This window comes from Pseudorca crassidens, chromosome 14 (genome assembly GCF_039906515.1).
Source record: "Pseudorca crassidens isolate mPseCra1 chromosome 14, mPseCra1.hap1, whole genome shotgun sequence".
Classification (NCBI taxonomy): domain Eukaryota; kingdom Metazoa; phylum Chordata; class Mammalia; order Artiodactyla; family Delphinidae; genus Pseudorca; species Pseudorca crassidens.
Genome location: NC_090309.1, coordinates 5,125,877 through 5,243,174, shown reverse-complemented (window position 1 = coordinate 5,243,174; position 117,298 = coordinate 5,125,877). Strand labels below are relative to the sequence as shown.

General features: G+C 41.6%; 2 protein-coding genes across 7 annotated transcripts; both read left to right on the top strand.

Annotated features, from left to right (window-relative positions):
* The first annotated feature begins 19,503 nt into the window (after positions 1–19,503).
* On the top strand, positions 19,504–58,420 carry IL1RL1 (interleukin 1 receptor like 1). Of its 4 annotated transcripts, none has more exons than XM_067704060.1 (11): positions 19,504–19,618; positions 31,159–31,278; positions 42,876–43,047; positions 43,600–43,810; positions 44,786–45,219; positions 46,629–46,700; positions 48,232–48,373; positions 48,467–48,612; positions 51,969–52,115; positions 53,128–53,295; positions 56,164–58,420. In XM_067704060.1, exons 3-11 carry the CDS (start codon positions 42,987–42,989, stop codon positions 56,559–56,561), a joined length of 1,779 nt encoding a protein of 592 aa, XP_067560161.1. In that variant the 5' UTR covers positions 19,504–19,618; positions 31,159–31,278; positions 42,876–42,986; the 3' UTR covers positions 56,562–58,420. The 4 variants fall into 4 exon arrangements, with proteins under 4 accessions (XP_067560161.1, XP_067560160.1, XP_067560159.1 ...); XM_067704061.1 differs by lacking the exons at positions 19,504–19,618; positions 31,159–31,278 and adding an exon at positions 41,771–42,014 and having other exon boundaries at positions 44,786–44,960; positions 45,057–45,219; XM_067704059.1 differs by lacking the exon at positions 31,159–31,278.
* A 4,221-nt stretch (positions 58,421–62,641) lies between these two features.
* Positions 62,642–102,668, top strand: IL18R1 (interleukin 18 receptor 1). 3 transcript variants are annotated; one of them, XM_067704057.1, is made up of 12 exons: positions 62,642–63,317; positions 68,505–68,590; positions 72,560–72,803; positions 76,229–76,394; positions 78,879–79,029; positions 81,634–81,735; positions 85,599–85,661; positions 89,854–89,974; positions 93,157–93,296; positions 95,341–95,502; positions 97,922–98,080; positions 100,350–102,668. In XM_067704057.1, the coding sequence occupies exons 2-12, from the start codon at positions 68,533–68,535 to the stop codon at positions 100,703–100,705; spliced, it is 1,722 nt and encodes a 573-aa protein (XP_067560158.1). In that variant the 5' UTR covers positions 62,642–63,317; positions 68,505–68,532; the 3' UTR covers positions 100,706–102,668. The 3 variants fall into 3 exon arrangements, with proteins under 3 accessions (XP_067560158.1, XP_067560156.1, XP_067560157.1); XM_067704055.1 differs by lacking the exon at positions 81,634–81,735; XM_067704056.1 differs by lacking the exons at positions 72,560–72,803; positions 81,634–81,735.
* Positions 102,669–117,298: the final 14,630 nt, after the last annotated feature.

Below are 117,298 nucleotides of genomic sequence, written 5' to 3'. Positions count from 1 at the left end.
ATGTTTGTTCTCTACATCTGTGTCTCTATTTCTGCTTTGCAAATAAGTTCATCTGTACCATTTTTCTAGATTCCACATATATGCATTAATATATGATATTTGTTTTTCTCTGACTTACTTCACTCTGTATGACAGTCTCTAGGTCCATCCACCTCTCCACAAAAGACCCAATTTCATTCCTTTTTTATGGCTGAGTAATATTCCTTTGCACCACATCCTCTTTATCCATTCATCTGTCGATGGGCATTTAGGTTGCTTCTGTGTCCTGGCTATTGTAAATAGTGCTGCAATGAACATTGGGGTCCATGTGTCTTTTTGAACTATGGTTTTCTCAGGGTATATGCCCAGTAGTCGATTGCTGGGTCATACGGTAATTCTATTTTTAGATTTTTAGGGAACCTCCGTACGGTCTTCCATAGTGGCTGTAAAGCAACTATACCTCAATTAAAAAAAAAAGTCATAGGTCACCAAAATATTTAGAGTAAGAAAACTATACTAATTTTAAAAATAGCATACGTAAACTTGGCCCAAATCCAAAAGAAAATAAGTACAGATATTGGTTAAATAACGCTTGGTTTCAAAGATATATTAAGATATGTTTTAATAGAATTCCCTTAAACAGTATATTCAAAAATATAAACATATGATGAAATATCATATTTGTCAAGCGTTAATTGTAAGTTTGAAAATTGTTCAACTCAGTAGCAAAAGTTTTCAATGAAATTGTTTATGGTTTTAATGATTCTATATATTACAAGTGAATTTCCTTTTACTCTTATTTGAAAGAATAAAATGTGATATCTCATAAAAAAATAGTCTCTTAATTTCCCAAAAAAAAAAAAGTGAAAAGCTTGTGAATGAGAAGAATCCGACTTTCAAGTTACAGAAACACAGAACCTCAGATCTGTCTTCTGGGTCGTCACTTAGCAGATTTGTGACCTTGGACAAGTCATTTATCAGAACTGAGCACTGGTCCCCAAAGTCCTATCCAAAGCGGACACTTTGCTGGCTATTGCCAAACGCTCTCCACAGTGATTTAACCAGTTTGCAGTGCCACCAGCAGTGGAGGAGAGCTTGTAGCTGTCCAAGGTGTAGCCTGAAGAAATTCACATATGTGCAGAAGGACACATGTGTAAGAGCACTTACTGATGCATTGTTTGTAAGAGAGAAAACTTGGAAGCAAATTAAATATACCCATGGATAGGAAAACATCTAAGCTGTGGTATATCTCCCAGATCGACTATTATTCACAGTTTAAAGAGAATGAATTTGAGCCACATATATTAACATGGGTCAATTTCAAAACATGTTGATGGAAAGTTTCAGAAGAATACACACAATATTTAAACTAGTTACATATAAAAATACAGTAACGTACAAAACAGTACTATATATTACTTATGGATATGCCTAGATGTTATGAAGTTGTGAGTGCAGTGGTGACCCTGGTGGAAGGAGACAGTGACATGGGCTGGGTGGGCCACCTGGGGGTGCCTGGTTGTATCAATAAGTGTTTCATTTCCTTAAAAAGAAGAAAAGGAGAAGGGGGAGGAGAACTGAAACAAATGTTACAAACTGTAATTTGGGGAAGCTGAGAGATAGATGCATATATGTTAATTATATCATTCTCTGTATTTTTTTTACATGCACGAAGCATGCCATTATTAAACCAGACTCACATGGGTACAGAGTTTCAGCTGCGGAAGATGAACCAGTTCTGGTGGTGATGGTTGCACAACAGTATGAATGGACTTAGTGCACAGAGCTGTACTCTTAAACATAGTAAAATTTACATCATGTATATTGTACCATAATTTTTAAAACCTGAAATGGATCTGTCTCCGTGTGGCCCTTGCATGCCTATACTATGTCCTTGAAACAAAACAGTCATCTTAGTTGTGAGATTATCATCATCTTATTCACCTCTAAATCTAATGCAGGATCCTTTGATTGTCACATGTCATTCTGGGCTCAAGCTCTTGGGAACAACAGTGACTCTCAGCGACAGTCACTGAACACCGAGTATCTTTGATTCTATGTCACAGACAAAAGCTCTTTATTGACTTGAATGGTCCTTGAGGCCTAATACTTAATCCTGTGTCTCAATTAGATTTGCCTTTCTGCATAGCTGGTTGGCCACCTGGTCAAATTTTAGGGACTCTAGAACTCTATGTTCCTCCAGAAAATCTCCATCAGTCTACTACTACCCTCGTCTCTGGAATTAAATGAAAAAAACAGTTAAGTGTGTGCAGTACCAGGAAGAGTAGTTTCTTAAAATGAAGATGTCCCCATTCACACACATGCAGGGGGAAACTTTGTTGATTGTGTCACAGAGTGATGGGTAGCTGAGGAGTGGAGGTATGAAACAGAAGCTTTGTTACAGGAAAGGACTGTAGTGTGGACTGTGGTGTTACAGGAAGAACTGACAGTGTGGACTGCTGTGGGGAGAGGGTATACATGGGCACCACACTGGGGTGCAGTGTATGTTCTTTGTAACCAGGAGGAAGGACAAAGTCGAATGAATGCGGGTGTTTGTAAAAACATGTAAACATGTCACAGGACACTACACCTGGTAACTTCAAATGGTACTTCTGATGACTACAGGGGTTAATGTTTTGTTGAGCATCTACTATGTGCTGGGCACTTACCTTACAGAGGCTCACAACACCCAGGTACATTTTGCAGATGCAAAAGTCAAGCTTTGGAATTTCAATACCTTTCCCAAATACCTAATAGTATTTGAACCCAGGGTTAGCTGACTTTAAAATTCAATATGCCATGATGTCTCTAAATGATGGTTTTCCTCCTGTTTATTCCTTGTTCCTAGACAGGACCTGGGTGTGTGGTGGACCACACTTCTGGTCTAACCCATACATTTTCTCACCCTTCTTTTGATTCCATTGAGAAAATCCTTCTTTTATGCATATGGACCCTGTGGTCTATGACCCAGGCTTTGTCAGTCCTAATACAGCATTGTCTGCACAGAATTTGAAGATAGCCTTGTGACCCAGGATGGGTGAGCGAGAATCCTCCAAGATTCTTTTCAGCTGGACTAAGTGGGGAAAATTGTCTGCTTCTCTCTGTGTCTCTGTTTTCTTTCTCTCTTGGAACTAGATTGCCAGTAGCAATTTTTCTTTCCATAAACATAGAAATTGTTAGACTTAAGAAAGAATCATGCCAAAAATGAAAAGCTACAGAGATAAGCAGAATCAGAGAAGGAGAAAGTGTGCTAGAAAGAGCAAGCCAGACTCATGACATTGTTGGAGACCCTGAATCCTGCCATGCCTGAATTCCCTTAGAATACTCAAGTTCAGGAATTCGATCTTCCTCATTTCTACTTAAATTGGATTTCTGCTTCTTGCAATTGAAAGAATTCTGACAAATATAAACCTCATCAACACTTTAATCTTTTCCTTCAGATTTTCTTTCTTATTGATATACAATCCAATTGTATATCAATGCATAAACAATGCAATTTTTTCTTCAGAATAATGTTGCTTATTTCCCCCCTTAACAAAGGAGATAAAAGAACCATATTAGGTTTGGAGCTCCTTGGATGAGAGTGTTTTGGTTTAAATTATAAAATGGCTCAATGGCTCAGAAGCAATTTTTAATGTATATTGGTATAACCTAGCCACATAAATGCTTTTGATAGCCAGTAAAATGAAATGAAAGCTGAACCAACAATGGCAGGCTTCCCTACCCTTCTTCACTATGTCCACCCACCACAAGTCTTAGGAATAAATGAGTGAATGGGGGCTGATCCCTGCTACTAATATGCAGCTTGGAGCAGACAGGTTAGTTATTAATCGGTCTCTTCTGGGCAGCTGGCATCTTCTTCTCCTCCTCCTCCTCCTCCTCCTTCTCGTTCTCCTTCTTCTTCTTCTTCTCGTTCTCGTTCTCCTTCTCCTTCTCGTTCTCCTTCTCCTCGTCCTCCTTCTCCTTCTCCTTCTCCTTCTCCTCCTTCTCCTTCTCCTTCTCCTTCTCCTTCTCCTTCTCCTTCTCCTTCTCCTTCTTCTTCTTCTTCTTCTTCTTCTTCTTCTTCTTCTTCTTCTTCTTCTTCTTCTTCTTCTTCTTCTTCTTCTTCTCCTCCTTCTTCTTCCTCTCCTTCTTCTCGTTCTCCTTCTCGTTCTCTTTCTTCTTCTCCTTCTTCTTCTCCTTCTTCTTTTCTCTCTCTCTCTCTCCCTCTCTCTCTCTCTGTTGTTGCTGCCTAACACGTACAGGATAAATTGCAGAAATACAAAACAAATTCTGCTGATAATATGCAGTTGTTTCTTCTGGCCAGGAAGCCCTGGTTTACTTACCACCTCACCACTACTACCATGTGTGAATTCACACATGAAAAGACAAGTTTGTTTACTCCTATTTGTTCCTGAACAAAAGAGTTTATTTATTTTTTACTCCCTTCGCTGGGCTCCCTAATAAGATGCCTCCCTTAAAAAAAGGAAAACAAACAAACAAACAAAAACCCAACAAGCAAATATTGCAGAGGAGAAAGAAGAATCGTAAGGTACCTGTTGAGGGGGCAGTTCCAAAGGAAACCGTTGAAGATCAGAAAGGTCAGAAAGAGATGTGGATCATTGATGTTAGGACAAACATAACAGGCAGTGGCCAGAGAGTGTTTTGAACAATAAAACATGAAAAGTTAGTGAAGGCCCCAATGGAAACCTGTTCTGCCTTAGAGATCTCAACAGAGAGCTACTTATAAAGACTTAAAAAACTCTGTATTTTAAGTTTCTCTATGCCTATTTTCAAACAGACTACTGAAATCTGACTGAAGAACAGAACTACAAACATCCCTCGTAATGCTACCGATTTGTGTTTTCAAAGATATTTTGATTGAGAGCAATAAGCTGGTTTTAAGTCTGAGGGTTGGAGAGGAGCAAACTATGCCACCTCAAAATCTGCCTGTTTGGCTTAAGGAGTATTTTGAGCTGATTATTTTTAAGAAATGGCAGATACAGGAGAAGCTTGGAACAGAGTAGAAATTACCCTTTTCTAAGAGATATTTACACTTATAAAGGAAGTCTCCGTTTGTAAGTCTCCCCTCAGTACCAGGAAGAGGATGACTGAATCACAGGAAACTCATCCAGGGAAAAGGCACCCTTCTGAAATCTGCATAACAACCTTACCCTTGTTTATTGTACTTTTTCTGATAATTTCCCATAACTGGTCCCCGCCCCCAACATCTTTCTTTTGTCTTTAACTGGAGATGATATTTAAGGTGGTGGCTTGGGCCATTTCAGGGAGTTTTACTAAGTTTTCCTGGGTTTCACGCATATAGCAGAAGGTGTACCTGTTGTTAAACTTTTGTTTGTTTTTCTCTTGTGAATCTGTCTTTTATTGCAAGGAGACCTCAGTTACAGAATGTAGAAGGGTAGAGGGAAAATTATTTTTCTTCCCCTACAAGATTAAAACATGAATGTGACACAGATCTTGAAAATAATCTGATTAAGAAATAAATTGAAGTGTTCTCAGCATAAGATAAAATATATCTCCTTCTTGCAGTGAAACACCATCTTCAATCTAAGTCTGTTCTTCTTTCATCAATGTTCTTACCTGCACATGATTTTAATGTGATGTAGGAAGAGCAGTGAGGATGGGGCACAGCAGGTCAGAGAAAACTTTCGGGAAAATGTGATCCCCAATCCAGCTGGAGCCAGAGCATGAAGCTGGAAGGAGGGTGGGGCTGAAACGTGGGTGAGCAGAGGGGGTGATGGAAGGGGGTGAGTGGGAGCCTGGAGCAGGGCACAGACTGAGAGAGGGTTAGGATTTCGTATGTGGATTACATTTTAAAAGACTTTTCTGATTATAAATGCTCGAGTAAATTTTGGAAAATGCAAAAAAGCACAAGGAAGAACATTCACAATCTTAGCATACAGACATAAACACTGTTCATATTTTTATACTTTGTTTTCACACCTAGAAATGAGAGCTATCCCTTACTATTATACTTATTACTATACTTTCTTTCAGCACTTCCTTTGTTTATTCATTCATTTCCCAAGTTTCAACACATTTCTAAAGGTATTTTGATGTGAACTGCTTTGGATTTATGCATTAATTTACATTATGCCTCTTTAAAAATTTGTAATATCTCTCAACTCAATATTTCTTTAAGGTCCCTTCATATAATTTAATAATTTTTCCATATAGGTCTTTGCCCAAGCTTCTTATAGAGTTCCTTCTCAGGAATCATCTTGTTTTTGTTGTTATTGGGACTGTTACTAGTATCTTTTTTCCCTGGTTTTCTTCTAACCGTTAATTCTTTTTTTTTTTTTTTTTTTTTTGCAGTACGCGGGCCTCTCACTGTTGTGGCCTCTCCCGCTGCAGAGCACAGGCTCCGGACGCGCAGGCCCAGCGGCCATGGCTCACGGGCCCAGCCTTTCCGTGGAATGTGGGATCCTCCCGGACCGGGGCACGAACCCGTGTCCCCTGCATCGGCAGGTGGACTCTCAACCACTGCGCCACCAGGGAAGCCCTAACCGTTAATTCTTGACTAATGGGGTACTGCTGATTTTTGTATTTTTATTTTATAACTGGCCAATTGCCACTAGTTTTAATATTTGGGGGCAGATTCAATTATTTTTCCTACATAGATGATCATAACCAAAAATAGTAATAGACTTGTCTTTTTCTTTCCATTATTTATGGTACTCATTTCTTTTTCTTGTCTAGTTGTTAGAATGTCTAGAATTTTATTAATAGAAATGAAAATAGATATGTCTGTATGTTTTAACTTTAGCTATGATGTTGGCTGTTGTTGTTAAGATTTTTAAATTATTTCAGATTCAAATTGTTTTAAGTTTAATAATCTTTCAGGACTAATTTACTAAAAGTTTATATTGGAATGTGCTTGGATTTTATCATGAGCCTTTGGCATATATTAAGATGATTATACGCTTTTTCTCCTTTCTCACTTTTTGATGTGATTAAACATATTAATACATATCCTTGTATTAAACCATTTTTGCATTCCTGAATACCCATTGTTCTCTTATTTGTTAATACATTACATTTATCAAATTTTATTTGGAATTTTCATTTATATTTACAAATGAGATTGATCTTTACTTTTTAAAACTCGGTCCTGTAGAAATTTTGCTGGCTTTATAAAATGAATATGAAGATTTCCGTCTTTTATTGGCTCTGGAAGTGTTAACATAGACTGGTAACTCTTTCTTCCCTATAGGTTTGAAGACTTTGCCCATGAAACTATCTGAGTACAGTATCACTTTGGTGGCGATCCTTACATTGTATTTGTTATTTCTGTCACATTTATTGATTAATTTGGTTTAAAAAGTTTTCTTTAATCAATTTTGCTACTTTACAATTATCTAGAAATTGTGGAGACATCAAAAAATTTAAATTAATTACCATAAAGAGATATAAGTAATCCTCCTAAAAGCACTCATGTCCTAAATGTATACACTGTTGTTCTTTGTTTCATCTCTAACTTTGTTTCCTTTTGCATTCACTTTTCCCTCCTGCCTTTTGACCAGGCAGAGATGTCTATTTCACCTTCTACCCTCCACACCACTTGGATTTATCAATGCAAACATTTTCTCCTAGTCAATTAATTTCTTTTTATTTTTATCTTTAAGTCTTTCTACCCTTTTTTTAAACTTTATTTGTGACTGTTGATTTTTGTAACTTCCCAAGATAAATACGTAATAACTTAATTCAAGTACTTTATTTTTAAGATATAAAGAATTGTCCCCTCAGTACAGCTTTAGCTGTATCCCAGAAGTTTGATATGTGACATTCTTCTGGCTAATATTTAAGTTTTGATTTTTAAGTTTTTTTTCTTTCCAGTTTTATTGAGATATAATTGACATACAACACTGTAAGTTTAAGGTGTGCAACATAATGATTTGACTTACATAAATCACGAAATGATTACCACAATAAGTTTGGATTTTTTAAGTCTCAATTTCCATTTTCACCAATTTTAGTGACTTTCTTTTTTTCTAGTGGTTCTTTGTTTGCATGTAACATTGTTAATTATTTCTAGTCTTATTGCATCATGGCCAGGAAATTTATTCTTTACCATTTACAATAGAGTAAGTCCCCTACCTATGAACCTTCAAGATGCAAACTTTCAAAGATGCGAACATGTGTTAGCATGTCCAATCATGTAAATTAGTTCACGTGTCTGGCGTACATTGTCATGTGCGTGCATCCTCTACAAGTAATTGTGCTTTTGTGTACTTTACTGTACATACCGTATAGCGTACAGTAGTACAGTATCTTTATTTCAAGCCCAGGATGTCCGGAGGCAAGCATAAAAGCAGCGGTGATGTAGCTGGTACTGCTAAGAAGTGTTCTACTATACTTTTCAAAGTACTTGTACTGTAAGATGAAATATGTTTATCTTTTGTCTTTGTTTTTCATGTATTATTAGTGTGAAAAGTATTATAAACCGATTACAGCACAGTACTATATAACCAATTGTGTTGGTTGGGTACCTAGGCTAACTTTGTTGGACCTAATGAACAAATTAAACTTATGAACGCACTATCAGAACGGAACTTGTTTGTATGTAGGGGACTTACTGTAGAGTGTTAAATAATGTCTCGCACACATTGTTGTAATCCCATTGGCATTAGAAGGAAGATGATAATCTTCCTGTTACTACTTTGATTCCAAGTTTGCACATTCTCAAATCATTTTACTCACAATTTGCTAAGTACTGTGTCCAGCCAAGCATAACTTGGACATGGTTCAAAGTGCATAAAACAGATAACTAATGAGAACCTACTGTATAGCACAGGGAACTCTACTCAATGCTCTGTGGTGGCCTAAGTGGGAAGGAAATCCAAAAAGGAGGGGATATATGTATACATACAGCTGATTCACCTCACTGCACAGCAGAAACTAACACAACATTGTAAAGCAACTATACCCCAATTTAAAAAAAAAAAAGTGCCGTAAGCATATCTGTTGCCAGAGGGCACATGTGAAAGGTACCTTCACCTCTAACCTGTCACTTCCTGTCCCTCACAGCTCAGGGACTGATAAGGGTGCTGTTACCTCAGGGGCATGCGATGGTGGAGGTCTGGGCTACAGAAACCTGCATTCTGAGCTCTGCTGTAAGTACAGGGTGGTCGGGATGACGGGGGTGGGGGTCCATCTAGTGAAGTGCTGCTCTTGAAGGGCACATCTGGAATATCCCAGGTGAGGCTGCGTTCACTGTCCTGGCAAGTACAGTGAGCTGAGGCAGGTGTCCTTCTAGGGCATTCTACACTGTGGACAAGAACCCCCATCTGTGCTGGTCTCTTTGGCCATAATTCATTCTCCTATGTGGGGTCATTCTTTCCCCCCCAAGAAAGCCACTGCTCTTTTCCTCTTTTCCCTGCATCTACCCCTGTAAGGGAAGACCTTGCCAGTGATTCAAAGGTGATGTGACTTTCTAAATGAGGATGGCCTCGCAGGGGATCCCAAGAGATTTCTTATCCTCACTTATATTATGACATAGTGGAAACTTCTCTCGTTTAAGAGGATCAGTCCCTACATATATATTCAAGTTTAATTTCTGGCTGGGTGTCCCTCTGGTAGAGCCACTCATTACATAAGAAAAAAGAAATATTCCCTGAATCTCTATTTTCTTTCTTTTATGTAGAGACCATTAACAAAATTTCATATGTATACCTTTAAGCTTCTAACTGGACCATAACTGGTTGCTTTGCTATTACTCTATTCTTCTTCTTTCTTTATACATTAATTTTTATTGAAGTACAGTTGCTTTACAATGTTGTGTTAGCTTCTACTGCACAGCAAAATGAATCAGCCATACATATATATCCCCTCCCTTTTGGATTTCCTTCCCATTTAGGACACCACAGTGCATTAAGTAGAGTTCCCTGTGCTCTACAATATATTTCCATAAGTTGTCTATTTTATACATAGTATCAGTAGTGTATATGTGTCAATCCCAATCTCCCAGTTCCTACTCTATTCTTCTTTAATATTTGTCTTTGCCTTCTTAATTATCCCTGAACATTCTTTTCCTAAAATGTACAATTCTTGCTCAAAGCTAATATCCATTACCTGTGAAAAAGCGACAAAATGAGTGAGAAGAGTGTCACTTGCATTTAGAAAAGCCAACTCCCATGCTCTTTCTAATATGACCCAATTGCACCTTATTTTGTTCAAAATGCCACAGTTTATCATTAGTTCTAGTTGTTATAGCAACAGAAAGAGCATAGATGACTTGAGTTCAGATCCCAACCCAGGGTCACAGTATCTGGGTGACTTTAAGAATACTTCTTAGCCTTTGCTTTCCGATCTGCAAGATGTAATAACATGTGGACACGTTTAGGGATAAAAATGAGAACCTGTAACATTGTCGGCTCTCTAACTGTAGCTGCTGTTGTTATTGTTACCAGCCAGCCCGGCCTCCTCATTATGCTGCAGACGAGACTCTCCTTTCTCCAGTCTGTGCCTTTGCTCCGTCCCCATCTCTGATGCTCCTCTGTGCACACTCTCCCCCAGAGCAGAGCTCTCCGCTAGAACACGGTTCTCAACCAGGGGAGGGGGGATTGTGCCCCAGAGGACATCTGGCAACGTCCGGAGACATTTTTCTTTGTTATAACTGGGGGGATTTGGGCAGTTAGTGGCATCAGGTGAGTAGAGGTCAGGGTTGTTGCTGAACACCCTACAATGTACGGGACAGTGCTCCCGATGAAGATTACCAGGAAACACCAGCCCAAACGGCAATCGTGCTGAGGTTGAGAAACCCTCAGAATCACCTGGGGAGCTCCCTCCAGGTGTGGTCACTGAAGGATTCTGATATGCCATATGGAAGTAGGGCAGAATAAGCCAGAAGGTTTAGCATCACTGACCCATAACAAGATGAGATCATCTCCTGAATGAAACTGCCCTGGTTTCTCCAGCCTCTATTGACTGCTCTTTCCTTTGGTCTGATGGTACCAACCAGCAGAATGGCTTCTAAGAATGTCACTGGGCTTTGATTGTCTCCTGTGGGGAGGTTCAGTGAAAGCATAAGCTTGACTGGGGCGTGAGATACTCCATGAAAGTGAATTTACCTCTCTTTTCTGTATTCTAAGCCCTTTGGGAATCTGAGGCCAAGTCTGGGGCCACCCTTGGCAATGCCGGGGGTGCTTATTTACAGAGTTGCTCATTGGTTGACTAATACTGAAGAAATAGCTCTTCATTTCACCAGTGGAAGTGGTAAGATGGATTTAGTGACAGGCAATTCAGACTTTCAAAACCACAGCAGTGTATCTCCTGAAAGTAGCAAATAACAAAGCAAAAAAAAAAATTTTTTTCTTGCCTTTCTGAGAACATTTCCTTTCTCAGAAAAAAGGTGTTACAATCACTCTTTCTTGTAAAGTGGTAACTGAAAGCAGCCCTTTGTCGTAACCGCTGATTCAGCTGGTCTCTAGAAGACGTTGTGTCTTAGGACAATTCCTCAGCCTTTCCACCCCCTCCCCATCTCCTTCACTCCTCCCCGCCACACACACACACACACACACACACACACACACACACACACACACAATTATTCTTCCCTATGTACTGAACAAACACAGTATTTTGCTGTATCTTCAGGATTGATATTTGTTTAAAAATGTATTTTTGCGTCTTTTATACCCCACTCATGTCAAGTTCACCTATAGGCATCCATGCTCTTTCTCCCCCTTGTTATAAGGATACACTTTAAAAAGTGCAAGTTTTTTTTCTCAAACTCCTGAGAATTTATTTGGGTAGAATTATCCATTGTCCCTTCATGTACTACCTTTCTTGTGTCATCATTGATGAAGGATTTTTCTTCTATTGCTTACAAAAATTAAACTATAAAATTTGGAAGTTAGGTAAATCTAAAATCTTTTGTAAACTCACATCAGGTTAAGTATAAATGCTGGATAAAAATGAGAAGCATTCAGATCGAAATTATGATTTTCAAAAAAAGTGCAAGTTTTAAGATGAACCAATGGTTATGAATTGATATGATAAGAGTGGTTCTTCCATGGAGTAGAAGAAAGATCAGCATTCCTTTCATTCTGTGTTCTTAAATAGTCTGCAGACTTAGAATGAAATTTCAAATATAAACACCTAGGGACCTACCAGTTCTCTTAACAATAATTACCTATAAATGACTACTTCTTAATTTTCCACCTAAATGCATCATTTCCTGTCTCCATATTTTGGAGACATTTTCATTTGTCTTCCTTTCCTGGGTCAATTTGTTACGTACCTTTCCTCGTCCTTAGTTTCCCCAAACCTAGAATGTGGAATATGGACAATATTAGTGGTTCTCAAACCTGGCTGCATAGAAGAATCACCTGGAGAGCTTAGAAAACTACATAATGCCCTATCCCCAGCCCCAGTTGATTCCAGTGGCAGCAGGTGTGAGACATTTGGGCGGATCTCTTAGATGATTTCCAGCTTTAAAATTCTGTGATCTGACAGAATCAGATCCGTTTTGGTGAGGGTGGTGAAATTGGCAAGTCACTGATCTCAAATGGGATGGGTACGTTGCTATGGTGATTCTCAGGGCTAGTTTAGTTACAGATAGCTAACCTTTGACCCAGCAGTTCTGCTTCTAGGCCTTTATTCTTAAGAGAAAATTCATTTTGTACCAAATATTTAGTTACAAAGATATTGACTTCAGTATTACATAAAATAGAGAAAAATAAAAATTAACCTAATTAGGGTGTGTTTAAATAAATTACAGTACAGCCATCCAGTGAAATACTAGGCAGACAGTAAAAACAATAATTCTATAGAAAAATATTTTATATCATCAGAAAATGCTCATGAAACTAAGTGAAAAAGTAGGTAATATAATAATCTCATTTTTGGGTTAAATCATATATATATGTAAATATATGTATAATGACGTTTGTAAGGTTACAGAACAAAATGGTGACAATGGCTATCTCCAGGTATAGGGATTAGAAGTAATTTTGACTTCTTTTTACTTATCTATATTTTTCTAATTTACATATGGTCATTGTATATTATTTCTATAATTTAAAATGTTAGTTTCAAACAATTATTTAATCTGGCTTCTTCAAGATTTACATGTATCCTCCTTAAGGTCTGCTCTATGCCTTTGCTTTCCAAATTGCAAACTGCTAGTGCTACAAATCCAGGTTTGCCAGGAATACTGAGCTCAAACCAGCATCAGGAGTGGGCTCCACGCTGCGTCTTGCTGTCAGATCACCTAACAATGGAGGAGATAGATTCCTAATCAAAATCACAATGCAAACAAGAGTGACCTAAGTGCTCAAGAAACGTGCAACCATTTACACAGTGGAGCTAAAGAGGAAGTTCTGAGCTGGGAGGACACACAGAATCTTCTCAGGCCAAGGGGCATTGGAGAATGAGGTTTTCACCAGGTGGACCCTGCTGCAGAGATGATGGAAACATACACTCTAGGTTGTTTGAGTGCATGGCAAATTTGGAAAAAATAGAAGATTTGGGTCTGACTGTCAAGTAGGGAGAGGAATATGTAAGTGTTGAAGGGGGAAGTCCCAATCCTTACTCTACCTTTGGGCAAATTAGGGAAAGGAGCTTCCTCTTCTGACCAGACTCAGACTCAGCCCAGACCAGGGAACCCATTTGGTGATTAGAGCATGGGCTGGATTTCAGTTTCCACATGCGCCATCCACTGGGCACACTTGTGCAGTGTACAACCTGAGCAACTTTTCCTGCAGCAACACTATGAGGTAAAGCTACAGAAGCTCAAAGAAGGTAAATAATTTCTTCAAAACCCACAGCTCATCTGGAACAGGGACACACATCCGGAGAGAAGACCCTTAAGCAATGAACTTGGACATTATTGTAAGGACTGTGTGACCCATCACTGGGTTTTGAGGAAGGCACTAAATTGAGTTCCCTAAGACTAGGGCACATGTGGAGGATAGTTAGGAAGCTATTGCCATAGTCCTGGTGAGATGATGAAGGTCTGAACTGGGCCATGTGGTGAGTGATGACAGAGGTGGCTGAACACGATGCATATTGTGTAGGTGGCATGAAGAGATTTGCAGGTAGGGTGACGTGAGGAGGTGCGAGACCTCGACATGGATCTTGACCATCAGCATCTGCTCATAGTTGTGATGCCAGAATATTGGCTCTCTGTGCACCGATGTCAAAGAGAAGCATGGAGACAGAGTCTGGAGGAAAGAGAGAGTAGCTTTATTCTTTGCCGGGCAAAGAGAGAACACAGTGGGCAGGCGCCTCAAGGACTGTGCCCTCCTCCCCTGTGGAGTAGGGAAAGGTTTTTATAGCTGGAGCTCGTAGTCTGGGGTAGGTGATAAGCCTCAGAATAATGAAGGTCTTACATTTTTTTCTTTTCTTCTGTAAATTCATGGGCAAAGCTGGTGGCAGGAGGTTTAGCAGCTGGGTCTGGTGTCCCTGAAGTTATCGGCCCGTGACCTTCTTTCTGCAATGAAGAGTGCTACAAGGGAGAGTAGGGGGAGAAGAATGCCAGGTGCAGGGTGTAATTCATATGGAGTCAGAGGGTAATTAGCTCTGTGAAGGACACATCTAGCTACAAGTGTTTGTTAGTAGTAACAGCTAAAGAATAACCAAGATTGCTTAACCCTTTCAGGCCTGTTTATGCTGTTTCCCCAGCCTGTTCATTGTTTCCTTATTTTCCTTATTTATCAGAAAAGAAAAATGTCTCATTTCTATTCTTGCTGCAACATTTGAAGTGGGAATCCATGAGTGTCCCTGGAGAAAGCAGTAAGGACAGATCTTTAGACGATGACTGCATTAAACTGTGGGGCTTGCGAGAGGAATCACTGAAGCATCCAAAATGCACCATCAGGGTGACAAGAGGGGGACCCAGAGGGGAGGGAGGTGTCACGGAGGCCATGGGGGCGTTTCGAAGAGGAAGTTGTCACAGTGTCAAGTGGTCCCGGTGGAGAATAGAATGTAAACCAGGAGATTTTCGGGTACTTTTGAACTAGCAGTGCAGGCAGTACTGCAGAATCAGACTCTGAGGGTCCGAGGGGTAGGTGTGCAGCGGGGGTGGTGAAGGCTGGAGCAGAGCCTTCTTCTCTAAGAACGTGGGCAGGGACAGGAAGGAGAGAGGGGACAGCAGTTTCATAGGAATGTGAATAATATAAGGGAAGGCTTTAGTTATGGTGGGGAGCCCAGAACATCGTAGACACTGGGTGGAGGAAGCCGGTAGAGACAGATGTAAGAATGACACAGGGAGAACCTTTGAGAGGTAAGACTGCATCTGGGCTGGGGGTTGAGAGATCAAATTGAAAAGAGGCCCCCTTCTCAAGGAGGATGGAGAATATGGGTGAAGAGTCCGGGAAATTTTGAGTTGGGAAAGAGATATTACGTCAGATGGTGTCCCTTTTCTCAGTGGCTAGGGGATGCGACCAGTGGCTCATAGCGAGGTTTTCCATGATGAATTTTCAAGCCAAACAGAAGGTCTAAAAGATGCTATGGGAACGTAAGGGAAAGGAGCCTTGGGTGAATAGAAGGGTGGGTCAGGACTGTGGCAGGCCTCCCACTGCAGTAGGGTAACTGTGGATTTGTTAATTTTATGAGGAGAGAAACTCTATTCATCCTGCTGATAAAGAGAAATTAATGTTCATCTCACCAGTCCATTTCTACGATATCACACAGCGCCTGGCCAGAGCAGGGGCTCCATAAATACCTGCTTAATGGATACTTTCTGTGATTGTGCTGAGCAGTAAAATGAGGTTAGCACTGCCAGCGTTATCTAGTAACCAGTGGAGAAAACAAGATTAGGGAAGATGCAGGGCCAGAAGGTAACCGCACCCTGGGTCCACCACCAAATGCAAGTCCCTTTGTTGTTGACGCCAGTGACCTTCCCCTTGTCACTCTCAAATGAATAGAGGGAGATATGGTGCCCTGAGGTCACAGAAACTTCCCATTTTCTCCTGAATCCGGTCCACCCGGCGAAGTGCAATCCATCACGTACACAGACAATGCCTGTCAATCGGGGGGCTTCCCCTGTACAGGTGACCTTGGCCTGGGATGGCTGGGGGCCCAGACCTGCTCTGGCTCAGCCCCCATCCTGTGCCTGCTCTTCATCAGAGGCTTCAGTTGCTCTCTGCAGCAAGATTTTTCCCCTTTGGTTTTTAGTTCATCTTTAATTTCTGTCCTCCAGTTTCATACCAATCCATTCGCATCGGCCTCATCACGACCCTCCTCCACCACCGCATTTCTCTTTCGCTCTTTGAAGGCTGAAGACCTTTTCCCTGCCTGGAATCTGTGTGTTGATTCTCCAGCTTCCGGCTGGAACATCTCTCTGGGAACCGGGGGCCTCAGCGATGTGGCTGAGGTTCCCTTGAGCAAGTCTTACATGAAAATTTATGAATCTCATTTCTAGTAATGGGTGTTCTCGCTCTCTTACGTTCCCTGTGTTGGGTTACACATTTCCAAGGCCCCTTTGGGGGTGTAATCTTCCTGATCATGTGTCCTGAGTGGCCCTCGCTGAGACTTTTCTAGAAATTGCCTCATCTCTGGATAAGGTGTCTGGCTTTCTCTCCAGCTCTTTCAACCCATACTTCCACCCCCATTTCACCGTTCTGAGCTCCTCTCAAGGCCATCAGCTTCCCTGGCCCATCTGGAGGCTGTGTTTTGGAATTTATATGCCTTAGAATAGGCAAAGAAAAAAACAAGGAAAATTCTTTGTTACCTGTTCGGCTGAAAAGCAAAAATTACACATACATTATGACACCAGAAAGGGGCAATTTCAAACCCAGTGTATTGAGAAATAGCAGAGAATCACTCTGAATCTGAGACCAAAGATTCTTGTCCCTGTGTTTAGGCAGCTGGTGACTTTCCCTGCAGGAGGGAGGGGCTCTTTTCTTGGGCCATGCTATTTTCTCTGTGAGCGTTTTCCTCTCCTAGAGCAGAAAGGCTGCGGAGGAATGATTCACACGGCCGGCGAATCCGTGACGTTTCTGCGGGGCTGCCGGCCCTGGGAACGGGCGCTGCCTGGTGAAAATAAGGCAGGTTGGGCCAGTGAAACCATGCTTTAGGGGCCAACTGCAGGGCTGTCTTACTGGAAACTCAGAGCTTTGAAAGGTCATCCATGGCAGACCCCTGGGCAGGCTTACAAACCACATCCGTCTCTGAATGAGACAGAAATGCAGAGCCAAGTAACCTCTATGCTCCATGCCCACAAAAATCAGACTGGGGGTGGATTGCGGCCACTCTGGGACAGGGGTCTTTCAAATCTGGTAACACGTAGCCATATCTGTATTAGTCAGCTCAGGCTCCATAACAAAATAGCACAGATCAGGGCGTTCAAACAACAGGAGTTTTTCTTTTCACAGTCCTGGAGGCTGCAAGTCCAAGATCAAGGTGCTGGCGGGATTGGTTTCTCCTGAGGGCTCACTCTGTGGCATGCATACGGCAACCTTCTCCCTGTGTCCCCTGGGTCCTCCAGGGTCTTTCCTCTGTGCACCCATCCCTGGCATCTCTCTTCTAGCAGGGACCCCAGTCATAGTGGGTCAGGGCCCTACCATGTGATTTCATTGAAGCTTATGAAACCATAAAGGCCTTCTCTCTCAAGACAGCTACATTCCAAGGTATACTCAGGGTCAGGGGTGAGGACTCCAACCTAGGAATTTTTTGGGGGAGGGACACAATTCAGCCGGAATACCATTAGTGAAATCAAGAGCGTGGGCTTCCGTAGCAGCAAAAAATTTCACAGTGGAAAATGCTGGCCCCTAACCTCGAGCTTGTGGGATGGAAACCACCCTCTCCTATGGTTCTGTCTCCCCTTGAGGACATTATGCTCAGTGAAATAAGCCCGTCGCAAAGGGACAAAACTGTTTGATTTCACGTACACGAGGAACCTAGAGGAATCAGATCCATAGAGACAGAAAGTAAAGTGTGGGTGCCGGGGGAGGGATCTGGGGAGTTATTGGTTAAGGGGGACAGAGTTTCAGCTTTGCAAGATGAAAATACTCCTGGAGATGGTTGGTGGTGATGGCTGTACCACAATGTGAATGTATTTAAAGCCACGGAACCTACACTAAGCGATGGGTTAAAGTGGTCAGTTTTACGTTATGTGTATTTGATCACGATAATAAGAAAGAGTGGTGCTGAGGCCGGAGACCTGAGTTTCAGCCCGTGTCCCCCTTTCCCCACCCACACCATCATTTTATTTCATTAAGATGCAGGGTTTTGACCTACAAAGTTGGGGTGACTTTTCTTACTAGGTGATCAAAGGGGACAGTGAAGCTAAGGTTTTCAGCGAAGCCTTTGGGCTGTAATGAGCCTTCAGCCCAGGAGAGCTGAGGATGGTAACGGCGATGGAAGGACAGAAAATGTCATGTTCCAGTGGACGGTGGTGTTTCCTTTGGAGGGATTTGTTTGTGGCTGGAGTAGCAAGAACCGAGCACCCTGCCTGGGCTCAGGGAACTAAGGGGACTCCTTATCGCATTGGAGCCTCTGGACCTGGGAGTCTCCCCCAGAAAGTGTCAAGGGAGTCCTATTTGAAAGAGCCTGTTGCTTTATCACACAGGCAGCAAAGCCAAGCAAATGCAGGGGCAACGTGCCAGAGCTGCAGGGAACTGCCAGCTACTGCCTTGTCTCTCAGCTCTGGCCTCTGCCACTGCCCAGCTGGATCCTAGCTCAGACCCCTCTGGCTGCCCGGCCAGTCCTGAGGCCACAGCCACGCACTAGACCTTGGCCTCATGCCTGGATACTCATGGTCTTTCCCAGACACCTTGCCGCCCCCAGACTGGGCTCAGTGAGGCTCCCCAGCCCTGGCTCCCCTCCTGCCACCCCGAGGGGGTCCACTTCCTGAGCCCTGAGCTGCTTCACTGTCCTAGCCTCGGCTGATGTCTGCTACTGTCACCCCTTCCACAGTTCCCTAAAAGCTAGTCCAGGGCCGAGACACTCAATAAAACCTTTATTGGGACACAAAGACATTTAATTGCCCTTCATAAGAGCACAACCCAGAGCAGAGGAGTGATTTCTAATGTGGGTGTCGAGCAGGACCAAGCACCTGTGGGGTCTGCTTCACCCTTCCCATCTCCAGGCTCTGCTGTAGGGGTGGATCCTGACCTGCACCGAAGTTTGAGTATTATTGCCCCCAAGGGAGACCTTCCTGGGGAGGGGAGGGAGGCTGGACTGCAGAGCCGCGTTGCTCTGAGATCCACAGTGCTATGAGGGTTTTTTTTTTTTTTTTTTTTTTTCCGGTACGCGGGCCTTTCACTGTTGTGGCCCCTCCCGCTGCGGAGCACAGGCTCCGGATGCGCAGGGCTCACGGGCCCAGCCGCTCCGCGACATGTGGGATCCTCCCGGACCGGGGCACGAACCCGCGTCCCCTGCATCAGCAGGCGGACTCTCGACCACTGTGCCACCAGGGAAGCCCTTAAAGTTAGAGGGTTTGTTTGTTTGTTTGTTTGTTTGCGGTACGCGGGCCTCTCACTGTTGTGGCCTCTCCCGTTGCGGAGCACAGGCACCGGACGCGCAGGCGCAGCGGCCATGGCTCACGGGCCCAGCCGCTCCGCGGCACGTGGGATCTTCCCGGAACCGGGGCACGAACCCGTGTCCCCTGCATCGGCAGGCGGACTCTCAACCACTGCGCCACCAGGGAAGCCCCTGGGGCATCTTCTTGATGGCAGCACTGCGAGAAGTCCAGGTGAGCACTGGTCCCTCACCCGTGGTCAGGCCTCCCCAGACCCCCTTCAGATCTCGCTCAGCCTGGTAGAGGCCCCTCACCCCCCCTCCCCCCAAGTACTGCTGCCCATCCAACTTCCTGTCTCCATCCAGGGCTGTGCTGTGCCCGGCCTGCTAGCTGCACATGGGTTGGTCCAGGGGAAAACCTCCAGTTTTCTCCTCCCCACCCGCTCACCCTGCCCTCTCTCACCCGTCAACTTTCTTATGCTTCCCGACGTTGCTGGTTTGACAGCTTGACTCACATTTTCCTTATTATCCTTTTGGGTATCCTGGCTGGAACTAACAATGCGACTGCTTTGGGGACTGATTCCCAAAAGCACACTCCCGTGGCCACACATGTGGTCCTGACCACCCCTGCGTGGCGTGTAACATTTGTCTTTGCCTCCGTTTCCCTTCCAGTTTGTGCTCCATTTCTTTCTTCTCCTTTACAGCAAAATTCCCTGGAGTAGTTCTATATACTTACTGTCTGTAATTCCTTTGCTCCCACTCTTTCTTAAAATATTCTGAATAGGTTTTCATACCTACTATTCTACAGACACCAGCTTCTCAATGTTGCCGTGGCATCTGTGTTGTTAAGCCAGTGATTTGTTTCCCGGTGCTGATTGGAACCTCCTGCAGCGTTGGCGTGATGAATCATTCCTTCCTCTTTGAAATATTTCTCACCTAGTTTTTAGACTCCAAACACCCCTGGTTTTCTTCCCATCTAACTGGTCTCTCTTTCTCTCTCTCCATTGCTAGTTCTTATTCTACCCAGCCTCTCAGCACAGGAGGGACCCAGGGCTCATTCTGCCTTCTTTCCATCTGGGTGATCGCATCTAGATTTCCCTCTCTCTCTCTCTCTCTCTCTCTCTCTCTCTCTCTCTCTCTCGGTAAGAACTATTAACAAGAGATCTACCTTACTATATTTTTCTGAACACAGTACAGTATTGTGAACTATAGACACAGTGCTTCACAGCAGTCTCTAGAACTTATTCATCTTGCATAATTGAAACTTTAGACCCATTGAACAACCAGCCCCTTTTCCCCCTCTCCCCAGACCTTAGCCACCACCATTGTACTTTCTGTTTCTATGAGTTTGACTGTTTTAGAAAGTGGAATCATGCAGTGTTTTTTCTTCTGTGACTGGTTTATTTCACTTACCATAATTTCGTCCAGGTCTGCCTGTGTTGTCACATATGCCAGGATTTCCTTGTTTTTTGCAGCGGAATCATATTCCGTCGAATGTATAAACCACACTTTCTTCCTCAGTTATGTGTTGGTGGCTATTTGGGTGGTTCCATTTCTTGACTGATGGATAATATGCTGCAATGAACATGGGAGTGCAGATGTCTCTTTAGGATCCTGATTCCAGTGCTTTTGAATACACACCCCAAAGTGTGATTGATGGATCATATGGTAGACAAGTGGGACTACATCAAGTTAAAACCTTTTGCACAGCAAAAGAAACAATCAACAGAGTGAAAAGGCAACCTATGGAACGGGAGAAACTATTTGAAAACATATATCTGATAAGGAGTTAATATCCAAAATATATAAGGAATTCCAACAGTTACCATTCCATTGTTAGTAGACATCCTTCACCCCTAAATTCTTCAGAGAACATTCTTTTTAGCTCCTGGACTTACCCGAGACCTGATTCTCCTCTGAGGACACCAAGTCTCCCGTGGGGTTTCTTCATCGCCCCTCTTCGTGTCTCTGAGAGGAGAAGGCAGGGGTCTTTGCATTCGTTACCATTTCCAAACAACCACACATTGCACTTAGTGTTCTCACTTCTCCTAGCATTTCTTTCCGACTCACTGTGTCCTGCCTGGGCTACCCTCACCAGCTCTGAAGTCACTTTAAATGATGTCATTAGTGACTGCACTGGTTGCTGATGGGAACTTCTCCATCTTTAACCTCTTTTACTTTCCTGTGTGGGTGCCAGTCCCCCTCCTGCCCATCGGGAGTCATGCGTCCCAGAACTCCTTCCTTGTCCCTTGCAGTTCTTCCTCTGTTCTTTCCTCCTGAAGGGACCTGGATTATCCCCATGACTTGAGTACAATTTGCACACTGACAAATCCCCAATTAATAGGTCTGGCCCATAATTTTACCGACGTATTTCTAATAGCTTAATGTCAAGACAGCCCCTCAAAGTTAGCTTATCCAAAATTGAACCCACCATTGCTTTCCTACTAACTCCTCCTCCTCCAGTATTTGGTATCTCTGTGAATGGTTGTCAAACATCCCACCTTGTTTGAGAGCTATCCCCCAAACTCCTTTCCATCTTTCCTTCCCCATGCAAAATAACGTAATAAATCTAATTGATTCTACTCTTAAACATAGGAATACAATCTGTTCTTCCTTCCTACTTCATTCTAACAGCTGTTTTCTAAATTCAAGCCCTTACCACCTCTTGGTGGGATTCTTGCAGAAGGCTCCCAACTGGTATCTCACTTTCTGGTTGGTTACCTGGGATCCTCTAAGCTGTTACCATAAGAATTTAGAACCTAAACTGACTCTTGTATTTAATGATAATGAAGGTTGGGTTTCATAGAGCTGTGGGATAGAATGATGAGGACCCTTCCCTATTTCTCCTTTCTCCGCCCCTATCTCTTCTCTCTACACAACTCCCTCCCATCAACCCTAATTCCTTGGATCACTATTTTATTCCTCAGGTATTCTTCTGAGTTCTTCCATAAACAAACAATGCCATGGATATGCATTTTCTGAAATATAGTTAAAATAAAATTAAAAGAAAAAGAAAGTTTACATTTCAATTTATAGTGCTCTTCGTTTTAAATAATCTCCCTTTAAAGAAGGATGAGCCATATCAGAACATGCTAGGCTTTAACATGGGGGATCCCATCATGCATGAATGCTCAGATGTCCATCTGTTTATTTCCCAACACACTGTTTTCCTAAGGTCCATGGATTCTGTGGCATTTCTAATCATGTATTTTCAACATGTAGTTGTGGCCTTTTGTTCTTTTAACAACACATATGACAGTTCATCTAGTTTTAAAATACTGTCATAAAGGAGAAACTACAAATTTTTCAACATTTCCTAAATAGTTAATTCATCTGTAACATCATCTTTGCTTTGTACTTTATTCTAAGTATATAAAATATCTCATAATCTCTTACAGTATTGGGTCAATGCATTATTATTTTTAAGTGCTATTGTTCAAGAAAACTCAGAGAATGCTGACCTAGAGAACTCTGAGGTCCTCTGTTATTTCTAGAAATGTGTTGACTTTTTTGCTTTCAAAAGCATTTCTTGAATAGTCAGTTCTGGGGGATCACATGATATTTATACTTCTCTGAGCATGTGCATTTATTTTGAGATAACTTATCTGTCTCTGCAAATGCTGTCAATACATCCCTCTTGGCACAGAAAGTTCTAGAAGGCAGGAAGCTTATGTGTGGTCTATTCTCCTATCATGTCTAGATCAATGATCTATTCAGGGCTACTGGGCATCAGTTAACAAACACAAGGCAAACAAGATGCTGCAATAGCATTTGTTACTGCTAATGTTACTGATTAGACCACACCCTATGTCCTTACCCTTAGCCAAAGCCTCCCACCTCAAAGATGGAAGAGAAGTGGTCAATGAAAACAAAGCCTTGGTAGACAGAATCACGGTAGGAGCAGGTGTTGGGGTCCACTTGATTGAACCTTGATCATGGCTTTCCTGCTTCCTGACTATGTGACTGCTAGGTCTGTGTGCCTCAGTTTCCTATACCACCAGGGTGCTCATACCTTAATCTCAGAGTTGTTTTTAGCATGTAAATGGGGTATAAATGTGTATATGTAACATATGTAAAGAGCTTAGCTCAGGGCCTGGCACATACAAATTTCTCAATAAATGGTAGCCACTGCTGACAGGAAAAAAATCACACAACCTAAAAGTTGAGAGTTATCTTTTATTCAGGGACCTTACTGAGGACTGTAGCCTGGGAGACAACCTCTCAGATAGCTCTGAGGAACTGTTCCAAACAGGTAAGGGAGGAGCCAGAATATATATGAGCTTTTGCTGAAAAAGAAAAAAAATCCAAGTAGTCGAACATCAGACATCTCAGTCGCTGATGGCCCGATGGAGGGCAGCATTCGTTGTTTACTGCAGTGGCGGGCAACACTTTTTTTTTGTCCACACACTATGATTTGAACCACAGTACTCCCTGCCAGGTATAACAGCCTCTTTCCCCACCACTTTTTTGGTAAGAAGTTGTGGAGTTATCTTTGTGTTAAACTAGTGCATGTGGGAACCTTGAGTGCATTGATTTCATCAGCTGCTCTGATCACAGAGGGAATGCTAGCTCCGCCCCCGGGAATGTTGAAGATTCAGGTACAGCTGAAGAGATGACATCTTTGGTTCTGTAGGAAATGCCCCCAATGGTTGTGGATCTGCTCAGCTTCCCCTGGAAGGTACATGTCATGGTTGCCAATGTACTGATGTCACAGTATATCAGCTGAACACCTGTCCTTATATAACAAGCTCTCTGACCCTAGAAAAGGGAAGAGGAAGTTATTCATCCAATTCCCCAGTTTCTAGAAAGACTACTTCCCAGGGTGCAGTGATTGAAAAAGGGACGTGAAATAAATACACATTCTTACCCTTCTTCTCTATCAGCTGTCAGCTGAGTTTGAATCAGTTGAGAGATTGACTTGCTAATAAATCTCTGGACCTGACACCTCTTGTTGAAAATGAGACAATATGTTAATAAATGAGAAATGGAACCGTCTTTCTGTTTATTCCCTAACTGCTTTCTGTTCAGGACTCTGCAGAGGTTGGCCTGATGCTTTCAGCCAGAGGGGTCTCTCTGAGGCTGGTGAGGAAGGGTGACTTGAATTAGGTCAGATGCCTGTCTGCGTACTCTAGATGCAGATGGAGGGCCATTCTCTACAATTCTTGCTCCAGGAATCTGACAGCAGGTGCGAGACCATGACCCTTGCATGAAGATTTAAGGGCACACTGAACCTTTCTCTTTTTTTTTTTTAATTATTATTATTTTTTTGCGGTACACGGGCCTCTCACTGTCGTGGCCTCTCCCGTTGCGGACCACAGGCTCCAGACGCGCAGGCTCAGCGGCCATGGCTCACGGGCCCAGCCACTTCTGCGGCACGTGGGATCCTCCTGGACCGGGGCACGAACCCGTGTCCCCTGCATCGGCAGGCGGACTCCCAACCACTGCGCCACCAGGGAAGCTCTGTAATCATTTTTGATTTAAACAATCAATTATCTTTAAGTGATTTAAATGATAAGTAAAAATCTCTATATTTTTGCTTATCATTTAAATCATAAATGATAGTTTATAGTTCACTTTTCTGGTGTCTGCATTCTTTCATGCAGTTTCACATTTCTGCCTGGTATCTTTCTTTCTGTTTGAAGGGCTTTCCTTTAAAATTTCTCATAGCACTTTTCTGTTGTTGATGAATTTTCTCAATTGTTATATGTCTGAAAAAGTCTTCATTTCATATTCATTTTTGAACAATATTTTAACTGGGTAAGGAATTCTAAGGTGACTTTTTTGTTTGTTTGTTTTTTTGGTACTTTAAAGATCTTGTTCCACTATCTTCCTGCTTGTTTCTGATGAGAAATCTGATACAATCTCTGTCTTTGTTGCTCTGTAGGAACATGATTTTCCTCCCATGACTTTTTAAAGTTTCTCTTTATCACTTGATTATGGTGTGCCTTTTGGGGTACTTTTCTTCATGCTCTTCATTGTCGAGTTTCACTGAGCCTCCTGGACTTGGGGGTTTTATAATTTTCATCAAATTTGCAACATTGTGGGGCCATTGTTTTTTCAAATAACGTTTTTCTGTCTCATTTCTAGCTCCTCTCCTTCAGAGACTCAAATTACATTTGTATGAGATACCTTGAAAATTTCCCACACCTCCCTGATGCTCTATTTTTTTCTGATTTTTTTTATTTCTGTGTTTCATGTTGTGTAACCTCTATTAACATACCTTGCATTTTTTTCATCTGAAATCTTTTAGTTTTTAACTGTAGGAGTTCTCTTTGGGTCTTTTTTTTATCTACCATGTCTCTGCTTAACACTGTCAGTCTTTCATGTAGTCTTTTGAAACATATGAGATTCAGATATAATAGCTGATTTAATGTTTTTTACTAATTCTACCCTGTATGCCAATTCTGGGTCAGTTTTAATTGTTTGTCTTTTCATTAAGAGTAGTATTTTTCAGCTCTTTTGTATACTTGATAACCTTTGGATGTCAGGCAATGTTCATTTTGACTTGCTAGATACTGAATATTTTTTGTAGCCCTATAACTGTTCTTTATCTGTCCTCTGAATCAGTGTTAAGTTGCACTGAAACAGTTGGATTTTGGGGGTCTTTTAAGGTGTAACCAGAGCAGCATTTAGTCTAAGGTTAATTTATACTACTACTGAGACAAAATCTTTCTAAACAACCTATATGACAACTCATGAATTATATCATTTTCTATTCTGAATAGTGGGAATAAGTACTATTCCTGGCCCTATATGAACTGTGATGATTATTCCCTGTAATCTTTTGGTGTGTTTCTTTCCTTGGCTTCAGATAATTTCCACATAAGCATGAGCTGATTGGCACTCAGTTGAGAAACTGCAGGGACCTTCTGCAGATCTCTCTATGCAGGGCTCTCCTTGTTGGTACTCTGCTTTCTGAACTCTAGTTACCTTGTCTTTCCAGACTGTCTGTTCTGACCCTCAACTCAGAGCCACTGCTGGGCTCCATCTCTCTCTCCTTCCTAGTGCCGTAGCCTAGAAACACTCCAGGCAGTAAACTGGGGCAATCTCAGGCTCTCTCCCATCTCTCAGAGTTCATTATCATTTATTGCCTGACGTCAGTATCTTGAGAGCTGTTGGTTCGTATATCTTATGCAGTTTTTAATTGTTTTAGAAAGGAGTATAAATCTAGTCCCTGTTACACCACTTTGGCTGGAAGTGAAAATCAGAAAACCTGTTCTTCAAACACTTAAAATATGTCACAGACATTTCCTGTTTCTTAAATATGATTAGCCTACATCGCTTCTGATGACTACAGAGTATTTTATTGTTTAGAGGTACCATAGATTATTTAATCAATTGTTCAATTTGTATATTTAGTTTTTTTCCCATTGTCCACGACACTGCCAATGAGAGGCTAAATAGTTTTGAACATCCATGATTTTTTCAAATATATTAATAGAAGACAGACTACCAAGTTAAAGTATTTTGATATAAACTTCCAAATTATCCTCTGGAAAACTTGTACCAGTTTATGCATCCGTAATCTCCCCACACTTTTTGTCAGTATTGGATATTATAATTTTGTAATGTTTTTACAAATTTGATGAGTGAAAATGGTATTTATCGATTTAAATTTGAATTTCTCAATTACTTTTTGATACATTATATTCTATTGAAGCTTATTGAAAACTCCTATACCCTCTTTTTTGAACTGCCTGTTCATAACATTTGCCTATCTTAAAAATTAAGTTGTTTTCTTTCCTGTTAGTGATTTATAAAATATACTTGCATAGAATATATATATTCAAGTGTGTATATATGCTAGATATATAAGCTATATATAAATTTTCAAACTTTCAAATATTTTCCCAGCCTTTTGCTTGCTGTCTGTTTATAATATATTCAGATGTAATGAAATTGATTTGATCTCTGCTGTGACGGTTTCTATATGTATTATTGTGCTTAGAAAACCAATATTACTCCCACTTCATAATCAAATAAATATTATATTCTATTTGTTTACAGCTTTAAATTTTTTACTGTGTAATCTCTAATCCATCTGGAATTTAGTTTTTTCATCAGTTGAACTTGATTTTTCTATTGCTTGTAATATATTTTATAATGCTTATATTAAAATATTTACAATGCTTGAATAAATCTAAAATGGTCTTAACACAATTTATTTAGTATCTATTCTTCTCCCCAGATTTGATATACTTTTTTTTTTATCATCTTATGATAAGTTCTTAGGAATATTTAGATCTGTTTCTAGATTTTCCATTCTGTTCTATTAAACTGTCTCCTCCTGTGGCTGTTCCGTATTATTTTGTTTTGCTTTTAATTTGTTTTTCTTTTTTGTTCCATATTATTTTAATTACTGAAACTTAATTGGACAACAGTAGGCCCAAGAGAAAACATGTGGAAGGATAAATCAGCCATCCCCTTAACTTTTTACTGCTTTTTAACATTTCAGTGGCTGGTCTCAAACATTCCTGGGAAGTCGAGAAGCCATGCAGCCATCAGGTAGAGAGCAAGCTTCACTTTCATAGCATTCAGGTTCAAATCCCACGTCCCCAGCTGACTAGCAGGTGGCCCAGCAAATATACTCACTTCTCGGTGGCACAGTTTCCTTACCTTGAGAGTGTGGGTAATAATAGTCCTTACCTTATTAGTTTATTATGATGACGATGATTACAGTGGATGGAACCAGTGCCTAGCACGCATGAGCATTGCATAAAAAGGTAGTTTTGCTATTTTTATTTCTTTTTAATTTTAGAATTATTTTGTCAAAGTTCAAAATAATTATGATTTTTATTAATTGAGTCTTCTCTAGAGACATCATAGGATTTTACTTTTACTTTTTTGTGTCTCTTTTACATCTTTTTGTTGTATGTGTATATATATATAAAATATTTATTCATGATTATATATACCTCGCACAATTGTATTCACATACACATTCGTAGAAATAGGGCTGACAGGAAATATGTGAGCATGTTTAAAATGATTATCCTAAGTATTATGGATAATATTCAGAAATACTCAAAATTTCTTTACTGAATATTACTCATAATAGTCAGAAATACATGATTTTTAAATTAGTCTGGCACCCCAATATTCTATTGCTTTGTGCTTCAGACAAAAGTGTAGTGCCTGTTACGTATTATGTGCTGTGTAACGCACAAGTATATGGGCAAATTGTTTTTTTCAATGTGTTATCAATTAGGGAAGTTGATTTCACGAGACAAATTTCATAGGACATTGAGAAAACAAAAATTTTAAGCGGATGATGAAAGTGAATTCCTGAAAGTGCATGACTCTGGTTTCTGTGAAATTACCTTTTTTTCCCTCCATAATCCTAATCCTAATCCTAATCCTAATCGTCTTTCCTTCCTAAATCTAAATTTTCTTGGAATGCTTCAGAATATCTGGACTTGATCTCAGAAGATAATCTGAGAACAAGTATTTACAGGATTGGAGAATTTCAGCAAATGATAAACACATTTAAATTTTTACCAACCCCGGATGGAAGCTTCTAGATTTCTAGGTTTTAGAAGACATAGGGCCATGAAAGAAAATGTTGACATTTATTTAAACAGGAGGAATGAATGAGAACAGGACCTACAGTTGGGCCTTTCCTCTTAGGTTCTTACAAAGTTAGAAGGCAGGGGCTGTAACCGAGACCCCAGAGAAGAAAGGCCAGCACACAGGGGAGTATTGAGACCATAACCTACACATCAGATGTCCTCTCACACTCTCACTGTGTTAGAAGCTAAAGCATTTGTGTGAGATTCCAGGGAGCAAAGGCTGCTAGAGGAGACATCACATCAAGATGAGAACATTTCTGATCAAGGCAAAGACAGTCTGCCCGAAGTCATGGACTTCCTGCCCGAGCCACAGCCCCTGACCTCTGCTCTTCTGAACCCTTGGCTTTCCTCCTGTGACATCTGCTGCCTATTTGCTGTGCTCCTAATACCCACAAATGGGTCATCTCACTGCCCACAGAGACCTGTTCTCATGAGTCCTCTCAGATGCCCCTGCTGACCAGCATTTCAAAGGCAGCATGATGAAATGTTGCTTCCTGTGATAAAAACACTGTTTGCTTCCTTCTGATACACAGGCAATGATCTGTTGAATATATAGAGTGAGCATGTAGCAGAGAAGAAACTTTATCTGATTAGACTAGGGAAGGAGTGTTTTTAAGAACAGTGGAACAATCTCTAACATAGGAAGTTGCCTCTGATAAGGGAAACCCAAGAGATACAGTGGAGCAGCTTCCTGACAACACAGATAGCAAAAGGCCTCTTAAGGAGGACTAGAAGTTGTAGTTTTGAATGAAAGCCATTTCATACTAACAAGGACCCCTGACTTCTACCTCCTGTCGATAGATTCACAAGGAAAATGGTGATAGACACATTATTATCAGCTATTAGTAACCTACTGCTGTGTAACAAATGACTAAAATTTGGTAGCCTAACCTATAAACACTCCTTATCTCACACATTGTTTTGATGGTCAGGGACCTGAGCGTGACTCACGTGGGTGGCTCTACTTCAGGGTCTTTCATAAAGTTGTGGTCAACCTGTTGGCTAGAAGTTGTCATCTCTGAAGACTTGAATGCAACTGGAAGACCTCCCTCCAAGCTCGCTTATGTGGGTCGTTGTCAGAAAGCTCTGGTACCTCCATGTGGAGCAGTCATGGGGCTGCTCCACACATGGCTTGTCGGAGACAGAGTGATTCTAGAGAGAGAGCCCTAGACGGCAGCCACATGCCTTTTATAACCTCATCTTGGAGGTGGCATGTGACTCCTTACTCCGTGATTTACTGGTCACGTCGACCTCCCTGGTACAGAGTGGAGAGGACCCTGCAAAGGTGTGAACAACAGGAAGCAGGGATTATTGGGGGCCATCCTGGAGCATGGCTGCCACACTTGCTAAAGGTGCTTTTTATTGGGACCTCACAATTTCTAGAGACTCAGTTGCTCATCCTTTCGTTTAAACTGGCAGGGAACACATGAACCTTGAACCTTGTTGAAACATGGAGGGAGCTAAACATATTTTATAAAAGCCATTGACTAAACATTTTCCATTCTTTGTTGTTGTTGTTTTGGAGGAGGAGACGTGTGTGTGTGTGTGTGTGTGTGTGTGTGTGTGTATGTGGGAGAGAGAGACAGAGACGGGAGAAGAAGAGAAAGAAAGAATGTAAAAAAATCTAATTTTTCAGATCAAAATTATTTTTTCTTCCAATTGACATACGGCTTCAGCATAACTCTTATTCTTCAATTCCCAAAGCAAGCACCTCTGTGAACTCTCACTTAAACACAGACTTTTTTTTGGAACTATGGGATAGGAGTAAGAAGGAAGGGACAAAATACTAGCTTTTGTGCTTGGTTTTAAGTTTTAATTTCTCAAAAAGAGACAGAGAGAGAGTACTGCAAGCCAAAATCTTTGACTTATACAGACTCATTAGGATGAGTAGAAGTCAATTATTGAAGACAATTGCTTCAGAAAGTCAAGAATATAGAACATAGAAACTTCTGAAAATAGAAAGCTTGTTACCTCTTTATGTGATCATAAACGATCTGAAAGAACTTTCTATAGTGTGACTATGAAATAAAGTCGAGTTTTTATTTCCTGTTAAATATGATGAAGAGGACAGTGACCCACGTTGAAGGGTGAGGCAGAGACATACAGAGCTCGTCTTACAAGGAGGGAAAGTTTCTGGTTATGTATTAGATTTGATTCTAGTTTTCTGGGGTAAAACATTAATCCTACAATCTTCTCTTTTTCGTAGATGCTGAGATTCCTTTATAAGCTATTTGGACACCTGTATTTATACGTTTTTTCTGATTTTCAAGAAACTCTTTCCTTCTTGGGGGAGTGAAGCAGCAAGTCTTACTGGTGAACATATTTGGTGAGTTGTAGTAACCAGGTAAGAGGAGAGAAGGTGCTAGCAGGGGAAAGGCTCTCATGGGGAGGGGAGGAGAGCAAAGGCAGATGTGACAGAAAAATGAATTTGCTATCTATAGCCTCAGCTTCTTTCTAGAAGGCAGCAGCTTTCATAGCTGCCTAGCACCATGGGGGATTTGGGGTGTGCACATCTGGGGACAGACACTGAGGAGAAGTGAGAGGCTTCTGAGCACCTCTGGGAGGGAAGGGGTGGTGATGACCAGGTGCAAGAGGGGAGGAAGGAGGGGAAGCTGTGAGCTACTGCAGGTGATGTACACGTCGTCAGCTTGGTGCCCCACATTTCAGACCTGTTGGTGTACGTGGATTTCTTGTGCAAGTTGGAGAAAGGGCGAGTCCCGGGCTGATGCTGAGCGGAACAGAGACGGGAGTCCCGGGCACAGAAGCCTGAGGCAGAGACACCTTGCGATCAGGAGCCCCCGGAATTAGGAGACCTCGTAGGGAAGGCTCTGGGTGGTTACATGGTTGTGGAATTGGAAGTGTGTCTGAACTAATTATTCCTACTTCTCCAAGGCGCAAGGAAGGCCTGCTAACTTTTCCGTTTTGGCAGGTCAGTGAGATTTTTGACATTTAAAAGCTTTTGGTTTGGGTACAGAGCTAAGATGTCCTCTCCACGTGGATGAAACCCACATGCAAACACAAATAAGCTCTTGTACACGTGTGTGCACGCACACACACACAACAAACACATTTCTGCTCTTCCAGCTGCACCGATCTGTTCTCATTTCAGACAAACAAGTCTGGCCAATTTTGATCTTTCCTTTCGTGTCATTGAATGGTGAGTTGTCACAGATGTTCTGTGCCCCCATAGAGAAGCGTTGCCTTCCATTGGTTCTGGGTCACTTTTGTTTAGGAGAGTCACCTCCAAGAGGTACAGTCATTTTTAGTGGGTGTGGCCTAAGAGCAAATTATATGTGGGGTGCAGTGTCAGATCTTCGGGCCTGGAGAGAGATCCTCAAGGGAGCAGGCTGTGTCCCCTCCCAGGCTCACCCAGCTTCTCCCTGCCAGTTGGATGCATCAGCAAGAATCTCTGTATTCTACATTTTGCAGAGCCCTTGAAGACAGAAGGATAAAGAGGAACTTCCTGAAGCAACCCATGGCTCCTGAGGCCCCTCTATCTTACATCAAATGTTCCCTTCTCTATTACAAAACCTCATAGGCCTTGATAGATGCTGGCCTCCCTGGACTTCACGAAATGTCTTGAACAGTCAATGGAAACATTGAAGATGCTGTTAGTCATCTTGGTAACAGTCAAGTACGTAAGTGCCAGTGCTGACAAACTCTTTGAAAGGCAGATTCCACAGCAGAGTTCTCTCTCCTTTTTTCTGGCCACCCCATTTAATATTGCTAACCATACCCTTTGCATCAGAGCTTTAGAGAGGATGGAGAGCTGGACCCAAGCTACACTGTCAGTGAGAGGGAAGGCAGCTGTATCTAAGGGTCCTGCTCCTTCTACTCTATTAGAGCGTTCTTTGGCAGCTGGCACATCCTGACCATTTGGAAGCCACCGACAGCCTGAAAAAGAAAATCACATCGATGATGAAAGTTGGTTTATGCAGAATTCTGACAGGCGCAACATGAGTCCACAAATCTGTGTCACAGCCATCCAAGACAGGCCACATCTGGAGACACATGGAAAGAGTCCATATGGAGGCTTTGGGTTCTGGCTTTACCCTGTACTGGCTCTTGCCTTGAGTAAGGTAATTAATCTGCCTCTCTGAGCCTCCGGTGAGCCTCTGAGGAATGGAAGTGTCAGCGTGTGCAAGAGTGTCTGCACACAGAGCCTGGTGTACGCTTAACTCACCCAGTCGTATCAGATGTTTTCAAAACATTGACGTTGAAGCACCAACAGTAAAACTTCCCAGAGAAAAGTGCACCGTTGTTCTTAGAGCTGCAGCTTTTGGGAGGTTGTAGCTGCCAACTCGCACTGTAAGGGCACCGAGGGACCTGCCGCCAAGAGAGAGTGGAGGTTTTGCTGAGGAAGTCACCCACAAGGGAGGTAAGATAGAACTAGAGGAAATGTGACCATCTATGGAGATAACGTTACAGCTGGAAGTGCAGCTTCATCAGAGACCTTTCGAGTAGATAATGTGATGCCAACTGAAGTTGGTCTTTGTTAACAGTACCCTGAATCAGTGTTAGCTTATCAGTAAGCTGGTTCCTGTGTCTTCACTGATAAGGAAAATGGGAGGTTTTAAGAGAGAGGTGGCTGTCGTATTTAGCACAGAGCTATTAGAGAAATCCGTTTTTAGAGTTAACAAACTCTGTTGGTAGGAAGTTGAGGAAGAAAGAGCGCATCGGACTGATGGTAAGTGTCTTTCCTTGGGGTGTTTTTCAAAAATGCATTTATCTCAAAGGGAATGGAATTTTAAAACAAAACTGTGGGTTAAACTTAATCATTGCTCTCAATTTTCTGTTTATGAAAAAGATAGTGTTACCCCATGGGAAACCCAAGTTACAGACTCATGAAGTCCTGTGAAGTCTTGTTTGTATGATGTGGAACTTTGCCTCGTGTAGTGGAAAATAAATGGGGGAGGATGGGCTTGGGAGGGGGCCTTGCAGTATACAGTACATACAAAGTACTCATATGCCAGAATTATCCTTGCTGGAACCCACTAAAGTCCAGAAGTGGAGTCTGCTCAGACCGTGGAGAAGGGAAAAGTGCTTAGCGAGCAAGGAGCTGCGGGGCAAAGGGTATGTGGTATGGGGAAGAGAAGTCAGCCCCTCAGGGAGAAGGAGATGCAGGATGAGAAAGGAGAGTGCCAGGTATGGGGAGCAGGGCTGCCGAGGGCCCATCTTTCTGGGGGAGTGGTGGGTAGGGAGGAATATACCTGATTTAAGTTCACGCTTGGCATTGGCACCTCCAGTTGACAGCTCCATTTCTTTCCTCTCTGAAGTCTCCCAACAAAGCGTGTAGAGTCAGATGTGGCAGAGCTGACCCCCAAAGCCGTACCCCTGAGCGTCAGGGACAGAGAAGTGGGAGGTGTGCTCCCTCTGGCTGCAACAGTTCTCTCTCTTTTTTTCTTTTTTTTGGCCACCCCATGTGGCATGAGGGATCTTAGTTTCCCGACCAGGGGTCGAACCTGCGACCCCTGCAGTGGAAGCATGGCTGCTTAACCACTGGACCGCCAGGGAAGACCCCTTCTTTTTTCTTTTTTTGCAGCCATTCTTGAGGCCAAAAATACTCATGTGTCATTGCCCCCAAATCTCAATATGGACCTTCTTATCCCCTTTCTGCTATTCTATGTACAGTATGTGAGAGAAAGCTCTGACTTACACAGAACTGCACTTAATCCCTGCCGATGACTTACCGATGACTCTAGGCCACTCATCTGACCTCTTTAATTCTTGTATTCTTTACCTATAAAACCAGCATCTTAGTACTAATACCAAGCTAAGAGGGTGGTTTCTAAAGATTAAATGGATGTAAAGTAACAGCACCGCACCTAGCTGTCAGCAAACGCTTAATAATGTCAGCCATCGTCATTATTTTTTACCTTTCCTGCTCTGGGAACCTTCACCTCTGTGCCCTGCTGGCAGCACGCCGTGTCTGCTGATTTGAATTACAGAATCCCCAGCAGGACATTGGGTTGTCTCTGCTCTTGAACAGGTTGTATAGATGAGGACGTTTCTCCCTCTGTGTCTGAAGATGTGGACTAATAGCTCAAACAGATCTGGGACGTCTTTGGTTTTCAGATTCCTGCTTTTCCATCAGGAGAACTCTTCATATGTGTCCTTCAAAATGTTTGTCCTATGATTATGAGGGTCCATAGTTCTCTGCTCGCCCCTCCACACTTCCCAGTTTTCTGTGAATGCAGGGGTAGAAAAGCGCAAAGGAGAGGATCTCCAGAGATTTGGGTAACATTGATATCCAAGGGGTATCCAAGGGATACCAATACCAGCTCTGAGGTGGGGCAAGCTTGGGGTGTTGGGGGAAGAGGAAGGAGAAAAGTGTGGAATGAGGGTGGGACACATGGAAGACCTGAATCAGAGAAGTGTGAAGGGTGGCAGACCATGGAGGACCTTTTAATCCATTACAGAGACTTTGGTTTTCACTTAATAAAAGGAGAGGTTGGAGGAGAGGAGTGGTTAAAAGGATCATGCTGGTTTCTGCTTTGAAAATAGATTCTAAGGGGGCAAGGGAAGGACCAAAGAGACTAACTCAGAGGCTACTGCAATAATCCAGGCAAGAGATGGTGGTAGCCTGGACCACCAGTGAGTGTCATGAGCAGTGTCACGTGGTTGAGCTCTGAATATACTTGGAAAGTAGATGCAGTGGGACTTGCTGATGGTTTGGGTGAGATGTGTTGGAGACAGAGGCATCAGGAAACCACCATGGATTTTGATCTGAGCAGTTGTAAAGATGGAGTTGCCATCAACCAAGATGATAAGGGCTGTTGGAAGGGCAGATTTTGGTGTGAAGAACAGGAATAAGTCTTGACAGGTTAATTTGGAGACATCTCCAAATTAATAGGATACAGATAAGTGGAGGGTTAATAGGATACAGATAAGTGGAGGGTCAAGTCAGCAGGTGCATATCTGAGTCTGAAGTTCAGGGGGTTAGTCTGGACGGCAGGTTTCACGTTGAGAGTAGAATCCGCATACAGATGAAGTCTACAACCAGGAAAGTGGATGACATCACATGAGGAATGAGTGTAGACAGAGAAGAAAAGAGACTCAAGGACTGAGCCATGCAGTGGTGGGGAAAAGAGGAGATGTGAAGAGCAGCCAGCGGTGTCCTGAAGAAGGACGGGGAGAAACTGTTCCACTGGGACAGAGGCTGCTCAGAGCTCAAGGCAAGGTGAAGACTAAGCACACACAGTGGTTTTAGCAATTACGTGGAGGTAATTGGTGGCATTGACAACGGCAGGATGCCATTGCAATCCTAGCTAGTTACTAACAGAATTGAAATTTAGAGAAAGAAGCAATGCAGTGTTTCCAAAGTGGGTTCAGATTCTATAAGGTTATTTGCAAATCAAGCAAACAAACAAAACAAAATGAGAAACAGAAACAAAGAAAGAAAGGATTCTAATAGAAACTTATTCTAACTTACGCTAAATTCTCAGCACTTCCGCAGTGATTTACACACAGAGATGCAAATCTATCTGTTTGGGAAAGATGAATATCTCTCCCCAGGGAAGCTTTCCAGTGAAAATAAGCAGTTGCTCTTTTGTAACCTCATGATCTATCTATATACTTCCACTCTTGAAGATCTCATCTAGTCTGGTGGGTTTAATTTTATCTATACACTGACATATTCCAAATTTATGTATATATGGATGATATATCTCTAGCCCAAATGTGTCTCCTGAACTTCAGAAGCAAACAGCCGGCTGGTGTCTTGACATCTCCAGTTGTATGTCTAAGAGATATGCCAGGCTGAGTATGTCCAAAACTGCTTGACTCTCATTCCAAAACCTCTTCCACATCCAGTCCCCCATCTCAGTAAATAGCAACCCCCTATGCCCAGTTGCTTGGGCAAAAGTCTTGAAGTCGTCTTTGGCCACTATCTTTCTCTCCTACCCTATACCTTGTTCATCAAGAAGTTCTGTCAGCAAACCTCAAAATACAGCCCAAATCCAACCTTGTCTCACAACCTACACTTCCACAGCCTGGTCCAAGCCACCATGTCTCTCATCTGGGCCATCACAAAGCCTCCTAACTTGCTTTCTTCCTCATCCCTTGCCCTCCCGAAGGCTATTCTCAGCACCCAGAGCCTTCTTGCTAAAACCCACGTCAGGTCCTGCCATTCCCTGGCTTGTTCCCTCCTGTGGTTCCCACCTCTCTGAGCAAGGACCAAAGTGCTTAAGCTGACTCATGAGGCCGTGCACGACTTGGTCACTGGACCTCTCCGAGCTGCTCTTACTTCCCTGCCGTCTTTGTCCACTCGAGTCACAGGACTCCCTGCTGCTCCTCAGACACAGCAGGCTTCCTTCTGCCTGGGCTGTACTTCGACTGTTTATCAAATGCCACCTGCCTAGTTGGCCTTCCAGGTCACCCTACCTAAAACTGCACACCTCTCCAATCCTCCTTACTTCCCTCCTCTGCTTTCTTTTTCTCCCTGAATGTATCACCATGTAAAACCTTTTATAAATACTTTTTACTTATTTATATAAATATCGTCCTCCTTCTCCACTAGGCTGAAAATTCCACATGGGCAGGTATTTCTGTCTTCCTTTGTTCCGCGTGGTATTTGGAGTGATGGTATTGTTTTAGAACTAGATACAGGTGTTGGTTGCACAACATTGTCAATGTACCAAATGTCACTGAATTGTCACTTTAAAATGATTAATTTTTGTTATGTGAATTTAACATCAATAAAAAAAAATTATTCAGCAGCAAAAAAAGAAAAGAAAATTGAATAGTCAGGCTAAGTCTTATTGAGCAGGTGCTATAGGAGCAACGACTTGAGGAGGTGAGAAAGTTAGCCTTGTAGGTAATTGGAAGGAGGCGACCAGACAGAAGGAAGAGTGAGTGCAGAGTACTGGCTGTACATTCAAGGAGGACCCAGGAGCCAGGACTGGAAAGGAGGACCCAGGTGGTCTCATATAATGTGGGCACCATAGCTGCTGTAAGGGTGTTGGCGTTTCCTCTGGGGGAAGTGGAGGCGCATATGATTTGACTTAGGTTTTAACAGGATCTCTGGAGCCTCTGTGTCAGGAATAGTCTGAAGAGGGGCACTTGTGGAAGCAGAGAGAACTGTTAGAAACTATTTTTAAAATCCAGGTGAGAGATAATGGTGGCTCGGGTGGGGACGTGACCGTGGAGGTGGGGCCGGGGAGATGGGGGATGTCATTGTAGGTAGGATGTACTTTGAAGATGAAACTATTAGGATGTCCTGATACATGAGGAAGAGGAGAGCCATTCATATATGGAGAGTTTTGGCTTGAGCAACTCTCAAGGGGGAAGATGGAGTCGTCACCACTGAGACAAGGAAGATTGTGGGAGAAGTTTTTCTTAGGGGCGAGGGAGCGGAGGAAGGTTGGAGGGTTATATCTCCAGTTTAGTTCTGAAGATATAAAGTCTCTGTTAATTCCAGTTTGTCCTTGAATATATACAAGTTGCTTCTAGTTTTTGAAGGGGAGAATTGGCTGAGGCCAAAAGAAGCATGGAGGGAGGGAGATAAATGCTGAGTGCCCCAAGAGTTTGGAGTGTGGCAAAGAAGCAGCAAAGAGATGAAAGTGTAACCAAAGGAGACACAGTGGGTAGACTGGGCCCAGAGCCTTTTCTGGAGATGCAGGCAGACCACCTAACACTACACAGGATCTGCCCCCATCTGTCACCGGCTTTATGCACCTTTTCATCAGGAAAGACAGAAGGAAAGTGGTGTCTAAAATGCTCTCTAATGAAATGAGGGGGAAAAAAATCCATTTGCTTATCGTCAGAATTATTGAGTGAGAACCTGACTCACTTAAATTCACGAAAGTTTAATAGGACAAGTATTTCCTCGTTTTCACATGTTTAAAGTAAGACCAGGCTACAGATGGCCAAGCTCTGCAGTGTGTTGACATCGTATCTCCATTTAGCTGTGACACCGGCCAAAACAAATGAATAAGCCTCACAGGATATCTTCTAAGTTATGAAATACTTGGGTGCCACGTTGCAAATGCAACAGCTGGATGTTCCTCTGGCAAATAAAGGTTCTGTTTTTTGTTTGTTAGTGGAAATGTCAGAGAATTAGATTATATGTGGGGACATGCAAGATTTCAAAACTGTAACCCCCAAACCAGAAAAAAATGTATGGCCAAATTAGGTTAGATTAATTTTGAAAATGAAGAGTAATTCTGAGGAGTCTTAAAAAGACGATATCTGCCAATGAAACCAGCAGGCACTGGAAGACTTCTGCTTAACTTGGCAGAATTCATGCCTGCCCAAGAGCTTGGATTTAGTTATTTATTAGAAGCCCTTGTCTTGCTGAGTTATTATAAACTATTACACTTTGACGCTGGATGGTGTCATAGTGGTTAGAAGCCAGAATTGTCTGGTTCTTTACAGAAAAGAGGCTTAAAGGAAATTAGAGCTGCTTATTTTGTTTAATCTCCCAGTCACAATCATAAGAAGGAAAGCTTTACCACTCTAATCTCTCTCTCTGTTTTTAGTTGATATTAGAAAAAAAAAAAGCCTTGTCGCTGAGGTTCAGCAAGTCTGGTTTCAAACCCAGCCACAACTGGGTGAGCTTGGTCAAATGATTTCACCAGTCTCGTCCTTGGTTTTTTATTTTAATCTGTAAACTTTGAAAGATGCTAATGCTAAGTACCATGCAGTATTTTACTTTGAATGAAAGGACTTCATTGCTGAATAACGGACTGAATTAAAACAGTAGCTTTTATTTATCATAATAGCTAGACTTTATTAAATGCTTCTGCAAGATGTCATGATTATGATATTAAAACTCTAACTGAAACCTTATTTAAAACTAAGAAATCAAGGTAACTGTGGCCTCATCTAGATGAATAAATGTCTAAATTTAATTTCAAAATTTTAAGATGTTTTAGGGTACAAAATATAAGTTCGTATTCAAGTGTAAGAATGTTCAAGTGGGTATCATTTTATTTAGAAAGAGAAAAACAAATATCGTATATTAACGCATATATGTGGAATCTAGAAAAATGGTACAGATGACCTTATTTGCAAAGCAGAAATAGAGACGCAGACATAGAGAACAAACATATGGATACCAAAGGGGAAAGGGCATGGTGAGATGAATTGGGAGATGGGGATTGACATATATACACTATTAATACTATGTATTAAATAGATAACTAATGAGAACTTGCTGTATAGCACAGGGAACTCTACTCAGTGCTCTGTGGTGACCTAAATGGAAAGGAAATCCAAAACAGAGGGGATATATGTATACGTGTAGCTGGTTCACTTTGCTGTATAGTAGAAATTAACAGAACATTGTAAAGCAACTGTACTCCAAAAAAGTTAATTAAAAAATGTTATCTCGGGCTTCCCTGGTGGCACAGTGGTTGGGAGTCCACCTGCTGATGCAGGGGACACGGGTTCGTGCCCTGGTCCGGGAAGATCCCACATGCCGCGGAGCGGCTGGGCCCGTGAGCCATGGCCGCTGAGCCTGCGCGTCCAGAGCCTGTGCTCCGCAACGGGAGAGGCCACAGCAGTGAGAGGGCCGCGTACCGGAAAAAAAAAAAAAAAATGTTATCTAGAGCTTACAGTGTCCTGGGCACTGTTCCAGTCTTGCCTGCTCCTGACTCTGTGGTCTCAGTGCCAAAACTCATGTTCTTGACAAGTAAGTCAAGAATAACAATGAACAGATCTAATTCCTTGAAGTGACGCCAAACATGGTGGTGAATCTCCCAGCAGTGACCAGACTTTGCATCTCTTCCTCTGAGAGCACACGACTGGTGTCCCTGCAGGTAGGGATGCCTGTTCAAGAACATTGCCAACCACAGGGGAGTGGGGAGAGGGGGATGGTACGGTCAACTGGTTCCAAAAACCTACTAGAATTATTCTTTGGCTGTACCTCCTCTCTTGACCTTCTTCACCTGGTGGCAGGATGATTTAGTGGTCAGGAATCTAGCCTTTGGAGCCAACCTGCTTGGGTTCAAATTCTGGTTCCTCTTCTTAGCGTAACATGACTTGGACGGTTTGCTTACCCTCTCCGTGTCTCAGTGTCCTTGTCTGTAAAACGGCCATAATAATGGTAGTGCCTGCTTCATTGGGTGGTTATGGGAATGAAGGAGTTAATACATGTAAGTCATTTAGAACTGTATCTGGCATAGAGTGAGTTCCAGAGAAGGCTTAGCTTTCATTGTTATATTATTGTACGGGTCTGGGATTAGTCCCTGAATCCTTCTGGGATGTGGTGAGTTTTAAAAGTAAGTCGAATTTACCCATGATTGACTCATACCCGCTATTCCTAGCTAAAAGCAAATCTTGCGGTTAGCATTTGTTTTACATGGAGCCCAGGAGTTGAGGGTTATGATTTTCCTTGTCATTCCCCTTAAGGCAGCCTTCGTACTCAAAACTTCCCTCTATTTCTCTGAACTCCTTAGAAAAACTTCTTTTTCCCATCCAAGAGCCCTGTAGGGACTTAAATCTGAGTATCTGGCGTCTGTTTCTGGATGAGACTGTGTCAATTCTGGACCCTAAACAGAACATTTGCAGAATCCCGTACAGTCCTGTTTACTTCTCATTGCTTGCCCCCATGTTGCTTTTGAAACTCTCTGCACCAAAGCTGCCGTAACTGGCCGCGCCTTCCTCACTAGTGTCTGCTAAATGAAGTGTCAGAGGAGTATCTGGAAGAGCGGTCTCGAGGGCCCCAAGGTTTCCAGATCATTTGGAACTCAGTGTAATAATATCAGTGCGATCAACAACAAGCATTAGCTTGAGTCACTGATGCTAAAACAGGGAGATGATTTGATTACTTTTTCTCAAGGATTATTCAATGTTGTCCCTACATCTAAATATTTATGTACCAAGGTCAGAATTCTTGGTACATGGTGCACCAGCACTTTTGAACAAGTCATGAATTTTGGCTAGAAATCAAATTTCAGGGTGGGTGGAGTGGTGAGTTGAAGGATGTCTTTGAGTATCTCCCCTTTAAAATAAAAGAGAGCGTGCAAGTGAGTAGTCTGCAGGGAAGGAGCTACAAGATCTGGAAACTATTCACAGCTCAGTCATTCACTTGAAATTCATTCCTCCTGCCCTTCAGTTTGGGTAAGCATCAATTACTTATCTAAAATCTGTAGTGAAAACTTTTCCAGACACGTAATAAGGAAAGTATCAACAATTCATGTTTAGAGGAAATGTGCTTTCTGAAAATATATTAAGGTTGTTGTATTCATTCTATATTTGTCAGTTTCTGTATTGGTTCCGTCTCTCTCCTAACTTTTTAAGAAAAAAATGATATGGTTAAGTTATCCTTTTGCTGAAAGAAAAAGTATGTCATTATTTTTCACAGACCTTCAACTCTTCTTAGAAAGCTTTTGGCGAATCTTGGGGATAGGCAGGGGCAGGGACACATTTCTGAGGGTTTGGTATAGTGTCCAGGGCAACTATTTGATGACTGTTTTACCCATCTAAACTTTCCTATATCCCTTAGTTGCTTTGGGATGACCGTTTGTTTGCCTGTGTGCTTGAGGGCAGGCGGGAGTCATGTGTGTGTACACACAGCTGCCATCCTGTGTGGATGTCTGGGTTTCATATCTGCATTTATAATATTGTATTTTCTAAGGTCTGTTGAATTTTATAATTTTTTTTTTTTCAAAAATAGAAACCCATTTTCTTTCCTCTTAATTTAGCTTCGGTACGTTCTCACGAGACGGTGATATAGCATGGCTGTCATAAGCCCTGCGTGGTCCAAAAGTCCAGTAGGAATAAATGTAATGATACGTGTCTGAAGTCTGCTCCTATACATATTTATACATATTAAAGATCTGTTCATGAATAATTTTCCTGGGCGGTATTGAGCAAGTAAAAATCATGGCTGTAAATATTTTGCTTGTGATTTTGTCTGACTTATGTTTTGGTGTCTTTTTGTCAGAGATACTGACAACTCTTTCCAACTATAAATCTTAGGGAATACCATCAACCACCTAGAGGGGAGCCTCCCCATCGTGTGTCACAGATCTGCCTTGAATCGTCTTGAGAATCGGTTACCAACACTTGCTCTAGATTGAGAAACTGAGAATGAGACTTTGGGTCTTGGTAATTCCAGCAATTCTCATACCTTCCACATCAGCTACATTTAGTAAGTATTGCTTTTGAACTGACATTTAAAATTTTTTTAATTAAGTAATTCCAAGAACATTTGCCTAGTTTTAAATTGCCTGCTTCCAATTGCCCTAGCTGAATGGTAACCTAGAAAATTCATTTATGCTCTGCAGTCATTCTTCATCACCAATCTATCAGGATATATATATATATATATATATATATATATATATGCCCATAACAAATATAGCATAATTTTAATTTTACATATTCAAATACGTCAAAATTTAATACGGTGCCTGCACGTAGAAGGTATTGACAGCGTTTGTTGACTGACAACACACTTTGTGTAGATGACATGGATGCTTTCCTTTGGAGCAATGTGAAGGATCTAGCTCCAAATTAAGTCACTAATCTGTGTATCCATTAGAATATTTCCTAAAAGATCTTAGATCATTTACTTATTCTTTCTCAAAGTGTGACCAGTTTCTAAATTTAATCCTAGAAGGGGATATTTAGAATACAGAAATTGTAATCCTTTTTATATGATCACTTCAGGATGATATTTATACATATTTTTTATTTGCAGGCAAATCATCTTGGGGCCTGGAAAATGAGGCTTTAATTGTGAGATGTCCCAGACAAGAAAAATCTCGGTACCCTGTGGTCTGGTATTACTCAAAAACCAACAAACATATTACCACCCAGAGAAGAAGTCGTGTAGTTGCCTCAGGGGAACGTCTTAAGTTTCTCCCAGCCAAAGTCAATGATTCCGGATTTTATACTTGCATTATCAGAAGGTATTATCCAGTCCTGTTCCTTTGTCTTTCAGAGTTGATAGTCTGAGCTGCCTCACTTCCCTTCTCTTTCTAGACCTCTCTGCAGCAGTTGAATTTATAAAGTGATGGGAATAAAAGAGCACCTGAGGAACATCATGAGGTTGGGCTTTAGGTGATGGTGAACTCTCTGGATGTATAATGACAGGGTTTAAGTTGTAGCCCAATTAGAAAAAGACCTAGCTTTTCTAGTGACCAGGAAAACTGAGAGCAGTTGCTCACGTTGGGCTCCAAATCAGAACAAACCAGCAGCCTAGATGTGGGGTGTCAGGAGGCTTATGATGGGTGTAAAAGGGGGGTCATCCGTGCCTCCCACGTGAGGGGCAAACCCAAGAAGTTTACCTGAGACTGGGGGCCCACAAGTCCCTCACTCTACATGTAAATTGCCAACTCTTGTGATTTTGTGCCTGTTTGGTACGTGCAAGGTGTCAGATGAACTAAGTCAAAAGGCAAGATGGGTACAGTTAGGTGCCTAGGTTCTGAGGTCAGACAGCGTTAGTTTCAAAGTCACGGTGTGTCACTAGTTAGCTGCACATTGCTGGTAAGTTACTTCTCCATCCTTGTTTCCTCATCTGTAAAATACACGTGATAGTAGAACCCACTTCAAAGCGTGGCTATGAGAATAAAATGAGATACACAGTAAACTCTTAATAAATACTAATTATCTTTATTATATCAGGTCTCAGTGTTACAGCACGTACAGCGTATACAGAAATGGTGAGGGAATCATTTTAAAGGCTACTGTAGGGGTTGCGTTTTACCTAAAATGTAACAAAAAGCATTTAAAACTCTAGATTTTAATGATTATTTTAGAAGAAGAACCACTATCTGTCAATTGTTTTAGGAAGAAAAGCAATATTAAGTAAAAGTTAGAGCTGGGTTAAGTTATTTCATAACGCTAAGTGACTTTTTAAAAAATTGTTTGATTTATTTTCATAGTCCTACCTCCAATAAGACTGGATATGTGAATGTCACCATTTATAAAAAACAACCAGGTTGTGATATTCCAGACTTTCTGATATATTCAACAACATCTGGATCAGAAAGAAATTCCAAAATATATTGTCCTACAATTGACCTCTACAATTGGACAGCGCCTGTGGAGTGGTTTAAGGTAAAAGGAAACGTGCAGGAAATAGATGAAAATCACACCATCAGAATAGGTGGAAGTAAAGAATTACTGAAAGTGGACTGGAACTTTTCATTTCAGAATTGTGAAGTTCTTCAAGGACCCAGGTACCGAGCACACAAGTCATTTTTGCTGATTGACCGTGCAAACAGCAAGGACACTGGTGATTATACATGTAAATTTATGCACAATGAAAATGGAGTCAATTATACTGTGACTGCAACCAGGTCATTCACAGTTATTGGTAAGCTACTGAATTCAACAAAATGCAATACTTGGAAAAAGCTAACGTGACAGAAATTGTGTCCTTCTTGTTGATTTGCCGGTACTCCATGCTCCTCCCCAAACTTCCTCCTGACTCATCTTATGTGTATTTTCTAATGTGACGCAAAGAGATTTTCTAAATGCACTATCAAGATGTAAGACATTTTGGAGGGAAATTACGCTGCTGATCCAAAGCCACATCTGTTCTGTCCTCTGTGGCTTCATTTTTCAAAGATAATGTGATCTGAATGCTAACCTAACGTTTTTTTGAATGGCAGTACCACTATTTGGAGAGCAAGATTAACTCTTTGTCTCGCAGTTTGTTGTCAGAGGTTCTGTAAATAGAGGAAAATCGATTTCACCTCTGTCATGACCAGCCGGTTAGAAGTTGAGTGAGAAGCTTTATAAAGAGATGCATAGATATTGTTGGCTGATTTGCAATCTCGATTTGCAATGCTTTCATCATCATCCAGGACCTTAAGGAGGTCATTTAATTCTACCTTTTTTTTTCAAAATTACTTTAAATTCTATAAAAGTCCATGAGGGGTGAGACTTCACAGTCAAGCCTGTTAAATCTACAAAGAGTTGGGGTCTCCTTAGCAGAGCTTGATCTATGGGTGGAGATGAAGCAGGACCTGTATGTCTGGCAGATTCCTCAGGGCAGAGCAGTCGTGGAGAGGAGTTTTGGTTTGTAGTTTTCCAGTGCCCCACCGCTGTAACATAAGCATCGCTGGACCACATTTGTGTTAGTACCTCTCAGTGTTCAACATCAAAACCTGCAGGGGTCCTTAATCACACCGTCCCGAAATAAATGAGAATCAAGGGGTGCGGGAACGCAGCCGTGCATTCACCGTGTCTAGGCGTCAGTGCCACAGGCATTCGGACTCCCTGATAGGGTGGGCCACACGGGTGGAACGCTGTGAGCAGAAGTGTGGACTTAACGTGTCTATCACTTCAGGAGTCGTTTGAACTCGTCCCTGTAGCGTTCGTTATGCTTTTTCCTGTAGAATCGTCGTTTTCTGACCATTGCTGCATCATGCAATTAATTTAATGCTCCGGATGGCATTTGTTTTGATGATAAAAAGAGAATAGAAAATATCAAAAAACATCATAGGTAGTAAGAGGACGTATTGCTGGAACGTTTTTGTTGCGCGTGTGTGCGCGTGTGTGTGCATGTGTCTTGTTGCCATGGATCACAACGAGAAAAATCTGAGAAACATCATGTGAAAAAGGACAGAAATATGGAAATACAAGCTTTGTATTGATGACCACCCAATGCTTGCCTCATATTTATATTTTTACATATTTATATTTAATTAATTACATATTTACATTTAAATGTTTAAGTATTTATATAGATTTACATATTTATATTCTCTTTGATTTCAGATAAGCAAAGCTTTTCTTTGCTTCCAGTAATTATAGCCCCTCCACAGAATGAAACAAAGGAAGTGGAAATTGGTAAGAAAACTTTAAGAATACTGTCAATGTTTCGTCTGGAACATCTTTCCATATGACCCCTGTTCTGAATTCCCCAAGCAGGGGTCAGGCTGTTACCACAGCGGATCGTGAGGATTAAATGAGATGCGTATCTGGAAACACCCACCTTGGGCCCTTGCTAATAGTAGGAATATGTGGTCACAGCAACGTACGGCACTTACATTGGTACTGCACTGGGCTCTATTTTATTTACTTATTTTGGTGCTTTCATGTGTGCTACCTCATTTCCCTCTCACTTCTATCCAACTGTCCAAGGAGGTAGATATCGTCCCCACTTTATGCTTGTGGATGCCTAGGCTTAGAGAGGCTCAATGACATACCCAAGGATGCGGCGTGAATAAATGGTGATGGAGGAGAACCCAGATTGTATGCCTCTGTCCGTCTCTGCTTGTCCTGGTTCCCTGAGAGAATGGGGTCAAAGTCAAAGTGCTTAGCACGTAAAGCAAAACGACGCTGACTGCCTCAGAGCTGCTCTACTGCTTTGCAGGGTTTTCCACGTTCCTCCCTGCTTTCGCCAATGCCCTCCTTCCCATCCGTCGACACGAAGCTCGAGTGCCCCCTCCTCCGTGAAATCCCCCTGCCCGCCTCCTTACCTGCCAGGGAGCACGATCAGAGCCAGCATCCGGCTCTGATCCAGGGCCACGAGCACCAGCCCTGCTCCCTGCCCTGACGTCTCCCTCTGTATTCCCATGCCACTTGTCTACCTTTCTGTTAAAACACTAGAATACCGTGTGTTCTGATCGTTTGCTTATACCGTTGTCACCTCCCTGGAGACTCTAAGTTCCTCATCCCTCTTCAGATGCTTAATTCTTGACACAGGGACGAAGAACTCAGTAAAGGATGGCTGAGTACCCAACCCAAGGCAGGAATCAGCCCTTAAGCTTTTAGTTCTGAAAGGAGGAAATCTCAAATTAACAGGAGTGGGAGTGGAGAGGCTCTTGTTGGACGATTAAGCAGTGGGATTGTGGCTGATTCAGGTGAAACGGTTTTACCGACAAAGGTAGCTTACAGAGAGATGAAGGGGATTCCATAGGAGAAGAAAGGAGTGGAAGACATCCAAGGAAGAGGGGATATACACATATACAGGTGGCTGATTGATTCACTTCGCTGTACAGCAGAAACTAACACAACGGTGTAAAGCAGCTCTACTCCAATTAAAAAAACAAAAGGAAAGGAAATGGCAATGCATAGTAAGGGGAAATCTTAGACTGTAACGTGGCATTGGTGAAGCCTCTACAGCTTCCACTGCAGGGGAGAGGGGAGAGGGGCCTGGGCTTCAACCTGAACTGTGAGTGTGATGAAAACGATGGGAGACGGAGAAGGTGGCAAAGCGAGGGCAGAGAAGCAGGAAGGTGCTGAAGATGAGGAAAGGAAATGGGAATCAATTCATGACACACACTAGACGTTCAATGACTTTTTCTCACCTGCAATTAAATTAAGTCCTCTCTGCAGAACGGACTTTTATTGGTGACTCGCTTTCCTTCTCATCCAGGAAAACCAGCAAACCTAAGGTGCTCTGCTTGCTTTGGGAAAGGCTCTCAGACCATGGCTGACATCCTGTGGCAGGTTAACGGAAGCAACGTTGAGAACTTTGGTGAAGCAAGAATGCAAGTGTTGCAAGAGCAAACTCAAAGGTATTTTGCAGTCTCAGTTAAAGCATCCCCTTCCCTTCCCACAAAGTTTGCAATTGCAAAATAAGCACTGAAAGTAACAGGTTGTCTTACTAGTTCTCGCAGCGAGCTGACTTGCCTAAACGCCGTGTTAAGAATAGCGGATGTAAAGGAAGAGGATTTCTCACTGAAGTACGACTGTCTGGCCATGAATTTCCGTGGCCTGATCACGCACACCGTAAGACTAAGGAGGAAAAATCCAAGTAAGGCATGTCTCTGAGACTTGGGTCACCTGAGTTTGCTGTTAACAACCGGAAGCTGAATCATATTCTTAGGGAACAGTGTATTGGAGTGTGGCTCCGGGGAGTCCATCAAGTCAGAGTGGTCCATCTCATAGATTGGAGGCAGGGGGAGAAAAGATCTGTCTTGGGTGTAGGCAACAGGGGGACATATTGTGTGTAGAGAATTCAAGACAAAAACGAAGCCACGCCACATTCACTGTGCTTCCCATCCTCGGCACGTCCAGACAGTGTTAAACGAGTCCGTGAGGACGTGCCCCTCCTCTCGGGTGCAAGGCATCTTGCTTCCACTCCCTCCGTGTATCACTGCGCACACAATGATGGCAGAAAAGTAGTTTGACAAACATTTCCTTCCTGACCACCTGTCAATTTCCTCACTTGTTTGCATGTCCAGATAAAGACACCCCACTGGTTAGATGTAGCATTTAATCCGGTGTAATGAAGGGTGGGGAGAAAATTTTGATACTTTAACTTGTCACTCCATGTACCACTATGTAGAAATTATGTAATGTGTTTGTCACATAGTCATAGGGAGAGGTAAACTCCCAGTTTATACCCCTAAGTGGGGTATAGTCCAGATTAATTTGGATAAACCCACAAAGGCACAACATGGTTGGGAGAGATGAGAAAACAAACCACCAGTCAGATAGGGTCTTTTAGTCTCTGCCCGAGGGGGTGCTCGGGATTTTTCTTGTTTGAATTCAACTTTAACCACCGATTTGCAAGCTATTATAAAACAAACGGAATCATGACTACTGTAGATGATTTTAAATGCTGTCATGTTCCATGGGTCATCAGGATTCTGCCAGTTATAACTGTGTCACCCCAGGACATGTGGACCCTGTTGAGATGTCATTTTAGGGTGACATTTGTGGTTCTGGTGGGCACGGAAGATCCCGCAAGAAAGAGGAAGCCACCTCCACCCCTAGCACTGCCATGCTGTCCTTATCCCCATGCTTTTCTCACATTGTCATTATATGAACGTTCTCCGGGTGCCTGTGTATTGGAATTGTTTTCACGTTACATGTACTTGGTGATTTTGTTCCTTCTAATTCATCTGTATATGCTACCTTTCACCTGTGTTTCTTCAAAGCAACACAATTATACTCTTGTCTCAACAACTATGTCGATTAAACAAAAACTGTTACAACTGCTCTCAAAGGTCACAATGAATTCCCTTATTTCTAATCATACAATAAAAGAAATTACACATTGTCCTGAATTTTAAAAACAAAAACTAAAAAACCTGTGTCCCCATATTATTAAATATCATTAAACATTTGATACTACTGCTATTAATAGTACACATTTATTCATTGTTCCCTAGGTACCAGGACCTGTCATTATTTCCCCTATAATTTTTCATTTACTTTATCAAAAATCCACGATGAAGAGACTATTACCATCATCTAGTTTTATAGATGAGGAAACTGAGGCGAAGAGAGGTTGAATAATTGGCCAGGCTGCAGTTACAGAGCCAGGATTCAAAGGCAAGCAGTGTTTCCTGTTTATAAGCTCTTACAGAAAGTATTCAGTGTTTAGTCAACACGTACAAGGATCACTTATACATTTATAAAATAACTAACATTTAGGAAGATACTGAACTTCAACTTGCCTTAAGGTCTTGGATTAACTTCTTTCTTCTAGTTAGCTAGTCACATGCATAACTACTTCACAAGAAATAGGGATTCCCGGCATGCATCCAGATAGAATTTTTAGAAAGAGTGACCTGGAAAGGAATCCTGTTGAAATAATTCACTTAGGGAGTATTTATCATTTAAACTGATGACAGTGCAGACACTAGGCTCACTCACAATTTTCAGTTTTGGATCGGTTCACCTTGGTCATTCTTTTTTTAATTAAAAAAAATTTTTTGACCATGCCATGCAGCACGTGGGATCTTAGTTCCCCGACGAGAAATCGAACCCGCACCCCCCTGCAGTGGAAGCTCGGAGTCCTAACCTCTGGACTGCCAGGAAAGTCCCCACCTTGGTCATTCTTGATTTCATAGTGTGGATACGCAGGGAGCTGATGAACTAATGAAGGGATTTGCAAATACAGACCAGGGATTTTCTATGGCAAAACTGGGAGCCTGTGTTTTGAGATCAGATGAAAATGAAAAGGGAGCTAGCTAGCCAAATCTCATTTGAGAGTCTTTTCACATTTATCTTTAAGTGGGACTATTTGTAAGATGGGATAGTTAACGATTCTAAGGAGGGAAGTAAACTTAAAACAGCCAAAAATACTACTGACAAGCACAGTTCTTACATTCAATTTGTATATATCTGATTCAATAAATACGGGGGCCATCTTGCATATATACGTTATGAAGCAATGAGTAAGGATAAAAGTTCAGTGATGGCTAATAATGTTCATCAGAAGGGAAATATAGGGCATATTTAGGACCTAAAACCCAGTCATTTGACTTCATCAAATACACATTAGAGACTTAGATAGCTCTTGTTTCTTCCCTGCTTTCCTCTGCCACCAACCCCAGATGCAGTAAGTCCCCAAGACCTGTTGATTCTTTGTCCTTAACGCCGCCAACGCCAGGTTTGTCCATTCCTTTCTCATTATTGCATGAATCTGGCCCCTACTGCAGAAACTTCTCATCCCATTCGACTCCGAGGACCTGTGAGTCATAGAAACAAAACTTCCACTACCATCAGATTAATCTCGCTTGTAAACCACTTTCCCTGTTAACGAACCACTCAGCACTCTTCAGTGGCTCTCATGACCAGAATAGAGACAAAATGCTGTAGCTGGAGCCTCAAATCTGATCAGAACCTAGCCCTAGACCCACCATTCCAATCATATGTTCCAGTAATTCCCCAAACTGCATCATCCCCCTTCCTCAGAAGACACACCCCGTCTCTGCCCTTGGGCTCACAGCATCCTCTCTTGCCAGGAATACATTTTTTTTTTTTTTTGCAGCTATCTAAATCTTACTCATCCTCTAGAGACCTTATTCTGCAAGAAGCCTTCACTGCCCAATCCAGCATGGAGTGAGCACACCTTCCTAAAACCTCTGCTAGCTAAAACTAATGCTTTCACTTCCAATCTTAGCTAAGTTTACATGTGTCTGTCTTTCTCTTATGCTTTGAAAATCCCCTACAATGCCTAGCCTGGTGCCTTGCACAGAGTAGGGGCTCACTAAACATTAATTTACTGATTCTTAAAACAGCCATGAAAATGCCATGTAGGCATCCCTTGTATAAATCTCTCATCCCAGTGGAAGCCAGCATCCACGTATTTGTTTATTTTCTCCTGTTTTAGGAATAATAATGATCATTTTTCTCCTCCCCCTATCTTTTGAATAGTGGATCAACAAAGCACCTACTACGTGCTTGCAGGATTTAGCATATTATTCTTGCTAATCAATGTCTCGGTGGTAATTCTAAAAGCATTCTGGATTGAGATTATTCTGCTCTGGAGAGACATAGCTAGACCTCACAAAACTAGGAACGGTAAGTGGCAAGTTTCAAGTTTTCTTCAGAAGAAAAGGTTCTATAAGGGCTGTTCGTTGTTTATCGAATAATCTCTTAATAGTTATGCTACTTAACACAGATTCCCTTTTGCTTGCTACCATATTATCAATAAACCTTTTTGAGTCCACTCAGAGGACACTCTCCATCCTGCCTTGTCACTCCTCGTGGTTCTGAGGTTCATCCCAACAGCTCCAATTTTCTCCCCCGTAGAATTGCTGTTCTTACTAAGTCCCCTGTAGCAGAATCTGCTCCCAGCCCAGAAAGGGCATTTTGGAAAACGGGAAAACTTTATGGAAGTCGAAACATTAACACAATTGTTCCTGTTTTCCAGATGTGAACAGGTTAGAAAGGTCCATCAGAATGCAATGTATTTTACCAGAAACGCTCTTCCATAAAGAGTCTTACCTACCTACAGATGTATACCCATGAAAGAAGACAGTGCCGCCTGCTTATTTAAATATGAACACCGTTCTTTCATTTGGAGGCAGATAAAATTTAGATTTTCCATATGGGTCACTCAACTAGAGCTAATTATTTGATTTGTGGGAAATTCAGATCCCTTAAAAACTTCTACTCTTTTGCCACCGTTAATTACCCTTCAGCATTTTCACGTCCCCGTGGGGAAAACAAAAGCTAAACTTGAGATCTGCTCAGCATAGCAGAAAGCCCCTTAGCCATGAGTATAAATACTTATTAACAGATTATTAATCAAACTTGACAATATGGTTTGAACTAAACTAGTCAGGCTCTTGCCTGTTTTTTATCATTCAGTCTGAGACGGTAAAAAGGAGAACTTTGGGACTAAGATTGGTTTCCTGATGACATTTTGTGGCAGTAGATTGTTGTCATGGTCTCTGGATTCTAGATTATTTGGGGCGATGAGATACATTCACCAACAGCCATAAAACTCCCTGAAGAATGTCTACTAAGAGTCCAATGAGAATTTTTGAGGACCAAGTAATAACATTGTGTTCTTTGTTCTCATCTTCAGATGGGAAGATCTATGATGCTTACGTGATCTATCCACGGAACTGTAAAAACAGTCCAGAGGGGGCCAGCTCTGTGGAGTACTTTGTTCACCAGATTCTGCCTGACGTTCTTGAAAATAAATGTGGCTACGACTTGTACATTTATGGGAGAGATCTGCTCCCTGGAGAAGGTAAAACTGTCAACAACCATCAGGGACAGAAATTCACATTCATCAGAAGGATAAGTAATAGGTGGTCTTATCCCTGCCATCATCAGGAGCTGCAATTATTATTCCAGGTCATAAGACTAGAGCTTTTCAATATTTCTCCAGGAGAAGGAGGTACTTACTCTTTGCTTCTCCTGCCCCCATCACCACCCTGATCCTGTGGTCTTCACAGTCGTGTCAGTGATGTGAAGACAGGATAAGGCATCCTTGCTTGTGGATTTAGCAGGGTCCAGCCCCTACTTCATTCCCCATGTCCACCACTAGGATAACTGACATCTCTGAAGTCCCTCTAGAAGATTTGAAGGAGGACTTGAAATCCAAGGAATTTTGTTCTACTATCCAGAGGCACTGGCTAAAATATTTGAAAGGACTCAGAAAGGCTTTATGATTTTCCTTATATTGGTGACACATCTGCAAATTTATATCCTCACAAGAACAGATAGAATTGTGTCTTCTGTTCCTTAATATTCCTAGTTGACTTCATGTGATTTTGACAGTAGGGTCACAATTCTGGCATTCAGTAGTCGTTCTCCTTTCCCTCCATATTTATGTCAAGTATCTAGGAACCCTCTTTCTAGCCCTTCTCACATTCCTCAGGGACCAGGAAGCGTGTGGAATATGAATGAGGCAGGGACATCGTGAGTGTAAGTCCTCTGAAGTCAATGTTTAATAGACTGTGAGTTTAAACTGGCATTCCTACCGCAAAGAGGGCTTCAAGTGTCTATGGAATTAAATGTATACACGACAGGTGAATCTGGTTTATCCTGCAATATTTGGATAATGTTAATGGCCTAGGACCAGCTTGGGAGACATGTATAGAGCGCAATTCAGGAAAACGTAACCCACATCTCTCCCGAGGCTCTCTTCTTGCTTCAGCTCTCCCCACTGGCTACCCCTGCAAGTCGAGAGCAATGTCATGTTATTCAGATGCTCATTGCCTGTTACGCATCTGCTTATGAGGCTGCAGGGACTCCAGTTGTTTGTGATGTCACACCAGGTGCTACATGCTCTCCATCTCTTCTTTCGTAGGTCCGCCGACCTCATTTCTAGTTACACCTCTCCCCAGGCAAACGTGAGTGCCAGCTCACTGGTGCTCAAGCTTGTGTGGCCTTTATCGTGCTGTTTTTCATTTGGAAAAGTTTCCCACCTCCACCTCTCTCAAGTATGTCCTCTGACCTTACCTCAACCAAAGTAAAACAAAATCCAACAAAACAACACCAAACTTCACTCTTCCCTTAGAAAAAGTTCATGACAGGCCCATGCAGTGTATTTCTTCCCATGACAGTTACTCTCCATTTGCTCCTTCAAATTCATTCTGCCCCCTCCTCCATCCAGTGGTCTGGTAGCTGATCCTTACAGAAGGCGTCACCCCCTTGCTCTCTGCTCCACGCTGGGCTTGGCCAATGGGAGGCACTGGCAGGTGCTCGGAGGGCAGGGTGCATCCCTGTTCCCTCTGGGTGGGGTCCCCTGGGTAGCTGTGCCCCTCTCTGCTGAAGCACTGGCTCCTGTCAGCTGGCCATCCTCAGACACGTACCTGCTTTGGGCTCCATCACCGCTCCCCTCCCGTCACACCTGGAGGGCAGTTGTGGCTCCCTGACATCACCTGCTGTGGGGCTCTGCACCATCTCTTGTTGATTTCCTTTGGCTCTGCCCACATCTTTTATAAACTCTCCTTTCATTACATTCTCTTTAGTCAGTACTCTTGAGGGTGCCGAGCTTTTTGTTAGGATCCTGACTGACACAAGGTCTCTGTCGGGCACTATTCGACATTCATTTCCTGTTTCAGACCATGTGGACCGGCAGTCTTCAGCCTCCACTGCCTAAGAATGTCTTGAGTTGTTTTGTTCATGGTTGTGCTTCCTTAATCATGCCGTCCCCTCCTTGCTGTGAGAGCTGGGTGTTTTACATGTTCTAAGTCCACCCAGAAGTTAAGTGAAATCACCATGGAGTTGACGATCCATAAACACTGATTTGATAAGGGGATCTGATCTTCCTTAAGATTTCCCTAGTCTGGATCAAATCAGCTTCTAAAACAGAGACTATTAGGGGATGAAGTGGATCCAGGACTCCCTAGAGACTTTAGTCAGTTCAGAGAAGCAAGGGTTCCTGAGTTTGCACTCTATTTTTTTCCCCCACTGTCCCTTTTTATTTTATTTATTTAAGATTTATTTTTCTTGCGGTAACATTCGTTGAATGTGAGTTTCATATGTACAACATATTTCTACTTCTGTGCAACCTACAGCGTGCTCACCACCAAAAATTTAGTTTCCATCCATCACCATACGCTTGGCCCCCTTTACTCATTTTGCCCTCCCTGCGCCTCCCCCTCTGGTAACCACTGCTCTGCTCATTGACCCGGTGGGTGTTCACAGCATATGCTCTTCACCAAATACTTGCGATTTTTCCCACTTTCTTCCGGTAGCTGATTTCTAATTTCATACTATTGTGATTGGAAAAGATGCTTGATAGGATTTCAATCTTAAACTTATTGAGACTTGTCTGGTGTCCCAACACATAATCTAACCTTGAGAATGTTCCATGTGTGTTGAGAAGAACGTGTGTTCTGCTGCATTTGCATGGAACGTTCTGTAAGAAGAGAGTGAAAATTCTAAGTCCCTTTACAACATGTAAGCTAATATTCTAAGAAGATAAGATGTATCGATAGCTAGTGAACCTGAATTCGAAGCCTCCTGCTACATATCTCTACGTTCCCACTGAACTGAAGAACTCTGGACTGCTCTGCCTGGGAGAGAAGAAGGCTTGGGGTGGATATTCTCATCGTGAAAGGGCTGTGTGTGTCCTCACCCCTCCCACTGTGTCTTTTATCACTAGATGTAGCTACCACAGTGGAAACCAGCATTCAGAAGAGCAGGCGGCACATCTTCATCCTGACCCCTGAGGTCACGCACAGCAAGGAGTGTGCCTACGAGTGGGAGATCGCCTTGCACAACACCCTCATCCGGAACGACTCCAAGGCCATCCTGATTGAAATGGAGGCTCTGTGCCCGCCCAGCGGACTGCAGTTTGGGGAGCTTCAGGACTCCCTCAAGCATCTTGTCAAAGTGCAGGGGACCATCAAGTGGAGGGAGGACCTCGTGGCCAACAAACAGTCTCTGAATTCCAAGTTCTGGAAGCACATAAGGTACCACATGCCGGTGCCAAGCCAACTTCCAAGAAAGACTCCCCGCTCGGCATCCTCGAGCGCCCAGGGGCAGCAGTGCTTGCTTTGACGGCTAATGCACTGCGTTTGGGGGATCCAGATCCCTCGCAGCTGGGTCACGCCGCTGTACCAGACACTGGGGGAGGAGGCTCCAGAAATGGGAGTATCGAGGGTATTCAGACTTCAGGTTCATGCACTGACTTTACTTCCATTTCCCTGGTTCTGGCTGGATGCAAAATACCCCGAGATTTTCATCCTCAGGCTCGCTGTCTCCACCTCACATCCCCTCCCTTGTCTCCCATGGTTGGTCCTTCTCCATCGTGGCCCAGCATCTTCTCACTACTCTTCCCCTCTCTCTCTCTTTCTCTCTCTCCTTATTCTTTGTTGATATTCTACATTTTGAACATCAAACTGAAAGTTTTAGGGTTAAATTTTAATGTGATCTTGAACACTCAGATCCCCTCAAGCAGAACACTGGTACTGAATCTTGTTCCCAATGCCAGAATGTGTTCGATTTTATTTGATCAGACGCTTAAGTTTTATCATATCAATACTGTCCATGTGGTTGGAGTACCTTACCCAATTATCATTATATTTAAGTTTTTTTAATTCTAAAATTTCTTTCATATATTTTTATTCTCTTTAGAAATATCTTTTCTTCCTGTACAAGTTATAAAAGAACAGAAAGTATGAAAGAAAAAATAACAGAAATTGTTCATAAATCCATCATCCTAAGATTATGACTTTTATACATTTTGGTAAATTTGCATTTTAAGAAATTTTAATTTATACTTAAATATACCATTTATATAGCTGAGATTATACAGCATGTAGTTTTTACATTTTTATCTACTTAAAATCATAATAAAAGCATTTGACAAGTCATTCAAATTTTAACGTTTTAAAATATTCATAGTGTTCCAGCTCCTGGTTGTGCTACAGGTGACATGCCTAATTACTTATTGTTGGATATTTAAGTTGTGTCCAATTTAAATAGTCATCGTTATAAGTAATTCTGCAGTGGCCATATCATTATACTTTACATCTTCCAATTAAAACAATTTTTTTTTAATTTGAGAAACTTCTTTAAATTTAATTTTTTTTAATTTGAGAAACAAATTAAATTTGTTGTAACATTTCCATGAAGTAAGTAGGGCATTTTGGCAGAAGTGTTTTAGTAAAACTGAAGTCAATTTGCACAGTCAGGGCCACTCCCATCAGTTCCTTGGAGTTCGCACACCATCAGAGCCCACCAGAGCTAAGGCTGAGGGACCCTCAGACTGGCAGTCCTGTCAGAGCTCAGATTTTGCAAGTGGATGGAGGTCCTATCCTCAACTGAGCTGCTCCTGGGCCTCAGTTTCTGCAACTGCAAAGTGGGAGGATGGAGAAGAAGAGCTGTGAGGGCTTTCTCAGCTCCGATAGCCCAGGGTTCCAAGCCCTACACTCACAGAGAGGTTGGGGAACTGCCAGAAGACCTGGCTTCTCATACCAGCAGTGCCACTAACCTCTCTTAGTTTCTTCTTCTTCTTTCTTTTTAAACAATTGTTGACCTATTTTATTTTTTTATTTTTAAATCTTTTTAAAATTTTTATTTTATATTGGAGAACAGTTGATTAACAACGTTGTGTTAGTTTCAGGTGTACAGCAAAGCGATTTAGTTATATATATATACATGTATCTATTCTTTTTCAAATTCTTTTCCCATTTAGGTTATTACAGAATATTTAGCAGAGTTCCCTGTGCTATACTGTAGGTCCCTGTTGGTTGTCTATTTTAAATATAGTGCTATATATATGTCAATCCCAAACTCCCAATTTATCCCCTGCAAACAAATAAGTTTTTCTAAGTCTGTGCTTCATCTGTACAGTGAGAGTAACAGATGCTTCACCTTCCACACAAGATCCTGTGAATAAAATGAATTCAGTCAAACTTGTTGAGTGTCTACCATATGATCCTGGTGAAAATTCCCGTGAATTATAAAAATCACAAGGAATTATTTTTAATTCAGTCAAACCTGAGTACGATAAAATGCAGCTCCTAAGTTTGATGAGTTGTGACAGTCATACCTACCTGTGTAGTTATCACCCCAAACAAGACAGAAATATTTCCTTCATCCCAGAAAGATTCCTCCTGCCATTTCTCAGTCAGTCCCTCTCCTTCCTCAAAGGCAAACGATGTTCTGATTTCTATCTCCGTGGATTGGTTTTGTCTGATCTTGGAATTCATATCAATACAGTCAGCTAGCATTACTTCCACACAACATATCATTCATGTATCATTCAGGGAAGGTAAAAGCTTTTGTACATTTTTAAATTGGTGTTGTTTCCCTTCATTGTTGATGTGTGGAAATTATTTCTATATTCTGGATACAAGTTCCTTTTCAGAGAGATGTAAGGTGAGAATTTCCTAGGCTTTTACTTACTCATTTTTCAATGGTATTACTGATTGGCAGACATTTAAAATTTTGATGACATCCAATTTATCAAATTTTCTTACAAGGTCAGTGCTTTCTGTGTCCTGAAATTTTTTTTGCTTCTTCCAAGGTCATGGAGATATTCGCCTATGTATTTATATAAACTGATGATGGTTCCAGCTTTTATGTTTAAGTCTATGGTCCATTGTGAATTAATATTTGTATATAGAATGAGGTAAAGGTCAAGGCTCTTTTCTCCTTTCCCCATAGAGAGACCAGTTATTTCAGCGACATTTGTGAAAGGCTTTTCATTCCCTATTGAACTGACATGGTGCCTTGGTCAAATATTTATAGACTATATATATATGGGTCTATTCTTCTCCTCTCTTTTATTTTCTACTTATATGCTCGTGCAAATAGCACACTGCCAAGATTACTATTGCCTTATTATAAACCAAGTCAGTGTAATTCCTCTAACTTTGTTCTTTGTTTTTCAAGATTGCTCTGACTATTGTAGATCGTTTGCAATTTCATATAAATTTTGGAAACTGTTTCTCAATTTCTTTGAAAATTCCTCCTGTGATTTGGATAGACTTTATAAGCTGCAGAGTCTAAAACTGTATAGACTCTATAAACTCTCCAGTTTGTGGAGAACAGATATCTTAACAATGAGTTTCCCAATTCATGAACAAGGTATAGCCCTCCATTCACTGAGGTCTTTCATCTCTCCCAGTAATATCTTGTAGATTTTATAGTAGATACCTTGTACATCTTTCAAACAATTTCTCCTTTGGTATTTGATTTTTTATGCTATTGTAAGTGGTTCATTTTTTTTAAACAAAGTTCATTTTTTCATATTTCTATTACTAGTATATGGAATTACAACTGATTTTTGTATATTTACCTTGTATTCCATGGTCTTGCTAAACTCAGTTATTGATTCCAACAGGCTTTATTTGTAGATTTCAAAGGGTGATCTACATAAAATGATGCCCTCTGTCAAAACCAGTAGTTTTATTTCTTCCTTTCCAATATTTATGCCTTGTATTTTTATTTCGAGACGATTTCAGTTACAAACATCCTCATCTTGTTCCCCATCCTAGGAAAACGCCAAGTGTTTCACTATTTATTAAGAAGTTACTTGTAGCTTTCTTATAGGTGCTCTTCATCAGATTAAGAATGGTCCCTTCTAAACACAAAAGACCCCAAACAGCCAAAGCAATCTTGAGAAAGAAAAACGGAGCTGGAGGAATCAGGCTCCCTGGCTTCAGACTATACTACAAAGCTACAGTAATCAAGACAGTATGGTACTGGCACAAAAACAGAAATATAGATCAATGGAACAGGATAGAAAGCCCAGAGATAAACCCACACACATATGGTCACCTTATCTTTGATAAAGGAGGCAAGAATATACAATGGAGAAAAGACAGCCTCTTCAATAAGTGGTGCTGGGAAAACTGCACAGCTACATGTAAAAGAATGAAATTAGAACACTCTCCAACACCATACACAAAAATAAGCTCAAAATGGATTAGAGACCTAAATGTAAGGCCAGACACTATCAAATTCTTAGAAGGAAACATAGGCAGAACACTCTATGACATAAATCACAGCAAGATCCTTTTTGACCCACCTCCTAGAGAAATGGAAATAGAAACAAAAATAAACAAATGGGACCTATTGAAACTTAAAAGCTTTTGCACAGCAAAGGAAACCATAAACAAGACAAAAAGACAACCCTCAGAATGGGAGAAAATATTTGCAAATGAAGCAACTGACAAAGGATTAATCTCCAAAATATACAAGCAACTCATGCAGCTCAATATCAAAAAAACAAACAACCCAATCCAAAAATGGGCAGAAGACCTAAACAGACAATTCTCCAAAGAAGATATACAGATTGCCAACAAACACATGAAAGGATGCTCAACATCACTAATCATTAGAGAAATGCAAATCAGAACTACAGTGATGTATCACCTCACACCAGTCAGATGGCCATCATCAAAAAATCTACAAACAATAAATGCTGGAGAGGGTGTGGAGAAAAGGGAACCCTTTTGCACTGTTGGTGGGAATGTAAATTGATACAGCCACTATGGAGAACAATATGGAGGTTCCTTAAAAAACTAAAAATAGAACTACCATATGACCCAGCAATCCCACTACTGGGCATATACCCTGAGAAAACCATAATTCAAAAAGAGTCATCGGGGCTTCCCTGGTAGCGCAGTGGTTGAGAGTCCGCCTGCCGATGCAGGGGACGCGGGTTCGTGCCCCGGTCCGGGAGGATCCCACATGCCGTGGAGCGGCTGGGCCAGTGAGCCATGGCTGCTGGGCCTGTGCGTCTGGAGCCTGTGCTCCACAACGGAAGAGGCCACAACAGTGAGAGGCCCAAGTACCGCAAAAAAAAAAAAGAGTCATGTACCACAATGTTCATTGCAGCTCTATTTACAATAGCCAGGACATGGAAGCAACCTAAGTGTCCATCGACAGATGAATGGATAAAGAAGATGTGGCACATGGGTACAGTGGAATATTACTCAGCCATAAAAAGAAACGAAATTGAGTTATTTGTAGTGAGGTGGATGGACCTAGAGTCTGTCATACAGAGTGAAGTAAGTCAGAAAGAGAAAAACAAATATCGTGTATTAACACATATATATGGAATCTAAAAAAAAAAAAAAGGTCATGAAGAACCTAGGGGCAGGACAGGAATAAAGACACAGACGTAGAGAATGGACTTGAGGGGAGGGGGAAGGGTAAGCTGGGACGAAGTGATAGAGTGGCATGGACATATATACACTACCAAACGTAAAATAGATAGCTAGTGGGAAGCAGCCGCATAGCACAGGGAGATCAGCTCGGTGCTTTGTGACCACCTAGAGGGGTGGGATAGGGAGGGTGGGAGGGAGACGTGAGAGGGAAGAGATATGGGGATATATGTATAGCTGATTCAGTTTGTTATACAGCCGAAACTAACACACAATTGTAAAGCAATTATACTCTAATAAAGATGTTAAAAAAAAGAATGGTCCTTTCTAGTCTCAGTTTCTCAGGTGTTATTAATCAAGAAAGGGTATTGACGAGTGCAAAATGCTTTTTAATTGCATTTACTGAGATACTTACGATTTTTCTCTTTTATTATGTGGTGAATGACTTTGATTGGATAAAAAGAATGAAATTCATTCTCATTAAACCTTTTCGCTGCCTGCTGTGGGTTTCATTTTTCATTTTTGTTTGAAAGGTCCAATCACAGACCAGTCTAAAAATGTATCCTGAGTTCCACCACACCATAAAAACTTATTAACACGCTTTCTCCACTGGCCTCCTTTTCTTCTAACCAATTTAAAATCTCAATTTAACACCTCTGCGCCCCTCTTCTACTTCCCAATGGCGAACCACCCACCCCTCAGGTTAAGCAGAAGGCATTAGGACGGAGCCAGGACCCCAGGGCTGGAACCACAAGTCCTCCGCACCTTTGGTTGGCCTCGGGGAGCCGCCCGGTGGCGTTGGGACGACTCCTCGGCCTCCGTCGTGGCCCCAGCCGGCCCCAGCCCCTTCCCGTAAGCGCAGGTGCTGCCCCTCCGCCAGGCCGGGGCTGACAACCTCCTCACCTGGCTCTGGTGCCGGGTGCCCCGCCGCCCGGAGGGTGCGTAAGAGCCGCCCAGGCCCGCCCCCTCCTGGCCCCGCGGCTCGCCCGGCCACCGCCCACGGCCCGCCAGCTCCCGGGACCCAGGCGCGCCGCCCCCGGCCGCAGCCTCCTCGGCCCCCGGCAAGGTGCCGGATTTTCCAGCTGCGCGCCTTTACCCCCGCGAGCGAGCCGCTCCCGGAACCCACGGGCGGCGCGCCCAGCCAGAGAAGCCAGTACCCCGAGCGCCGCGAGGAGCGCGCACGCCGACCCGGAGCGCTCCCACTGAGGAGCATCCCCGGACCGGCGGGAGCCCGCCCCGAAGCGCCCGGAACCCGAAACACCCACGACCAGGAACGCCCCCGCGGAGGAGCATCCTTAGACTGGGAGCGGCGCGGGCCGCGGCACCCCCAGACCGGAAGCACTGCGGACCCAGAGCGTCTCCGCGGAGGAGCGGGAGTGGGAGGACCCGGACCGAGAGCAAACCCAGTCAGGGAGCATCCCAGACCCAGGACACAGCCAAGGCCGCGGGGCCGGAAGCAGCGCCGCACCCGCGGCCTCGGCCAGCCGAGTTTTGCCAGACGCTTTTTCTTTCTTCAGACTTTCTGTTCTTTTTCAACTTTCTCTGGTTGCCTTATCTCTTGCGTTACGCTTGCGGCTCCTCTCCTTTCTGGTTTCACGGTGGTAGGAAGGCAGCTTTTGCTCTTTCTCAACTGCCTCGCCATCGGGTGTCCAGGGGAACAGCCGCCCCCTCCCCAGCCTCCGGACGCCTTCTGAAGGTAAGGACAGACCTGCCTCTGCCACCTGCGGCCCCTCCCACTGCCCTCTGCTGCCGGCTGCGGACAAGGGGCGACCCAGCCTCAGGGGCAGGGGTTCTGAAAGATCCGTTAAAAATGCATGCATATACATATAGCTGTTATATATAATATATATTATTTTAAATAATTAGCACATATGCATACATATGTGTGTATCCACACGAATAACTGGTGATTCAGCGTCATCAACTTTCCCTAATAGTGTAGTTTTAGTGGTTAAACCAGTCCCAGTTTTTTTCTAGAAAGGTGAGAACAGCTAAAAGAAGTGATAGTTTTCATTTATTAAGCAGTTACTTGTGTCTGACACTTTTAGATGCATCATTTTCGCTTAAGCCTCCTACAGGCCAAATGCAGTATGCTTCTTAAGAGGAGAGGAACCGAGCCCAGAGAGGTTCAGTAGTTTACCCAAGGGCATCCAGCTACTAAGTAACAGATCCCAGATTCACACCCAGATTTTCCTGATTTCAAAATCTTCGTCTGCATCCCAGGTGCCTCCAGGAGTTAGAAGCCCGGCAGCTGTACTGCGGTTAACAGACCAACAGATGACTGGGCAGCCCCTTCAGGTACAGGCACCTGAGCTCGCTGTATTACATAACACCCATTTGGTGCGGTGCAGTGCTGGGCTCTGGGGCCCACTTTCCAAATCTGAGGGCCTTGGATGGGCCAGGAGGGGGTAAATTTGGAGGAAACTGGGTTTGTGCAGGTTCTGGGCTAGCTAGAGAGCTTCCATGCGCAGGCAGCCACTGGGCCAAACTGCTAGGACCTCAGGGAGTGTGCAGCTGGAAGTGTGGAGGGTGACCCCAACGGCAGGACCAGGGGTGGAGGCTGGGGAAGCGTAAGGGTAGCAACAGCAGACATTGTGTGACCAGGACTGCGGGATGGGAATGATTCTCCTGGCCTCCCCAAGAGAAACCTATTTTGACATAAATTCTTCTTAGAGTGGAAGTGTGTGCACGCATATACACGCTTGTACGTGTGCGTGATGTCCAAGATCATTTTCTCCGCTTGGCATTTGATTGTTTTGTCATCTCAAAAGATGAATGAACAAACACTGTTTGATCATTTCACCTGGTCTAGTCTCAGGTTCCTTGAGAGAAGGAGCTCTGAAGTGGCCTAGCAACTCTGAGTTTCTGTGCATTATTTTTTCTAGAGAACCGTCACTTTGCTCAGAATGGGGTCTATACACAGGGCAGTTGGGCAGAACGAGGAGCTCAGGAGATGACCCTTCAGATGCTCTGGAGGCACCTCTGACTGTGTAGCCTTCGGGGCAGAGGGAGTGGTCAGCTTGGATCTGACCCTCACCCAGGGTCACACAATCTTTGGAAGAGAGCCTTTTTCATTTAGAGAAAACTTCATGCCATCGGGTGATTTACGGAACGTTTGTGAGTTTTCTTGGTGTGTGTGTGTGTGTGTGTGTGTGTGTGTGCATGCACATACGTACCTACATGTGCACACATACACGTATTCGTACGTATACATGCACGTATATTTATATCTTAATTATTAGGTATTCTTATTAATTATATGTTTAGGATATTGTAAATTTACTTTTAAGTATAGAAGTAAGTCCCCTGGATCTGTGTCTGCAAGGATGATTGCCCTAGACTTAACATCAGTCGTTAAAACATACTTTGCAGGATGTTATGATTTAAGAAGCAGGTCACAGGTAGAAGATTATCTTAATCTTTTAACAATGGATCAGATAATCACGTAAGACTCCAAACTGTACATATTTTATGAATTTGATGCATTCATTAATTCAGCAAATAACGAACAAGCAAACAAACATAAGATGATAGTATGTCAGTTGGTGATAAGTGCTAGGAATGAAAGAACAAAACAAAGTGGGAGAGCAAAGACAGAGAGAGGTGTGTGTATGTGCGCACGCACGTGCTTGCGTGTGTGCACTCGGTCACACGCTTGTGTGTATTCGCTCTCAAGCAGATGTTAGATTTATCTATGTTAGATTTTCCGTAGATTGCTCAGGGAGGCCCTGTACAATATAACTACAGTATCAACCAACTCTAAAGGAAAGACAGGATTTTTAACTAATGATAGAGTAGTAATTAGGAGCCATTTGGGAAAAATAAATTAAGTTAGACCCTATCTTCATACCAAACAACAAAGTTAATTGTTAAAGGGTAAAAAATTAAATGCAAAAAAACCCCTATTAAGCCATAAAAATGAAGAAAATACAGGTAGGTATCTATCTGACTACTGAGGGCAAAGGAATGTTCTAAATGTAAAAGTTATGGAAAAGTCACAAAAGAATGATAGGTTCGACTGCATAAATAGAAAATTGTCCATATGTTAAGACATCAGAAGAGGAAGTGGAAAGGAAAACTGTGCAACAAGTTGAAAAAAAACACTAAAAATTTAAGAACTGGACAAAAAAGCATAAAAAAATGGAAATAAAATAGCTAAAAAATACATGATTAATATTTTGCCTCATTTATACCAATAGAAATGCAGATTAATAAGCCATGAGATACCATTTTACCAATTTAAATACCTACTTAGATTTAAAGAATGAGCGTGCTCAAATGCTTCTGTGGGTATAGGGGAGGGATATTGTCTTTCACTGCTGAGGGGTATGAATGATTACATTTCTGGGTGCGGCTTGGCGGTATGCATTCATCCTGTTTAAAATGTACTCTTTGACTCATAGACTATACTGCCATGAAGTAGCACCAAGAAAATAATAAGAAATGTAGATGAGTAATAATAGCTTAGTGATATTTATTATTCACCAGTTACTATTTGCCGTAGTAACTCATGGAACCTTCACATCAACTCTGGGAGATAGTATTGTTATTCCCTTTTACGGATGAAGTGATTGAGGAACAGAGATGGTAAGTGACCAGCCCAATGTTATTCAGCTGGTAAAGATTGGAATGAGGATTCAACCAGCCAGTCTGGTGCCAGAGGTCATGCTCCAAAAACTGATCTGTACTGCCTTACATGAGAAGATGGTCATGGGGTTATTTTATAGTACAATACATCTTGTAAATTATAATATATCCTCCAGAAGGAATATTGTGTGGCAATTAAAATGATAACAGAGTATTTTCTGACACAGGAAAATGCTGTTTTATTAAGTAGGAACAGCAGGATATGAGATTATTTAAAACCTTAATTATTTGAAGATATATAGAAAAAGTATAAGACAGTGCTAAAGTATTATGCATGTTGAGATTATTTTCTCCTTTTCTATTTTCATGTTATAAGTGTCCTATAATGGGAATATGTTACTTTAGAAATCAGAAAAATTTTTTAAGAGAAAGAAGAACAAAAGAAAGAGAAGAAGAAATTTAAAGATTATGAAAAGGCCAAAAAATGGGACCATCATCAAATATAACACTAAAAGAACCCCCAAAATTCCCATACACAAGAAATGTAATATTTATATCCTCCTACATATATTTCGTTAATACTTACTAGGGTATCTATGACAGATTTGTCTTTTGGAAATGAGTTCCATTATTTAATATCTTAATCTTTTAAATCCATGGTAAGTACATTAAAAATTTTATATAGACACATAGAGCAGGGCAAATGTCAGCTAATTTGCATGCTGGGATCTTAACATGTTTCATATTGAAACTCAGAGTTAACTCATCAGAATGCTGAGTAATCTCATAATAACTTTATCTCTTAGTAAACCTTGATAATTAAAAGAAATCAAACAAAAATCCCCAGCAGTGCCCTTTGCGAGGCTGTGTCGACCTAAACCAGAGGAAACAACACTTTTCATTCTACCTGAGATAAGAGGATGGAGAGAGTTCATAATAGAGTGGTGTGTGTGGGCTGGAGGACTGATTTCAAACCATAGCCATCTTCTAAGTTGGTTATGAATAGTTGGCACTTTCCACACATACTCTCCCTCTGTCTTTACATTATTGATTATCACCTCTCGGAAATTTCATCAAAGGCTCAGCGATGTTATTCATAAGGCTTGATGTGAAAGGTTTGGCAGTTTAGCCATTAAACTTCACCAAGGATTTGGGCATTAACAGTACTCTTTTTTAGTACGGCAGGGGCGGTGAGTGACAGTTGGTGAAAGAATTATTTGGGGTTGAACGGTTACCATGCACCCAGGAAGGCTTCATAAATACTTACTTCAGTACTTTTGGCAGATAGACCTTCTTATCAACCCATTTTGGTCATGAGCGAACAGGCTCTGTGACTTCTAAGTAACTTGCCCGACGTTGCACAGCTTGTCGAGACTCAAGCAGGAAGGCCAGTCCAGTGGTGTGGGCCCAAATCCAAGCTCCTTCCATCGTGCTGTGCTTCCTACGCCCAATGGGGCTAGGCGTGTGGTATACAGGGAGCATGTGTTTGTTCATGAAATAGCCTTGGTGTATGGGCCCCCCTGCACCCTTCCTCTACTCTCTCAACTTGTAATTAGTAGAACCAAAGATAGGTTGCAGTAGGATCAAAATTCAACACAGGTTTGCATTCATTGAGTGGGTGTGGATTAGGCATCCGGACGGCAGGAAACTCCCAGATTTGTGTCTTCATTTCCTAAAATAAACACTAGGGGCATGTGAGTGTAGACACGTGCACACACGTGCACACACCTTTTCCTCTTCACAAGGGTTAATCAGTGCTTACTTTGTGGGAGGCGTTGATTTTAGTGATACAGTGATGAACAAAACAGACTTAGTTGCTAACTTAGTTCTGAAGAAAGAACAATATTTAAAAATTCAGCCCATAAGTGAAGATTGTGATGAACATTTTGGTGTGGTGAGAGGGAAAAAAAGCGGCTGGAACACACACACACACCTACATGGGCAGACTGTCCATTCATAGGATGGTAGATTTTCTGGAAATACTGTCGTCCTCAACTTTGACTTTGGAGGTAAGATTTAGTAGACCAGACCTAAAATACAGCAAGCTCTCTTGTCTTAGAAATTTGCATTATTAGGGATTTCCCCTGGGTGCCCAAATTTATGCCTTGAAATTTTATTAATTCTACATGGCTGGAAGTTCTGAGGAAAACTGGTGACTCTATGAAGGGATATGAAAATTTGCTGGGCTGATTTTTTTAAAGTCTGTATGCCAGACGACTTTTTAAAACCTCCTGCATGAGACAGGTATGCTTTTGTTTGAAAGTCTTGGCCGAACCTGTCTTATTCTGTTTTCCAGAGAAACCATCTGAAGCAGAATCATAAACATGCATCGTAGAGAAATACCCCTGACACTTTTGGTGCTTATGTTTATAAGAACCTCAGGTAAGTAGTTATAATCAATCACAAACATACTTCATTGGTCGTCTAGAGGAAATATCAAAGTTTGGCTTATTTATGTGGGGGTGGTTACTGAAGATGTTGGATTTATTAAAATTTGTGGTTTAAAATTTTACTTAAGAAAGTTGCCAACCGTTTGGTATGCCTGGAATAGAGAATAAAAGATTCATAGCGGGCTTCCCTGGTGGCGCAGTGGTTGGGAGTCTGCCTGCCGAGGCAGGGAACACGGGTTCGTGCCCCGGTCCGGGAAGATCCCACATGCCGCGGAGCGGCTGGGCCCGTGAGCCATGGCCGCTGAGCCTGCGCGTCCGGAGCCTGTGCTCCACAACGGGAGAGGCCACGACAGTGAGAGGCCCGCGTACCGCAAAAAAAAAAAAAAAAAGAAAGGATTCAGCCCTATGAGTTTATGTAGAGAGAGCAGGAAGTGAAAACTTTTATCCTGAAATACATTTGTCTGAGATAAAAATTTGCTTAGTTTCACGTTATTTGAAACTGAAGCGATCACAGCCGTCCTTGTTACTGATTTTTACAAAGTTTTAACACATTGTTTCCTCCCCGAAAGGAAGGCAAAAATTCATCTCATTATCTAGGTAGTGAGGAAAGTGAGTGGGAATACCTTACAGATCTTAAAGAAAATATGAGAGTTAGAAGGAATACATTAGAAAGAGTCTGCTCGGACCAGGAAGACAGGTAGGCTTTGTGTCCGGTGTCAGGTACCGATTTTAATTTATTAGAAGTCACTGCTTGGAGACTCTCACTGAGAAGGTTCTGAGACCTCAGCAGGTTCTCTGAAGAAGAGTTCTGTGATTGATTATCAAGGTTCTCCAAAGGCTTTGGAGAAGAAAGAAGGGGCACGATTGTTGATTTGCCTTGATCCAGTATCTGGAGGAGGGAAGACATGAGCGCATGTCCCCTACTTTGAGAATTACTAATGAAGAGATTACAGTTGGGTTATTGATACTTTCAAATAATTCAGGTCCAATATCTGGGTATATTTACTTAAGAGGATCTATGTATCGTTGAGATCCGTACAGTGCAACATTACCCAGGTGTTAAGAGACAGACCTCTTCTTGTTGATACGGAAGGACCTGTCAGAACAGGTGAGAGACCAAGGTGTAGGAAAGTGTGCACCACATGAAAAGGCCCCCTGCTCTAAAGGCCCCTATGGACATAGGCTGATAACCTTGCTCCCAGGTTATTATGAAAACATGCTGCAGGCTCCCAACAGCCACGCAGCCTTTGCTGTAAGGATGCTAGGGTCCCAGCTCTATGTCCTTTGAGGTGTTTGAAGAGCACCTTTTGTGAAGGGGTCTCTCTAGGCAGACTTGACAATATTTTACGTGTCAGATTCATTTAGCTGAAGTTGGATGACCTCCTATTATTGCCGAAACTCAAGACAATTCCAAACCCAGACATCGTTGCAGAGGCTGTAGTCTCTTGATCCTACTGGATCGTGGTGCTCCATTCTTGTAAGATGGGGAGGGTGTTCTGGGCCATCCATACACTTTGAGCTCCACTCATTTCTCCAATCAAAAGCCATTTCAGATCAACAAAGCCTGCAATGTTAAATGTAAGATTAGATCTCTGAAGCCATTAGCTGCCTGGGGAATATGAACTTTCAACTGCCAACCATGCACCCTGGAGAGTATGAATTCCAGGCTAGGTTTCTTTAAGTGATAACTGTCCCCAAAGAGGAATAAGTGCCTATGTCTGTACGAACACAGGCACAGGGGTTCATAGAAGCTTTTTTTTTTCATTGATTTTTATTGGAGTATAGTTGATTTACAGTGTTGTGTTAGTTTCTGCTGTATAGCAAAGTGAATCAGTTATACATATACATATATCCACTCATTTTTAGATTCTGTTCCCATATAGGTCATTAGAGTACTGAGTAGAGTTCACTGTGCTATACAGTAGGTTCTTATTAGTTATCTATTTTATATATAGGAGTGTTTGTATGTCAAACCCAGTCTCCCAATTTATCCCTCCCCCCCCCGACCTTTCCCCTTTGGTAATCATGTTTGTTTTCTACACCTGTGACTCTATTTTTTTAAATAGGTTCATTTGTACCATATTTTTAGATTCCACATATAAGCTATATCATCTGCTACTTTTCTTTCTGTTTCTGACTTACTTCACTCAGTATGACAATTTCTAGGCCCATCCATGTCGCTGCAAATGGCATTATTTTGTTCTTTTTTATGGCTGAGTAATATTCCACTGTATATACGTACCACATCTTCTTTATCCATTCCTCCATCGATGGACATTTAGGTTGCTTCCATGTCCTGGCTATTGTGAATAGTGCTGCAGTGAACATCGGGGTGCATGTACCTTTTCGACTTATGGTTTTCTCCAGATACATGCCCAGGAGTGGGATTGCTGGATCATATGGTAGCTCTCATAGAAGCTTTTTCATGATTGACCAAAACCTCGAAATCACCCAAATGTTCAACACCAATAGAATGGATAAATAAATTGTCAAATACTACCACAATTAGATACTACATAACTATGAAAAAGAGAACAGATCACCATGACATGCAGCAACATGATTGCCCATCATAGACGTAATGATGTACAAAAAGTCCAGACACAATAGAGCACATGATGTATGACTTCTGTACTTTGCTATATGTAGATTATATCTCTAAAACTAGAAAATAAATCAAGCTGTTAATGACCTACCATCCTTTTAGGTGTCAGTTAAAACTAACACCCACATTTACACATGCATCACACCTTCTAAGCTGAAGTCCTGAATTGTGAGATGAAGATTTAATAACAACCACCAGATGCAAGGTTGATGTTCACTAAATGTTGTGCTTCCGGGTAGGTTTGACAGCCATGTTTTCAAAGAGTGTTTTTGCCATTAGAGCCACCTCCTCTCTACCTTGTGGTTAACAACCTTGTGGTTAAAACCAGACAGTTGCTTTGAGAAATAAACCCTGACTATAGAGAAAGCATGTTCTCTGTGGCCTCAGAGAATTGCTCTGTTCAGTTTAAGAGTTCTCATTCTCAAAATACAGCCAAAGGTTGCTGCTGAAAGACAGGATACAGGGAAGGTCCATTCACACTGACTTTGAACTGCTGGAAGTGAAGAAGGAGGGAAATGATGACCCTGTACAGCACAAAGGATCAGATAAATTTCTAAAGCCAGAGTATCTGGGTTAGTTGAGAAAGAAGGAAGAAGAGAGAGAGAGACAGAGAGAGAGACAGAGAGAGAGAGAGAGAGAGAGAGAGAGGAGGGAGAGGGAGAGGGAGAGAGAGAGATCTCAGAAAGAGGAAGTGACAGATACCCAGATTTGCAGTGAGTCAATATGAATTAATTATCAGTATGAACTGTTTGCATCATGTATTGAGTATCCACATGGTAACCTAGAGAGGTAATGGATTTATACACATGTAGGCGCACCTTTAACCATCCCCACGTCTGCCCGGGCAATGGTTAGGTAGAGTGGTTGAGAACAAGACCCGTGAGACTTCTGACGATACAAGTGGAAAACTCTGCGGTCTCTAGGTTTCTCTTTTTATTATCCTTGGAGATTCCTCAGCTAGGGATGTTTTGGGGTAGGTGTGGCAACACTGTGACTTTGGTGGCTTTCCTTAAGAGGAAGCTGTAATGTGTAACATTTCTTTTAAAAGATTACAGTGAATTTATGTGTCTTCTAGCTTTGGTAGGTTAAGTTCCGGTATCTTCCTGTTTGGGAGAAGCTGTTGGAAGGTTTTTCTGTCTTCATTTATATTCTGAAAGTGCCTTAGTGTTAGAAAGATTGACCTCCTGTTTTTTAGTGTTGGAAAGATTGACCCTAAAATAAAAGAATCCACAGAAATGAGACATTGAGACTTTTCAGGATGCTACTGACCCAGCTTCTTCACCTAATGCATTAGGGAAAAAAATTTACCTTTGTTATTCTGTTTTTATATTTTTCTTTTACTTTGCTAATCTTTAGAAGAAACTTGTACCTCGCGCCTTCACATTACTGCAGTTGAAGGGGAACCTTTCTATCTGAAGTATTGTTCATCTTCATCTGAGCATGAGAATAAAACAACCACCATAAAATGGTACAAAAATGAATCGCATGGACCCCTTGAGCTGAGCTCGAGTAGTTCACCCAGAATTATTTTGCTCGATTATGTTTTGGAGTTTTGGCCAGTTCATTTGAATGACAGTGGATCTTACTCTATCCGAATGGGGTGAGTATACCTTCTCTTTGTGTTGGCGTATTTCATAGCACTCTTGGACTTTGTTCGGCAAATCAAATATACAGTCATTGGGAAGGTCAGATACTCCATCCATTTCCTTCTCCCTACTCTTCCTACAGCATGAAATAAATACTTCATTCTTGAAAAATTAAATTAAATACTGCCCTGTGTTTATTTTCTTAGTAATCATCATGAAAGGAGATGACCTTAGTATGATTTACTTTTAGGTGATCCTTGCCAAAGATAAGTGAGGATTGAATGAAATTCATTTTTTTTTTTTTTTTTTTTTTTGTGGTACGCGGGCCTCTCACTGTTGTGGCCTCTCCCGTTGCGGAGCGCAGGCTCCGGACGCGCAGGCTCAGCAGCCATGGCTCACGGGCCCAGACGCTCCGCGGCATGTGGGATCCTCCCGGACCGGGGAACGAACCCGTATCCCCTGCATCGGCAGGCGGACTCCCAACCACTGCGCCACCAGGGAAGCCCGAAATTCATTTTTAAATTCAGCTGCTTCCATTGCCTAGAGCTGCCGGTCAAAGGAAATAAATGGCGAGCGCTTCGTAGTGTTATGAGCAGGTAGTGAAGGAGGGCAGTGTCAGCTTCCTGGGTGGTAACGTCAAGCTGGGGAGATGGGTTGGTATTGGTGTAGACACATCCTAGTCCAGTTTTCAGGGGTTTGTTGAGAGCCAGGTGGCGGTACTGGTGAAAGACGTGTGTGTCAGCCAATGACAAATTTATAGCCAGGGACAGTGAAAGAGGGGAACACCGAAAGGGCTTTGCACAGCCTTCTCAGGCTAACCCTAGAGTCTTCCAGGATATTCGTAGTCAAGAATCCTAAATTCTGTGAAATGACGGCAGCCCACTGAATGTGTCCATGATTATTACTGAACTTGGTTCTCTTTATACTTTATTTTGTGAGATGGGGAAGGAGTAACTGGGACAAGAAAACTTCTATGTGATGAACCATTAGTGAGAACATTGATGGCATAGTGTTTATCCAGTACATTTGTGATGTTGTGTCTGTACTTATGTATGTGTGTGTGTGTTTTTTGTTGTTGTTGTTGTTTTTGCGGTACGTGGGCCTCTCACTGTTGTGGCCTCTCCCGTTGCGGAGCACAGGCTCCGGACGCGCAGGCTCAGCGGCCATGGCTCACGGGCCCAGCCGCTCCGCGGCATGTGGGATCTTCCCGGACCGGGGCATGAACCCGTGTTCCCTGCCTCGGCAGGCGGACTCTCAACCACTGCGCCACCAGGGAAGCCCCACAGTGAAATCTTGATAGCACTCCTGTGGTTTTGCACAAAAAGGGGTCATTTTGGTTTGTTTTTATATATGGGAACTCCCAGGAGTTAGAAAGAAGTTCAGAAACTCTTGTTAACCAATGAATTTTATGTGACCTTTTAAGAGGGACGATTCCAGAAGTGGGTCACAACTGGGTCTTTTCAAACTAAGGCAGAATGTATACTCTCCCTAATCCTGATTGAAGAAAGACGTGATTCAAATGCACAAACTATTCTGGACAAGGCAGAAAGGACAAATTGATGGGGAGAGTCAGTCATCTACAAATTTCACTTGGAGACAGGGAGGGACAGGGGCATTAACTGTCTTTCTGATGTGAAAGGTGGAGAACACAGCCTGGGGTAGGAAGAGAAAGTGGACTCGTCAGGTGGAGGCAGGATGTCAGAGAGGCATGGAGGGGCCAGGAATAGGACAGGGAGGGTGGCGGGCTCAGAGTGCTGTGTGATAAGCTTTGAAGCGGTTGGAGGCTGATGAATAACACGAGACTAAAGCGACGGTGGGCGCAGTAGCCTTGACTGTGGTTTTGAAAATAAATGGGACCCTACACAGGAGAAGGTGGTTTTGAACACCTGAGAGCGTTGAAGATAGAAACTTTTTCAAATATAGTGCAACTGGTGAACAGTATTCTGTTTTTGCACAGAGGTGTGAGTGTGTGTGTGTATGCATTGTGTATGTGTGCCTGTATGTGTGTGTACATCATTTGGGTGAGTGAGTCTTTGTAGTTTTGTGTGGGAGTCATCAATGACCAGACCCTACTCCTGGAATCCTCCTTTAATTTTTCAGGAGTCCTCTACTAATAATCAAATGTCTCTGGAGACTGATACTTTAATCCTACAGTGAAAATCGCATTGTCTGATCAAAGTTTTGTGAGAGTAAAGTATTGTACCAAGCACTCCTGGCCTTGAGGGCCAAACTGATGTGCATTTGCATCTTGGCCCGACTGTGTACCAGGTGTGTTACCTTGGGCGAGTTACTTAACCTTGCCTGAAGGTTAGGTTTCTCATCTAATGTAAGGAAAAGAGTCATCTCAGTGCACACACGTGGTACAATACCTGGAACTCTGCGAGTGCCAGTCTTCTGTCCATCTGATTGTAGACTCAAAAGGAGAGCTGGAAGAGCCTCTGGGGGGCGAGCACAGATGTGTCAGGCACACGGGACAACGTAACCTCGTGTCGTGTTTAGTAGATGGATCTCTATGTAACGTGCAGTTCAAGCAAATATGAGATTGCAAACATTTTCTTTTTTAAAAGATCATTTCCACTACTATATTTAAAATGGATAACCGACAATGACCGACTGTATAGCACAGGGCACTCTGCTCAATATTATGTAACAACCTAACCCCCAAAAAATTCAAAAAGAATTTGAAAAAAATAGATACATGTATATATATAACTGAATCACTTTGCTGTACACCTGAAACTAACACAACATTGTTAAGCAACTATACTCCAGTATAAAATAAAAAGTTAACAAAAAGATCGTTTCCAAAAATGCTGTTAAAATTTTTTCCTCCTCTATATTCCTAACTTCTAACCAGAAGGAACAACAATGGCATCTATTCAAACTAATTTTTGCTTAGTAAGGTACTTAAAGTGCTAATATAACTACATGGAGAGCAGCCACTCCAGACACGGTTTACTCAACAGTAAGAGAAGAGGATAGGAACAAAGTGTCCTGAGAAATATAAAATGCAGTGTATATATACAGACCTTCAGAAAGCATTATAGTCCTCATGAAACCACCTCCACTCTCCCATCCTGGGTTAAGAATCTTTGAACCTGTCCATCTCTAAAGACCATTGACGTTTTAAACATTTCTGTCCTGACATCCATAATACATATGGTCTGATGTAGGTTTGTGTGTGTGAGTGTGTGTGTGTGTGTGTGTTTAGGACATCTCGGGTTTTTCTCATTTACTGCCCCCTACCCCCGCTCCCATGGCAGTTATTAAATTTCTTGCTGCACTGAACCAAAAAGAGACAGAGCAGGATTGGGGCATCAATGAATGAATCTCTTTATACAAAAATAAGGGAAATTTTTCACTGGATTGGTTACTAAAAGGTGGTATTTGCAAAGTCTCTGTACTAATGATAAAATATGTCTAACCCTTTATTTCCTAGAAATGATACTCATGACTGGAAATTAAATGTCATCAGAAGACCTAAACACAGCTGTTTTACTGAGAAACAAGTAATGAGTAAATCTGTGGAAGTTAAAAAATCTTTGCAGATAGCCTGTGAACATAGTTACTATCAAAAACTGGTCAACAGAACGTTATTGTATAAGGTAACGCTTTTAAAATATTTTAACTTAAAACTTGACAGAAAAGACAAAATTCCAAAGTGAGGGTCTGATGGCTGTGAAGCATTTTGGTCTTGTAACATACAAACTGTGAGTCCACACAGCTCAGGTGGCCTGTCTGAGCTCCTACATGTAACGCAGGTGTCAAGGTTCCTGCCCCGTGTTGGGCATTCAATAAATGATAACAGCTTCCTCTCCCTTCCTTAATTTTCCTTTTCTTTCAAAAAATTTAATTTTTAGGAATGCTAGTTCATTTTATTCTGCTGCATATACTTAAAAATTTAAATTCTGTTGTATATGTTTGTTCTGAATATACGCATTTACAAAATTGGAAGATGGAAGAAATGAATGATGAAGATAGCAGAGATCATTCATAATCCCACCAGCCAGAGAATGGGGTTTTTCTCCATGTAAACATCTACTTTTAAAAAGTGGTATTTTCCTTTGTCCACTAAAAATTATATTGTGATGATTTCTCCACATCTTTAAACATTTTCCCAAACATGGATTCCATGTGTATACACTTGTATCTAAGCCCCTGTTATTGGACATTTGTTAATTTCCTACTTTTCACTATTATTTATAAGGCTAAAATAAATATCATTCCCATAACTCAGGAGGTGTATTATGATTTTATTCTTTAACTAAATCCCTAAAAGTAGAATAACTGGATCAAAGGCTATGAGCATGTTTATGGCTTTTGATTTAAATTATCAAGCTGCTCTCCAGGCAGCTACACCAGTTTAAAACCCTCTTTTTCTCATATCACTACCACATGGGAATGAATACTTTTTAAGAACATTTAAAAATCTGACGTGCAAACCTTCTGTAACTCAGTATCCTTCCCCCAGTTCTTTCCTTAATAACAAGTTAAACATTTTTATGTATTTACTACATCTTAATATTACTTCTCTTGTGAACTATTTTCTTCGGTTGATGTACCTTTTACTTGTTGAGTTGTAAGAGCTCCTTTAGACAATCCTATGGAAATTGTATATACACAAGTATATATGCAGTCACATGTACTTACATAATATGCATACACATACATGCACACACACAACACAAATGATATTATTTCTATAGAGGAACAAATCTGAAAGGTGTAACTCTGTCATGGAAACTTTGAAGAGCTGTGAGAGACGGTGGTCTGAAGAGATGACCTTGAGAAAGTTCAAGCTACTGATGATGATTCCTTAGAAATGTTTGTAGCTTTTGCTTGAACACTGTTTACTTGTGATTTTTCAAGGGAAGCTCTTATCCAAAATGTTTTCCAAATATCTGTATCAGCCCTGAGTTGACTTGACTCTATTTCCTGTCACGTGTACAAATGTTTTTACAGTATATATAAATGTGTGGGGATCAGTGTACTGGGTTTTAAGAAATCCCTCTATGCAGGTATTTGAATTTAGAAAATAGACGTATTGAGAATGTTTTTAGCTAGAAAATTGAGGGGAGGGGAACAAGGAAGCTAAATCAGTAAACGATTGGAAAAAAAATAAAGATATTTTTATATGCCTTGGAATTGACATTTTAATATGCCTTAGAAAAATAAGTTGGGGTTTATAAAAATTTGGTGTATGCAGAAACAGTTCACTGATGTGAGATACACATGTGGGTGCTTCACAAGCCCATTCTAAGCATCCTCTGGGTCTATCTCCACTTGCTACCAGCTTTGGCAGCTTTGAGAGGAGTCTGTGGGCAGTAGCTGCTCCTTGGTTGGTATTTACAAGAACAGTGTCACCTAGTGAAGGTTAGCAATTTAGTTTCCCTTTTCCCCATCTCATTCTTAGATTGCTTCAGAACCTATTTATTGGTACCTGATGGCTGGATTGAAAAAGGTGGGCTTTTTGTTATTATTCATTCCTACAGCATACAGAAATTTGTGATACAGAGACATGTTTGTGTGTGCCTATACATTGGAATATTTTTCATGCATTTCTCATCAGTCCACTGTCTTCTGGTGGAGGACATCAATGGGTATGGGTAGTCTGCTAGGTACCTGGTTCTCTGAGTAATTCTGTTCCCACCTCCACTACCCATCCCCAGGATGGGTAGTCCTGAATACATGGAATTCAGCTAAAAGCATTAAGAAATAGAATTGCTTGGAAAGTTTTGATCCAAGCGGGGATTTTTTTTTGTTGTAGTGGGTTTTTTTCCTTTCTTCTCTTCTTCCCTCTCTTTGTGTTTAAAGAGAGAGATTAAAGGAAAATGAGGAAAGCAACTACAGCGCCTCCTATACTCTATTTCCCAGCATGAATTAATAATAATGATAATACCAGGAATGGGACTCTGTTTCATTGTTCCAGCAGAGGCAGTGCCAGATCACTGAGACGTTTTGCTCAGAAATTGCTAGTTTTTATTCTATTTCCCTCTTTCTCTAAAGATCTTTAACTTTAACATTTTGAATTCTTGTCCTATGATACCACTCTCACTTAAAATATTTTAACTTGCTTTTTTTAATAACAGAACTGTGAAAAGATAGAGAACAATCAAAACCCATTTTTAAAGAAGAATGCAGAGTTTAAAGATCAGGGATATTATACCTGCATGTTTTTCCTTCTTCGTAATGGCAAACTATTTAACGTCACCAAAACCTTCAATATAACAATAGTTGGAGGTAAGAGAAATCTTAGAATCGGGAAAAAACAAATGTATCGTAGTAAAATGGAATATTTTCTTTTTTCCGAAAGCCGTACGTAAAGCCTGAGGCAAACTTAGTTGGAGTCGTGACCACATCACTAGTTCAAATTTAAGGGTGAAAATCATTTTGGCATCACCTGCCATGCTGAAAAATTTTGGGGGGGGATAATAATGAAGGTTTATATAGGTGAACCTCTGATGCGTCAGTTCTCTTATTTGGTATTTGACTAAATTGTGGAATCTTTTGTTATTAAGCATCTGCTTGCACTCAGTAAATACTTATCGATGGGTGTCTATACTCAGTAAACTGTACTGAGTATTGGGAGGTAAGGGAAGCATGGAAATACAAAATGGAGTGAATAATGTACGATTCTCAGGAATTTGATTATAGTCAGGAAAGGTTGAAGCCAAACCCGGCCTCTGTACCCCGACACCAAATTAAATCTCTGAGACAGAGTTGTGGGTGAAGTAGAAAGAAACAGCTTTATTGCTTTGCCAGGCAAAGGGGGCCACAGCGGGCTCATGCCCTCTAGACTGTGTCGGGCCCTGGAGCGGGTCTTGAGGAGTCTTATAGCGTTCAAGGAGCAGGGCGTGGTCAGCTCGTGGACACTCCTTTGATTGGCTGGTGGTGAGGTCATCGGGAGTCGGCATCATCAACCTTCTGGTTCCAACCGGTCTGGGATCTACGTGCTTACTGTAGTCGACCTAAAAAATATGCACAACCTAAACGCTGAGAGTTATGTTTTTTTCGGTGGGAATTTTTAGGATTTCAAACCTGGGAGGCAGCATCTCAAGTAACCCTGAGAGAACTGCTCCGAGGAAGCGAGGGGGGGACCCAGGTTATACAGAAGTTTTGCAACAAAGGGCCGGTAGTCTGAACGTCAAAAGATTATTGTTAATTAAAGAAAGCCAGATATCCCAAGTTAAGGAATTTATCGCTTTTCTATGTATGGGAAGATGCAAGAGTCTGGGCTGTCTGGCATCATTCCTCTGATGTGCACCTCAGCTATCTGGGACCAGTATCCTGTGTTTTCTCACCCTGAGTTTCTTCAGGGCACCCTAAGGAGTGGCTGCAGTCTGATGGCTGCTGGATGGTAGGTATTCTTTCCTTCCTGGGTTTCCTCAGGGCTCACCAGCTCCCTTGGAGGACTGCAATCGCTGATGACTGTGACATCCTTTGTTTACTGATATGGCAGGAAATATTCCATTTATCACCATTAACTTCTCCCGCCTGGAGGGGGTTTCGGTATCTGCAAAACAGCTGAAATATATCGTTGTGTATATCCCTTGAAGGGAACCGGGACCCTGCCCCAAGGCTGCACTGTTGTGTCCTGACTGCTCCTCCCTTGTCTCTGCATCCCCTCCCTTCCCTGATTAGCATCTGTTTGAACCTGTCAGTGGAACTTGGGGAAGGTCCTGGAGGCTGAATGAAGCCTATTTCCTGTAATCCAGAAATGGGGGACATAGAAAGGCTTTTGTGCCCAGGAGCCCCGCAGGGTCCTGCCCCATAGAAGCACCGTAGAATATGAAATTGGAGTCATCTGTGAGGTGTTCAGGGTGCAGAGAGAGTCCAGAGGAAGAATAGATGTCAGAGGCTCTGTTTGAGCTGGTTCTCAGAGGCTGCGTGTGATGGACGGGCAGAAGGACGTGCTGGGGTCGGGCTGGAATAAGAACGTATAAGGAGCACAGACGTGGCTGTGGAAAAAGGCTGTATATTTTGGGATGATGGCTACTCGTTTGGTTTATCATGAACCCAGACCATATATAATGGAAAAACTGAAGCCTGGAATTTTAGGGTGACAGAGACCCTGGAAGTAATTTAATTAAACCCTATCCAGTGAAGATATCCTTCATATGACTCAACCAATAATAGATCATTCAGGAACTACCGTAGAAATTACCAAATCACACAGCAGACGGGTCCAGATTTTTTTAAATTAATTAATTAATTCACTTTTGGCCGCGTTGGGTCTTCGTTGCTGTGCACGGGCTTTCTCTAGTTGCGGCGAGCAAGGGCTACTCTTCATCACGGTGCACGGGCTTCTCATTGTGGTGGCTTCTCTTGTTGCAGAGCACGGGCTCTAGGCACGCGGACTTCAGTAGTTGCAGCACGCAGGCTCAGTAGTTGTGGCTCGCGGGCTCTAGAGCACAGGCTCAGTAGGTGTGGTGCACGGGCTTAATTGCTCCGCAGCATGCGGGATCTTCCCGGACCGGGGCTTGAACCCGTGTCCCCTGCATTGGCAGGCGGATTCTTAACCACTGCGCCACCAGGGAAGCCCTGGGTCCAGATTTTAAGGATTGATTGTAGAGAAGTCTTTTTTTCTTATTGAGTCCAATTACTCCTTCTTGTAGCTTCCACTCACTGTTTGTGTTGGCCTTGAGTAACCCCACAGATTGTCTGGTCCCTTCTGAAAATGACAGCTCCTTCGAGTGTCTGAAGACAGGTGACTGACCCACCCTTCACGTTCTTTCCCATCATCCAGGAAGCTGTAAACTCCTGGGATGACTCATTCAACAACGTTGTGGGTTCACGGTTACCGGAGCTCGTCGACTTTAGAAGCGTTTTCCCTCGTCTCTCCAGCCATCCACTTATATAGCTGTACTCCACGCATTGCGAATGGACAAAGTACCACAAACTTCCTGTCTTCAAGCTGCACAAATGTGTTAGCTTACAGTGCTGGAGGTCAGAAATCTGAACCGGGTTCACTGGGCTGAAATCAAGGTTTTGGTAGGATTGCATTCCTGCTGGAGGTTCTGGAGGAGAATCGATTCCTTGCCTTCTGCAGCTTCTAGAGGCGCCTTTCATCCTTGGTGCACGCCACGTCCTCCATCCTCAGAGCCCACAGCGCAGCATCTTCAGATCTCTTTCACCTCTTCCTTCATCTCATCATCTCCTTTTCTGACTCTGACCATCTGCGTCCTGCTTATGAAGATGCTTGTGATCACACTAGGCCCACCTGGCTAATCCAGAACACCCTCTGTATCCGGAAATCCTAAATTAAATCATATTGCAAAGTCCCTTTTGCCGTGTAAGGTATAATATTCAGCATCTGGGGGTTAGGATGTGAACACCTTTGGTGGGGGGACATTATCCTGCTTGTCACGCCCCATAACCTGTGTATCCCATAACTAAATTCTTAAACTCAGTAAGTTCTATTTATCTACCTTAAATCCTTCAGTTTGACTTTCTTTAATATCGTATAAATCCTACATCTCTGGTCCCTTGACACTTCCACCGCCAACTCCCTCCCTTCATCCATCTCTGCTTTCTGCCCATCAGCTCCTCTTTCCTTCCTTCTTGGAAGGAGCAGTAAGAACATCCATTATTGGGCTTCCCTGGTGGTGCAGTGGTTGAGAGTCCGCCTGCCGATGCAGGGGACACGGGTTCGTGCCCCGGTCCAGGAGGGTCCCACATGCCGCGGAGCGCCTGGGCCCGTGAGCCATGGCCGCTGAGCCTGCGCGTCCGGAGCCTGTGCTCTGCAATGGGAGAGGCCACAACAGTGAGAGGCCCGCGTACCGCAAAAAAAAAAAAAAAGAAGAAGAAGAAGAATATCCATTATCCAAAGAGCATGTGCACAAGACCAGGAATTGTGCTCGATCATTGAACCCTGTGAGCTTGTGACCGTGGCTGAGTTAAATGACTGAGTTTTTCTCTGCCTCTCATTCCTCACTAGTGACATGGGTGACCGAGTGAGTGAGGTTGTAGAGCCTTGATAGTGGTGCCAGGGATATGGAAAGCTCTGTTAATTACCATCTTAGTATTACCGTCTCCCATCTCCTCACTCCCATATCCCCACACTGCCCCACGTGCTATCCTTCTGTCTTAACCACTCATCTTGTTTTCCTCGTCTTCTTGGAGAACGCCACCTGTGTCTTTCAGGACTCAGCTAAGTGTCCGTCCTCCTCCGTGCTCCCACAGCCTCTTGTTCTTATTTCTGGTTGCTCTCAGAATCAGATGACATGTCTGTTTCTATCACTAGAATGAGAGCTCCTGGAAAGAAGGGATTAACCTGTGTTCTATTCCTCATGTTGGTCTCTCCTGTACTTACGACTGGACCTTTGTACATGTGCTCATTACATGTCTGTTGAGTGAATTACAGGCATACCTCATTTTATTGCGTTTTGCAGATACTGCATTTTTTGCAAATTGAAGGTTTGTGGAAACCCAGCATTGAGCCAGTGTATCAGCGCCATTTTTCCAACAGCATTATTTTTAAATTAAAATACGTACATTGTTTTTTAGACATAATGCTATTGCACACTTAATAGACTGTAGTACAGTGTAAACATAACTTTTATATGTGCTGGGAAACCAAAAGAGTTGTGTGACTCGCTTTATTGTCACATTCATTTTATTGTGGTGGTCTGGACAGAACCCGCAATACCTCCAAGGTCGCTCTGTACTGAGATAGGAACAGTTTCTTCAGTCGTGCCTCATTCCACAGGAAGTCAGGACTCTTCACCATCCTGGCCCTTTTCCTTTGGATTTGGTGAAGTTTTGCCACCATTCTTTTAAAATGCGGAGCTTAGAGTTGACGCTGATGATCAGGAGGTATCATGGCCTCTGCTGAGGGCAGCGGGACTGAGCGCCTACCTTGTCTGTGCTCACCTGTGGTCTCGGACGTAGATCTCTGCACTGTCACGTGGGGAGCATCACTGCTGTGGATCCCAGGCCTCTCAACCCACCTGGCCTCTGCCTTTTGTCTTCATCTCACTCTCTGGCTGAACTGCTGATGTCTCTCCTCCTGCAGCTGACCGTCTCTGTGCCATTTTGATCCAGGGATAGTAACTTCAGAGGTAGACTAGCCATGCCAGGGGCACACACTGAAGTGTTCTCTTCCTTCTGTTACCTTCAGTAGGATTGTACCCTTCACTTTACACCAGTTGTACAAACCCAGTACTGCTCTGGGTTCTCCATGATCTGCTTCGAGTTCTAGTAGATGGCATCCTTTCTCAAAGATGTCCTTTCATAAAGATGTCCTTTACACCTCCTCTTCCCAGGACTCCCACCAAATTCCTGAGAAAAGGAGATCGATGAAGAGAAAAATAATCAGTAGCAATTTTCTCCACTACTCAAAACCACCTCCTGCCCCTGTGTGCTTGAAGCAACCTCTGTTCCTCTGTGCTCAGACCTGAGGGTCAGCTCCTTGTCCGGCAGCGGTTCCTCCAGCTCTTCCTGCCGACGTGAATTCTAGTCTCGCCTGGAGTCTGAATCCCAGAAGAGATTCTTACCCTGGGATTTTTGTTTTTAATTATCTATGATCTACCTCTCAGCTCATTACAAAGATAGTTGAAGATCACTGTATTTTAACTATTTTATTTAAAATTTTTATTTATCTATTTATTTTTGGCTGCACTGCACAGCTTGCGGGATCTTACTTCCCCGACCAGGGATTGAACCCGTGCCCCCTGCAGTGGAAGCACGGAGTCTTATTAACCACTGGACCTCCAGGGAAGTCCTTTACCCTGAGGTTTTGCTACACTAGTGTCTTTCTGTATCCTTGCCCACATTACTCCTCCTTTCCCTTCTTTGCTCTTCACTCTGTAGCACGTGCTTCCTGGGAGAGCCTAGGAGGGCGTGGGTGCTGCAGGAGAGCACCTGAGTCCCCTTTAGTCCTCGTGAGCAAGCACATCTGCTGGGCGCCTGGGAGCCCCCATGAGGGAGGCACTGGACATTACTTGTAAATGCCCCAGAAGCACCGGAAGCACTTAGAAGGGGGAGTCCAGGTCATGAAGAAAGTTGCCGATGCTGATGATGGGAGCAGCAGGGACTGGACTACATACCTTGTGAATGCGGGACCACAGGGCTGTCCGTGTTCTGCAGTTATTAGCATCCTAGGTTGTGGGGTGGTCCTCAGTGGGAGGTTGCTGGGGGATTGCTTCCTTCCTCAGTGTTACTCAGTGGGGCTGAGGTAGAGCATATCTATGTACCTCCAGTCTGGGTCAGAGGTCACTAAGGAACAGAAGTAGAACTGAGTTTACAGGGGTGGACACCCCAGCAGGACTGGGACTAAGGTGAGGCAAGTGAGGCATCCAGGGGCACTCCTCTCACTGTCCTGCCAGGGGAGGGTCTCAGGAGGCTTCTGAGAGTAAGTGCTTTGCCTACCCTACCTGAGTCTTGACCTTGCACCCAATAAATCTATCTTGAGGAGTTGAGAGCAGATGGAAGGAAGAAAGGCAGAGCAGAAAGACATATCCCAGTGACTTTGCGTCTTCTAAGTCCTAAAAGTTTCATTGTCTCCCTGGATGAGCATCTTCTTCTGGCTTTTATCTGAAGCGGCAGAAGGCAGAGGCTGGAATTGAGGGGAGACCTAATTCAGTGTGCTTTCTCCAGTGAGGTGAGCTTTGAGTTGATGGAAAGTGAAACAACGATCAGTATTCCCTGCAACCCTTATTTAATGAAAATACATTAAATAATAAATGTAAAGTGATGACTTTAGTTAGAATCTTGGTTACATGGAATAATAAGTGTATTACAACAAATGTCTGTCTTAGCAAAACTCCTTGTAACACTAATGCATTTTTCTTTTCTTTTTTCACTTTCAGACAACAGTAATATAATTCCAGCTCTTCTTGGACCAAAGCTTACGCATGTTAAAGTGGAATTAGGTATATTTTGACATACGTATATTTTGGATTTGTGAATGGGGGTCATAATAGTCTTCCAAGGCTAAATCTGGTTCCTTATTGATCAACATTGTGTTCATAACACATACCATGTTTACTGAAGAATATTGAAAAAGCAGGAAAACCTTGTCGTTGTTTGAATGTTGCCCTTTTTAGTAATAATTACAGTTAACAGTCTGTTCAAAAGATTATAGAAGTGCCTGTGGTTTGCAGACCTGTGGTTTTAGTCACTTTGTATGTGGCTTTCCTCTAATAGTATCTATGATCATTTTTAAATATGAAAACTCAATGAGAATACTCTGGAGAAATGATTCAAACGTATTGTGTGGTTTGAATATTTGATTAATGGGTTCACTTTGAATCAACGGACTCGACTCTACATTTAGGGTTTGTTTAGATGGGTCTTGATGAATCGATATGTCCAGTTGAGTAATTTCTTTCAAAGGAGAAAGGACGGAAGGAAAAGAATAAATTCACATATGCTAAACTGAGTATTGGATTAGGTAACTGAAATATGTTATTGTCTTAAATCCTCAAAGCAACTCTGAGGGGTATTGTTCCCATTTAAGCTTTGGATTAAATGACCAAAGCTCAGAAAGGTTAAGTAATTTGTCTGAAGTTAAACCCCAGGAAAGGGGCAGAGCTGGGATTCAAGTTTCTTACGTTGTTTGTTTGTTGTTGATTGTCCTTTGATCCTGTTGATTGTTTCCAAAGCACACACCCTTTGACTACAGATGGCCACAGTCATGTATATGACCACATATGCCCAGTGGAGCTCAGATACTTTGCCATTTGTGTTTGTGGCTTGCCTGCTTTCTAGTTTTATTGATTTCTGAACTTTATTATTTTTTCTTCTCATTTTAGGCTTAATTTGCACCTCATTTTTCCTTTGTACACATGGAGAGTTAGAGAATTAATTTAAATTCTCCTCTCCTGTAGTATGTGTATTTTAAGTTCTAAATTTCCCTCTAATCACTGTTTAGCTGTTTCCAACAATGTTGATATGCCATATTTTCATAACTATCCAGTTCAAAGTTTTAACTATTTAAAAAATTTTTCCTTGTGATATTTCTTTCATCTATGGATTACTTAATGTTTCTTAATTTCCAAATATGTGGAGGATTTTCCAGTTATTTTTCTGTTATTGATGTCCAGTTTAGTTCCATTATGGTCCAAGAGTATACATTGTATCATTTAAATCTTAAAGTTTGTAGTAACTTACTTGGACCAGAATGTTCTAAGTGCATTTGAAACAAATGTGTATTCTGCAGATTTTAGTTTAGTCCTTCTATAAATATCAATTAGGTGAAGTTGGTTAATGGTACTCTTCAAATCATCAGTATCCTTACTAATTGCCAAGAGAGATGTTAATATCTCCAGCTATGATGGTCAAGTTGTCTACATATCAAGTTGTCTATTTTTGCTTTATGTATGTTGAGGTTACCTTATGGGCACATACAAATTGATGCCTCTTGAATTGACACTTTAACATTATGAAATTTCTCTCTTTATCTATCATACTATCTTTTCCCAATCCCTACTCTCTCTCATGTTAGATAGACACACCAGTTTTCTTTTGTTTGGGACTGGCATGTTTTATCTTTTTTCACATCCTTTCACTTTTTTTTTTTTTTTTGTGCGGTACGCGGGCCTCACACTGTTGTGGCCTCTCCCGTTGTGGAGCACAGGCTTCGGACGCGCAGGCCCAGCGGCCATGGCTCACGGGCCCAGCCACTCCCCGGCACGTGGGATCCTCCCGGACCGGGGCACGAACCCGTGTCCCCTGCATCGGCAGGCGGACTCCCAACCACTGCGCCACCAGGGAAGCCCATCCTTTCACTTTTAACATTTCATTGTCTTTATACACAAAATATGTCTCATATAAACTGCATATATTTGGATCTTTGTTGAAATCCAGTCTATGGTGTTTAGTACATTTACGTTTAATGACTTACTAATACAGTCGGTTTGAGACCTCTCACGTTGCTGTTTACCAGTTGTCCTATGTCTTATTTCTTCCTTTTATTCTCCTTTCCTTTCAGATTAATATTTTTTTATTTAATCTGTTTTGTTTTCCTCTTAGTTATGCCATTTTGTATTCTTCATTAGTAGTTCTCCTAGAGATTACAATATATATCCTCTTACTACAATAAGGCAAATGCACATATTAGTACGTTGACAGTTTCACAGACACGTGAGAACCTCACAACAGTTAATTTCATTCATCCTCTTATCTCACTTTAAGCTACTATTTTATGTATTTCTCTCCTGCGTATGTTATAAAACTCACAATAATTTGGCATTATTATTGCTTGAAACACAAAAATTATTTTGTATTTACCCAAATGTCTGTCCTTTATTGCACTGTTCATTTCTTAATGTATGTCCTTGCTTTCATCTGGGATAATTTTTCTTTGAGAGTGAAAATTTTCCTTTGGTATTTCTTATAGCGTGGTTATGCTGGCAATAAATCCTTTTGGCTATTATTTACTTGAAAATATCTCTACCTCGAATTTTGAAGATTTTTTTCAATAATTTCAATAATTCTAGGTTGGCAGTTTTTTCCTGCACTTTAAAGATGCCCTTCTGTTGTTCACTGGTTTCCATAGTTTCTGCTGAAAGACTGGCCTTTAGTCTTATTGTTGGTACTTTGATGTGTCTTCTTCTTCTGGCTGCTTTCAGAATTTTCTCTTTCTCTTTGATTTTGATGCATCCGGGTGTGGTGTTCTTTGCATTTATCCTGATTTGGGTCCCTCTGAGCTTCTTGAGTCTGCAAAGGATGTATTTAATTAATTTGGGAGAAATCCTCTGCCGTTATGTCTGAATATTTCTTCTGCCCCTTTCTTCTCTCCTCTCCTGGGCCTCCAATTACATGTATTACGCTCTTGTTCTGTCATTTTTAGTTTTTTCCCTTCTGTATTTTAGTTTTGATCTTGGCCTGTATTCAGCCTTAGCAATCCTGACTTCTTTTATGCTCAGACTCTGTTAAAACCATTGAGGTCTTAAATTCATGTTTTTTTCAGTTATCAATTGCTCATTTGATTCTTTTAAAATAGGTTACTCTTCTTTGTTGAAAACATCCATCTTTTCATCTACTTGTCCATCTTTTCCTGTTTTCTTTAACCTATTTATATTAGTTATTTCATACTCTTTATCTGCCAAGTCAGGCATTTGGATCGTCTTTGGGTCAACTTCTATTACCTATTTTTTCTATTGATTACTGTCCCCTTTTTTTGCCCTTTGTATGTCTCTCTTTGTTGTTGTTGTTTGTTGTTGTTGATCTTTCTGTATCTAAAACAACCAAGGTGAATGAAGTTTGTATTACTTTTCCCTAAGAGTGTTTGCCTTTTCTTTGTTAGGCAGATAATGTGAGGGTTTGATCATCTCAATCCAGTCAGGAATTGAGCTGAGCAGTAGCTAGGATGCAGGTTTGTTGGAATTAACCTGCTTTTCATCTCTTATGGCTGGGGGGAGACTCCAGTCACGTGCGTGTTGTCCTCCAGTGGGACTTACTCTGCTAAGTACCGTGAGACTGCAGCAGAAATCATTAGGCCTTTCCAGCCTCCTATGCTGCCCAAGCCCTTAGCAATAATCCTGTGAGCCCATGTGGCTGTCAGCATCTCCACTGGACTCTCTTTTCTCCATGAGGTTCCCTCTATTTTGTACAAACCAAAGCAAATTCCTTCAAGGAGTAAAATGGTGGCTATCTCAGCTCACCCTGGAAGGACTTTATTCCTGACTGTAGTTTCAGTTCATCTGTTTCTCTTTGTTTTCCCTGCACTTTGATGTCTTTAATTTTTAGCTAATGTAATTTTTTTTGTTGTTTTGTATCCATTTTGTTTTTCTAGAAGTTGCAGTGGGTATGTAGGCCTGACACTACCTATTAGACTATAGGTTGAAAAGAAAGTCCACTGGCCATCCTAAGTTTTAATAATTGATTTAGACATAAACATTTGAAGAGAAGCCAGTTCATAGTTTGGTGATGACTTGTAATTGCAACCTAATTTCTCTGATTTATAATTTTTTTTAATTGGAAAACAAGGCATTTTTTTCCTTAGATGCAGCTCTATATTGTCGTTGTATATTAGGTTAATATACGTTGGCTGTATTAATTTCAACCTTTGAGAAACCTGAGTTTCTAAAATCTGAACATCGGTTGTCAACTTCTACCTAGGAAAAGATGTACAGCTCAACTGCTCTGCCTTGCTGAATGAAAAGGATGTGATTTACTGGAACATCTGGAAAAAAAATGGAAAGGATCCTAATGTACACGAAGAGGAAGGGACAAGAATTAGGTATGAATATGTGATATATATAATACATATCATGATATACAAAAATCATATAGTGTCATATATATATGAGATAAAAACACCAGACTCCTGAATGGCTGACAGGATGCTTGAGATGAGTTTAACTTATAACTTACATATTTTATAATTCGCATACTCTAGGCTGACGCATTATGCAGAAATTTATTGCTGAGACCTAAATTAGAAAAAGAAGGTCAGGGCTTCCCTGGTGACGCAGTGGTTGAGAGTCCGCCTGCCGATGCAGGGGACGTGGGTTCGTGCCCCGGTCCGGGAAGATCCCACATGCCACAGAGCGGCTGGGCCCGTGAGCCATGGCCGCTGAGCCTGCGTGTCTGGAGCCTGTGCTCCGCAATGGGAGAGGCCACAACAGTGAGAGGCCCGCGTACCGCAAAAAAACAAAAAAGAAAAAGAAAAAGAAGGTCAATGAGGCTTTTTAGCATCGCCTTACAGAAGTAGCTTTTGGTCAGTCAGGATCTGATGGGGGTGGGGACTTTACCTAAGCATCTTATAAAAGAGCGATTACCTAGGCCACTGTCATTTGAATTTTGAAAATTGTGTTAAATGCTTTGTTTTTACTAGTGTACCAGAGAAAAGACCAGGTCAGGAGCCTGGGACACGTACAAGTTATTCTGGGCCCCTTGTGTGCAGTAGGCGTGCCTAGCTGTGTTGCTCACGTGTCACCGTGGGGCCCGCTGGGTATCCATAGGTGACAAAGCACGTCATCAGTACCTTTCCCTGAGGACCCTGGGGGCAGCCCTGGGCACAGGTAGGCCATCCACCTATGGCTACCTGTCCAGATCTATGCCCTGTACTTGGCTTACACACACAGCTTTCTTTGTTCTGATTGTTGAAAAGAATTCATTATAAGATACTTGAGAATTACCAGAAATCACAAAGAGAGAAATAGCCCTCTGAAGACAGCTTTGTGTGCGTGGCAGGGGGAGTTGGGTGGGTGGATTTCTTTGCTGGGCGTGAGATGTGCTGACACAGACGCTGCTTCCAGCTCTTTAGAGACAGTTCAGAGCTTCTTTCTAGAACATTCCTTACAGGGATTATCTTTCTTAAAGGTGAGAAGTGAGGAATTTTCTCGAGTCCAGAAGGGTCCCCAAAGATTGTCAGATGCCAGTGATGACCCAAGAAAATACTAATTTAAATGACCAGTCTCCTGCCCTGTGACATCGTTGTTGGTCCATTGCCACTGATCGTAATTATGGCAGCACTCTCCTGTCAGAGTCCATTCATGGAAACTAGAAACACACGAAGAACAGCTAGAAAACGCAAACAGGGCAATGGTTAGATATAAATATCTAGGAGGCAGAGTTGGTGCAAAAATTTCCAAATGCCGTCTAGTTTAAATAGCCTATATTAAGGAATGGTTATACTTATTAAAACAAAACATGCTAAGCCTGTGGCCATTACAATGTTTCTGAATGGCTTTGGGTCATTACTGTCATTATTAAGGTAACTATACACTCAGGTTCTAGGGAGTAGTGGTCCGAAGGTGTCTGTCACCTTAGCTGCACTTGTGAGGTTTTTTTTATCCCCTCGCCCAGAGCCGGGTGTGTGATTAGTGCTCATGGAGTGTTGGCTCAGCTGGATTGCGTGGCTATCCTGCCACTTTATCTTGTCCTCAGTGTCTGTCCCCCACCAGATTCCTGCATTTCCTCCTTCTCATGATCCATTGTTAATCTCTGGAGGCACAGACGACCAATTCACCAACCTTACTAGAAACGGAGCTTCAGCTAAACTAAGGGCTTAAGCGAGGCTAAACCTTTCTTTATACTGGGCGCATGAACTTATGTCATCTATTTTGGCTTCTCGGTGGGGTTTTTTTTACTTTCTTTGTGGATTTTACATTGATGTTAGATGGTTGATATTTCTGGGTGGGTGACTTCTGTACAGATTTATGACTTCTCTTCTAAAATGCATTTGAGACAGTTAGAGGTTACAGTGGGTACCACATCCAGCTGCGGGGGCCTGCCGGGTGAGCGACTACACCTGGGAGTGCTGGCTGACGGCGCACCTTCAGAGGCTGCCCCTAGCAGGAGGCAGGCGCCAAGAGCGTGTGCCCTGCATCAGGGACAGGGTGGCTTGAGTCCTTTTAGTAGAGAAAGAGAGCTGGCCGCTCCTGGTGGCCTCCGGTCATTTTCTGACACTCACGGAGCAGCTTAATTGGCGTTTCTCATGTGCTTGGGGGTGTCTGAGAATAGTGGTTTTAATTTATTTTAAATGCTGAACAAAAGAAGAGTGGTCGTTAGGACTGCTAGGACAAACTTGATATGAATCTGCGTCTGTATTAACGATACGCGGCCTTGTCACAGCTGGTGGAGACTTCACAGTGGGAGGAATGCTGAGTCGTCAGGACAGGAGGAATGGGGGAAAACGCAGACACACCTGGGAGATACTGAGGGTTCAGTTCCAGACCACCACAGTAAAGCAAATATCACAATAAAGCAAGTCACGTGAATGTTTTGATTTCCCCATGCATATAAAAGTTATGTTTACACTATACTGTAGTCTATTAAGTGTGCAATAGCATTGCATCTTAAAAAATGATGTACATACCTTAATTAAAAATACTTTATTGCTAAAAAAAATACTTTATTGCTAAAATAAATGCCCAAACCATTATGATAGTAACATCCAAGACCACTGATCACAGATCCCTTAACAAATATAACGATAATGAAAAAATGTGAAAGTTTGAGAATTACCAGAATGTGACACAGAAACATAAAGTGAGCAAATGCTGTTGGGAAAATGGCACCAAAAGACTTGCTTGAGACCCTGTTGCCACAAACATTCAATCTGTAAAAAGTGCAGTATCTGCGAAGCATAATAAAGCAAAACTCAGTAAAGTGAAGTGTGCCTGTAATTGAGAGAGAGAATATTTTCTTGTGTTTTCAACTGAGCATCGTTACCTCCCAGGCATTTTGATTTTAGGCAGTTTGCAGCGCCGTCCCCAGATGGTTTCAGGAGGGCTGAGACCCCCGGGGAGCAGGAGGCTCACACTTGAAGAGAACCCACCAAAAGGGGACGATTCCCTGGAGTCCACAGAGCCGTGTCTTTGTGCAGATGTATTTGTACATACAAATTCCTCTTTCATGGGTAACGTGTTGGCAATGCCACAAAGCCTATTGCTAAACCATTTTCCTCTCTTACAGGACTTCAGAAGGCAAATGGCTTGCTTCAAAAATACTGAGAATTGAGACTGTTAATGAAAACAATCTGAACTTTTCATATAATTGCACTGCAGCCAGCGAGGGAGGCATAGACACCAAAAGCTTCATCTTATTGAAAAAAGGTGTGAGAAATTTTATCTTTGGCAGTTTGTGGAAACCTAGAATGTAGCAGCTGAGAGACCTGTCGTCACTCATCACTTCCTCATCTTACACACCAGGAACCAAGCTCCTGAGAGGTGAAGGGTTTGCCCTGTGTCACAGGCGTTCCGTGGCAGAGCTCGTGCTCAGCCCTTGCTGCAATCCCCTCTGCCCTGATTCCAAGCAGAGAATGAAAACCTCAAGCGTATTCTTTTGCTCTCAAACATATTCCAATCCTGTGTAGCAACCAGGGGCCCAGAGCGGGGAGGTAGGTAGAGCTCAGGGTTGGAGATGCTGGTGGGTGAGAGTCACAGGGGAGGTGGTCCGGGCAGCTCTGGCACACTCTGAACAACAGGAGGAAAGTTTGCTGCTCCGTGTAGGATGAGACCAGTGGTCCAGGAGTAATCGCTGCCTCCACCCTACCTTAGCTGGGCCCTGGGCACAGGGGCCCTTGGGTGTGGTCTTTCCTTCAACAGAGACTAACTTAGGCTTCCCTCTCTTGGGATAGTCCCTGGACTTGGCAAGTGGACAGTTAGTTGATGGCTCTGATCACTGGACTCAGAGTTTTTCAGTGCCCACCTGATGGAGGGCATCCTCCACCGAAACAGTCCAACCGAGGGCCACAGACTCAGGAGCTGCTCAGAAGTCGTTCTGTAAACTGTCCTAGATCAATGCGTGGCTGTGCTCTCTCTGCCTTAGACGTTTCTACCCTGATCATTTTTTCCTTCTGCTGGGCTCACAAATGCTGTGTGGGGAATAGGGTCTTTGACTCCACCATTATCCCTGGAGGAGCGTGTGGGCCAACGTGAGAGTGTGTGTATTTGTGCGGCACAGTCATAGATATGTAAGCCTTTCAGAGATGCAGGAGCCCCAGGGGCTGGCTTTATTCAGAGTTCACTTACCAAGCAACGATGGTTGCTTACTTACATCCTAATAATTAATTTTACCGGAAAGATAATCCCTCAAATTGTGTCACGATGGCAAGAGTTTTATGTATGTTTCCTCTTTTTGACCTAGAAACCCCACCTCCATTAGAATCTACTCTAGGGAAATAATCAGAAACATAGATAAGGATTTATGCCTGTGTTCATTGCAGCATTCTGTATATTTATGAAAAATTGTAGTCGATCTAAATACTGAGATAATATGAATTATAATTTTAAAGACCTAGAGAAATGCTTCTAATATAATGTTAAGAAATAAAGAGTGACCACCAGATGGTTCCAACTAAGTAAATGTTTTCAGGGAAAAAACAAAACCTGGAAGGAAATGTACTAGCCTGTTGGCGGTGGCCGTTGCCACACTGTGGGATGGTTATTAAGTAATTATTCTATCCTTTATACTCCTCTGTGTTATCTCATGTTGTCCACAATGAACGTAAACTGAATCAATCTAGGAAACGTAATTTTTTTCTCAAAGGACACTTTCATATAAAAATATACAAAAATTCTCAGAGCTGAGTGCCAGGCACTGTGTCAACTACTTATGTGTAATATTTAACCCTCCTCCAAAACAGCAACCCTGTAAGTGAAGGAGAAAATATCACTAGCTTGATAGCTGTATTATGTGTACAGATGAAATTCTTAGAGTTAGGGCGTCAGTGACTTTCCCTAGGATACAAAGTAGATGATGGAGCCAGGCTGGAGCCCACACAGACTCAGCTCAGTGCTTGCTCTCTCAAGGTTCTGCGCCTCCATATATGTTCCCAAGCCGCTAGCTGAGGTTTCGGTGTGGGCCCCTCTGAATCTCATCCTAGTGTCTTATCATCCTAGAGATCCAACTTCCAAAAGTGTGGACAGACTACATCGTAATGCTTTCAGTTCACGTCTCTGAATACCCTTGTACACATTTTTATGGAGCAGAGAGGTCACCACTGGAGACTAGAGGCAGGACTGCAGAGTAACTCAATGGAATGTGTTGGGTAGACAAGTAGATTTGTGTTAAAGGTGAAAGCTGACCACCACAGAGTGATGGCAAAAGATGCTGGTGAAATTTCTCTAGTTTTTCCCATTTTCTTTTTCTTTCTAGAAGACCCAGTTGACATCCCCGGCCACATCTTCACTAGAGGAATGATCGTAGCTGCTTTGATCTCAGTGGTCATTGTGTGCCTAGTGACCGTGTGTGCCATTTATAGAGTTGACTTGGTTCTATTTTATAGACATTTCTTGGGAAGAGATGAAACCTTAACAGGTAACGAATGTTGTCATGCTGGGATTTCTTATTTTACAGTTTTATTAAGAAGCTATATAAATAAACATCAATCTTCACCTCATTTTGATTATATTGTAGACATATTGGCGGTAGAAATTTTCCATAAGAAAAATTGATCTAAACGAAGCGTCCGTATGAATATTGTCCGTTATGAATGTTGTCTGTCTTTTTCTTGTGCTTACTTATCTGTTGCCAAAAATTGTTCTCTAATTGTTTCATGCATGTGTGTCGTGTCCTTCTAAATGCCCTGTGAGATGGTTAGGCCCAGGGACTGTGTGTCTGAATGTCATTGCTCACACGCCATCTGGTGCCTTTACAAAGTTCACACTCAATAAAGGTCATTTAAATTGAATGGAATTGGGAATGCCCTGGCTGTCCAGTGCTTAAGCCTCTTGTGCTTCCAGTGCAGGGGCACGGGTTCAATCCCTGGTCAGGGAACAAAGATCCCATGTGCCACGTGGCAAGGCCAAAAAAATAAAGAACTGTATTATGGTTCATTATTTTAACCTGGCAAAGGAGGCTGCGTGATGTACTTGTAAGAACCTTGAAGTGCACACCAAATGACCTGAGTTCCAGTCCCCTAGATCTGCCACTTTTCATCTACTCCAGCTTCTATCTGGTGACTGTCTCAGTTTCTCTATTTTTGCAGGTGACTAGAAGTCCTCAAGATTCGAAATAGCTACCAAATTTTAAAAAATAAATCTAATCCATTGCACTTGCTTTTGTTTCCGTGTGTGTGTGTGTGTGTGTGTGTGTGTGTGTGTGTGTGTGTAGGACATACGTAGTTCAAACACCAAAAGTCTTAGAAATTATACATGTACACTTGCCCCGTGCCTGTTTCCTACCCCATCCCACATTGATGTACATCCAAACCAATACGAATAGAGAATCTTATTTCACACCTGTTTAAAAGACAAATCTTGGCATGCTATGTGCCCTATTCTGAACTTTGCTGTACTATACCTTGGGTACCCTTCCATATTAGTTTATAAAATCTCTCATTTTTTAGGGTTGCACAGTGTTTTATTTCTGTGGATGTATTATTGTTTATTTAGTCACCGTGTGATGGACGTTTGGGTTGCTTAAGACCTTTTGTTACTGCAGAAATGACGTGGTGGATAACTTTTGTACAGTTATTGTTTCACATGTGTGCAGTGTAACTGAAGGAAAAATTCCCTAAAGTGGAATTACTAGAAGTGCAGAGGTGGATATAGTTGTTATTTTGATTGATATTACCAATTTGCGCTCCGTATTTCTCTACTGCCTACCACCTTCAAAGGACGGGAGTACATTTTTTTCTCATAGCCTTACCCACAACCTTTTGGATATTTGTCAATCTGATAGATAAAATCTGAGGGGTATCGAAGTGTAGTTTTCACTTGCATTTTGCTTACTGTGCAAAAGTATGAGCAGCTTCTCATGTGTTTAAGACCCATTTGTATTTCCTTTTTCAAAGTACCCATTCATATTCTTTGCCCATGCTTCTACTGGGTTGTTGACTTTTTTTTTTTTTTGCTTGCTTATTTTTAGCAGCTATTTACATTTTAGGGAGGTTAGCCTATTGTCTATAATATAAAATGCAAATATTATTCCCAGGTTGTTGATCGTGGTGTGCTTTTGACTTTCTTGATAGTGGTGTGCTACATGGAAGACTTTTTAATGTGCAGGCATACCTTGAAGATACTGCGGGTTCAGTTTCAGACCACTGCATAAAGCTAATATCGCAATAAAGTTAGTAACACGAATTTTTTTGGTTTCCCAGTGCACATAAAAAGCTGCTGCTTTATCAACTAACTTTATGTAATATTCTGAGTCCTTTGTTGTCAGGTCAACAATCTTCACAGTATCTTCACCAGGAGTAGATTCCATCTCAGGAAAACATTTTCTTTGCTCATCCGTTGAAAGTTTCATCGTGCAATTAAGTCACATCTTCAGGCTCCACTTCTAATTCTAGTTCTCTTGCTGTTTCCATCATAGCTACAGTTAGCTCTCCCATGAAGTCTTGAACCCCTCAAAGTCATAAAATAATTTTCATATTTTTCCTTTGAGTTTTTATAGATTTATTATTCACATTTACAACTTCTAATTTACTAATATAAAAATAACGAAGTTAATTCACTTTGCTTTGAGCTAAATTTGTCATTAAGTTATAGAATTATTTGTTTTCTATGAAAAATATTTTATTCTTTTATTTAAGAGCTTCATTGAGGTATGATCAATATACAACGAACTACACATATTTAATGCACACTGTTCGATGCATTTAGAGGTGAGGATGCTATATTTAACTCTTCTTTTTCAATGATTCTGTTCCCATTTTTCAGAACTTTCGCTCAAATTTGTACTTAAATAAACCCTTATTTTCACACTAATTAAAAGAGTCAACCTTATCTCCTAGATGGGAAAACGTACGATGCTTTTGTGTCTTACCTAAAAGAATGTCGGCCCGAGAACGGAGAGGAGCACACCTTTGCTGTGGAGATTTTGCCCAGGGTGTTGGAGAAGCATTTTGGGTATAAGTTATGCATATTTGAACGGGATGTGGTGCCTGGAAGAGGTAAGAAAGGAAATATCAGATAGAAAACTAGTGGAGTTTTCATCTTTAACTTCATCTTTACTTTTAGAAGATGAAGAGCTTAGCCTTACAGAAGGCTATTCTGCTTGCTTAAAAACAAACAAATGAAGTAGTCCTCTAAACCAGAAATAACCAGCTAAATCAATACAAGCAGTAGTGAGAAGATGAGAAGATTGCACTGTTTCCAAAAATGGCCTCTTGGGGACCTGGTCTCTTCACCTGGCTTCACAGTTCTCTGAGTCTTGGAGAAAGGAAGTGGGCATTCCATTCTCAGAAGCAGGTCCAGAATCATTATCATGAGGCATTTATTTAGAAATACCCCACAGTAAGAATACCTCTTTTGATGATATTTTGTACAGCAGAACCAGTTCTTAATTTAATATGTGATCCTTTGGACTATAAAACAGGTTAATTCTTACCAGAAAATGTTTCTTCTTTATCGCGTTAACATTGGTGAGAAAGTTGAAGTAGAAATTAGGACTGATGGCAAAGGATGAATAAAAGGAGATTGGTGGTTCCTAGAATAATTTAGTTGTGAAATTTTATTTTTTAATTAATATGTGAATACAAATGTCTATAACACATATATTGAAGTATATTACAGTCAAAATCAAAGAAATTTAGTAACATTTCCATGTTTTCTCTGAAAGTCCTGCAGAGCTTTGAAGTCTTCCAGAGATTTGGAATCTGGTGTCAAATTATGTTGGATGCTGACGCATCACAGATGATGCAATACAGATGTCTTCATAGTTACCATCACTCATTCATTCATCCAACATTTACTGAGCACCATCCTTGTGCCAAATTCTAAGCTGGGCATTTAGGACAGAGTAGGAAATAAGAAACAGTTGTGTTTTTTTTTTTTTCCCTCCTGGGTTACAAATTAAGAAGGGAAAATATTACAAATCAGAAATAGAGAATACTTTTTAGTAATAGATAACTTCTCAAAAGGAATAATATGCCAAATTGTCAGATGCATTCAACACTGTGATATTTTTGTGCATCACTCTTTGTATCTAAGAAGACATTCTGTCACGTACAAAGTATTTCTGCTTGACTTTACATCGATTACATCAATTTTATTATATTGGGGTTGGCCCAAAAGTTCATTTGGGTTTCTCCGGAAGATGTTACAGAAAAAGCCAAAAGAACTTTTGGGCCAACCCAATATTTCCATTATTTTTCTAGGAGTCATTTTAAAAACAGATTTCTTCTTAGTTTTTAAATAAAAATAAAGAATGTTTGTATATTTGATATGATTAGTTTTGGCTAAGAACTCTATCTGAGGAGGGCTAGAGGTCTAGAACCTGCTAGAGGTCTTGGCAGTGTTCCATCCATAGGTCAGGTCCTGCCTGCCACTCTTATTGAAACATCTCTACACATATGTTCATGTGTGGTCTGTGGCTGCTTTTGAGTTACAACAGCAGAGTTGAGTAGCTGTGACAAAGACTGTATGACCCACAAAGGCTAAAATATTTACCACCTGGCCCCTTTACAGGAAAAAATTTAGCAACCTGTGGTCTAGAATAATGGCAGGATTTTGTAAAAAAATTTTTAATTCAAATTTTACCATGTTCCACCATCCATGTAAAGAGGCAAGATAGTGGAATGTTTAGGAACATACACTCCAGAACCAGACCACTTGGGTTCAGATTCTGGTTCTGCCATTTACTAGCCACGTGACTCTGGGCAAGTTACTTAACCACTCTGCTTTGGCTTCTTCATCTGTAAAATGGGGGTGATCACAATACTTTCTTCATAGGGTCATTATGATGATTAAATGAGTTAATATACATAAAATATTTAGAAGAAGGTATGGCACAGAAAAAGTGCCAAGTAGGTATTCATTATATCATTGTGTAGATGATTGCTTTTTTAATAGGCATATAAAGTTGAGAATTAATGGTTTATCTCAGAGAAAAACTTACTAGTGAATTTGAGTTAATACAAAATAGGACTGTGCAAAATGATTTTTTTTTTTTTTTTTTTGCGGTACACGGGCCTCTCACTGCTGTGGCCTCTTCTGTTGCGGAGCACAGGCTCCGGACGCGCAGGCTCAGCGGCCATGGCTCACGGGCCCAGCCGCTCTGCGGCACGTGGGATCTTCCTGGACCGGGGCACGAACCCGCATCCCCTGCATCAGCAGGCGGACTCTCAACCACTGCGCCACCAGGGAAGCCCTGTGCAAAATGATTTTAATCTCATGCCCACCCTTTCAGTTTTCTTAATCTGCCACTTCTCGTATTTTCAGCTGTTGTTGATGAAATCCATTCATTGATAGAGAAAAGCCGACGACTGATAATTGTCCTGAGTAAAAGTTATATGTCTAATGAAGTCAGGTATGAACTTGAAAGTGGACTCCATGAAGCACTAGTGGAAAGGAAAATTAAAATCATCTTAATTGAATTTACACCAGTCGGTGACTTCACCTTCTTGCCTCAATCACTGAAGCTTTTGAAATCCCACAGAGTTCTGAAGTGGCAGGCTGATAAGTCTCTGTCTTATAACTCAAGGTTCTGGAAGAATCTTCTTTATCTGATGCCCGCAAAAGCAGTCAAACCATATAGAGAAGAAGCAGAAGTCTTGCCTGTTTTTTCGCAGCCCTGATCTTCAGAAAAGCTGAGCAGAAGAAAGAACTCTTGACACTTTGGGGACTGAGTGTATGAGCCTGTTGATAATGAAGGGCATTATTCAAATATTTAACTCTACTCTGTGAATGTCCTAGTCACAGTCTGAAGATGAAACTTGTCATTAGGTTGCCGGGGATAGGACTAAACATTGAGCTATAGTCGTGGGCTCTCAGAAGACCCTGGAATTCAACAGAAATGGGTCTCCTGTTTCTCCCTCTTCCATAACTGGATGCAGGCACTCTGCTCAATCCCATTCAGCAACTGTGAGACTGCACACGGTGCAGAATAACTTAGGCCTTAAAATAAGGGCACGTCTTTAAGAGATTTTTAATGCTAACAATTGAACTGAAGGATTTTAAGTTCACAAAGTCGCATTTCTCTATGAGCCAGTAGGTGACACAGGAACTGGAATGGTGCCTTCACGAACCCACAATAGCTCCCTACCTCTAAACACCTCTGACAGTGCCTGGGATGCGGGGTGCAGGGTGGGGCTCTGGGAGAACCGACAGGGCTGCGAGCAGAGCAGGGAGCGAGGTGTGAGCTGCTGTAACAGGGCCTCAGCCTCAGAGCACGTGCATTAATGTATCCTGGCTACAGCTGCAGACCTACAGTTCTTGAAACCCCACTAAGATGCTGCAGAGGGCTTGCTTAATTGGACCTATTTGTGGGAACTTCTTAAAAAGAACTCAAAACAACTTTTTAATCTTTCATGCCAGACACAAGTTTTAATTCAAATAATTTTCTGGGTCTTTCCAAAAAATGGTCTAAAACATTTGTTGATTCTGCATGAAGGTTTAGACACAGGATGGGTGCCAGATCAGATGAGTTATTCAACAGCCAAAAAAGGATGGTTACTTGCTTGATTTTTAAAAGGCGACAGATTTTAAATGCCCTTTGGGTGGAGGCAGCATGGCAGCCAAGACACTTGAGCTCAAATCCCGGGTTTACCACTTCCTCTGTGATCTCCGGAAACTCTTCTAACTCATCTGTGATGCAGTTTCCTCATCTGTAACATTAGAATTTATAAGAACTGTACAGGGGGACTAAGTGAATAAATACAAATGAAGCTCTTACAACAGTTCTTGACACAAACTTAACGCTCAATAAGTGTTGGTATTGCTACGTTTGTTATTGTTATTAGTTATCACCTAGGTCAGTTATTTAGCCGTGGAAAGAGAACAAGATCTGGAAAGGAAGGCAGTTTTGACTTGAGGCGATTCATTCTTACAGAGAGGCATAGAGGAGCAGCACATCAGCATATCTGCATTGGACGTCTGCAACTTTTCACACTGGAAGACATATATCTGTCTCCTTAGTACTGGGCCTTCTTGACGGCCTCAGAGGTCTGTTCATGAAAGTCACTGAGTGAGTGATAAATAGCGTGCAGCCTTACAGAGAAAGGAAAGAGCTGGGTAAGTTTGGAAGGCTGGTTAGAAGATATGGGTGTGGCATGAATGTTCCAGAAAAATTTAAAGCAGAGACTGTTTAAAACAGCTGTGGTACTACTCTATATAAAGTAGATAATCAACAAGGACCTACCGTATAGCACAGGGAACTCTACTGAATGTTCTGTAATAACCTATATGGGAAAAGGGTCTAAAAAAGAACGGATCAGGTGAATCACTTTGCTGTACACCTGAAACTAACAGAACATTGTAAATCAACTATACTCCAATATAAAATAAAAAAAAAAATAAAATCAGGCAACTTAAATAATAAAACAGCTGTGGTAGATACTACTGAAAATCAAAGAAAAATGAGATTTTCATCAGATTTTCAGTATAAGAAAGTGGTCTAATTTTTGTAGCACTTAAAATTTTGCATGCTAGTTGGATGGCTAAAAAAAGTAAAGGAATTTAATTACTAAGAAGATTTATATGTGAAAATATATGGTCGTGAGAAATTTTATTGCTATCATCATAGTCTCTAATAGAATGATCTGCTTTTCTTTTTTATTATGTATGATTTAAATACATTAAATGTATTTTGTATTAAATATGTTAAATGTATACAGTAAATATATGCTTTAAAATACATTAATGAACCATTGGTCTCGTGCCTTTATTTTTGAAAAATCTCGACATCTTTTTCACTTAGTTTAAAATTTCAGGGGCTTCCCTGGTGGCACAGTGGTTGGGAGTCCGCCTGCCGATGCAGGGGACACGGGTTCGTGCCCCGGTCCGGGAAGATCCCACATGCCGCGGAGTGGCTGGGCCCATGAGCCATGGCCACTGGGCCTGCGCGTCTGGAGCCTGTGCTCCGCAAAGCGAGAGGCCACAGCGGTGAGAGGCCTGCGTACCGCAAAAAAAAAAAAAAAAAAAAAAAAAAATTTCAATCCCTCAGTCTCAACATAGATTCCCACCTTTTAAAATGAGATATGGGTCATTCAAAATGAATGCTTGGATCTATCTTTTCTTATGTCAAATTACTTCGTACCTACCTTCTTTAAAATCCATCCAGGAGCAAAAGAAGAATTCCATTCCCTCTCACAAGGCCACCCAATATCCAGCACAAATATTAGGTCTTCACGTGCCGGTTAACTCATGTGCATATTTTAAAATTTAAATGCCAAGCATTTCCAATCAGGACCAGTACCTAACTTTTATTGATAGAATAATGTCATTCTCTTCTATGACTTCAAATGTCCTTACACTGTGGAGTCCATTTCAGAGAATCAGTGAACAACCAGCTGTCTAAGATGTATAAAGAAACAACCCATGTATGTCTATTATATGCTGGAAACATTTATTAAATTCGAGTTATACTCTCGTAAAGCAGAGAGAGACCTTATTACCCACATATTCTAAACCCAGGAACCTGAGACATGGTCTGTCCAGGGACTTGACCTGGGTATGCAATTAGCTAGTGTGGCCAGGCTGGGGCAGAGAGGGATACCGTCTCCTCTCTGGAATTGCCTGTTGCAGGGAGACCAGGTAAGTTGTGGGAGGCTGTAGGCACTTTCCTGGGGAGGCACCTTGTACTAGGAGGGTCTAGAACAGTCTTGCAGAGAGGAAGCAGGGCTGCTTAGGACTGGCTCTCAGGAGGTTAAAAGAGTACGAGGGCTCTTCTAGGCTACTAGGGTAAGGATGGAGGGAGAATAGTACTCAAATCCTCCACAGGATGGAAGTGTACACGTGACTGTGGCATCTGCTGAGGTAGGGGGAGTTAAGAGCCCTGAGAGGTACTGGGAGCTCATCCTGAGTTGATGCTGAGTGGTTGACCAGCTGGCTGCAGAGGAGTGTCAGCAAGGCTCAGAGTGGGTGCACCTCCTTGCAGCCATCAACATGCTTGTCTGAACCGGGGACGCGGGCAAAACCGAGTTGAATCAAAGCTTTAAATACTCAGAGGAAATAGTTCATCAACCTGGCACGAGTGCACCTCTTGAGGGAGGAGAGCTGGGGTTTGGGGGAAGCCATCTTTCTGAGCAGAAGCTACTCTGAGAAACGGGGTCAGGGCCAAGAAGTTGTGGCCAGGCCACGACTCTAACAGGAAACGGGCTGTGTGCGCTGTGGGCAGGACACTGAGTGCTTCAGCCCCACCTGCGCGCCGCACTGATAGCGATCGCAGAGTCCAGCCTGGGAGTGCTGAGACCAATGCCTACTTTTCTGTGAGAGGCTTGTGAAAACCAGCTTTCATCTCTTTGCAGCCTACCTTGTGGTTGCACATACCATCCGGGGAACGTGATACCCCATTTAAACAATTGCTACAACTCGATGTGCAAGTTTAATCATTCATGGTGGCCGTGTTAAAATCGACTTTCAAATTGGGTTTCAGGAGTCCCAGGTCTCTTCAGACGTGCCTTAGCGACCATCCCGGGCAGTGGGCGCATGTGTGCCTGGTCCCAGCCCTCTCCCCACCTCCCATTCCTTCCAAATATCAGTACTTCAACAGGAGTAGCGCTGCTCTTACCCATTTTTATGTTGAGATTCCACATAACAATTTTATTTGGCAAAATCAAACACCTCTGAATAGGCCATGGTTTAGATGTAATGAACATAATCCTCCCTGGCTAGTTTAAACAGAAATGGTTATAGAATTGTTCAGAAAGGGGAAGAAATAGACTCTAGTCTATTCTTCCAAGGATATAGTCCAAAGTCACCCAGAAAAACACTGGGCTGCCAAGAGCTGCTGATCCTGCCACAGACAGGAAGAAATCTCTGGAATCATGAAGATTCTGCTGCAGATGTCAGCTCAGACCATCCTGCAGGCTAGCTGTGGAGCTGCTGAGAGCTAAAAAAAACCAACTGCTTCTGTTCACCCAACTGAGTCCACCAGCAGCAACTTAGTTATTCCTTTGCTTTATCCCACAATATACACAATAGCCTCAGAAGGATGATGATACGAACAACGCCATCAATATTTTGTCGACTAAAAACAGTTCAAGATTTTGGGGGGACTGTTTTATGCCTTGAGAACCTCCCATTAGAATGTAAAGCCAAGTCGGTGTGTCCTAAAGTCATGTGAAATGATTCCTCTTGACGTAGTTTTGCTGACTCAGTATACAGTTAGATTTATTTCTTTTATTGTGCTTTTTTAGGAATTGCTGCTTAAATTGTATTTTGTTTTATAATAATGCAAAATATTTACATCCTTCTAAGAGCAAATCTGCAAAATAAGGTATATGCAGAGAAGTCCATCTTCTACCCTTCTTGTTCTCCCCTTCCCCACAGGTAAACCTTTCTAAAAGTGATGTTGATTTACCCTTCCGTTTTGTAATATAATTAAATAGGCATACATATTTAATCTCCCCACGTCTTACAGATAAATCGTAGTGTATTAACTACAATTTTTCCACCTTGCTTTTCCCACTCAATATATTCCAGAGATCACTCCCTAACTGTATATGGAGCTGTTTCTCATTCTTAGAGTTACGTGGTACACCATTGTGTGGCTTGGTTATACTATAGTTTATACAGCCAATCTCAGATGTTTCCAGTCTTTTGCTATTACAGATTATGTTGTAAAGAATTATGTTGTCTTATGCATGCATCTTTTTTATCTTTCTTTCTTTTTGGCCACGCTGCGGGCATGTGGGATCTTATTTCCCTGACCAGTGATCAAACCTGTGCTCCCTGCAATGGAAGTGTAGAGTCTTAACCACTGGAGTGCCAGGGAAGTCCCCTTATGCATGCATCTTTTCACATTTTTCAAGATTATTTTGGGGATAGATTCCAAATGTAGAATACATGGGTCAGAGGGCAATGTACATGTAATTTTGCTGGATATTGCCATATTCCTTTTCGTAGGGGTAAAGTAATATCATTTTCCATTCCCATCAGCAATGTAAGGAGAGCTAGCCCCTTAGCTTTTGTCAATTTTACTGTAGCGATGTTGATCTTTTTCATCCCTGTTGTTGAAAGGTCTTTACATATTAGAACTAAGACATTGTGATGTAAGTTGCAAATATTTTTCTTTCCCACTTTGTCCCTTGTGTTTTTAACTTTGCTTTTGATATTTACCCATTCCCTGATTATAGAGGAATTCACCCATATTTCCAATACTCATAGAGATTAATTTTTAAAATTTAAATCTTCAATCCATTTGGAATTTGTACTGGTGTGCAGTGCAAGGAATGAATCCATTGAATCATTTTTCAGATGACAGTCCATTTACCACAATACTACGTTTTTACTTTTACCCACTGATTTGAGATGCCCCTTCTAACTTATACTCAATTTCCATTTCCTATTAGATCTATTTCTGGACTATCTAGTCTATTCTATTGGTCAACTTGCTATTCATGTGGTAATACCACACTGTTTCAGTTGCAGAGACTTTAAAACATATTTTAATATCTTGTAGGGGCTATGTCCCTAACCTCACCCCAAAGCTCCTATTTTTCAGTGATTTCCTGACTTTTTGTGCATGTTTTTTTCTTCCAAATGAACTTTATAATTAGTATGCTTAACTCCTGGAAAAAAAAAACTGATGACATTTTATTGAGTTCACATTAAGATTTTAAATTAATATAGGGAGGATCAACTTATTTTTGAGATGCGTCTTCCTAGCCAAGAACATAGGATGTCTCTCCACTTGTTCAAATATGCATTTGGTTCATTCAGGATTGTTTTATAGTTTTACTCATGGAGATTTTGGATATTTCATGTTAAGTTTGGACTATTTTGCTATCAAAATGGTGTCTTCTCTTTGGTGATCTTCTAATTTGTTTTTACATATATACACTAAGGCAATTGAAATATCTCAAAATTGAAGGACATGAGTTTCTAGATTGAAAGGGCTACCAATTTCCCAGCAAAACAGAGAATCACTTCCAAACTTGGAAGGAAAAGTGATGTGCTCCCTGCAGCCTTATACTCAAACAATTATTCTCCAATATGAGGCCAAAATAGAGATTTTCAGACATGTAAGCCCTCAAAATATTTACTTCCCATGTACCTTGTGTCTGAGGTCTACTGGAAGAGGTGCTTCTCCAAAAAAGAGAACATCCTCTAAGAAGGCTCAGAAATAAGGGATCCAACTTAGGAGAGTGGTAAAAAGTTTCTCCAGGCTGACGGTAAATGGAAATCCCAGGATGGCAATTGAGAGCAAGTTCCAGATAGACCGTTTTCAGGAAGAAGACAGATTTCCCAGTGTGGTTAACGCATTGAGAGGTCATTTACATTTCTAGTGGAAAGTTGAGGAATGAGTTAATGATAAATATAGAGAAATTTAATCAAATGAAGAAAAATAATTATTAGCTTCTAGTGAAACAAAAGTTGGTATACGAAAAGAGATGTAGTCAAATGGCATTATATGGCTCAGCCATAAATAGTATTTACCTGTAACAATGGTGTAAATATTCAACATTTATTTAACTAAAATTATGGTATAACTATATTTGGAGGCAGGATAGGAGGGAAAATGTGTTTGTGGTAGTGGTGGTGTTGGGGAGTAAATCACACCTTTCATTGTTAGGAAGTCAACAGATTATATCTAAAACTTTGTTCAAAGTCAAGGTTCTTAGAAAGGCAGGCTATGCTTTGCTTTCTCATTAATCCCTGGTCCATTTGCTGCAATATCTCCCATACTCTGCAGTCCAGGACGTCTGCAGGCTCTGGATCCCCAGCTCTAATGGAAACTCTTCAACCTCACTTGACTTCTATGTTGTAGTCAACACTAGTCACCCCAGTTTTCTTCTGAAACCTCCTTGGATTTGTGAAAAGATTCCCTCCTGGTTTTCATAGCCCCATTTTCATATTCCCTTTTCATACTGTTTGGTGGTTTCTCTTTCTCTGTTCCATGCCACCCCTCCCTTAAAATTTTCCAGGGTCCCTTTCTGGAATCTTCTTTCCTTCTCATGCCGCATATTATCCTTGCCCATTGCTTTAGCAAACCTAAAGAGGAAAAAATCCCTCTTCCCATCTATGGTCTATTTTCTGAGCTCTAGAATCACACATTCAGGTCTACTTTGGGTAACTTTATCTAGAAACATACATAACATCTAAAACTCAACTATTTATACTGAATTGATTCTAGTTTCCCAAAGCCTATACCTCTGTTTTGGTTTTACGAACCCATTTTCTACCTGATAAAAATGGTAGAACCATTTTCTTCCAAGCAGGAAACTGAAGGTCACCTATATTAATTCTCTTTCTCCCATGTTTCATATTCAGTCAGGAAGTTCTACCCTGGACCTGTGTTCTCTATAATAGCTTCTTAGCAGCTGCTTTACATATGTCCCTTACTAACGCCTGCAAAAACAGGTGAGTAGATGCTTTTGACGGAGCTTAAAGAAGTTCTTTTCTGTTTGCTGTTCTGTTTACTGCAAGTTTCTCAGTCATCAGCTGAGAATGAGGATGAGGGGGGAAACTTTAGAAGAAAGGAAGAAATATGAAGTTGTTTTCTAGGAAAATAAGATACTGAGTGAAGTAGAGAAATATAGCATGGCTGCTAACAAGTATTAGAGTCTCCCTCAGGTTATGGAGACCAGTCAGCATGCCTGCGTGTTTCCTCCAGCCATGTTCAGTTGTGTATGTTCAACTAAGGAAGAGAGTTAGTAATTTTTAAGCTAATGCGATAAAATAAGAGAGTGTCAAGTGAACTAAAGGTATAGGTAAGCGACTGATAATAATGCACGACAATAAAACTTAAGTTGGAAAATGCGTGTATAGAGGGTGTCGTTGAAGATTTGGTTAGAGCAATATAAGTTTCTTCTGTGACCACATGATTGTCACAAATGAATTGTTATCACAGTGTTTCAGGGAGTAAGATGATAGGATGCTTGAAACGGAGATTATTGAGGCATGTCAAATACTAGTAATGGCAGGTGTAGGAATAAATGCCTGAGGTAGGTGTGGAAGTCAAGACATTTGGAAGAGAAGGAAGTTAAAGAATCGAGAGACCAGAGTGTTCCATGGATCATCTATGTGAATACTAAAATTACCAAGAATCAAAACAGGGAGGGTTCTGGTGAGCATAAGAATAAGTGGGGGGACTAAACTCTTCAGAGAATGTGAAACTGAGAGGAACCCTGCGGGGCTTTCCCAGGAACAGACTCCTGTGTCCTCCGCCTCTTGTTGGTAGAGCTTTATCTTCCTAGGCTTTCCCTGAGTTCCAAAGAGCAAATTTAATCAGAGAAGCAAGAAAATGCAAAAACAAAGGAAAGCAGTCAAGCAAGACAAAATAATAATAGTTTAGCCATAAAATTAGGTCAAGGACTTTTAGTTCTTCCTCAAGGGCTAGTTATTTTGCAGATACTAAAGCCCCCACCAGGTGGAGAAAGTTAACTGCAAGCTGACCACCAGCATGGGGACCTCAGACACTTTGGAACCAGAAGGTTGATGATTGAGATTTCCAAAGCATGACCTGTTACCTCACCGCCAGCTAATCAGAGAATTGTACACGAGCTGATCTCATACCCTGAGACTCTCTCCCTTCACTTTGTCCTTAGAAACACTTCCCTGATAGCCACCAGAGAATTCAGGTCTTTGGAGCACAAGCTGCCTGTTCTCCTTGCTTGGTACCCTGCAATGAATGCTGTTCTTTCCTTCACCACAACCTGGTATAAGTAGACTGGCTTTGCTGCATGTAGACCCAAGTTCTGTTTAGTAACAAATGCAGCAGTGTGACCAGAGGTTTGGGGACAACCTCAACAAGGTGAGTAATGGGTGGTATTACAGGGTGAGGACATGCTATTCAAAGCTGGGGATTTTTAGGGAGGAGGGAGTATAATGGCTGGAAATCAGTGGCTCAAGGGGTCTGGGAGAGAAAACAACCACAATTTAAGTGGGCTGTTAGGGAAACAATGTCCTTGGGAGAGAGTCAAATAGCAATGGTGAGAAAGGGGTAAGAAAGTCCAGGGAAGAGTTTGAAGATATGACAAATGATCAATTTAACTATCTACAAATGAGGTTAGAAAAAAATTAATTAAAATTCAGAGAAATCCCTCTGGGAGACATCCCCAAGTCTGTAGTTTGGCTAAGAGCCTGTCTCCTGTGGTCCACTGTGCATACCTCTATTTAGCATTTACCATCTAAGAAATGATCTTCAGAGGTCCAGTCCCTCTTTGACCAGCCTAACTGTTCACAGTTACCAGAAAAAGATCTTGCCTATAGTAGATGGTTAGCAAATGTTTGTTAGATTAAACTTATTACTGTCCACTGTAATTATTTACCTTTTCCCCCAAATATGAACTCTTTGAGTGTAGAGCGTGTGTATTTTATTTATCCTTGTATCATGTTTCTGATACAATAATAGACACACATAAAATGCTTGGAACCATGAATGCACAGAATAGATTCATTTTGGTTTCTCCCAGCAATTTACTCCAAGTGAAATAGAATTCATTTATCCAACGGTAATATTATATGTTTCAGTTATTTATTGCTATCTAACAAATCACCCCAAAACTTAGTTGCTTAAACATTGACAGTTTGTTATTTCTTACAATTCTGCAATCTAGATTGGACTCCATTGGACCATTTTTCTGCTCCATGTGGTGTCTGCTGGGGCTGGAACATCTAATATATTCTTCACTCACACATGTAGACTAAGATGGTTGGAGCAACTGGAGTATGACCAGACAGCTCACTCTCTCTCTCTCCTCATGTTTTTACAACTAGCTTTTACAACTACTTGAGCTTCCTTACAGCAAGGTGATCTCAGAACACTTGGACAAGAAATATTGTATCTGGCCTCCAAGAGAAAGCTGAAGACCTTTAAAAAAACTACATCCAGATGGGCACTTCCACTGCATTTTGTTGGTCAAAGCAAGTCACAAATTCAACCTAGATCCAAGAACAGGAACAATAGACTCCACCCCTCGACATGCACAACAATGCACGCGAAGGACCAGAGGAACTGATGGCAGCAATTTTTGGAGACTATCCCCACAATGCCTGTAGGAGGGTATTCTGTCTCCTGCAAACTCGATTAAAGTGATCAAACTGGCTTTAGGAATCACCTCTCTAAACAACTTTAGACTCAACTTCAAGGTCTGCATCAGGATCTCTGAAGCTTCAGAAGGATAGCTCCCACACCCCAACTCACCTGAATCAAGTTCAAATCAATAGGTATTGAATACCGGTCATAGACAACCCCTTACGTTTAGCCTTTTCCTTCCATCTTAGCCACATCTCTTCCCAGGTCTCTTGCCTTTATTCTTTTTTTTTTTATCATTCATCTTCCATGGATTTTATTTATTTTTTTAAAACATCTTTATGGAGTATAGTTGCTTTACAATGTTGTGTTAGTTTCTGCTATATAACAAAATGAATCAGCTATATGCATATGTATATCCCCATATGCCCCCCACTTGCATCTCCCTCCCACCCTCCGTATCCCACCCCTCTAGGTGCTCACGAAGGCACTGAACTGATTTCCCTATGCTATGCAGCTGCTTCCCACTAGCTATCTATTTTATATTTGATAGTGTATATATGTCAGTGCTATTCTCTCACTTCGTCCCAGCTTACCCTTCCCCCTCCCTGTGTCCTCAAGTGCATTCTCTATGTCTACGTCTTTATTCCTGTCCTGCCCCTAGGTTCATCAGGACCATTTTCTTTTTAGATTCCATATGTACACTTTAGCATACAATTTCATTTCATTTCATTTTATGGCTGAGTAATATTCCATTGTATATATGTGCCACATCTTCTTTTTCCATTCATCTGTTGATGGACACTTAGGTTGCTTCCATGTCCTGGCTATTGTAAATAGAGCTTCAGTGAACATTGTGGTACATGACTCTTTTTAAATTATGGTTTTCTCAGGGTATATGCCCAGTAGTGGGATTGTTGCATCATATGGTAGTTCTATTTTTAGTTTTTTAAGGAATCTCCATACTGTTCTCCATAGTAGCTGTATCAATTTACATTCCCACCAACAGTGCAAGAGGGTTCCCTTTTCTCCACACCCTCTCCAGCATTTATTATTTGTAGATTTTTTGATGATGGCCATTCTGACCGGTTTGAGGTGATATCTCATTGTAGGTTTGATTTTCATTTCTCTAATGATTAGTGATGTTGAGCATCCTTTCATGTGTTTGTTGGCAATCTGTATATCTTCCTTGGAGAAATGTCTTTTTAGGTCTTCTGCCCAGTTTTGGATTGGGTGTTTGTTTTTTGAATATTGAGCTGCATGTGCTGCTTGTAAATTTTGGAGATTAATCCTTTGTCAGTTGCTTCATTTGCAAATATTTTCTCCCATTCTGAGGGTTGTCTTTTTGTTTTGTTTATGTTTTCCTTTGCTGTGCAAAAGCTTTTAAGTTTCATTAGGTCCCATTTGTTTACTTTTGTTTTTATTTCCATTTCTCTAGGAGGTGGGTCAAAAAGGATCTTGTTGTAATTTATGTCATGGAGTGTTCTGCCTATGTTTTCCTCTAAGAGTTTGATAGTGTCTGGTCTTACATTTCAGTCTTTAATCCATTTTGAGTTTATTTTTGTGTATGGTGTTAGGGAGTCTTCTAATTTCATTCTTTTACATGTAGCTGTGCAGTTTTCCCAGCACCACTTATTGAAGAGGCTGTCTTTTCTCCATTGTATATTCTTGCCTCCTTTATCAAAGATAAGGTGACCATAGGTGCATGGGTTTATATCTGGGCTTTCTAACCTGTTCCATTGATCTATGTTTCTGTTTTTGCACCAGTACCGTACTGTCTTGATTACTGTAGTTTTGTAGTATAGTCTGAAGTCAGGGAGTCTGATTTCTCCAGCTCCGTTTTTCTTTCCCAAGATTGCTTTGGCTATTCGGGGTCTTTTGTGTTTCCATACAAATTGTGAAATTTTTTGTTCTAGTTCTGTGAAAAATGCCATTGGTATTTTGATAGGGATTGCATTGAATCTGTAGATTGCTTTGGGTAGTAGAGTCATTTTCACAATGTTGATTCTTCCAATCAAGAACATTGTATATCTCTCCATCTGTTTGTATTGTCTTTTCTTTCATCAGTGTCTTACAGTTTTCTTCATATAGATCTTTTGCCTCCTTAGGTAGGTTTATTCCTAGGTATTTTATTCTTTTTGTTGCAGTGGTAAATGGGAGTGTTTCCTTAATTTCTCTTTCAGATTTTTCTTTGTTTGTGTATAGGAATGCTAGAGATTTCTGTGCATTGATTTTGTATCCTGCTACTTTACCAAATTCGTTGATTAGCTCTAGTAGTTTTCTGGTAGCATCTTTAGGATTCTCTATGTATAGTATCATGTCATCTGCAAACAGTGACAGTTTTACTTCTTTTTTTCTGATTTGGATTCCTTTTATTTCTTTTTCTTCTCTGATTGCCATGGCCAAAACTATGTTGAATAATAGTGGTGAGAGTGGGCACCCTTGTCTTGTTCCTGATCATACAGGAAATGTTTTCAGTTTTTCACCATTGAGAATGATGTTGGCTATGGGTTTCTCATATATGGCCTTTAATATCCTGAGATAGGTTCCCTCTATGCCCACTTAATGGATAGTTTTTATCATAAATAGATGTTGAATTTTGTTGAAAGCTTTTTCTGCATCTACTGAGATGATCATATGATTTTTATCCTTCAGTTTGATAACATGGTGTATCACATTGATTGGTTTACATATATTGAAGAATCCTTGCATTACTGAGATAAACCCCACTTGATCATGATGTATGATCCTTTTAATGTGCTGTTGGATTCTGTTTGCTAATATTTTGTTGAGGATTTTTGCATCTATGTTCATCAGTGATATTGGCCTGTAGTTTTCTTTCTTTGTGACATCTTTGTCTGGTTTTGGTATCATTGTGATGGTGGTCTCACAGAATGAGTTTGGGAGTGTTCCTCCCTCTGCTATATTTTGGAAGAGTTTGAGAAGTTTAGGTATTAGCTATTCTCTAAATATTTGATAGAATTCACCTGTGAAGCCATCTGGTCTTGGGGTTTTGTTTGTTGGAAGATTTTTAATCACAGTTTCAATTTCAGTGCTTGTGATTGGTCTGTTTATATTGTCTATTTCTTCCTGGTTCAGTCTTGGTAGGTTGTGCTTTTCTAAGAACTTGTCCATTTCTTCCAGGTTGTCCATTTTATTGGCATATAGTTGCTTGTAGTAATCGCTCATGATCCTTTGTATTTCTGCAGTGTCAGTTGTTACTTCTTTTTCATTTCTAATTCTGTTGATTTGAGTCTTCTCCCTTTTTTTCTTGATGAGTCTGGCTAATGATTTCTCAACTTTGTTTATCTTCTCAAAGAACCAGCTTTTAGTTTTATTGATCTTTGCTATTGTTTCCTTCATTTCTTGTTCATTTATTTCTGACCTGGTCTTTATGATTTCTTTCCTTCTGCTAACCTTGGGTATTTTTTGTTCTTCTTTCTCTAGTTGCTTTAGGTGTAAGGTTAGATTGTTCATTTGAGATTTTTCTTGTTTCTTGAGGTAGGATTGTATTGCTCTAAACTTCCCTCTTAGAAGTGCTTTTGCTGCATCCCATAGGTTTTGGGTCGTTGTGTTTTCATTGTCATTTGTTTCTAGGTATTTTTTTATTTCCTCCTTGATTTCTTCAGTGATCTCTTGGTTATTTAGTAGCATATTGTTTAGCCTCCATGTGTTTGTATTTTTTACATTTTTTTCCTGTAATTGATACCTAGTCTCATAGCGTTGTGGTCAGAAAAGATACTTGGTACGATTTCAATTTTCTTAAATTTACCACAGCTTGATTTGTGACCCAAGATATGATCTATCCTGGAGAATGTTCCATGAGCACTTGAGAAGAAACTGTATTCTATTGTTTTTGGATGAAATATCCTATAAATACCAATTAAGTCCATCTGGTCTAATGTGTCGTTTAAAGCTGTGTTTCCTTATTTGTTTTCATTTTGGATGATTTGTCCACTGGTGAAAGTGGGGTGTTAAAGTCCCCGACTATTATTGTGTTACTGTTGATTTCTCCTTTTATGGCTGTTAGCATTTGCCTTATGTATTGGGGTGCTCCTATGTTCGGTGCATAAATATTTACAATTGTTATATCTTCTTCTTGGATTGATCCTTTTATCATTATGTAGTGGCCTTCTTTGTCTCTTGTAATAGTCTTTATTTTGAAGTCTATTTTATCTGATATGAGTATTGCTACTTCATCTTTCTTTTGATTTCCATGTGCATGGAATATCTTTTTCCATTCCCTCACTTTCAGTCTGGATGTGCCCCTAGGTCTGAAGTGGGTCTCTTGTAGACAACATATATACAGGTCTTGTTTTTGTATTGCTCCAATCTTTTGGTTGGAGCATTTAACCATTTACATTTAAGGTATGTATCGGTATGTATGTTCCTCTTACCATTGTCTTAATTGTCTTGGGTTTGTTTTTCTGGGTCTTTTCTTTCTCTTGGTGTTTCCTGCCTAGAGAAGTTCCTTTAGCATTTGTTGTAAAGCTGGTTTGGTGGTGCTGAATTCTCTTAACTTTTGTTTGTCTTTAAAGCTTTTAATTTCTCTGTTGAATCTGAATGAGATCCTTGCTGGGTAGAGTAATCTTTTTTGTAGGTTTTTCCCTTTCATCACTTTAAATATATCCTGCCACTCCCTTCTCGCTTGCAGAGTTTCTGCTGAAAGATCAGCTGTTAACTTTATGAGGATTCCCTTGTATGTTAGTTGTTGTTTTTCCCTTGCTGCTTTTAGTATTTTTTTCTTTGTATTTAATTTTTGATAGTTTGATTAATATGTGTCTTGTTGTGTTTCTCCTTGGATTTATCCTGTATGGGACTCTGCACTTCCTGGACTTGATTGACTATTTCCTTTCCCATGTTAGGGAAATTTTTGACTCTAATCTTTTCAAATATTTTCTCAGTCCCTTTCTTTTTCTCTTCTTGTTCTGGGACCCCTATAATTCGAATGTTGGTGTGTTTAATGTTGTCCCAGAGGTCTCTGAGACTGTCCTCAATTCTTTTCATTCTTTTTTCTTTATTCTGGTCTGCGGCAGTTATTTCCACTATTTTATTTTCCAGATCACTCATCTGTTCTTCTGCTTCAATTATTCTGCTATTGATTCCTTCTAGAGAAGTTTTAATTTCATTTATTGTGTTGTTCACCATTGTTTGCTCTTTAGTTCTTCTAGGTCCTTGTTAAATGTTTCTTGTATTTCCTCCATTCTATTTCTGAGATTTTGGATCATCTTTATTTGCATTACTCTGAATTCTTTTCCAGGGAGACTGCCTATTTCCTCTTCATGTGTTTGGTCTGGTGGGTTTTTACCTTGCTCCTTCATCTGCTGCATGTTTCTCTGTCTTGTCATTTTGTTTAATTTACTGTGTTTGGGGTCTCCTTTTCCCAGCCTGCAGGTTTAGAGTTCCCATTATTTTAAGTGTCTGCCCCTGTCACAGACACCCAGTGGGTGAGGTTGGTTCAGTAGCTTTTGTAGGCTTCCTGGTGGAGGGGACTGGTGCCTGTGTTCTGGGGGCTGGGGCTGGATCTTGTCCTTCTGGTGGGCAGGACACAGCCAGTGGTGTGTTTTGGGGTGTCTGTGAACTTAGTATGACTTTATCCTGCCTTTATTCTTATCACTGTGTTGCTCTCACGTGACTATGTAAGCCTGGAGCTTCATGTGCCCGGAATATCATTCAGCTGCTCCCTATGACCTGTGTTGAAGCAGGGCTGTAAAAAGCCTCATATCCTCTTGGAATCCTAGGCAGATTCGTGACCCAGGGCAGATATATTTTTTTGGTTCATTCCTAGTTATAAATGCTAATTCCCTCTTCTCTCTTCCACCTCAGGGAAACACTCATTTTGCCTTCATCCCAAAGCAAATGTAGTCTTCTTTTGTATTTTATGTTATCCTCTAGTTATGTGTAGAAGCAGCCCTGGAGCATTCATATGCTCAGAAGAATCAGCCTTCTCTTTGTTAGAATGTCAGCCTCTTGAGGATGGGTGATATCTAAGCTTAACCAAGTTGCTTTCTAGATAAAGCTCTTTCTGACCAGAGTGGTCTCAGAGTGGCCTAGGGTTCTTATTAAGTGATTTTATTTCTTCTATCAAAGGAACAGTGGGGTTCTCAATTATATGTTATATTTTGAATCTTTGTTTCAATGAAGAGGTACCAGAAAATCTTGGTGATTTCAGAGTTTAAATTTATTTCCCTGTCTGTATCAATAAATTATTGTTTCAAACAAATGGTGTTAGAGAGATGTTTTTTTTCTTTTT

Coding starts and splice junctions, on each gene's coding strand:
- IL1RL1 (XM_067704059.1), top strand. CDS start 42,987: ATGAGACTTTGGGTCTTGGTAATTCCAGCAATTCTCATACCTTCCACA. Junction 46,701..48,231: donor AACAAAGGAAGTGGAAATTG/GTAAGAAAACTT, acceptor CTTCTCATCCAG/GAAAACCAGCAAACCTAAGG. Junction 48,613..51,968: donor ACTAAGGAGGAAAAATCCAA/GTAAGGCATGTC, acceptor TCTTTTGAATAG/TGGATCAACAAAGCACCTAC.
- IL18R1 (XM_067704057.1), top strand. CDS start 68,533: ATGCATCGTAGAGAAATACCCCTGACACTTTTGGTGCTTATGTTTATA. Junction 72,804..76,228: donor TCTTACTCTATCCGAATGGG/GTGAGTATACCT, acceptor TTTATTTCCTAG/AAATGATACTCATGACTGGA. Junction 79,030..81,633: donor CAATATAACAATAGTTGGAG/GTAAGAGAAATC, acceptor TCGTCTCTCCAG/CCATCCACTTATATAGCTGT.